General features: G+C 48.6%; 29 protein-coding genes across 29 annotated transcripts; 18 read left to right on the top strand and 11 right to left on the bottom strand.

Moving 5' to 3' along the window:
- Positions 1–1,977: 1,977 nt before the first annotated feature.
- On the top strand, positions 1,978–2,254 carry DEU56DRAFT_918522 (uncharacterized protein; the record flags this gene model as incomplete). The annotated part of the gene is made up of 2 exons (XM_041358130.1): positions 1,978–2,037; positions 2,090–2,254. The coding sequence occupies 2 exons, from the start codon at positions 1,978–1,980 to the stop codon at positions 2,252–2,254; spliced, it is 225 nt and encodes a 74-aa protein (XP_041202568.1).
- Positions 2,255–4,459: 2,205 nt separating this feature from the next.
- DEU56DRAFT_928749 (uncharacterized protein) lies at positions 4,460–7,263 on the top strand (the record flags this gene model as incomplete). Its single annotated transcript, XM_041358654.1, has 9 exons — positions 4,460–4,532; positions 4,633–4,784; positions 4,835–5,176; positions 5,224–5,435; positions 5,485–5,858; positions 5,904–6,148; positions 6,310–6,508; positions 6,555–7,045; positions 7,192–7,263. The coding sequence occupies 9 exons, from the start codon at positions 4,460–4,462 to the stop codon at positions 7,261–7,263; spliced, it is 2,160 nt and encodes a 719-aa protein (XP_041202567.1).
- A 2,603-nt stretch (positions 7,264–9,866) lies between these two features.
- On the top strand, positions 9,867–11,730 carry DEU56DRAFT_747105 (uncharacterized protein; the record flags this gene model as incomplete). The annotated part of the gene is made up of 5 exons (XM_041349252.1): positions 9,867–10,200; positions 10,254–10,450; positions 10,511–10,700; positions 10,755–10,829; positions 10,880–11,730. 5 exons carry the CDS (start codon positions 9,867–9,869, stop codon positions 11,728–11,730), a joined length of 1,647 nt encoding a protein of 548 aa, XP_041202566.1.
- Positions 11,731–13,203: 1,473 nt separating this feature from the next.
- On the top strand, positions 13,204–15,345 carry DEU56DRAFT_747146 (uncharacterized protein; the record flags this gene model as incomplete). Its single annotated transcript, XM_041349255.1, has 11 exons — positions 13,204–13,393; positions 13,452–13,475; positions 13,533–13,622; positions 13,677–13,731; positions 13,786–14,112; positions 14,166–14,226; positions 14,280–14,644; positions 14,697–14,755; positions 14,804–14,862; positions 14,924–14,987; positions 15,056–15,345. 11 exons carry the CDS (start codon positions 13,204–13,206, stop codon positions 15,343–15,345), a joined length of 1,584 nt encoding a protein of 527 aa, XP_041202565.1.
- An 896-nt stretch (positions 15,346–16,241) lies between these two features.
- Positions 16,242–18,625, top strand: DEU56DRAFT_928746 (3-oxoacid CoA-transferase; the record flags this gene model as incomplete). Its single annotated transcript, XM_041358653.1, has 11 exons — positions 16,242–16,357; positions 16,413–16,519; positions 16,576–16,599; positions 16,655–16,744; positions 16,803–16,857; positions 16,905–17,292; positions 17,342–17,697; positions 17,754–17,812; positions 17,864–17,922; positions 17,977–18,040; positions 18,091–18,625. The coding sequence occupies 11 exons, from the start codon at positions 16,242–16,244 to the stop codon at positions 18,378–18,380; spliced, it is 1,608 nt and encodes a 535-aa protein (XP_041202564.1). The 3' UTR covers positions 18,381–18,625.
- DEU56DRAFT_836068 (uncharacterized protein) lies at positions 18,607–21,122 on the top strand. The gene is made up of 3 exons (XM_041354781.1): positions 18,607–18,992; positions 19,050–19,947; positions 20,001–21,122. Exons 1-3 carry the CDS (start codon positions 18,760–18,762, stop codon positions 20,811–20,813), a joined length of 1,944 nt encoding a protein of 647 aa, XP_041202563.1. The 5' UTR covers positions 18,607–18,759; the 3' UTR covers positions 20,814–21,122.
- Positions 21,123–21,280: 158 nt separating this feature from the next.
- On the top strand, positions 21,281–23,715 carry DEU56DRAFT_747135 (Aldehyde/histidinol dehydrogenase; the record flags this gene model as incomplete). The annotated part of the gene is made up of 10 exons (XM_041349254.1): positions 21,281–21,475; positions 21,534–21,864; positions 21,917–22,099; positions 22,151–22,308; positions 22,356–22,451; positions 22,503–22,627; positions 22,682–23,028; positions 23,087–23,272; positions 23,388–23,559; positions 23,619–23,715. 10 exons carry the CDS (start codon positions 21,281–21,283, stop codon positions 23,713–23,715), a joined length of 1,890 nt encoding a protein of 629 aa, XP_041202562.1.
- A 674-nt stretch (positions 23,716–24,389) lies between these two features.
- DEU56DRAFT_894993 (sterol-sensing domain of SREBP cleavage-activation-domain-containing protein) lies at positions 24,390–28,888 on the top strand. Its single transcript, XM_041356376.1, has 6 exons — positions 24,390–24,698; positions 24,753–25,515; positions 25,566–25,792; positions 25,841–26,147; positions 26,202–26,363; positions 26,415–28,888. The coding sequence occupies exons 1-6, from the start codon at positions 24,604–24,606 to the stop codon at positions 28,593–28,595; spliced, it is 3,735 nt and encodes a 1,244-aa protein (XP_041202561.1). The 5' UTR covers positions 24,390–24,603; the 3' UTR covers positions 28,596–28,888.
- Positions 28,877–30,535, top strand: DEU56DRAFT_836062 (uncharacterized protein). The gene is made up of 3 exons (XM_041354780.1): positions 28,877–29,838; positions 29,899–30,141; positions 30,218–30,535. Exons 1-3 carry the CDS (start codon positions 29,086–29,088, stop codon positions 30,275–30,277), a joined length of 1,056 nt encoding a protein of 351 aa, XP_041202560.1. The 5' UTR covers positions 28,877–29,085; the 3' UTR covers positions 30,278–30,535.
- Positions 30,536–32,517, bottom strand: DEU56DRAFT_836049 (acyl-CoA N-acyltransferase). The gene is made up of 11 exons (XM_041354779.1): positions 32,357–32,517; positions 32,232–32,308; positions 32,122–32,172; positions 31,942–32,059; positions 31,728–31,888; positions 31,555–31,676; positions 31,392–31,499; positions 31,297–31,340; positions 30,918–31,243; positions 30,752–30,868; positions 30,536–30,698 (listed from the first exon to the last, which is right to left on the bottom strand). The coding sequence occupies exons 1-11, from the start codon at positions 32,409–32,411 to the stop codon at positions 30,594–30,596; spliced, it is 1,284 nt and encodes a 427-aa protein (XP_041202559.1). The 5' UTR covers positions 32,412–32,517; the 3' UTR covers positions 30,536–30,593.
- Positions 32,518–32,540: 23 nt separating this feature from the next.
- Positions 32,541–34,697, top strand: DEU56DRAFT_836046 (uncharacterized protein). The gene is made up of 8 exons (XM_041354778.1): positions 32,541–32,700; positions 32,780–32,890; positions 32,944–33,039; positions 33,094–34,031; positions 34,081–34,154; positions 34,208–34,381; positions 34,436–34,489; positions 34,544–34,697. The coding sequence occupies exons 2-8, from the start codon at positions 32,813–32,815 to the stop codon at positions 34,561–34,563; spliced, it is 1,434 nt and encodes a 477-aa protein (XP_041202558.1). The 5' UTR covers positions 32,541–32,700; positions 32,780–32,812; the 3' UTR covers positions 34,564–34,697.
- A 491-nt stretch (positions 34,698–35,188) lies between these two features.
- Positions 35,189–37,832, bottom strand: DEU56DRAFT_928690 (3-oxoacid CoA-transferase; the record flags this gene model as incomplete). The annotated part of the gene is made up of 11 exons (XM_041358652.1): positions 35,189–35,968; positions 36,036–36,099; positions 36,161–36,219; positions 36,277–36,335; positions 36,387–36,751; positions 36,802–36,862; positions 36,926–37,252; positions 37,308–37,362; positions 37,415–37,504; positions 37,562–37,585; positions 37,646–37,832. 11 exons carry the CDS (start codon positions 37,830–37,832, stop codon positions 35,679–35,681), a joined length of 1,581 nt encoding a protein of 526 aa, XP_041202557.1. The 3' UTR covers positions 35,189–35,678.
- Positions 37,833–37,951: 119 nt separating this feature from the next.
- Positions 37,952–39,761, bottom strand: DEU56DRAFT_836035 (actin depolymerizing protein). The gene is made up of 6 exons (XM_041354777.1): positions 39,505–39,761; positions 39,273–39,451; positions 38,897–39,226; positions 38,752–38,845; positions 38,645–38,698; positions 37,952–38,587 (listed from the first exon to the last, which is right to left on the bottom strand). Exons 1-6 carry the CDS (start codon positions 39,608–39,610, stop codon positions 38,289–38,291), a joined length of 1,062 nt encoding a protein of 353 aa, XP_041202556.1. The 5' UTR covers positions 39,611–39,761; the 3' UTR covers positions 37,952–38,288.
- A 2,395-nt stretch (positions 39,762–42,156) lies between these two features.
- On the bottom strand, positions 42,157–43,813 carry DEU56DRAFT_747157 (uncharacterized protein; the record flags this gene model as incomplete). The annotated part of the gene is made up of 2 exons (XM_041349256.1): positions 42,157–43,524; positions 43,586–43,813. The coding sequence occupies 2 exons, from the start codon at positions 43,811–43,813 to the stop codon at positions 42,157–42,159; spliced, it is 1,596 nt and encodes a 531-aa protein (XP_041202555.1).
- Positions 43,814–43,992: 179 nt separating this feature from the next.
- DEU56DRAFT_836028 (uncharacterized protein) lies at positions 43,993–50,888 on the bottom strand. The gene is made up of 18 exons (XM_041354776.1): positions 50,787–50,888; positions 50,527–50,725; positions 49,792–50,471; positions 49,432–49,736; positions 49,264–49,379; positions 48,918–49,216; positions 48,682–48,863; positions 48,580–48,634; positions 48,013–48,529; positions 47,342–47,959; positions 46,866–47,289; positions 46,499–46,816; positions 46,301–46,449; positions 46,038–46,251; positions 45,420–45,986; positions 44,987–45,368; positions 44,464–44,937; positions 43,993–44,411 (listed from the first exon to the last, which is right to left on the bottom strand). Exons 1-18 carry the CDS (start codon positions 50,795–50,797, stop codon positions 44,147–44,149), a joined length of 5,775 nt encoding a protein of 1,924 aa, XP_041202554.1. The 5' UTR covers positions 50,798–50,888; the 3' UTR covers positions 43,993–44,146.
- Positions 50,889–50,915: 27 nt separating this feature from the next.
- Positions 50,916–52,665, top strand: DEU56DRAFT_836022 (uncharacterized protein). Its single transcript, XM_041354775.1, has 4 exons — positions 50,916–51,135; positions 51,192–52,081; positions 52,143–52,164; positions 52,220–52,665. The coding sequence occupies exons 1-4, from the start codon at positions 51,069–51,071 to the stop codon at positions 52,561–52,563; spliced, it is 1,323 nt and encodes a 440-aa protein (XP_041202553.1). The 5' UTR covers positions 50,916–51,068; the 3' UTR covers positions 52,564–52,665.
- Positions 52,666–52,726: 61 nt separating this feature from the next.
- Positions 52,727–56,215, top strand: DEU56DRAFT_836020 (RAM signaling pathway protein-domain-containing protein). The gene is made up of 6 exons (XM_041354774.1): positions 52,727–53,071; positions 53,125–53,236; positions 53,287–53,379; positions 53,432–53,688; positions 53,739–55,581; positions 55,703–56,215. Exons 1-6 carry the CDS (start codon positions 52,812–52,814, stop codon positions 56,066–56,068), a joined length of 2,931 nt encoding a protein of 976 aa, XP_041202552.1. The 5' UTR covers positions 52,727–52,811; the 3' UTR covers positions 56,069–56,215.
- Positions 56,216–59,199, bottom strand: DEU56DRAFT_836014 (uncharacterized protein). The gene is made up of 7 exons (XM_041354773.1): positions 58,942–59,199; positions 57,619–58,891; positions 57,494–57,557; positions 57,117–57,426; positions 56,995–57,065; positions 56,731–56,923; positions 56,216–56,677 (listed from the first exon to the last, which is right to left on the bottom strand). The coding sequence occupies exons 1-7, from the start codon at positions 58,978–58,980 to the stop codon at positions 56,432–56,434; spliced, it is 2,196 nt and encodes a 731-aa protein (XP_041202551.1). The 5' UTR covers positions 58,981–59,199; the 3' UTR covers positions 56,216–56,431.
- Positions 59,200–59,274: 75 nt separating this feature from the next.
- DEU56DRAFT_118527 (Cupredoxin) lies at positions 59,275–60,868 on the bottom strand. Its single transcript, XM_041344629.1, has 5 exons — positions 60,525–60,868; positions 60,359–60,474; positions 59,842–60,294; positions 59,731–59,788; positions 59,275–59,679 (listed from the first exon to the last, which is right to left on the bottom strand). Exons 1-5 carry the CDS (start codon positions 60,633–60,635, stop codon positions 59,413–59,415), a joined length of 1,005 nt encoding a protein of 334 aa, XP_041202550.1. The 5' UTR covers positions 60,636–60,868; the 3' UTR covers positions 59,275–59,412.
- A 330-nt stretch (positions 60,869–61,198) lies between these two features.
- On the bottom strand, positions 61,199–63,950 carry DEU56DRAFT_904790 (uncharacterized protein). Its single transcript, XM_041356683.1, has 8 exons — positions 63,940–63,950; positions 63,532–63,882; positions 63,012–63,387; positions 62,731–62,957; positions 62,197–62,673; positions 62,031–62,147; positions 61,622–61,972; positions 61,199–61,564 (listed from the first exon to the last, which is right to left on the bottom strand). The coding sequence occupies exons 2-8, from the start codon at positions 63,764–63,766 to the stop codon at positions 61,413–61,415; spliced, it is 1,935 nt and encodes a 644-aa protein (XP_041202549.1). The 5' UTR covers positions 63,767–63,882; positions 63,940–63,950; the 3' UTR covers positions 61,199–61,412.
- Positions 63,951–66,572: 2,622 nt separating this feature from the next.
- On the bottom strand, positions 66,573–69,444 carry DEU56DRAFT_760927 (uncharacterized protein; the record flags this gene model as incomplete). Its single annotated transcript, XM_041350483.1, has 13 exons — positions 66,573–66,668; positions 66,756–66,827; positions 67,128–67,231; positions 67,757–67,940; positions 67,979–68,049; positions 68,187–68,205; positions 68,271–68,292; positions 68,422–68,534; positions 68,692–68,781; positions 68,915–68,947; positions 69,095–69,184; positions 69,230–69,265; positions 69,382–69,444. 13 exons carry the CDS (start codon positions 69,442–69,444, stop codon positions 66,573–66,575), a joined length of 993 nt encoding a protein of 330 aa, XP_041202548.1.
- Positions 69,445–74,285: 4,841 nt separating this feature from the next.
- Positions 74,286–75,132, bottom strand: DEU56DRAFT_928662 (uncharacterized protein; the record flags this gene model as incomplete). The annotated part of the gene is made up of 2 exons (XM_041358651.1): positions 74,286–74,753; positions 74,809–75,132. The coding sequence occupies 2 exons, from the start codon at positions 75,130–75,132 to the stop codon at positions 74,286–74,288; spliced, it is 792 nt and encodes a 263-aa protein (XP_041202547.1).
- A 1,966-nt stretch (positions 75,133–77,098) lies between these two features.
- Positions 77,099–77,616, top strand: DEU56DRAFT_718807 (uncharacterized protein; the record flags this gene model as incomplete). Its single annotated transcript, XM_041347647.1, has 2 exons — positions 77,099–77,240; positions 77,291–77,616. Coding segments are annotated over 2 exons (468 nt in total), but the record flags the coding sequence as incomplete, so codon positions are not given.
- Positions 77,617–77,876: 260 nt separating this feature from the next.
- DEU56DRAFT_747134 (uncharacterized protein) lies at positions 77,877–78,290 on the top strand (the record flags this gene model as incomplete). Its single annotated transcript, XM_041349253.1, has 1 exon — positions 77,877–78,290. A coding segment is annotated over one exon (414 nt), but the record flags the coding sequence as incomplete, so codon positions are not given.
- A 14,213-nt stretch (positions 78,291–92,503) lies between these two features.
- DEU56DRAFT_928650 (uncharacterized protein) lies at positions 92,504–93,347 on the top strand. The gene is made up of 5 exons (XM_041358650.1): positions 92,504–92,646; positions 92,702–92,971; positions 93,009–93,084; positions 93,142–93,180; positions 93,210–93,347. Exons 1-5 carry the CDS (start codon positions 92,565–92,567, stop codon positions 93,322–93,324), a joined length of 582 nt encoding a protein of 193 aa, XP_041202544.1. The 5' UTR covers positions 92,504–92,564; the 3' UTR covers positions 93,325–93,347.
- A 2,512-nt stretch (positions 93,348–95,859) lies between these two features.
- DEU56DRAFT_918499 (uncharacterized protein) lies at positions 95,860–97,426 on the top strand (the record flags this gene model as incomplete). Its single annotated transcript, XM_041358129.1, has 4 exons — positions 95,860–96,084; positions 96,134–96,731; positions 96,781–97,025; positions 97,076–97,426. The coding sequence occupies 4 exons, from the start codon at positions 95,860–95,862 to the stop codon at positions 97,424–97,426; spliced, it is 1,419 nt and encodes a 472-aa protein (XP_041202543.1).
- Positions 97,427–98,257: 831 nt separating this feature from the next.
- DEU56DRAFT_760922 (uncharacterized protein) lies at positions 98,258–99,786 on the top strand (the record flags this gene model as incomplete). The annotated part of the gene is made up of 8 exons (XM_041350482.1): positions 98,258–98,397; positions 98,454–98,585; positions 98,637–98,745; positions 98,792–98,982; positions 99,033–99,171; positions 99,220–99,411; positions 99,463–99,617; positions 99,669–99,786. The coding sequence occupies 8 exons, from the start codon at positions 98,258–98,260 to the stop codon at positions 99,784–99,786; spliced, it is 1,176 nt and encodes a 391-aa protein (XP_041202542.1).
- A 1,780-nt stretch (positions 99,787–101,566) lies between these two features.
- DEU56DRAFT_928646 (uncharacterized protein) lies at positions 101,567–102,833 on the bottom strand (the record flags this gene model as incomplete). Its single annotated transcript, XM_041358649.1, has 6 exons — positions 101,567–101,978; positions 102,037–102,094; positions 102,249–102,287; positions 102,461–102,486; positions 102,510–102,663; positions 102,813–102,833. 6 exons carry the CDS (start codon positions 102,831–102,833, stop codon positions 101,671–101,673), a joined length of 606 nt encoding a protein of 201 aa, XP_041202541.1. The 3' UTR covers positions 101,567–101,670.
- A 6,475-nt stretch (positions 102,834–109,308) lies between these two features.
- On the top strand, positions 109,309–109,965 carry DEU56DRAFT_928644 (uncharacterized protein; the record flags this gene model as incomplete). Its single annotated transcript, XM_041358648.1, has 1 exon — positions 109,309–109,965. The coding sequence occupies exon 1, from the start codon at positions 109,342–109,344 to the stop codon at positions 109,963–109,965; it is 624 nt and encodes a 207-aa protein (XP_041202540.1). The 5' UTR covers positions 109,309–109,341.
- Between the last annotated feature and the right edge of the window lie 2,050 nt (positions 109,966–112,015).

Genomic DNA, 112,015 nt, shown 5'->3' with positions numbered 1-112,015 from the left:
GTTGCAAAGTTGAACCAAGATCATGTGAGCGCAGGCTCGAATAAATAAACATGTGCAAATATTAAACTTCAACATTTTGACTTTGTCAATTTCAGGAGACTATGTTTCCGCATCGATATCAACTTCTTCCTACACCCATTCGATGTCACCTAGTTTCACCCCTTCTTCTGACACAACCAACAATCCTTCCACGTCGTCAACATTTTTCGATAGCAAACCTCGCATGATCCTAGCAATAAGGCATTCGCAGTTCAACTCAAAGTCTGTACCGCAGTAATAAGTATATCTACCCCCGAAACCAAGACCCCCAATGAAGATCCTGATGATGTCGTAGATGAAGGCTGTGTTTTTTTTCCTGATGTTGATGTATACTGCCTTATACAGGTGCACAATCCTGATGCGCCTCCCACATCTATACAAGGTGACACCTTCTCGAGTCCACTGGATCCTTTGCTGATATAAAATACTAATTGTTAGATTTGCGTGTCGCGCAGGTTCGTGCAGTCTTCACTTTGCCACAAACATTATTAACACGGTATTTCAACCCTCAGAACCCTCTACCTTAGCATCTCGCCTATGTCGAATGGTTTTCGACCTTCAGCGCTTTACCAGATCCACAGTCTGGGTTGTATAAGGTCAGGCGGGTGGTTCGTGATGGCGAACACCAAGTGTCAATTGTGCCCATATCTTTAATTTGTTGAAGTGCTCACTTATTGCCTAAGTGGGGAGGAGCTGTTCCTATAGGATTTTCGGTAGCTTGAAACACGGTGAATCGGTTGCAAACTCGTCAAGTACTACACGGAAAATCTACTACTGTATGTACTCCGACACTTTAAGGTTTCAGCCACTCGGCTATTTCCGAGTCACGCTCGTCAAGCAAATTCTAAGTGCAACAGTTCCTGCAGAGTGGACGAGTTTAGATGTTCTCGATGCATGCCCCTCATTTCTTTTGAACATTTTCAAAGACATGTACACTTACTTCAATTAGGATAGGACACGCATCGTGAACATGTAGTTTTACATGGTGATAACTGAAAAAAACTGAGTAAAGTCAAGTAAAACAATGTAAAGTCGAGCAAAACAATGTAAAGTCGAGTAAAACAATGTAATGTTGTGGATATATGGGTAATTCCCTGGGGAGGTTTTTCCTGATGCTCACTGCATGAAATCACTTCCCCGACATTGTTACTTTAAATGTTACCAAATAGGGCCAAGCAGAAAAAGCAGTGAGAACTGCGCAACTGTTCCTCACTTTCTATCATGACCAGTGTCAGAGCCCAGAAAATATATGGACGGTGGACTAGCTATAGGGGTTCCAAGGGCATAGGCCACGCACCAACTTGGAGTCCTATCGGCTGTTTCCTTAGCTTAGTCAGCACATAAGTCAGCATGTTCGTAGTGTACATCATCATCCATCCACCTCGGTTCTAGTAGCAGCGTGGTCCCTAGCAGTCGGCACTGCTCCAACGGTTTACCCTAACGAGCATAATGATTTTTGAATCCCCTGCAATGCCGTCCACTGAAGAAGCTCCACCACCTACCCAACTTATTGCATCCCACACCAGATCTGGATCCGTCATTCCTCCGTGAATCCGCCGATAATAAAGAGCGTGCAACGAAGGTTTTCGACTTGGCCGTCGGTAAATGCGAGACAAGGGATGCTGTGACTGTGCTCACAGATCAAGCGACACCAAGGATTTAGCTGGGCTACTCAAGATCGAGTTCTCAGCTGCTGGTGTGTAGTTGGAAGAGGACGAGCGGATTTACGTTCATCCTAAGGTCCCTTACAAGATCAGTCAGTCTTCCCCAACCCCAATCGCACAAAATCAATACTCATGGAAACCTGAAGCGCGCTGAGATGTCCTACAATCTTCCCGTCAAGTACGCAGTGAGGTCAATGTTGTCGAACTCGCATCTACGAATCACCCTCGTTTGTTATTTGAAACGGGGCTTCGCGTGAGGACGTGAATGCTTCTCATGGATGCTCGCGTCGAGCTTCTCATGTCGTCTGATGCGGTTGCAGAGTGTCTTTACAAGGTGGGCTTTCCCCTTCCCGTTGATGTGACACGTTGGACTGACATTCAAATAGAGGGTAGCAAATTACTTCAGCATTTGGCTGCCGAACGGTGAGGCACATACAGATATCGTGTGGTACTATCACATGCCGCAGCTTGAGTGTAGTCAGATGGCGAGTTATGTTGCTTTCTACGATGAAAAGGTCGATGTATGGATTGATGGCAAGACACAAGGATGATTTTAGGGTGGTTAGTGCATGTGAAGGCGTTCGTTCTTTATTTTGTTCAACAGGGAGACACGAATGCAAATAGTTTCACAATCGTAACTGTAGCGCTACGCGCATTCTATGTAAAATTATACCACGAAGGCCGTGACGGCTCGATGAGCGAGAAAGACATTCCTGAGTCCATATGGACCCGCCACCGTCTTATTGAATACTGTGAATGAGTAAAATGGCAACATCGCACACCAAACATAGCTAGAAAAACAACCAGTCAGTGTAGTTCCAACGGCCACACCGACGCACCCAGGAACGGACATGCAAGCACCAGCACCAGCGATGTGTAGAAATCGAAAATCTTCTGATGTCAGATTGTGGACATGATGGCGACTTCGAGACAGGGAGGGAGAATATCCCCATGTAGGTTTGGAGCTGGGTGGCAGAGAGCGCCTCCTGCACGTAGTGGGACTTTGAAATCGATTGCGTGGATGCGGCCAAGACGTCCTCAACAAATTTGACTATGGCGTCGACGAGTGTGAAAGATATCGACATTTGGGAGGTGCTTGTGAGTGTGCTCCAGGCAGTGGTCGTACTCTGGGAGATCGAAGAGCATCCAGGAAGCGGAAAATTCTATGATTTTTGAAGGGCTCTGTACTAGATAGTCCCACGAGTTCGCGCGTCCCTAGAGTTCGCGCATTGGCTTTAGCACACGCAATTCTGCACGGAATCCTTATGTATGTTACATATAGGTTCCTCCCAACATAATACACATGGCCATGTATTTTGTTTGACAAAAAATGAAGCGGATCTCGTGCCATGGTCGAGTTATGGGTGTTCGAGGCTCATTTTGTGCATAGATGACTCCCTCCAAAGGTCAGATCACCACGGAAAAATCTGGGATGTGATATCATGGTTCTACATGATTATACAATGCTAAAATAAATTTCTCCGGGGCCACATGCTTGTCAGAATCATCCGCTGTGAATGAAATACGACCCAGACGTGACAATCTATCCAAAGCGTTATAATGACTGCACGCATCCAAACTCCGCCGTACCGAAATGCGGCACAAAAACACCAATGCAGACTTTCAAATGGTGCGGAGTGTGAAAAGGCATGGCGGCAAACGTGTGACATGGTGTGACAAAATGCGCGAACTCTAGGGAAAACTCACCTGGCCTTCCCAATAAGTAAGCCTTATTAAGCTTGGTGATTACGTGTCTCACCAAGTTTACTAAGGCTTGGATGTTGTAGTTCCCCAACACCAGTGTTAAATCACGCCCCAAATACCCATTTTACCTTACAGCTCTTCTCTCTACCCCGCCCAAAAGAGTAAGCCCTGTTCGGCTATACATCCCGCCCTCTCCTAGCGGCCGGCACTTCCCGCAACCCCCGACTTATTCCAAACCTTGTGAAAGGGCGGGCGGCTTCCCACGCCCTTTCCTCCTTTCCTCCACACGCACAACGTTCCAGGGCGGTACAACGCACGATCGCCGACAACCCAAGTAACCGGACACCACCCCAGGCACTGCCCTACCCCCTCCAACGTGTTTGTTCTCTGTCAATACCACATCCTGCCGCCATATCTGCCTGCACGCTGTCCTCCTCGTCCCCGCTACACTCCAATCACACTATCCGCCATGCCCCGCGGAACGGGGGCTTCTAGGCTGAAAGGCCTCTCAAGGTCAATCATATCCCATCACTTCAGAGGGCGTCATCGCCAGACACGCGTGCTGACAGCCGGCAAGCAAGGTCAGCGTATCGAAGCAGCGGCAGCAAGCCGCCAGGCCCAGTTCCAAGGTATCTGGCATATTTCCTTCTTTCTATCACTATTATACTAATTTATTACACAGAGATGTCTGCTGAGGACCGTGAGATGGTTGAAACAATGATGGTGGACTATGGTATGGATCTCGACCCACTACCGTATACTGCGCCCCCAGGAGACGAAGGCTTGGACATGAGTCATGCAGGAGGTGAATACGAAGCGTTCGAGGGGCTCGCTCATGAAGTCGCTGGGATCAGTGGATGGTATGTGTCATTTTTTCGTTGCCCACAGTTTCTCGTTTACACTTGGGTTCTAGCCGCTATGTAGACCCTCGTACTCGCTCCGACCGTATTGAAAACGAGACTGATCACTGGAACGTTCAAATGGACCTACTCGTGGAGGCGTATTTAGACTACCGCTGCCGTGACTCAAGAGGCGGTGTGCCACACAACGGAATGCCTCCATCACCTTCGGATCATGATGGTCAACGTGTTTCGCTGAGCGAAATTGAGCTCATCGACATCTTTGGTACGTATCACCCTTGTTATTTGTCATCGCTGATGTATTTGCGCAGGGCGAAGGCGCTCGTCCCTTCAATCACAGCCCCACCACCACTATCCTAATGAAGCTTTGATCTACCATGGCTATCTTGGGTGCACACCGTTGTATCCCACTGTCGCTATTTCTCTGCGCACTCTAGCTGCATACCGCCAGACACACCGAGTATGTCCTACATTCAGTTTTCAAGCGCAGTGCAAAGCACTGTGCTTTCTTCATGATGTAGGCTTGTCGCTCATCTATTATGTCAACTTATGATGAGATTTTGACAGATCCCTTACCGACCTTACCTCACTACCCAATTATCGGCTGCTTTCGACATCTATCTACAAATTCTTCAGCGCATCGATCAACGTCTTCGCACAGCTCTGAAACGCGACACGCCTAATTGGCGTCTTCTAAATGCATGTCCAGCATGCTTTTACAAGCTGGAGGACGAGCCCGACCTTCCTTTTGACTGGCTTGTAACAATGGACGGCAACAACAGTTTGAAGAGGTGGGACTCCACGATATACGGGACAAATGCGCGACTCGACTCTCGTAAGGTCCAGTCAGATATTTGGATTGATCCGGACACTGTCGACAAATTCAACGGCGAAGTCAGAGGGCATGCGGTGAGTATTGAGTAATTGTACCCGAATTTTCTCACTATATTGTATAGGCTATGTCTAATCGAGGCGATGATGCCTTAATCGATGATACGACAGCGGAAACTAACCCTGCTCCATTCAGCTGTGCAGATCGATGGAAAAATGCGGGCCCAGAAATGCGGAAGAAAATGTTTTCTGTCTTTGACGAATCGGGCATCTTCATTGCGGCATGCCGCCATCGTTTGGTGCTTTTAGGCTGCGACATGATCCGAAGTGGTGAATTGTAAGTTTGTCGCTAATCAATTGAATTTCATTTACTACTAATGTATTAGGGCGAAATATCCGCTTGCTATGATTGACAAGCTTCTTGCTGTCTATGGCAAGGGCGGCGCTTGTGCTTATGATATCGGGTGCGCATTTACGAAGACACTAAGTAATAGTTCTTTAGGGTCGCGTGCACACCAGCTTGGATTTCGTCTTATGGTCGGGGCCTTTCATGGGCACGCTCACAATCGGAAATGCCAACTCGACTGGCATCCACTCTACATTTCTGGAACCGGACACAGCGAAGGAGAGGGGTGCGAGCACATATTTTCAGCATCGAACGCACTCGCTCGTGGCACCCGGCATGCAAGCACGTTTCATCGGCATCAGACAATCAATCAACATTTTACGTTTTGGAATGACGATAAATACGCCGCTCTCAGTAAGTTTTTCCCTGTGTCTCAATCATAATGCTAATACACATTAGGCAATTTTCTCTGGAACCACTATCGCGAGGCTTTGAAATCAGTTCAGACACTCACCGTCGAACTGTCTGCCATCAAAGCTGAGCTGGATATTACTGATGACGATTTCCCTCGGTACATACTTCAAGAACGCGCTTATCTGGATGGTTTGAAACAGCCGCCTACGAGAGACCAAAATTGCATCCGATACGTTGAGGCACTCGATGAATTAGCCGAACGAAAGTTAGTCGTCCATTTTGTCTGCTATGTAATTGTTTTGTTGCCAACATTAACCAACTCAGGACTGATTGGGATTCCGCGCGTGAATTAGCCAACAATGCTCTTACGGAAATTGCAACCGGCAGCTTGGAGCGGATCAATGAAGCCCTAGCCCAAGCTCGGATTCGCGTTGATTCGTCTTACGCCAAGTTACAGCATGCTGAAATGCTAGTGGTGCACATTGAACTCCAACTCGCTGTAGAGGGACGGTGGGAGATAGGCGGTGATGAATACAACCGATTCAAGATGGAAGCTTGTCTTGGCAAGTACCGCACCGCACTCGATGATTTGGAGCGGCTCGTAGTGATGCGATTGTTCGAGCTTTCTAAATTGTCATTGTCGGGGACAGGTGAGTTGCTTATTGAGATTCAGTTTCTCTCTAATATTTTTTCTAGGGTACAAGTTACGTCAACAGATCGGCAAGGCTTTGCAACGGCGTTCGGAAGCCATTCGAAATGCGATCAATCGTTATAATATTCAAGCTATAGCCCTAAATCCCCCGCGTCCGAAGATTTCATGGAAAGATATCGCTGACTATAGCTTTCTGGGCGAGTTCGATCTTTTACGACACTCACGCACCGATATTCGCAGCGAGGATTGGGCCAAACCAGCCCATCGAGAAGCAACTACAAAATACTTCAAGCTTTGTCGAGCACATGAAGAGATCACGCGACTTAATGTCGAAATTCGTCGCTTACGCACCGCTATTCATGCTGAACAAGTCCAAACAACTGCCGTGATAGAGGATCTCCGTCTTTCGGACCCGAAACTTGCTGAGGAGTTGCAGCGCCAATGGTGTTCGCGTGCCGCCATCAACGCTGTCCATTTGCATCGCTTAGATCGCATTGAATGCCTCACTGGATTCTCGGGTGTCAGGGGTGTTGGCGTCCGTGTCCAACTTAATTCGACAACACCTGATATCCCCCCCGCCCAGAATCTGTCAACGACCCTCAATGCCCACATGGAGTCAGGCAAGCTTATTCCCCCCCGCCCCCCAAATTTTCATGCTTATTTATTTTCATCTCGCTGCAGATGACATTAGCGCAATTATTAGTTCTGACTACACTGACATTGAAGCTATTGATCGCGAGGAGCACGGCATAATCACAGAGGATATGGCTGACTTTTTACATTCTATCGTTGACTAACGCGCGCATGTTGTCTTTTCGACATGTACTTATTATACATGTAGTTGAATACATCTCAATGACTATTGACAGTTCTGCCTCACAGCCTACTTCAACAACTCTCATCCCCGCACAGTATGAGTGTCATGAACCAGTACCCACCACTGCATATTTCAACGACTCTCATCACCACACAGCGAGTGTCCATGCCCGCCACTGCATACTTCATCTCATTGCCGCACAGTACGAGTGTCATGAACCATGCCCGCCACTGCATGCTTCAACGACTCTCACAGTATGAGTGTCATGAACCATACCTGCCGCAGCATACTTCAACGACTCTCATTGCCGCACAGTACGAGTGTCATGAACCTGCCGCTGCATGCTTCAACGACTCTCACAGTACGAGTGTCATGAACCAATAGGTTAAATGAAATGTACCAATACACAGTAGTACGAGTTTCATGAACTGATACCTGCCACTCCATACTTCAATGACTCTTCACAATACGAGTGCATGACACTCGTATTGTGAAGAGTCATTGAAACCAATACCCACCACTGCATACTTCAACGACTCTTGACATCCATCCCCGTTGCATAGCCGACTGTAATGACTCTCATCGGCGCACAGTACAAGTGTCATGAACTAATAAGTACATGCTGTAGTGGCCACAGTGAACTGCTGGTATGATTTGCTGCAATCAAGTATACTCCTGTAATTGAATCTACTACTAAGCAATGTTCGTACCAAGTCCTAAATTGGCAGTGTGTGTTGCACCGTACATAGAACACATTGTCATTTCATGTACCCTCAAACAACCCATCGCCTCAATGGTACAAGCTCATTTAGCCTTGTTTTTGGAGACGGACTATTCTGCCAACGTGTTCACATTTCTGTTTGCCAACCAAGGTAGAGTCCACATAAATTGACTTTGTGCAGTGTTAAAGTTGTTCACTGCGCGTTATCTAATCCTTTAGTACTAGCCCATTTATGTTCCAAATTCATTACATCCGCTACTAGTACAACTACGCTCATGTCTCCAACAACCATGCAGTCCGATACTGGAACACAGAGTCCACACCGGTTCACAATGTCTGGTCTCGCTGCGCTACATTGCTCCACTTTTGCTCAAGGTTTCAGTAACAATGAGCGTCAGGCTGCCGCCAGAGCATTACTTAGGCATGACGTCCAGATAGACGGCACTCATTATCAAACCAAGACATTTGCTGGCCTTCATCCCTCATACATAGCATTCCAACCCATCCAACAGCACGAGTCAGAGAGAACTCTCTCTCAGAAAGAACTATGCGAGGCAGCACTGCAAGACGTGTTCGATGCGGTGAGTGAACTTGTTTTTTTCATGGCTCAATCTCATATTCTTTAGATCACCATGCAGGACCGTCTTGACGGCGGTATCTCTCTACTTATTCGATGCGCAGGATCTGACGCAATCTCACCGGAGAAAATTGCTTTGGACCTCTACATTACACCCCGAGAGCTGCATGAAGCGCCTCAGCAGATTGGAGGAGACGTCGCTGTATTAGTTCAAGCGTTTGCTCAAGAATTCGCAGTCCCCCATCTCCAGCGTTTCACTAAGCGTTGTGCCATCGAAAAGATCCAGCCACCGAAGTATTGTAAGTTCAATTGATTTTTTCCCATTTTCAACACCACTAACATACCCTCGAAGTTCCCGCTGCTCACGTTAACACTGAGGGTCCACAATACCTCCCTGGACCTGTCGTTCCTACTGGGGCTCGTATTCTCTGCTCCGCGCAGGCACCCAAATCCTTCTTGAAGAACTTGCAAAATTCATCCCCTGCTGTTGCAGGCTCAAAGCAGCCGAATTCGGCAGCGATTCGTGAGGGAGCCGAATGGGCAGCGAAAGTTGCCACCAAAGTTGCCACCAAAGTGAACCCATTAACTCCACGTTCGCAAATTCGTCAACGCCGGCCAGCGGATGTCTTCAATGCCAATAGCGACCCTGGCCCGATTTTTTCGGGACAGCCATTGACAGAACTCTATCGTGATGTTCACAAATTTGAACCCCCATTGATTAGTATCGGACCCAATACTGACACTGCCCTCGACCAGTTCAAACTGGGAGACGACACATTACCTAAGCTACGTCTGTTGGTTTCAACAGTGCGTAGCAGTCGGTGGGAGTCAGTCTTTAGGTCCCAGAAATGGGATTTGACCTATGAGCAAGCTTCGGTTTTATCAAGGGCGCTTCTCGCAGACCTTCGAGGAATGCCACTCAACCATGAGATTGTCGAGGTTAGTGGTATATTTATAGGTGGCGCATATTTGCATGCTAATCGATCACTAGCGTAAATCGTCTGTGCTCTCCGTCATTCTAAAGTGGCTTGCTATTTTGGTCTTTTTATGTGCGCTTTACCTCTTTGGATTGTTGATACTATTGTAGATCACGTTGGACTTCTTAGTTTGCAACACTGTGTCAATTTACTGTGGGATCTTATATCGTGGATCAGAGAGACAATTTAATGTCTCCGTGTGTTAAATATTCAGACTCGCGTGCTACTTGTGCTGACTTGTTTTCGCTTCCCCTCCTGCAGACAATGGTGTCCCGATCTTTCTATACTAGCAAGAATGACTCGAGGCGTGTTCGAACACAACACCCTCGCATCCGTCCAAAAGTCACCATGAGCAAAGAGGCACGCGCCACGCTTACTGCTGGACGACGTGCCAAATCTCGTCAGTTTAAGGTTGCTCTTGACGAGGCTTGGAACCAGCTCGACGACGCAACGAAGACCATTGCATCAGCCCACCACAAGAGCATTCGCCGGGTACAAAATGATTTATATATTGGTCATGGAATACTACGCTCGAGGCGCACCAAACCGAATATGTGGAACGCGTTCTGCTGGAAAAAAGGTCAAGACAGTGAGAATCGTAAGTCTGGTTTTTTCCTCACACTTTGAACGCACTAATACTATGTCTTACAGGGAACCAGGGTCGAGACACGCTCAAACAACTAGTTCGCGAGCATAAGGATGAGTATCTTGCACTCTCGAAGGAAGAACAAGAAGTCCTGCTGAAGGAGTATACCGACTGGACGAAGACGAAGACGACCGGCACACGGATCTCCACCAAGTCCAAGATTATCGATATCACACAGACCTTAAAGGCTGTGGAGAATGAGGTACGTTTCCCCCTTGATTTTTTATTTCACAGTTTGACTAATACTATTAATTAATACTAGCTCAATAGCCTGCGTTGTCGAACGGGTGCAGAAACTATCCTATACACGACCCGTGGGTCAACCGATCTTCCCCTCCGTGGTGTAACCTTCACGACCGAAGGTGTTGAGCACTTCATGCACTCTGTGATGAGTATTGACAATCAAGACTTGGTCAGTAAAATGGAGGGCTTCGCCATCCAAGGAATGAAAGGTATGAGCAGCTTTTTTTATTTTGTTTTGTCACGCTAATTTAATCTTCAACCAGGGGCCGCAAAAAATCACAAAGATCGTGTCTCTGATGTACGTTCAGCCATCCGCGAGATAATCAACAGTGGTCTTCGTAAGTTTTTCCCCTTCTCCGTGAAGTATTTGCTTAACACTAAACTATAGGGAAGATTACTGGGGAACCTCGTGCCAACATGCAGTGGACTCACTATTTCCGCAACATCGTGCGACGTTATCAAGTTACAATAGTGGGATGGCCCGACAACATCCCATTTGTGAACCTTAGCAAAGTCTCTAGCGCTCTCCCAGAGCTTGAAAGACTTTTTCATTTGTGGGATACACGTATTACATTCTGGAAGACTTTAACGGATGAAGAATTCGCGAAGATCTGTCAGGAGCACAATGAGAAGCTCAAGAGTGGCGAGATCGAAGACATTCACCGACGGACTCGATCCGACAAAGGGACGAAGCGCAAGAGGCTGGCAGCTACCAATAGTAACGACAACACAGCTCAGCGCAAGAAATACAAAAGTGCTGAGACTATCGAGGACAGTGACGAGGACAACAACGAGGACAACAGCGAGGACAACGGCGAGGACAATGGTGGGGAGACAACTCCCCAACCCTCTCCTCATCAGCCGTCTAATGCTAACACTACTCCCAACCTCACCTTCGAGCCATCCGTCACCACTCCCAACTTCACCTTCGAGCCATCCGTCACCACTCCCAACTTCACCTTCAAGCCATCTGACGCCGCTCCCAACTCCTCCACTGCCCACGCAGCTGGGAGTTCCCTTGACGCCAACACTCATTTTACCTTTCCTCCTTATGTGCCTGGCAGTCCCCTCGATGGCGACAATCATCCTAATGGCCTTACTCAACTTGGCGCCTTTGATTGTGATGCTGCGTTGGAAACATTAGATCGAATCTATGGCCCTGCGCCGTCATCATCAACTGATGTTGACAATCCTGTGTTTGACTTCACTAATATCAATATGTTCGGCTCGACATTTTAACTCACAGTATCTTTCTTCTTCAAAGCCTTTCAGGGCACCGTCTTTTTCTACCTGTTCAAGTCTATACTTTGATACCTGCATTTTGTAGATGATTTACTGTTCACGCGTGTGGTAGTGGTGGCATAGTGTATATTTTATTGACGAGGCAAAAAAAGGGTAATATTGGCAATGTAGTCTGATTTACCTGGTCCTGTATCCCCTCCCTAAGTTCTATGCGAGCGCATGTACAACACCATAGTCCACGACCATCGTTTCAACCATCTCACGGGTCCTAGGCTGAGCATCTGTATAATAAATTAGTATACGAGTGATGAAAAGGAGTAAATATACTAGATACCTGCCGCTGCTTCGAGATGCTGGGCCTGCTTGCCGGCTGTCAGCACGCGTGTCTGGCGGATAGTGTGATTGGAATGTAGCGGAGACGAGGAGGACAACGTGCAGGCAGATATGGCGGCAGGATGTGGTATAGACAGAGAGCAAACATGTCGGAGGGGGTAGGGCAGTGCCTAGGGTAGTGTCCGACTACTTAGGTTGTCGGCGATCTGATTGGAATGTAGCGGGGACGAGGAGGACAGCGTGCAGGCAGATATGGCGGCAGGATGTGGTATTGACAGAGAACAAACACGTTGGAGGGGGTAGGGCAGTGCCTGGGGTGGTGTCCGGTTACTTGGGTTGTCGGCGATCGTGCGTTGTACCGCCCTGGAACGTTGTGCGTGTGGAGGAAAGGAGGAAAGGGCGTGGGAAGCCGCCCGCCCTTTCACAAGGTTTGGAATAAGTCGGGGGTTGCGGGAAGTGCCGGCCGCTAGGAGAGGGCGGGATGTATAGCCGAACAGGGCTTACTCTTTTGGGCGGGGTAGAGAGAAGAGCTGTAAGGTAAAATGGGTATTTGGGGCGTGATTTAACACTGGTGTTGGGGAACTACAACATCCAAGCCTTAGTAAACTTGGTGAGACACGTAATCACCAAGCTTAATAAGGCTTACTTATTGGGAAGGCCAGGTGGTAAATGCGAACCTATTAATACTTCTGTCACACCGGCCTCAGCCAGACGAACATCCGAACCTATCATTATGTAATGTCACACCGGGACCCCCACGAACCTAAGGTCGAATGCATACAGTACTCCGTTGACGGGAAAGAAGCCAAGTGAAGAACTGCTTGTGTGCTAAGGGCTCCCGTCCTAAGATAGACGAGCTCCCGCAAGCCATACACACAGAGGCTCGCATCATCGTGTTCGGAGTCCACAAACTGCGACTACCATTTATGCCATAAGAGCGGACACTTCCGGAACGAGGTTTTTTTTTTGAATATTAATGCGGAACTGCAGGATCCGGGACAGGGGCAGACGTCGACAGCTTTGCCCGGCACCATATATTCGACCTGGGGTGCGGGGGTGTTTCGGAGGTGACCTCCGAAACCCCAAACTTATAAGATGTAGTAACAATCATTTATATTCAAATCTACGAGTGCAACCATGTTGGCAGCACGCGTGTCGAGATCGACGCTCATCCCAGTTCCTTTCAAGCCCTGTACAACCATCTTCCTCAGAGCGAGATGGTCCAGTACCCACGCAGAGGTTCCGCTACAAAACAAGTCGAAGGTGTGGGGGTCTCCCGACGAGGCCGTTAAAGATGTGAAGTCAGGAGATGTACTTTTATGTGGTGGTAAGTACAATCGCGTTTTATTTGTATACCGAGTGTTTATTATGCTGTCGACACCAAGGTTTTGGTTTGGCTGGTGTGCCAGGTGAGTCTCAATAGAGGATGGATCTTGAGCAGTGCAACTAACCCGGGATACAACAAGACACTCTTCTTTCCGCTTTGGTCAAACGCAAGGAAGTCACAAAATTAACAGCGGTGTCCAATAACGCTGGCGCAGGTGACTCTGGACTTGGTTCGATTTGTTCATATCAGTCCGTGATCCATGAAGCTTATCAATGTAACATAGGAAAGCTGTTCAACAGCAAACAGATTGACAAGATTGTTGCATCATACCCTGGCGGGTGAGTGCCTCATATTATAGGGTACCGCATAAGATTGAATGCCTTCCCATTCAGAAACAAAGCCTTTGAGGCTCTATACCTTAAGGGCGAGGTGTCTTTAGAACTATGCCCCCAAGGTACACTCATCGAACGTCTCCGTGCCCATGCTGCTGGTATCCCGGCCTTCTTCACCCCTACCGGAGCATCAACAGCAGTAGAAGATGGTTCCATCCCAGTGCGATACAACGAAGGAGGATTTGCTAATGGAGTCAAGATACCAGGTATCAAGAAAGAGATGCGAGAATTTGGAGGTCGTAAGTACATCATGGAACCGGCCATTGCTGGCGATGTGGCTTTCGTTCGTGCATGGAAAGTCGATGAGGTTGGCAACTGCGTTTTCCGGTGAGAAGGCCATTTTTCGCCTACCTGAGCGCTGAGCGTGCTGACTTGTGCAGGTACACTCAGCAGAATTTTAGCACAGTCATGGCGAAGAATGCAAAACTCACGATAGTGGAGGTGAGTCGGAATATCTCGTTATTTTTGTCAGAAAGTTGATACATTCTTTGCAGGCGGACCAAATTGTGCCTACTGGTTCTCTTTCACCAAACGCCATTCATGTTCCTGGTATTTACGTCGACCGGGTTGTTCAGGCGACCGCGCCAAAACAGATAGAACATATCAAGCTTGCGCCAAGCCCATCATCTTCCGGTGAACAGTCCACTCTTACTCCTGAGAAAGAATTCGCACAGAAGATGCGACATCGTACTGCAAAACGCGCCGCCAAAGAGCTCAAGGATGGATTCTACGTAAACCTCGGTATTGGCATACCTACTCTCATTCCTGCGTACCTCGAGCCCGGTGTGAGTGTTTGGCTGCAAAGCGAGAATGGCATCCTCGGTATGGGGCCATACCCTACGGCAGAGCAAGTGGATCCGTAAGTCGCGCAGCCAGGGAGTGTTTCCTTGTACTAAGTCTCTCTTTGTTAGGGATCTCATCAATGCGGGCAAAGAGACTGTGACTTTGCTGCCGGGCGCCTCAGTCTTTGGTATGTTTGTCGCACGATCCAACATCAATTGCTGACACCACCGGGCAGACTCGAGTGAATCATTCGCTATGATCCGCGGTGGTCATGTCGATCTTTCCATTCTCGGCGTGAGTATCTTAGTCCACTCGCTGACTTCCTAGATGCTCAATAGTCTGGTTCATCTCATAGGCTATGCAAGTATCGCAAGCAGGCGACATTGCTAACTTTATGATTCCTGGAAAATTGGTCAAAGGTTCGTGACTTAGACGTGTTTTGCCATTCGGTTTTCTACAGCATTCTCACCGTCGGTCCCATTCTTAGGTATCGGAGGAGCTATGGACCTGGTGTCTAACCCTGACCAGACAAAGGTCATAGTTGTCATGGAGCACTGCGCAAAGGACGGCAGTCCAAAGATTTTGAAGGAATGCACTCTTCCGCTCACCGGTGCCCGTACTGTTAGCCAAATCATCACGGAGTTGGCCGTTTTCGACGTTGACAGGAAGAACGGTCACCTTGAGCTTGTTGAACTCCAAGAGGGCGTAACTCTTGATGAAGTCAAAGCGAAGACCGGCTGCGATTTCAAGGTACGGAGTGACCTGAGCAAGCTTTGATCGCTCTCAGGTTTCGAGGTTATCATTATGGAGTAACATCAATACCCGTTTCCTTACGAAATTTGTTCCTTATAGCACACGTATTATTCTTATACCATCTAGGCAGTCTCGCTGAACTCTGGCTGAAGTTTACTACGTATATCGCACAGTAACGACGGACGATTAGCATGATGACAAGAATGCGGAAGACCATCTTCGAGGCACACATCCGTTCGTTTCCGAGCCCATCGTCACGACATGTCCCTCACTAAATCTCTCGGCCGAGTCCCACACATCTTCCACTGTAACTAACGTGAGCGTTGCCTTGGACTTATTGGTGGTGGCGGGCCGCTCTCTTTAGGGCAGATGGCTAGCGCATGCTACGCTGATGACATCATGAGCATGCTCGACAGTCTCGCCATGCCATTCAACGTTATTCAACCACCAGCTGCATGAAAATAAGCACGACAGGCTCAAGCGCATCATACATGGCATTAATATTCTTGCAGAACAGCCGATGCCGTTTGCAGTTCCTTCAAGCTCTTCATTATCCGTTGATTCGATAGGTTCGCTATTTACAATTCACAGGTACCCCAGTTAGGCCTCCGAGTTTGCTTCCTGGTTTCTTCATCCATTCTCCTCCACCCCCCTGCCGCTTTTTGTCGTGTAAAGGTACTACCAACTCGCGCGCTTGACGCTGAGCAAACAAAGGGTGCCAGGGGTTCTGCAATTGGGTGTGAATTTCGGAATGTGTTGCCGACTCTGATTAGACTCTGATCAGGAACCGTAAAGTTTCAATAATGTTTCACTAGTGATGGCCTGCCAGTGCCCGGAAATAAGTGCTGCCCGCATGTGGGGGATTTGTGGTTGTCCTTCGGCTTGACAGGCGGAGTACCGACGCGTCGGGACAGAAGTTTATGATATGGAGCTGGCATTCGCCTGGTGATCTCACACAGAACCACACCACTGAAATCCTCTTATTCTCTGACCTGAAATCTGGCACCTATGGGTCCCGCTCTCCTTCCTACACACAGTACGCAGCTTTTCCGACGATGCAAAGGTCTGACATCCTTCCGGTTGTGCATAAGACATTACGCGACGCCCGAGTCTGCTGCACCCCAGCGGAAGAAAGTATGGGCATCTGCAGATGCTGCTGTGCAAGATGTGAAGTCTGGGGACATCGTGCTGAGTGGAGGTATGTCTGCACCACTTCGCTTGGATTGAAGTTGACGCGGTTCCATTCGACGTCAGGGTTCGGCTTGTGTGGTACTCCTGGTGAGTTCGTCGTCCCGCCAGTTCCAAAGAAGGTTGTCTGATAATCACCCCACAGAGACTTTGATCACTGCTCTTTCACGACGAAATGGCATCCACGGTTTGACCGCCGTGTCAAATAATGCTGGTTCTAGTGATTTGGGTCTAGGTGAGTAGTTCATTTTTCTGCGCCAAGCAGTGGAATCTTACTGATTCTAATGGACTAGTCAAGCTCATGAAGAGCGGGCAGCTTGACAAGCTCATAATATCATACCTTGGCGGGTATGTGTTACTTTTGAATATAAGGTCATGCACTCATCGCTACTCAGAAACAAATATTTTGAGCGGATGTACCTTGATGGAAAGTTGTCCCTTGAACTGGTCCCGCAAGGTACCCTCGTTGAAAGGATGCGCGCGCACGGCGCAGGCATTCCCGCCTTCTTCACACCCACAGGTGCCTCCACGACCGTTGAAACTGGTGGCATTCCCATCCGATTTAAAGCAGGCGGTTTCAAAGAAGGTATCCTGATACCCGGAAACAAAAAGGAATATCGAGACTTCAACGGAAAGCGGTACATCATGGAGCCTGCCATCGCTGGTGACGTCGCGTTTGTCCACGCCTGGAAGGCAGACGAGGCAGGTAACCTCATGTTCCGACATGTCGCAAACAACTACAATAACGCTATGGCAAGGAATGCGCGGTTGGTCATAGTAGAGGTAAGGGTCATGGAGTAACTATTTGGCATTAAGCTTATCACGCATATAGGCAGAGGAAATTGTCCCCATTGGTTCATTACCACCAAACGGTATCCATGTCCCAGGAATATTTGTTGACCGTGTTGTGCAGGCCACTGAACCAAAAGCTTTTGATATCCTTGCCACTGCTCCGCCAGAAGGGACTGCTGGTGGGCCCTCGCCTGAGGAACTCCTGGAAAAGAGCACACGGCGCAGAGTAGCAAAGCGCGCAGCACAGGAGCTCAGAGATGGCTTTTACGTTAACCTTGGTGTCGGCATTCCCACTCTCGTCACGGAGTATCTCCGACCGGGCGTCAAGATCTGGCTGCAAAGTGAAAACGGCATTCTGGGAATGGGTCCGTTCCCCACCAAGGACCAAGTTGATCCGTGGGTATCGCTGGCTACATGTTCCAATGATGTCGGTACTAACAATAAGCTAACAGAGACATCACGAATGCTGGAAAGGAGACGGTCACATTGCTGCCCGGCGCTTCGATCTTCGGTGAGTGACGTCAGCGCACAAGCGAGAGGCGCATGTTAACGCGTTATACAGATTCAGCTGATTCATTTGGCATGATCCGTGGCGGTCACATGGACGTTGCTATCCTTGGTGTATGTTTCATTTTGGTTGGCTGTGGGAACTTTTTTGATCAAACATTTGTGTAGGCTATGCAAGTATCGCAGGCTGGCGACATTGCAAACTTCATGATTCCAGGCAAGCTTGTGAAGGGTATGTGAATTGGCATAGCATCTGTACCTGGGTTCATGTGATACCTGCAGGCATTGGTGGAGCCATGGACCTCGTGTCAAATCCTGATAAGACGAGGGTGATTGTGGCCATGGAACACTGTGCAAAAGATGGAAGTCCAAAAATCATGCAGGAGTGTTCGCTGCCACTGACAGGTGCACGGGCGGTCAGTCAGATTATTACCGAACTCGCTGTGTTCGATGTTGACCGGTCTGGTGGCTTCCTGACGCTTATGGAAGTGGCCAAGGGTGTGACGGTGGAGGAGGTACAATCGAAGACAGCCTGCGATTTCAAGGTCTCTGAAAACCTTGGGCAGATGTAAGTCCGTATTGATGGTAGTACATGATACCTCTGTATCAACAGGCTGTTCCCACCATTAATGCCTAATGATACCACACATTAATTCCGTCTTCCACGACTATATTCAGTGAAAAAAGCGGACGTCTTTAGTTGCAGTTGAATTTTTATATGTATTTGGGATTGATTTCTGTATTAAAACAAGGACGTCGCTTCGCATTGCGCAGTAACATGATAACGAAAGGTTGAGGTGGCGCATTACTTACACATACCATAAGGACAGAAATAGACAAGAAAATCAATTTCCCTTGCAGGGTTAGCAACTTCTGTCTTACTACAACAGCATCACTTGGGTCGGCATTGTGTCCACCGTCCTGGAAATTCAGCTGGCGACGACTTGAACAATGAATTGGTTCGCTTCACTGTTCTCAACCGACCGTAGTAAACAGTCTGTACGACGAGGACAGGCAATGTCGACAACGCATGAAGCGTTCTCACTCCCAACTTCGTCATCGGGTCATGGGCGACATCCAGACGCTTTCAACCCAGCGGCTCTTCAGACACCAGACCCACTCAGTCCAACATATACATATCCACCGCAATCCCCAATCTCTTCCTATAGCTATGTACCGACTTCGTGCGTCCATTCCTACTTGGTTTTCGATTCAAATAACTGACCTCTCTTCACCTCCAGCTCTCGCTCACGACCGGCCTCACTCCTTCCTCTTCACCACACGCCCTTTGTAGATTCAATGACCCCACCGCCACCTTACCCTCCATTAGAAAATACGTGGAATCGCCTAAAACTATGGCTGGCTCGTGAATACCCAGAACTAGGCGATACTCTCAACTACGGCATTCTTCCACAGGACCTTGCGCAAATTGAGATGCAATTTGGTTTTGCACTACCGCAGGCGGTACGGGAGTCGTATCTCGTCGTGGACGGACAAGAAGCAGAATCGTCAGCGGGATGCTCAGAGGGCCTCTTCTTTGGCCTCTCGTTGCTCCCCCTCGAGGGTGTCCTCGATGAGTGGCGTTTTTGGCGTGAAGTCGATGATGACCCTCAGACAGGAAGTAATCCACATCTGCGCGATATCATGCGGTCCATACCTGACGGCTATGTGCGGAAAGAATACTCGCAGCGTGGTTGGATCCCACTCGTCGTGGATAAAGCAGGCAACTATATCGGCGTGGACCTCAACCCAGACAAGGACGGCACCGTGGGTCAGGTAATTGTCTTCGGGCGCGAGTTTGACACGAAGATAGTGCTTTGGCATGGGGATGGACCCGGTGGGTGGGCGAGGTGGCTCGCAAATTTTGTCGATGAATTAGAGAGCGGGGAGGGCTTTGAGCTGGGACCGGCAGAGAGTGAAGGCAGCGAGGATGACCTAGGATATGAGGCCTACTTCTTTGATGGAAGTGGGCGGGGTCAAGGCGATGGTGGTGGGGAGGCTGGACCAGGGGGGCTGCGGCTCACCGGGGAGTATAGAGGGTTGAACCCAATGGAGGCATGGGCTGACCGGAGCGTTAAGAAATGGTACGAATCAGGTTTGATCCATGGTGCTCCGTCGCTAGATGAGAAGAAAGGCAAGGTACGCATCATCACACTTGTTGGTGTATTCTACAGTTAATTTATTGATTACAGGCGCGGGAGATACATGGCCTTGGCGTTTTAAACCTCGCTGACTCCGACGCAGTTGTTCCTATACCCGTCTTCACGGACTTGAAGCTCACAGAAGAAACTACCGATATTATACCACAGCCACCTGTTCCCGTCATTTCCATCACCAAACCCCCAGCTCCGTTACCCGTAGGCTTACCGACTGCCAACGATGTCGTCTCTCTCCCCTCGCCGCCAGATTCGCAACGTTCGTCTAACGAGGATCTCGAAGCGGGCCGTGGGCCCGGCATGCGGGCAATACCAGAAGACGTAGTAATCGTTAAAGTTCCTCCTAGACATTCTCCTCGTGCGAAAGTGGAAACTCTTGTCGGACAGGTCATTTCCACGGCAGACGACGTGCACATAGAGACGCCACCCTCTTCGGTGGAAAGTGTCACTGACCTACTTGCTGACTCTGCTCCTGCTATGGATGCAGTTCCACTCCAACCCTCGACCCCCACTATTGCGGTGGTAGAAATAGAAGCTTCTGGATCATCAGAGCCCGTTCCTACCTTGCGGCCGTCGCAAGAGGATACTCAAGAACCTAGCACGACTATTCGATTAGTCGGCGGTGGAGGCTCCTCTGGCATTGTAGATACCAAACCCGCAGACGATGTTTCCGACCCAGCAGCAGATGTCATATCTGTGATTTCTTCGGGAACGGGCGGCTCTCCTTCAAAGAAGGACAAAATCCACGAGAAGAGCAAGTCGAGCATATCTTCACTGAAGAAGATTGTTAACATCGGCGAGGGCAAGCGGAAAAAGGACTCGAGCAGTAGCATCAAAGAGACGATATGACCTCCACGCGGCCTACATACCACGGATTCGCATTTTTGACTTGTTCGCCGGACATAGTTTGCTTAATGCTTATGTTCACTACAGCTGTGCGAGTGTGTTGTTCGAGTTTTATTACTTCCCTTGTTACTACTACCCTGACTTTTACTCGTTACACACCCCGCTCGTTGCATTGCATTGCAATTTTTGTCTGATATACCCATACGTAACTACAAATCAGTATCAGCGTTGCTCTGCGATTTCAGCTAATGTAATTTTTCTGGAGACCAATAGGTCTCTGTTTATATTCCAGCTTGCCTTCAGGCAGATGTTCTTGTTGTAGGCGCTTGTGGGTGAAAGCACGTGACGACGTTTCGACGTGTTGTTGTTGACAACTTGAGATGAGGATCTGCCTTGTTTGAGTCTTTATATTTTGAACGCATTGGTTTGGGTTTTTGGATTCGTCTTGGTTCTGCGCCGTCGTCGCAGAAATGCATTCGCTTTTCTATGTCTTATTCCATCCACTAAACACACTCAACTTATGGCTCGAGGACGATCCGAATGCCAGCATCGTTGATGTGTTATACCTCTTCACCACATTTTCAGCCTTTGGCATATGGCTAGTGTTTGACAGATACCAGAAAGCGGTCAACAGCGCAGTGCCTTTTCGCCACCCTGCTCCAGAGGTTCGTCTCTTTCATACCCCGGGGAAGATCTTCATGACACTCATCCTCTCGTTGACAGGAAGCAGACCCCAACTGGAGCTCTCGCGTGATACCCAACGCCAACCTCCGCTCGCATCTCCAAATGCCCGACCTCCTTCCTCTCCAGTTCGGAGGTGGACGCGAATACATTACGTGTTTTGACCCCGCCAACAGCTTGCACCTCACTTCTACTATCGCGGATGATGCTCGGTCAATCGAGGCCAAGATCAAACGTGCGAAAAATGCTCAAGTGAAGTGGTGCGAGACGTCATTTGGTGAGCGGAGGCGCGTCATGCGCAGCTTACTAAAGTGGCTCGTGGAGAACCAGGAGGTATGTGCGCGGGTCGCGTGCCGCGACACGGGAAAGACTCGTAAGTTGCTTTATTCTCCCTTTTCTACTGTTACCGAGATTATTCCATGTAGTGGTTGACGCGGCTTTGGGCGAGACATTGACGACGTGCTCAAAGTTGGAGTGGTTGATCAACCATGGAGAACGCGCTCTACGAACGGAAACGAGATATTCGAATTTGATGATGAGTTACAAGAAGTCACAGGTCATTTACGAACCCAAAGGGGTCGTGTCTGCTATCGTATCATGGAACTACCGTTTGTGTCTCTTAAGTGACGTGATTCTCAACGTGGCTAATCCGACTGTAGCTCTTCATAATGCTTGGTCACCGATCATCGCATCTATCTTTGCTGGAAACGCTATCGTGCTCAAAGCATCTGAACATGTTATTTGGTCTACAGAATGGTTTGTTGGCGCTATTCACAAGTGCCTAGAGGTTCTTGGATATGACGCTGACATTGTACAGGTATGGCTTGGGTTAATTTCCGGACTACAATATTAACCGAATTCCAGACTGTCTGCTGCTGGCCTGATGAGGCCGAGGCTTTGACCAGGTCTCCTCTTATCAAGCACATTACTTTTATTGGCTCAGAGGAAGTCGGAAGAAAGGTGAATAGATCATTGCAAAGATCATTTGAGCTGCCTCTAACTTCTGCGCAGGTCGCCATGGCTGCCACTGAACACCTCACACCCGTTACTCTTGAGCTTGGTGGAAAGGATCCCGCTATCATTCTACCAGACACGGACCTCCAGAAATGGGCTAGCATTTGGATGCGTGGTATATTGTGAGCTGTTCCGTGTACTTCCTCAAACACGATCTGAACTAACTGATATGCCAGCCAAAATTCGGGTCAGAACTGCATCGGTATTGAGCGTCTCATTGTACATTCGGATCAATACGATGAGTTGTACGATATCCTGACGGATCGCGTCGCCAAGTTACGCTTTGGGTCCGTGCTGGCGCCTACGCGCGAGGGATACATCAACACCGTGGATTGTGGTTCTATGATCAGCAATGACAGGTTTAGAGTGCTCGAGGAGCTAGTGTTCCAGGCGCAGGAAGATGGTGCAAGAGTCGATGTCGGCGGGAAGGAGCTCCTGCATACGTCGTGTGAGGGGAGGTCATTCTTCCAGGCAACGGTGGTGGGCGATGCCAAACCCAACTCGAGAATTTCACAGGTGGAATGTAGGTGTTGTTGTGTTCTATGCTTCAAGTTGCTGACACTTGATATCTATTCATGAAGTGTTTGCCCCAATTGCGCTGCTAATTCGATATGATGATATTGATGAAGCGATCACTATCGCGAATGGAACGCGGTACGGACTTGGCGCCAGCGTCTTTGGACCACATCAGGACCTCTGCATTGAAGTCGCGAAGGAGCTTCATTGTGGCATGGTATCTGTCAATGACTTTGGAGTGTACTACGTGAGTCGTGTTTGCCTCTCGCTTGCTGCTTTACTCAAATGCTGAAATATGCTACTTTTAGCTCAAGTAAGCAGTATTTTGACCTCTGGGGCGTGGTAATTAATTTCCCCACAGCCAAGACCTGCCGTTTGGAGGCACGAAAGCCAGTGGATACGGGCGGTTCGGTGGCGTTGATGGACTTCGTGCGCTGACAAACCCTAAAGCAATTGTCACCGACCGCTGGCCGTCATTTGTGCAGACCAGTATACCCAAAGTGCTTGACTATCCCATACGTTCACTCGTACGGAGTTGGTATGTCCCCGCTTTATTGTGGTTTCCATTTCTTGGTTTTAATTGGTATTGTATGACAGGGACTTCGTTCATGGTCTGACTATGCTGCTATATGCTGATGGATATCGTGCACGGTTCAATGGGTTGTTACAACTAACGAAAGCTTCCCGCCGATGATTTATTACCAGTGGAAGTATTGCTATGAGGATGCTCCACATATCAGGCACTGAATTGTATGTTTTTTTGGTAGCAGTCTACGTGATTTACTAATGGACCTGACTCCGTAAGAGAATCCCATCAGCAGCTTGCATTGCTGTCTAGTGAAGTCCCATAATTGAACTCTACTCATCAGCTCTACTGCGGACTTGTTTCGGTGTGGCGGGGGGTGGTGGATGGGGCAGTATGCGCGGTCACTGCGGTGACCTCGGGGCATCGCAACTTGGCCCAATTGATGCGGCATTCTTACTGGTGGGATTCGTACCCGACCCGACGCCACATCCCACCTAATACCACGGAAATTCTCAGCGTATGTCGCAAGCGAGCACGAAATCCATCATATGATCTTGTTCTGAAACGTTTAAGATGGGTCGCTCGCACGTGAGTTTCATCGAAGCCCCTTTCCGCTGTAGGAACGGGTGCCCTTCAAGCTTCAGTACTTCAGTCTTTCAACTGATCGTTCTGTTCGTAAGAGTATTACATGAATTCAACATTTTCGGCGGATTGGTTGAGAAGTAAGCTTACGACAAACGTTATGATAAGTTGGTGATAAGGGAGCCGCGCATACGTGATGGGAGCAATTTGTCAACTTGGCATCTTTTCATTTACATCCGAGCCAGTAAGTACCTTACCATCAGTAGTACGGTATATAGCACGGACACCGACGGCAACGTCCCTGCCTCCATTCTATCAACCAACCTTTCCCTTGACAATCTTGCTTTTACCCGTTTACAAGTTTAGCTTACTTCTGGAAACGAAAAGGCAACGAACTCCGGAAACCGGTGACAAGGCGCCTGTCAGATGCAATTGACGGTGCTCGGTTCCAAAACTCCTTCATAACCGCTTTCGATGGCTCGCCAGCAAACGTATTCCTTTTCATTTGGACCTTCATTGATGCAACGAATGCGAACTCTAGCAGACCTTGCCCTAAGACGATTCGGAATGTGCGTACTTTCTACAGTCATTTTGGCTTCGAGTCTGACCCAGGTGGAATCAAGACATTGCGCAACACATCAAGTTCGTCTCATCCTTATCTCGGCGATTGTCATCACGTCCTTGTCGTACCCTGCACTTGCCATATACTGGTCGACCCCAGCTTACTCGCGCTTTGTATCTACATCAAACCCCCTCGATTCTTTCCTCACTGCTCATGCGACATATGACAGTTACACACAACGGGACATACATCAACTTTGGGATGGAAACGCCAACCTCCAAGTACGAGACGACTTCCTCACACGAGCACGCTGCGGAAGTGACCGTACACTTCGTGTTGAACGCATTCTCGTCAACACTGTCGACGGGGCAGGGGCACTTTCCCTGCAAACTTTGCTTTACACCCTTCAACTAGAAGGGCGGATCCTCCAAGGACTTCTGAATCATGGAGTCTCTTGCAACGATCTGAACTCGCATCACTGTTTTGTTATCAGCCCCCTTTCCTTTTGGGAACACGACGAGGAACGTCTGCGCAGCGACAGGAACATCTCTCTAACAGCCACTCGCTCTGAAGGTGTCACAGCTGCAGGTGTACATGTTACACCGCAGATGGTCCTTACAGGGCGCGACTCCTCACAACGCAATCCTGCCACCCCTGACTCTGCAATGTTCCTGGCACTTACTTATGTATTCCCTGAGACGGATTGTTCGAGGAGTGCCGGTCACGATTCTTGGCTACAGATAATCGAGAACTCAACTATGGAGATTGCGGAAAGCGCGCGAGTGTTTACAGTGACTGCGGAACCGAAACTAATTGCGCTGGAGGTATGTCCAGTACTTTCCATCGCTCGTGTGCATGTTCTTAACGTCTGCAGTACAATCATAGCCTATCCAAGACTACGGGAACTTCATCCATTTCAACGTTTTTATACCTCTCGTATGGTGCATTTTGCGCATATGTCTCGTGGTCGATGAAGCGCATGAATGGTGTGCACACCCGTATTGGTCTCACCTTCACGGCACTCGTTGAGATTGCGGCAAGTACAATCACCAGTCTGAGTGTATGCGCGTTGTTACGCTTTAAAGTGACCATGGTTCCCTGGTAACACTTCATATCTTGTCTCATCATACAAGCACTTACCATAAACAGGAGCCTTCTCCCTATCGTTATCATCTTCGTTGGTGCGGAGAATATGTTTAATCTCGTGGATGCGGTGACTCGCACGTCTATTACGCTACCTGTCAAAGAGCGCATCGCTGAGGGACTGAGTCGCGCTGGCACCTCTAATACACTCAAAGTCCTGTCGTATAACTCCATCCTGGGCGTCATCGCATTTTTCTCTGCTGGTGCAATCAGGCAGTTTTGCACCTTTGCAGTGGTGGTCCTCATTGCACATTGGTTCCTTGCGCATACGTTCTTCTTGGCAGTACTCAGTATTGATATCCAAAGGTTGGAGGTGAGTTCAAGTGAGCTTGTATACGTGGGTCGGTACTGAAGTAGACGGGTTCAGCTCAATCAATTGCTAAGACAAGACCCAAGCTTAACGCCCGCTGCGTCTGCTTCGACTCGTGATGCCTCACTGGAGAAAAACGCGCCCAACTGGCAGCGAGCCACGCTCAATGCGAAGGAGTCACTCAAAGGTCGCGCCTTAACGAACATCAGCTTGTTGTTGGTATGTAAATAGTCTGAGCTTCATATGTCTATGTGCTCATTGTCTTCCTAGCTCCTTGCTATCACGGCAACACTATATGTTATGACGAGACCTGCTGCTCGTGAAAGCGAGGCAGGATTCATCATTCCTTCCACCGTTCAGCAACGCACGCAAGCAGCTCACCGTCGCCCAGATTCACAAGACCCCGCCTGGCGTATTTGGAAGACGCTCAATCCCCATGAAGAACCACTAGTTCATCTCCGTCTTGAAGTCCCGGCCATTGTCGCGTTCCAGCCTGGTACAGGGGCAGAACTGGGTTATGAGCACGCCCCTGGGCCTGCACGCTCCATTAACCTCGTTTTCTGGTTCCTTAAGTTCGTCATCCTGCCGATCGGCGTGACAATTGCCACGCTTTATGGACTGCTGCTATACCTGTTGAAAGATGCCGAGCTACTTGAGGCACAGCGGAACCGCGCAGAAGCTGATGCACCCTCCCTCAAGGGTGAAAAGTCACTCAATGGAGAAACTTCTTTCAAGACACTCCCGCGCGCTTTTGCGACTGATGTCGAGCTGCTTGCATCAAGCAAAGACTGTGAAGTGATAGCTGCGGTTGGACTACAGAATGAGCTGAGCATATGGCACTTCAACGACCCAAACCCTGTCCTCATCGATACAAGCGACATTTTGCTGAGTACAGGCAGTACATCGTTTTCGCAGGAGCGGATAGCCGCAGTTGCCTTGGATGACGCAGGAGAGTACTGTGCTATAGGGACAACGCATGGGACAATTGGGGTGTGGTTCATGCCGGGGAGGAGCGCAAGACTATATACGACCCTTGCGCCGCACTCGATCGCGGCAGGGATTAGGGAGTTGCATTTCGCGCCCCCGCTCCAATCAGTGTTGAAGCAGAAAAATGGGCCGCAATCTCGCCCGTGCACACCTCCGCCAGGTCCTCCTGAACCAGAGCCCCTCGTCGTTGTGTACGAGGATGGAGCCATTGCCCAATGGGTCATGGACGGCCACTCGTCGGCGTCATTCATCTCCCCGATGTCATCCGAACCTATCTTACAGAGTCGCCTTCTCCGTGTTCGCTCAGATGACCGAATATTGGCAGCATTCGTGTTGGCAGATGGAGCTCTGGAGCTGTTCGGCGTATGCGAAGCTCGGAGTTCTGTGCCAATCCGCTGTGCGCTGCAACCAGGCAATTCAGTGGACCGTGTCAGCAAGATCGATGCGTGTAAAGTCAGGCTAGATGGCAGGGATCACATAATCATCGGCGTCGCTTCAGAAGTTGGCGTTATTTCCCTGTGGGATGCCGGATCCTCTGAGTGCATCTTCATCCTGGAGGAGAATCATGGCGCTATCGACCAACTGCGGATATCCAACTCTCGTGTCGTGAATTGCCAGTTCTGTGGTGAACCACCCATGGACAGCTTCATGGTCTCCGTCTCAATCGGGCATGATGTAATTTTTCATAAGGTTTACATCACGTCGCAGGGAAGGAGGTGTACATGCCCTCGAAACAATCCACAAGAATCGACCATCCTGGAGCTGGCTACGGGTCGGCGCTCACGGAGTAGCAGCACAGCTTCAACTATAGGACCATCCTCGGTGCCATCAACGCGGAGGTTGTCCTCTGCTAGCACTGCGTCTGCGCCAGACACCTCCGCGTTTCCTGTTTCCGGCCACGGAATTCTTTCCCGCAGAGCCTCAGAAAAAGGGCTGCGCCGCCTTTCGGAGAGCTACGTGCTAGCCCATTTAACAGATGAGGATGACGAAGGCCATTCCATTCACATCGACCCACCAATAGCATCACGTCCTTCGACGTGGTCCAACGTCGCCGTTATCAGAGCAGGCGAAGCAGCGTGCGAGCGGGGGGGCTGGGACATTTCAGGTGAAAAAATAATAGGTGTCCGCCGCATATCCCGAGCACACACAAAAGGCTCACTCCAGCTTTCATCGACATCGCGTGGACTAACGCCCGCGGTTCTGGACCGGTGGGAGATCTGGTTGTTCGATACCGGTGTCTCAAAGGCACGAAGTGCTACTCTGTCGAGCCTAACTGATGATCCCCCTCTTTCTCTCCGGCGGTCCTTCCTTCCTTCGATGTACCTCAGCCGGCCACCCTCGCCGACTGCGGTGCCAGAAGAGTACCCTCGCATTCCATTCACGAGAGTGTCGCCCTTCCTTGCGATCCGTGGGGCTGCAATGGCGGGCTTCGGGAATACTGTAGGACTCTTCCTTGTTTCGTGATTTTTATTAAGTATGGATATAACTTTACATTGTGCGTGGAGGATGCTCGCTATCGAAGTGCAATCTGTAGCAATCTGTCTTATTTATCGTAGTTCTTGTTGTGATAGGATCCGGCTGGGTCTTGTATATCGTACTCGTTTGAATAATCATGCACTAAATCAACGTCTAACGCTCAGTAATAAGACATGGTATACTTATACGAGGAGATGCCGATAGTATCTTACATCCCCCACAAGCTTGGGTAAGATATGAAGAGCTTGAAGCGCTGTGCGCGAGTTGTACCACGGTCGTAGGAAACTGATCAGGGGCTGAACTTTTCAGGCAACTCAGGGGCGATTCAACAAATAATCTACCAAGAGCTCAGATCCGGGCTTGCTCATTGACGAATCGATATAATGGCCCAGCCACGGACTCCATTCCGAACGAGAATCTGTAAGTTATTCTTAACGCCAATTTCGTCGCCACCATTGATGCTGGCATCTTTGAAGGGATGCTCAAACGGAATTTAATCAACCTCCTCGCCTACTTTCCAAGATCAGTGGACCAGCAAAGGAAGCTCGAGTGGATCGACATCGATGCATTGTCGTTCACTAATTCACATGTCCCTCCCTCCAGCACGAAGTACCCAGAACCCCCCATCCATCGTCTGCCAGTTGAACTCCTACAGCACATATTCTTGCTCATCGTGAATGACGCGCCAGACTTTCCTAGTATTTTCTCATGTGGAGAAACCACCATCTCTGCCAATTTTGCCAGCCCTCCCCTGGTCTTCACCCGGGTGTGCTGTCTTTGGCGAGCCATTGCACTTTCAACGACAGGGGTTTGGTCGCGCTTCCAGGTCGCACTTCCCGGGCGATTCAGTCAATTACATCCATTCCTTCCACATCTGCTCCAGTTTTGGCTTGCCTGCTCTGGCCGTCAGCCTCTCACTCTTCGCACCTGCCAAGACACATCGCTAATAGTAGCACAGAGATGCTACTACTCAAAGGCGGATTCTCAACTGCTCAGGGTCCTCCTTTCTGCGCGTGACCGTTGGGAAAGCGCGGGTGTTATGTCGCCCATACACGACCACGAGCTAGTCCGCTATAGGCATACCAATAGTGACTTGAGACTAGGCCCACTAGGGAAGATAGCCGCTGAGTGGCGGTTTCCAGGGAATGGCGAGATCGAGGTACCTCAGTTGAGAACCTTGGAGTGTTACTGGTCAGACATCACTAAATTCGATGCTCCAAACCTCACTCGGCTATGCATCATTGATCAAAATGTGCATCCGATTCAATTCCAACGCGGCAAAAATGCTCACCGTCTTTACCTCGAAAGCTATCCGTATCCAACATCACATTTCCCTACTCCTACCTGCAACAATATCCGTAATCTTCACCTCCAGAAAGCTTCCGCCCATATCATACGCTCTACTCCGGTGATTTTCCCTCATCTGGAGGCCATCGTAGTGGACGCGATTGAATTAGATGGCGGTAGAAGTGATTCGGCCGTGTGTTCTTCCCTGGAGTCGATGACTCTCCCCTTGTCCTCGGATAACCAGCATCTATTCGTCAAGATATTCGATGGATTTCAGCTTCCCATGCTGCAGAAATTGACTGTAGTGGGAGCACCAAACGAACAGGAAGTTGATTGTATTCTGGCGGCGCTGGCGATTGCATCTTGCCACGTGCAGGTGGTAGACTTTCAGGCAAACAAAGTTGATCTGGGGGTAATTGAGCGTCTGGCCCAGGGCATAGTCTCCTCAGCTGTGAATTGTATTCTGGCGGCGCTGGCATTTACATCTCCCGGGGTAGACCTTCAGGCGTTGCAGAACGAAGTCGATGTGGGTGCCGTTGAGCCGTTGCTCTCAGTTGCGAGGGAGGTTACTGTCCGTGGGGTGCTGTGGCATCGTGCCGCATGTCGTTGATTGTACGAACCTAGCTTGGCTTAGACAGTGTGTCCGCAGAATTACAAGAACAAATAACAATAATGAGAGCAACTATATACGTGACCGCACTACTTGATCATCTCCAATATTCTCAAGTAATCTTCTCGTAAGCTCTGGAATGTCTCCTCCAGTTTCTCCAGTCGTTCCTCCTTCTCTAATTGGGCCAAGATTTCCTGTTGATGAGAAGACATCAATAAAAGGCGAGACATCTGGCGGTGTGACCTACGAAGTTGAAACGGTACAACCGCTCCTTGACCTGCAGTCGATATGCTCTTGCAGCATGGGTGTCGGTGGGGTCGAGATGCATCAAGATTAGCATCTCCATAAGCCGCTGCCATTGACGCTGGGAAAACTCAGAACAATAATTAGAGTCAGCTGAATTCAGGACTTACCCCCGCCATCTTAAGTTGTTTCCGAAACGTCTCAGACCAAGCTTTGTCTATCGGAGGACCCATTTTCCCTATGCCTTTCACCGTACCGGATGATGCACCCATTGGGTTTGCTCGAGCGCGAGTTTTCCGTTTTCGCACCTTTCCTCCACTATGCGAAACCGCTTCGGAACCAAAGCCTTCTTTTATGAAACTTTCATTGGCGAGGAGCATCCTCAGGTCATTTCGATCTCGTAGGTCCTCGAATGCCTCGGCTGGATCTTCGACTGTCAACTCAGATATGAGGGGGTTGAGGAGGGCGTAGTTATAGATTGTTTTGTACAGCTCCGCTTCAAAGACTTGAGCATGAATAGAGGCAGAGGATAAGAGTATCGGTACTTACATCCATGACCTTGGTGTTGGTATGGTGGTACAATTACGAATTGACTGTGCAAACCATGCATTGGTTATATTCCACTTCACAAAGAAATCACGCACCTAAGACGAAGTCGGAGTTTCTCGGGAAAGCAGTAGAATTTATACACTGATGAATACCCAATGAAATGGTATGTCTTCGTGCCACTTGACCGCTTGCGTGTTTCGTACCTGTTCGCGCACGGTCAAATAGTCTGGAGGATACGAATGAAAATGAGGAACTGACAACACAAAAAAGTCCCAAGCGTCGTCGTCTTCAGTGATGTAAGAGCCTGCTTCTATGTAGAGCAGAATGAAAAGCTGCATTCGTCTATGGTATTCTCTGAATCCCGGATCGTTCCATGTAGCCTGTATGCGCCTGAATAAGATTTGTGAGCAGAAAGTGCTCATAACACTCACATGGTACACCTCGTACTCGACCACTTCCTGAGTGGCAGATTTGGATCCTGAAGTGCTTGATACGGGTCGTGTATATGTATGTACGACACTACCTATGGGTTTGAATGAAACTGCATCTTCTTGAACGCGTGTAAGGAATGCTGCTTCGTCTGTATCATAGTCTGACAAGCCCAAAGTCAGTCAAAGAGCAGCGTGTATGAGGAGTGGGACGTACCAGGGGGTATGAACTCTTTTAATATACCTTCCACATTGTCCACGGTCGTAGACGAATCTAGCTTTTGAGCGTAACTGACAGAGAGGTATTGTGCTAGAGAGCCGGAGGCAAATCGAAGCTGCAGGCCACCAGTTGGATGTTCAGCGCCGGTATCAACTCGTGAAAGTGGGTATAACGCACGTCAATTACCAAGTCCTGGTAGCCGTAAATCTTTTCATCCTCTCCGTAGATCTGGACAGAATGAAAGAACATCACGAGAGAGTGCATAATGGCATAAAATAAAAACATACAGGGTATGTAAATGTCGGATGAAACGCTCCATAAGTTTCCTCGCCTCCAAGCACCTGTTTATCCTCTTCTGCTCGCACTACAGGAAACGCGTCAGTTGTCTTCTAGTGGGCGAAAAGTAGCCTACCTAGCGAAAGAGTAAGAGCCTCATTTGCATCTGCTGTCCAGTCCACCGTTGCCATATTTTCTCAGATCGAAGCTTGGATGTTCTAATGAGCGTTTGGCAAATGTACCCGTGACGCGTTGTGTATCCGTCTTTGTCACTTATCACGTGATGCGCAACTCGATGACGCAGCAGTACTTGGTTTATGACTGAGCAGGCTCGGCACCAGCCTATATATTTATAGTGAAGACGAGCAATTGCTCGTCTTGTTCAAGGTGGCCCTTCTATTGCAAAACGCGCTATCCGTTGCGAAAATCACATCATCCCAGTCCTTAGTGCGCTCACAGGCATCGCAGCGGCTCTTTCAGGTAATAGCGTGCCGCATCCATTATCATAGGTCACCTGAGCATCTGATCTTCCCTTCTTCCCTTCTTCCTTAAACCACAGATATCAAGATCATTTTCGAACACCAGCACCAAGATGGCACCACTCAATAAACTACAAGCGAAGTACGATTATATCTGCATCGGTGGTGGAAGCGGAGGTGTCGCTTCATCGGTGTGTTATTTCAACAGGGTCATCGTGCGGCAATGCTAACTGCCCCGCCCCAGCGGCGCGCTGCGTCTTATGGCAAGAAAGTTGCCCTCATTGAATCGTCGCCGAATCTCGGCGGTACTTGCGTGAATGTTGGCTGCGTTCCCAAGAAAGTACGTCATTCAACGCTCCTCATTTTCTACCGCTCATGAGTGTGGCTGGTGTAGATTATGTGGCATGCGGCCGACCTCGCGGATCGTCTCCGTCACGCAAGCAACGGGTATCATTTCCAAAATGTCTCTCCCCCACAGTTCAACTGGGCATCCTTCAAACCGCAGCGTGATGCCTACATCCGCCGACTAAATGGCATATACGAGAAGAACCTCGAGAAAGAAAAGGTAGACTATTACGGTGGCACAGCCAGTCTAGTTTCGCCCAACGAGGTTCAGATCACGCCCTCCGACGGTGGCGAGCCATACGTCATCGCAGGTGACTACATCACCATTGCCACTGGAGGTCGCCCAACCCTGCCAAGCGACGATCAGATTCCCGGCGCGAGTCTTGGAATCGACTCGGATGGTTTCTTTGACCTTGAGGACCAGCCGAAGCGCGTGGCTGTCGTCGGCGCAGGATACATCGCTGTTGAGCTCGCCGGTGTGCTCAATACGCTGGGAAGTGAGACACATCTTCTCATCAGACGCGAACGCGTTCTCCGCACCTTTGATCCCATTCTCCAGGATACACTTACGCCTTGGATGGAGCACACTGGAATCAACATCCACAAGAATACATCGGTCGTTAAGGTTGAAGGCCAGAAGGGTGGTGAATTGACTGTGCACCTCAACGATGGCACACAACTCAAGGTAGACTGCGTGCTGTGGGCTATTGGGCGCCACGCAAACACTCAGGGTTTGGGTCTCGAGGAGCTGGGGATACAGCTCGACAAGAAGGGCGACGTGGTCGTGGATGAATTCCAGAAGGCCTTATTTGTGGAGGGCAAACCTCAGCTGGAGAATATCTTCGCGGTCGGTGACATTCAGGGTAAGGCGCTCTTGACGCCTGTTGCTATTGCGGCAGGTCGGCGGCTCTCAAACAGGCTGTTTGGGCCTGAGAAATTCAAGAACGACAAATTGTCATATGAGGACATCCCAACAGTCGTTTTCTCGTGAGCATACCGCTCTTTTTATCGTAAAGCTCGTTTATAGCGCATATAGGCACCCCACCATTGGCACAGTGGGCCTTACAGAGCCTGAAGCTCGTCAGAAGTATGGCTCTGCCGTCAAGATCTGTGTGTCTGCGTTCTTTCAGTTCAAATGCGCAAAAATATTTATTGCAACTTAGACAAGTCCTCGTTCCGCTCGCTTTACTTCTCCCAGATCGAAGAAGAGCACAAGGAGCCCACCGTGTACAAGCTCGTCGTTGTTGGCGAAGAAGAACGCGTGGTCGGTGTACATATCATTGGACAAGGAAGCGACGAGGTATTGCAAGGCTTTGGGGTGGCTATCAAGATGGGAGGTGAGTACTTTCCATCGTCCTACCTTTTTGTTGATAACTGATGCGTTTGTTAAGCCCGGAAACAGGACCTAGATGACACAGTTGCTATCCATCCGACGTCTGCTGAAGGTGAATGAGCTTCATTACTTTACTTAGATATGACATGCTGACGAGTGCACGCAGAACTGGTTACTCTTCGTTAAGCCAGCCACCTTGGTAGAGTTCGGGCGTCATACAACATAAAATCATGTGTACTTGTAGAAGAAAGAATTTACTGGCCTTTCAACAGTGGAAGCTCACTGACGCGAAGAAGGAAACGACTCGACTAGTTTGACTAGGAGAAGTATTGCAGCGATGCCGTTCTACACCTGCCCCGCAAAAATAACGGTGAGCACTGAAGCATGCACTTACAAGTCTTGCTATCCGAAACAACCTACCTCATTTATCAAAGCACGCGAGCGCCGAATGACTGGAGCGAACAAACTTGTCTGGTCGTTGTTACCAAAGCTGGTAAGATCAAGGCGTATCAGCGACGCGTGCACCTTATGGTGGCGCGTCCTTTCCATTTATATCCTACGAAGAAAACACATAGGGTTTGAACCAACTTGCAGATGGAATAGACTTACCCAGCATGCAGTATCAACAAAGCGCCTTGAAGTGCGCAAGCTCTTCTGCATCGTTGGAATTACTATGGGCGGGCACCAGGTACTAATCACCTTCTTTGAAATATCACAGGCCCTCTCTTAGATCCTCTGCCAAGGCATATCACTGCCCGGTTGTGTTCCCTGATTTTGTAGAGCGGTTTGTCGCCACACGCGCATCTGCTCGCACAAGTACCCAAGCTCGATGGTGTGTACTTTGTATGGAGTCATTTATTTCTAACCCAGCAGACATTTTTATGTCAGGAGATCAAGGAGTTTTTGCAATTGCAAGCGCCTTGATTGCGAAATTTCCATTTGAAGTGTGCGGAACTTCCTCATATGTACCCTGGTCATGGTGCTCATGTAGCGTTCGAAGGGAGCGACTGGAGTTTAGGATAGCAGAGGATGAAGCAATGAACCGGAGGAAAACCCGTTGAGGAGAATGGCGTAGGTATATCAGGATCAGAGAGTAGCAGTATTTGCGGAAAATTCGATGATGATGAGGCGGAGCATCGGATTTAAGTTGTAAGTGGGACGAGGAGACACTGCGCCTTGAAGCAGAACGGCCGGTTCTGGATAGATGGTAAAAAGAATAATACATTTAATGCACAAGTTTCATAAAGAAACGACGGTATCAACATTTCCCTACAATAGGACCTGCGAAACCTAAAAGCAAATCAAAGCTTGCTTAGGTCTCTCCGTACCTTGAAATCGCAGCCGGTCTTCGCCTTGACTTCATCAAGAGTTACGCCCTCTTGGAGTTCAACAAGCTCAAGGTGACCGTTCTTCCTGTCGACGTCGAAAACGGCCAACTCCGTGATGATTTGACTAACAGTACGGGCACCCGTGAGCGGAAGAGAGCATTTCTTCAAGATCTTCGGAGTGCCGTCTTTCGCACAGTGCTCCATCACCACTATAACCTTTGTCTTGTCGGGGTTAGACACCAGGTCCATAGCTCCTCCTATACCTGTGAATGTGATCGACAGTGAGAACGCCGCGGAAGACGGAAGACGGAATACGTCCAAATCACGTACCTTTGACCAATTTTCCGGGAATCATAAAGTTGGCAATATCACCTGCTTGCGATACCTGCATAGCCTATAAGATAAACCAGGCTATTGTGAGATCATCCCGGAATCAAGTGTGTGAAAATGCTCACGCCGAGAATGGAAACATCGACGTGACCACCGCGAATCATAGCGAATGATTCACTCGAGTCTGTCAGTAGGGTCAGCAAGTGAAGCTGAATCATACAACGACTATCTGAAAACATACCAAAGATCGAAGCGCCTGGCAGCAAGGTCACAGTCTCCTTACCCGCATTGATGAGATCCCTACAAAGAGAGGCTTAGGACGAAGAAACACTCCTTGCCTGCGCTACTTACGGATCTACTTGCTCTTTCGTAGGGTATGGCCCCATACCGAGGATGCCATTCTCGCTTTGCAGCCAAACGCTCACACCAGGCTCGAGGTATCCGGGAACAAGAGTGGGCATGCCAATACCGAGGTTTACGTAGTATCCATCTTTGAGCTCTTTGGCAGCCCGCTTTGCAGTACGATGACGCATTTTCTGGGCGATTTCTTGCTCAGGTGTTAGAGTGGATTGTTCAGCAGAGGATGAGGAGCTTGGCGCGAGCTTCGTGTACTCTATCCGTTTCGGCTCGGTGGACTGAACAATTCGATCGACATAAATGCCTGGAATATGAATGGCATTTGGTGAAAGAGAACCAGTAGGCACGATCTCGTCTGCCTGCAAGTAATGCATCAATTTCTGCAAACTACCGCGACGCCCCGACTCACCTCCACTATCGTGAGTTTTGCATTCTTTGCCATGACTGTACCAAAGTTCTGCTGAGCGTACCTGCGCGAATCAACATGCTCAGCGCTCAAGCAGGCAACCAAAAACGACGGCCAATTTCCTCACCGGAAAACACAGTTGCCAACCTCATCGACTTTCCATGCGTGAACGAAAGCGACATCACCAGCGATAGCCGGTTCCATGATATACTTGCGACCTCCAAATTCTCGTGACTCTTTCTTAATACCTGGTATCTTGACTCCATTGGCAAATCCTCCTTCATTGTATCGTGTTGGAATAGAACCGTCCTCTACTGCTGTTGATGCTCCAGTAGGGGTATAGAAGGCTGGGATACCAGCGGCATGGGCACGGAGACGTTCGATGAGTGTACCTTGGGGGCACAGCTCCAAAGATACCTCGCCCTTAAGATATAGGGCCTCGAAGGCCTTGTTTCTGGACGGACAAGACGTTCACCCTCATGCCGTCCCCGACAAGATGAATCACTCACCCGCCAGGGTATGATGCGACCACTTTATCAATCTGCTTGCTGTTGAACAACATTCCTATGGACATTCATAAGGTTCACGGATCATGGACAGGTGTGGATACACAAACCGAGCCCAGAGTTGCCTGCGCCAGCATTGTTGGAAACTCCTGTTAGCTTTGTGACTTCCTTGCGCTTGACCAAGGCAGAAAGAAGTGTGTCTTGTTGTATCCTAGCTTAGTTACACCGCTCAAGATCCCTCCTCTATTGAGACTCACCTGGCACACCAGCCAAACCGAAACCTGAGCGTTGCGTGGCACATCACACGTCTGGTATAAGACATGAAATGCGACGATACTCACCACCACACAAAAGGACATCTCCTGACTTCACATCCTTAACTGCTTCGTCGACAGACTTCCATACCTTCGACTTGTTGGGTAGCGGAAGCTCCGTAGGAGTACTGTACCATCTTGCTCTAAGCAAGACGGTTGTACGGAGTTTGAAAACTGGGACGAGCGTCGCTCTCGAGACGCACGTAGCCAACATGGATGGGGTTCAAGTCTTCGTGCTCTTTCCCCAGATCATGACGATGTTATAAGTGTGTTTGGTTGGTCACATGTCCACAACTTTTTGTTGAGCACTAGCTCATCCGGAGCTCAGCGGAGTCCCACTCGCACTGAACCCCTGCATGCGATGCTCCGGTATGCATGGCGATAATTCTTTTTTCGGATGGATAAAAGTATAGATGGGCCAAGAATAAATGAGGATTCATTCTTCCCTAACCGCCTACACTTATATCTATCAAGATACACTGACAAGAATGGGTGGTCAATTCACTAGGAGGGACACTGAAGCAAGAAAGGGAGTGATTCGTCAGTACGGTACGAAGGGGATTCCATTATCAGCGGAGTGGCACTCCTGACAGATATACAAGTTTATATCCGAGTTGTTATGTTCACACTACTGCACATTTGGAACGGTATTACGATCTTTCTTTAGCTTTCATCGCCTCCTCGCGGGGCCTCTTGGTTTCGCGAATGAGGGTTTTGCAGGGTCATCCTGCCGAGCACCACTATTATTGGTAATGGAACCTGCGGGTTCATCATGGTTGAGACTAGTCTTGAGGAACGCCTCATCGAGTTCCGTTGGGTCCGACGTTTCAATCCTCTTCGTTGCAAGCGGGAATGTTGACCCAATTTCTGCCAATAAATCCTTCGCCGCGAGATAAGTCGACATAGCCGCTGATGAATAAAGCATTCTGTATCGAACAGGTGATGTCGTAGGGCAAGAGTATATGAAGACTGGGCAAGAAAGTCAGATATATTGCGTGCGATCCCAGCGGGTACAACGACACAAACCGATGTCTCCGCCTGACTGAGAATATGAGTTTGTCCACGCATAGAACACATATGCTAATGAAAGAACGTGTGAGCGCAGCACATATCGCGACACAAAGAGCCCGTACAGGGTTGGTCACTTGGTATGCTTGAACTCAAATGATCCACTGTTACATCTGCGAAAGAGTCCAGCTCAAGTGATTCGGTTGATGGTTCGATTTTCTAAAATGATGTGTGAATGTCTCGCGCAATGTAAACAATGGTGATATGAACCAATATGACGATCCGACTATCATCTCGCGAGCCAAGCCCCTTCACAGCGTCCTCAGCGTCCGATGACCAAGACAGGCCTACGCGTTGACCAATGTGGTTCTTTCTTGCATTGCTGCCTTCATAACTGTTTCCAGCTTCTCGTTCAGCTGCCTTGATATTTGCAATTTCTTGCTCCCGCGCGCTCAGAGGTTTGGGTGCAGCCTGGTGCTTCTTGTGAGCCTCATATGATTCAGGTGTCACGTCCGCCTTGGAGGTTGCAAACAGACTGTCCGTGAAAACAGTCGAGCCTAGCGACTTGGTCAAAGAACCACGCGTGGAAGCATACAGTGTCTGAAATGATCAGATAGAGTTCAGCGATATCAATAACAATACCTACCTTATCCCGAACGTTGGCAAAATCTGGCACATAGCTGATTGCAAGCCATTCTGAAGGAGGGTCATCGAGACGCGCCAGGATGTAGCATGGTTCCTTCTCTTCAAGATGATCTTGAAGTTGTACCAAATCCTCATTCAAGGATTCGGTGACTGACAGGGAGGTTACCGAAACGAGAGACTCTGTCTGAAGATATGAGATTACTAAAGACGCAGACAAGCAAACTGGCAGAGACCGTCCTGAATGATGACTTTGATGAACCGAACGTTCTTTGTCTCGACAGCATCAGCGAATTCCTTTGTAAGCTCGGGGGAAACACCAATCCCAGAGGTAGCGGCCATCGCGTTTGATGTGGTATACTGCAAGTTGTCACGGTAGTAAAGTTGAACTGAACCCAAACTGACTCGGAATCAAAATGTAGCTTGAACTGGCAGTTCTTGTAAACCCTTTCGTTTTTATATTGCTCCAGGCAGCTGCGGTCAGCTCGTCACCTCGAGGAGGATCACATTGTCAAGCACCGCGCTGATCTATAAAAACTGCTTGGTGACTGCTCTCACTGCGCACAGAGCATTGCATGTTCAAGACGGCGTGGGATAGTACACCACGACGGTGACAGCAACGTTGAGTCCGGGTATATAATCAGCTTGGTCTGAGCTATCTACCCAATCCTTGTCAAACAGCGCTTTGACAAGCGGACTGTAACAAGTAATCCTGTGCTTGGGACGGTCGCTCAAGACATATACCGCCTCTCAGAATGGGAGGGAAGATTTTGGTTGGTTCGACGATACTATTAAGTATGTCTCACTGCTTGGCTCACCCTACAGCACTAAACCAAGCTATGATTCGATTCAACTTCATATCAGTACGGTGCCCCGATCATCCAACAGGTTTTCCGTTAGAAATTATAGGCCCTGTCCAAAGAGTAGGTGCAGCAGCACACCGTGGGTGCCTCAATTCGCCCTAGCGATCACACATGTGGTATTTATGTAGTATGTCTACTTCAACACCGCTGACGCTGACAGCCATGATGCAGGATGTCATGGAACAGTATTCAGATCTGAGAGGTCGGATCCCGAAGTGAAAACGATGAAAGCCACTTGGCACAAGCACAAAATATTCTGAATATTCTGGATCTTATGCGCATCGACTAGGTCCTGTAACTGATATACCACGAAGCGATGGTATCCCACTCAGCCAGCATGACATGCTCCTGACGTGATTGCTATTCGCTTGCTGAACGCCGAAGAAAGGAATGCAACCATTTTCATATGCGGACACAAACACATTCTTCCGGTGGGGGTTATTGTAACCCTCCGATAGTCTATTCGGTTTGCGACGCGACAAGTTCCATTTCTCGAGCCGAACATATGTAAGTATACGGCAGCGAATAAATTTCTCACATTGAAACCGCGATAAATTTTCTAGTCTCGAAGTTGAAGCAGAAACACTGCTTCTGGCGCGAATTAGGTTGGGAACGGCTGGCTAGTGACGTGACGAATTCCACCATTCAGCCGCTAACAGCCTGAAATATAAATTGAACACGATCGCATCCCAAAATTCTCGGGACAAACGCCTTGAAACTTTCGGTGAGTGGCCCTTGCAGGCAACGCTGTATCTGTTTCACTCAATCGATACCACGCAACTTTTCCTGGACTCGCTATAGTCTCTTCGCGCACTCAACTGCACAATCAAACTTGCTGGTGTGTGGGTTCCTCGTACTGATGGCCATCACTGATGCATAACCATATTAGATATCATGAAGCCTATTCAGTTCGCCATCCTTGCCATTTTCGCCGCTGTCGCTGGGGTGAAGGCAACTGCTACCAATGACACAGTCTGCGAATCGGCATGCTATACTGCGGCACCTGACTGTGGGGAAGGGTCGATAGCCGTCGAAACTAGCTCAGACTGTTGGACCTGCTGCACCGTGCCCGATGATGAACCTGATTACTAGCCATCGAGTTTGTACAGATGATGTATCGCGTCTAGTCCGAGTCACCTATGATTCTGAAGAGCACAATTTCAGATGACTCAAGTCTGACCGATCGGTGGTCAACTTTGCTTGAACACGTAGGCCAGCCCATCAGAAAATCAATTGCTTCTCTGTTTGCTTGCACTTTGGTTCAATCTTTTCTTGTTGGGAGAACACCCATCCCTGACTAATGTCATGGACTTTTCACAAGGGCACTCACAGCTGTTGCGCAAATCACACGACAAGTCATGCCAGAAACAAGACATCTACGCCAGGTAATTACAACCGAATGAAGAAAATTTAGACGCAGTCTCATGGTGCAAAAATAAAGTCATAGGCTATTTGTTCACGCCTATCCTTACAGCATGTGACAGTCTTGACCTCTTGGTCATCAAGTCCTCATAATAGGATATAAAACGCAACAAGATCAGTCGCAGTCACAAAGACATTAGCTGTGTCAAAAGCGGTTTGGTTTCAGATGCTATTACGGGGAGTGTTCAGTCGCATCCTCGGGCCTCAGGCCGAGAGAAACAACTTACTCACACCAACACGACCATTCACTATGCATTACTGCCCAAGGCCCAAAGCATATTTGCAAGCTTTCCCGCTCCTTGGGCCGCTCGTAGTCGCGTTGAGTGCCCACCTCCGCTGGCAGTTGAGCCTTGACGCGTGATCAGAGAGCCCTCATGGCATGACACGCGCGTTGAAATGTTGGTGACGCTAGCCTCTAGGTATACGTAGATGTACCATTGATCGTCAAGAAACAAGCGTCGGTGCAAATAGACCATTAAGACGAAGAAAGTAGTAAGAGGGTTTTGAATAGATGAGGTTAGTAGACATTGGGTAGATGACCGAGTATATAGTTCCGTAGCACTTGTATCCATGTCACCACCCAATTGATATACCCAGGGTGCGTCAGGGCGACAAAGAGCACTGAGGTGCTTGGCCTATGTTCTCTTTCATTTCTGCGCTTGTAGTGAGCACTACCAGGAACTCGTCAACCCTAGCCCATTCTTCATCAAAACATTGAAATTGAGGTGTGGAGCGCAAGTCCTTGAGCAATCCGAAGCGGTCCACAGTGATCAACTTCGGCAGCAACGTATGCAGTTGACAAGCCACGGCGATGGAATCGACAATTGGAGACATCCCCACAAAAATTCTGGTCACATTCTCGTTGGGAATGGTTTTAGAGAACGGCTCGCTGTTGGTATCAACTGAGCATGCGCAGAAAGTCATTTCAATGGTGCGCAAGCCCCGGCAATGTTGTATGAGGTAGGTGAGTCCTATGAAGGTGAGAGATGGTGGGACCGACCAACAACTACCACTTCCAAAGCGGAATTCTTGGAGCAGAGGCCATGATTGCGTCATTCTCCTGAGCAACGCATCGTCGATAGCCGAAGTGCAGATCCAATCGAGGTCTAACTTTGTTAAGCGACTGAAAGGCAATAACGGGGCGACTGCATCGAAGGCAAGTACAAAACGGGGATCAGCAAGGGCGATTAAATGGTGCTCGAAGTCGAAGTCGAACGAAAATTGCTCGAGAGCAGGAGAGAAACACTCCGAAAAAGAGGCGATAATTTCTGGAATAAGCAGTGGATCATAAGGTAGCGCTGAATTGCTGTCATCGATGACCAAAAACACTGATCGACAGGAGAGAAAACGGATGTTTCTGAGACAGCGAGCAAGAATTAGAAGCGACGGTACAAGGATGTGCACTCGATCGATTTGGGAGGCAAATGTTGGAGTGGCATTGGTTTGGGTGTTGTCGATATCGTGCGTTCTGAAGTACAGAGACTTCAACGACGGTAAAGAAGCCAGGTGAAGGAGCGCTCGTGTGTCAAGGACCCCGACCGTAAGATGGATGAGCTCCCGCAAACCACATACAGCGTCGGATATTGCATCTGAACTGCTGTCTTCAGAGTCAAACCCGTATATACACTCAAGTTCCCGAATGGATGGACACCGAGCACTGAGGGAAGTTAGCAGGGTTGATTTGGCAAAGGAGGGTACCCAGTGGGATGATAAAATAGTTCCCAGCTCGATCGACCTGATGCTTGGCACAAGAAGGCAGCGCAATAGCGGAGTGAAGCATTCTCGGTTATCCAACCATTGCAATCTACAAAGATTGGGCAACAGCGTAGGTGATGGCGCAGAAATGAGCGCTTGCACAACCCGATCGTCTATGGCATCTAGCTTGGAGGGATTGAAGCTCAAGGAGCGGACACGGTGTGCATATTGAGTAAAAATCCTCCACTCTCTGATGAAGGGAGGTCTGATGAGCGTCTGTTTGAAAATTGTCGGTATTCCATATCATGTCGATCTGCGTTGGACATGTCTAGCTCACCAGATTTCCTTGCACATCTCTGTTACTTACACCTTCAGGGAAGCATGATATGAGTGGTCCGAACCCATCAATTTGTTTCCAAAGCATATCAAGTGCAGGCTCCTTGAATTTTCTACACGTTCTTGCAAGAGCAGCAAGTGTGGCACAGGATATTGGTTTGTCACAGTCTTCATGGATAGTTGCGAATATGTCAAGTAGGGTTTCTGCGGGCAAGAGACAGATATGCATGACAAGAGTTGAACTATTTCGCCACTGGAGCTCGAACCAGTGACAACTCAAGAGAGATGTTGTGCTATGTCACGTAAGTAGTACAAATTGAATCCAAATTTAGTGTCAAAAACACTAGTCGACGCGTCACGCTGTCTTGCAACGCTTCCCCAGGCCATTCACTAAAGACTAAGTCCAAGTTAGAGAGAAAACCTATTTGTAACTTAATCTACACTATACATTATTGGTGGAGTATGGGTACATTCTACTATAGATGCAACATATGTAATCGTGTCAAGTGAAAACCAAGCCAGTGCTCGATCAATGTGAATGCCAAATCTAGAATCGTCAACCTCACTGCATGCCCAAGGAGCCCATGAAACTCGATAGATCGAGCCCCTCATACTCATCTTCTGCGGGAATGTCTTCAAGGCCCGCCAGGAGGTTCTTCTGGCTGACAGGACCCGCTGGCGCTTTCGCCTTCTTCTTTGCCGCTGCGTCTTCCTCTTCCGTTGTTCGTCTGAAAAGGTCGAGAACAAGATCTGTATCCATCGACGACAGACCAGAGTTCTGCTGCGTCACAACCGAGTTCGCAATGTTGAGCTTGAAGCGTTGCAAGCTATCGGACGCTGTCAGGGACTAGATACAACAAGGAAAAATATAGAACTAACCCCATGATCTTCTCTTCCAACGTGCCTTTCGTGATCAAGCGATATACATTGACAACCTTTTTCTGCCCAATACGGTGAGCTCTGTCCATAGCTTGAAGATCCTTCATAGGATTCCAATCATGCTCCACAAATATTACAGTATCTGCTCCAGTGAGGGTCAGACCAAGCCCACCGACGTGTGTTGTCAATAAAAGGCAGTCAATACTGGGATCTGAGTTGAATGTTTGAACAATAGCATGCCGCTTGTTGGGGTCCGTTCCGCCATCGAGTCGCATGTATGTCACTGAAGGCATGTGTTGCTTGAAGAGATCATTTTCGATGATGTCCAACATTTGCTTCATCTGACAGAAAATTAGAGCACGATGTTGGGAGAATGCACTGCTCGACTCCGACATGCTCTCCGCAGGATCGATCTTCCCACTTTCACCTGTAACCGAAGAACTGCCTCCAATACCGCAATCTGTGAGTAATTGCCTGTCCCGCACTTGAGTATCACCACTGGGTTAATAAATGAAGACAATACCGTAGAGCAAGTAATTTTGGTGCGTGCTGAATATCGTTCAAGGTGCCGATCTTGCAATTGATCTTGGCGAGGGCTGCAATGACAGCGTCTCGGTTGGTTTTCAGGATCAGTGAAGGATGATTGCAAAGTTTGCGGAGATACTGTAATGATTGGAAGACATGCTGTTGTGGGGCATCCTTGGCGGCTCCTTGGATAGCATCCTCCGCATTCGTCTTGGCCTGTGAGCCGGAGAAGTCGTCATACAGAGTTTTTTGCACCTCTGACAGCTCGCAGTAGTAGTCCTGAATGATCTTCGGGGGTAGGTCATTCAAGACATCCTCTTTCAGCCGTCGTAATAGGAAGGGCAGGACTTGCTTATGCAGAGCCTCGAGAGCAAGAGCGGCTACATAGAATTTGGTTAACCACAGACTAGTTCTCAGGACGCGTCGCTTACCAGCTTCACCAGTCTTCGCTTTTCCATCACGATTTGACAGAATTGGCTTACTGAATCGCTCGTTGAACGACGTTTCGGTCCCAAGGAAGCCAGGCATCAAAAAGTCAAAAAGACTCCAGAGTTCCAACACGTTATTCTGGATTGGAGTGCCCGAGAGAAGAAGACGATGTTGTGCATGTATAGCCTTGACAGCTTTTGTGAGTTTGGTCTTTGCGTTCTTGATCACGTGTCCTTCGTCGAGGATGCAGTATAGCCAGCTGAAATCTTCTAGGCTCGCAATATCGTTCCGCACAACTTCGTATGAGGTGATGACCACATCTTTCTTGGACAGTTTAGGAAGAAGCTTTGCACGCTCCTTGGAATTTCCGGTGTAGAGAATGGGTTGTAAGTTCTCGGAATATTTTAGGATTTCGTAGTACCAGTGACCGGTAAGAGTAGGAGGGCAGACGATGAGGGATGGAAGATGGACAGCATCAGGCGATTGTGTTTCTTCATACTTTTTGGCTCGCTCTTCGTGCTTGCCGGCCAGTATGCAAATGGACTGTAAGGTTTTTCCAAGACCCATATCTAGAATATGTCAGAATGACACGAGAAGTCTCATAGGAAACTCAAACACACCATCACAAAGAATCCCGTGTAACTGATACTTAGCCAAGAATGCCAGCCAGTTAACACCTTCCTGCTGGTATTTACGGAGTTCCGCCTTGATAACAACAGGTATGGTGTACTGTTCGACTTTGCTACCATCAAGAAGTTGAGTGAGGAACTGTCGCTCCGTTTCGCGCCTCTTCAGCAGCTCCCCAGGGAAGCCGGGAGGGTCAGGCAAACCAGCCTGAAAAATATGTAAACGTGGGGAATGTATACCAGGCAACAGTACACACCTCCAATGGAACCATCTTGATCAAGGACGCGAATGTATTGGTAGTCGCAGAGCGAATGTCGTCATCGGGATCGCTCATGCGCCCAAGAACAGGGACGATAAGAAAGATGACGTAGGGTAGTGCTTTGAGGTCGAGGTGCTGGACGATATCTGCGCGAGGTATGACTGACAGAACATTCAAAAGCAGTTGAGCACGTACGATAGACAGCTTCTGCAGCACCCTGACGATTTGACAGCACGATAGCGTCTCCCAATAATGGGATGATCTTCTCGATGGCAAATAGCATGGCGTCGGAAGTCATCACATTACAGATGGTAGCAAAACACCGTGCAGCTGCCTGCCGAATGATGGCATATCGGCTACGCAACGCCATGGCAATAGCGGGGAACAATTCTGCAAGCTTGGGCCAAAGATCGGGGTGAAAAGAAGGCACAACGGCTTCGAGGACACTGAGCGAATCAATGACATCTTGTCCATATTGTTTATCCATGAGGACGTCAGCTTCGTGTGGTAACTCTGAGTAGAGGTCAGGAAAATTAGAAGCATAGATAAAATTTCTTTGCACCTGTTGTGCATGCGCTCAGCAGCCCTCCTGCCATGGAAATCCACATCTTCGGGATGACCTGAAGGAGCTGGGAGCCAAACTTGGTCGACAGCTGATCAAATGCTAGGCAAGCTCCTCGTCTTGATAACTGTGCTTTTGCAGCATCATCGCTCGACTTGGCACTGTCAGCACCCTTCGAGGTATCCTTGCCATTCTTTGCTGGCTGCGGCGGTTGCTTTGACCAAGAGGTGAGGGACAAAATACCCTTGTATACAGACCGCGAATAGGCAAATGTCGGTGTTTGTTCCACATCTTGACAAAGGAATGTGCACAAATTCTTGACGATTTTGTCGGGCGGCTGCGTAATATTGTGCTGGAAGCAGAAGTCAATGAACATTGCTACTGCCACTGCTGAGCGGGTCTGGAGATCTAGATTTTCCTCGTTCTGAAACAAAGTAAGTTATGTTTTAGCAATCGAGAATCAACAATCAACACACCTTGATGCCGTTCATGATGCCCTTGACCACAGGACTAACTTTATCTGGGGTGCTTCGGAGCGCAACGAAGGCGGCAGCAAAAGCCGCTGAAACACGTGTGTCGTGCTGTGCCTTGACCTCTGAGTATTGTTCGATGCTAATCACGACCTTCTGTCTCTTCTCGGCAATAACTCCCAACTCGCGCTTCTTCGTACGCCCAAGGCTGTCTTTCAGTTTCATATACATTGGGCCAACCGCTTCTTCTGCAGTCTCGATGGTGAAACTGTTCGGTTTTGTGCCAGTGATGTCAATCTCGTCACCAAGATGAGGAATCAAGGAGATAGGGATCTTGCAATCAGTCGCGAAGCAACGAAGAAGCGCAGCGCACTCTGAGTGGATGCGGTGTAGCGTGAACGCCATCTCGTGATATGCGATTGGAGGCGTGCCCTGCAACCAAGCCAAACACATCGTGCTGAGCTCTGCTGCAAGAGGAAACGCCTCGATGATGGGTGCAGATGGCGACGTTGCATCATACGCGCGGGCCCATTCCTCTGAGACGAGAGCGGCCAAGAATTTCTGGAGCATACTGGTTGACTGCAAGTAATGCACAAGTATGGGCTGGAAGAGCTCGTCGATGGACTACAAAAAGGCATCAGAAGAAAATTGACGCGCGCTAAAAAAAAACGCAGCACCTTGGGAGGCCAATAAATCATCAAATACGCCATGGAGGTAGCCGCGGCGATTCGAGCCTGCATAATTACCCCCGCACTGACTAGTGATAGATCCTGGGCGAGCATGTTCTTGTCAACGTTATGTCTCTCCAGCGGGCCTGCGTCACTCTCATCTTCCGTGAAGGCAGGGTAATGAAACGTTGAGCAGTCGATTGGAGCACCAAGTGGCGTCATCATGGTCGAGTACCAATCAAGGACGGTTTGCTGCTTCACCAACTTCTTAATCCATCCAGGCACATCCGCTACGACCTCGAGCGCTGTCCGCCATGCTGTCAAAGTGACAGCGCGAATGTCTGCCCGCTCTTCCACAATCAAATTCTGGAAAAGAAGGCGAAAGAATGGCGTGACGATCCATTCACGAGGAAGGGAAGCCACGGTCATGAAGGAAAGCAACGTCTTGACCACGGCGAGACGAACGTTGGGGATTGTGTGTCGGAAGAAGGGGAAGAGTGTGGGTGCCAATTCCGTGAGCGGGAGGCTATTGGGGACCGTCAGATATCCGACCGGGAACAAGCAAGAGAAGCTTACGACACGCTAGCTTGTGCAAGGATATCAATGACCTTGCTGTAAGTTACGAGTTTACCTACCGCCCGTGAGTACTATTCTGTAAGGCAACAATTAGAATCTCACCCAATAAATCCATTACTGCGCCAACACTTGAGCTCAAGTCATCTTTCATGCCGCGTAAGCAATTCCAGAGAACCAAAAGCACTCTATCCAGGGATTCTGGAAGTTGCTCGACAAGATGACCCGCGATCGGAAGCAAACAAGATGCGGCCACAGCACGGACATCATCGTCAGGATCACTGAGACTGCATGACCAGATGTTAGGAAGGGTGACCATGGATACCATGTGAAATGCTTACCCGAGCACTGCGGCATCAACGACGCCCTGCAGAATCTCCTTGCCTGTATCACCAGCTGCCTCAAAAAGATCACTTCGCACAGCAACCTCGTACTTGATCCCGAGAAGACCTGCATGCCGAACTTCCCATACATGACTACCATCGCCTTTCTTGCTCTTGGTTGGTTTGTGTCCCAACGGGAAGTCTTGTCTAATCATCTGTAGTAGTATGGAGTGGACATGCTTCACGGACTGCTGAGGCATGTGGAGTAGCAGAGAAGCAAGTGTTTGTGACACTGTCTCACGAACTGGTGCAACAACCTGGATGGAATTCAGGAATATATACTAAATATGCACAAAAAACGAACCTGGTCGGAGACAAAGTCCCCGAAACGGTCGAGGACGAAAACGCACAAAAGTTTTGCGGCTAAGTCATTACACCAACGCTCATGCGCAAGAGAATTTTCCTCCGCGGATAAACCGTCTGAATTTTGCCGTCAAAATCAAGCTCGGCATGATCACAAGATAAACGTCACCTTTCATGCCACCCGATGATCCTTGAACTTTGAGCAACTCGCGCAAAGCCATAGCAGCACCATGCCTCGATTCCCAATTTGCAGAGAACAAGTCAACTTCTAGGAGGGCTACAATACCCTGCCACATCCAACCCCCTGGAGTGACTTCCAGTGCATGTGATTGTTGGGCCGCTTTCGGTGACACAGCACCACCCTTTAATGGATCTATGATGACCTTCTCAGGAGAGAAGGTTTTGACAGCGTCAGCAGGACTGTCTACTCGTGATCTTGGCGCGTCCTGTGGTTCGGCCGATACCAACCGCGCTCTGGGCGATTAAGACAGTGAGATACATAACAAAGCATTGTCGTAATTGTACCTACTTGTTTGATGGCCCTGCAGGAGTCGTGTTGTACTTAGCGCCGGCAGGGGGTGGAGGGGGTGCCGCGACAAAGGCAGAGTTGCCTGGTTTCCGTTTACGCTTCAGACGATTTCGTTCGCGTGCTGAAAGACCATTGAGACAATCTCCTTCTGTTACGGGTGACGACGCAGCGGGCGTAGTGCTCTTAGGGCGAGATAGTGATGGAGGTGGCGAACGTTCGCGTTTGACTGAAGCCTCAACCTCCATCGGGGAGTCTAGGGGAGTAGCTGTGTCCTCTCTCTTAGGAGAAATTTCGTTGTCATGATCAGTTTCAGTCTCCCCTTCGATGGCGAGTTCCTTGTCCAGGTCCATGTCATCTGCGGCACCCACACTTTCAAGGAAGTCGAGGCCTAGCCGACCCATGGCCTCCTTACGAGCTCTCTTAACCTCTGCCGCGTTTGCAAGGATGCCAGTTGGCTTTGAAAATTCTTTTCCGGATGATGCAAGAAGCAGCACGCCTTTCTGCATGAGCTCTTGCACAGAAAATGCAGGAAAATCGGGAGAAGATGTATCTAGATCTAGGGGAGGTTTGACATCCACAGCTTGTGGCTGCCATACTGGCACAAGGGAGAATATTTGTGAGAGTGCATTCGACGCGGCCGATCTTGTGTCATGGCTCTTTGAATGCAAATAAGGTAAGATCTGAGCAGACGAGAGTCAGCATGAAGAAGCATAGTGTGGAGCACGCTATACGAACTCGAGCCACGACGGCCATTAACTCAGACCATGCTGAGGAGTCACCGAGAGGGACATGGTGACGAGTTGACTTAATATCATCTTGAACTGCAACATCACTGATTACACTTTTGGCTGCTAGTTGGGCAAGTTGTTTGGCTGCTGTATTCCTCACGGAGGATGAAGATCCTGTATCAAGAAGAAGAAGGAGCCTGTCCAACCTGGAAGAAGCGATTGATTATTCGCATGCAATAAGTATAACACTGCGGACGAACGGCGTACCTCGAAGTCATATCCGAAAAAGGAATGCGGTCAACGCCGTTCGGCGCGGGCCGGATGCAATGGATTACTTTGAGAGGAAATGATCGTCTGGGGAATTTTCTCACGGCCGCACCTTCCCCGTCGTCCTTTTTATCTTCAGCCACGCGTGACGGAAAATGCATTCTGTCACGTAAATGTTCGCGTGTTTGTGACACTTCGATGCCTTTCACACGTGGAGTTCGCAGAGCAAAGCGCGTAGCCATCATTTAGACGCGCATCCTCGACTCTGAGCTCTGTCTGCTCATGAGCCTTGAATTTTTTGACCAACTCCTGGCAGAGTTGAGTGACGAAAGTCACCCGTGCACAGTTGGTACGTTTCATTTTTCGGAAGAAGTCGAAAATTACCAATTTTTTCCGATCACAAAGATTTACGGCGATGCGGCTCGGCTTACCTCGAGTTTCACGCTGCGGCTTGTTCACTGCGTGACAACGTCGACTCATCTACATCAATGAAACCTTTCATCGATAGGGCGTATCGAGAAATGTCCTCCTTACCGCCATCCCAGTCCCTTTGTTGGCGAAGGCTATACACAGACGCCAGCCTCTTCTGCGCTATATCAGAAGTTTCTGATTCGGCACAGGATGATGATGCAGCAGCGACAGAAGCTGTTGCTGCCTTGGATCGTGCTATCATTATAGCAGGCGCCCCTGGCAGATTGGACGCTATCAATCAACTCATCAAAGATATCCAAGACAATCATCTAATGCTGAAACCACTAAAGTCCTCTTCTAGTCACAAACACCCTCTGACGCAGATGTACCACTCCAGCGCCTTTTTTCTTAGTGTTCCCTATATTCACCCCCCACCAAATGTATTCGGGAGGGAGTGGTCACAAAAGCCATTTGTGCTACAACGTCATGGTTACGTACAAGGCTGGAAGGCCCTAAGTTCGTGGGCGTCTATCGACTATCTCCGTTCCGTGGCGGGCCCTGGTCGTCTTGTGCCTGTCGAAGTTGGGAAAGACTACAGGACTGAGGAATGGACCCAAAGGCTGATGACCTGGGACTCTTTTCTAGAGTCCCTCGACTTTCCTGAACACCCAGCTCAACCCCAGAATGAGGTGTTATACCTTGCACAGCATAATCTCTTGATGCAATTTCCGACACTTGAAGGGGACATTGGTATTCCCGAATACGTTTATGCGTGTCCTGATCCACCATCTTGTTATCCTGCATACAAACCTCCGGGAAATGCGGATGGTCTTGTCATCAATGTATGGCTCGGCCCAAGGGGTACTATTTCCCCGGCCCATACTGTGAGTCCCTCGAAGATAAGATGCCCTGTCGATGCACAAGTCTACTTATACTATCTGATAGGACCCCTTCTTTAATTGCTATGGTGAATGACTTCTTCGGGCGCTATTTTACTTGTATATTAAATCTTCTCGCGCTAGCCCAAGTGGTCGGTCGCAAGACCGTCTGGCTCGCACCGCCTGATGTTTCCGATCTGATGTATTCATTCGACACATCGACATCTGACACTGCTGATAAATCTCACAATCCGGCGGCCAACGCTACGGAGCCATCGATGTGCAACACATCTCGAGTGGATGTGTTTCCTGATTCCGCGGAGGCAGAGCAAGCATCGCGAGATGCTTTTCCCAGATTTTGGAAAGAGGTGCCGCAGAAAGCTATGTGCGTGACCTTGGCCCCCGGTGATGTGCTATTTTTTCCGCCTGGATGGTGGCATGCGATGCGGAGTGAAGAGACCAGTTTCTCTGTTTCGATGTGGTTTTAGTTGGGGTTTTAGGCAGACTTTAGTGTACGTTGATGGTGACTACGAGCAATGCGAAATTCGGAAAATGAGATTTGTGGTTTGTCCGCTGTGGAAGCGTCGGATAGACCGCGTGAAGTGTACAGCATTTATTGGGCCGGATGGTACCGACAAACTGCCTGGTTCAGAATAATCATTGTTGGGAACAATATTATTTGTTCGACGCCCTAGAAAGCCCAGCTGGTCGTCGACACTCTTGCTTTATTCTCTAAATGTCAGTCTCGGGCGCTGACCGTGCTGCTGGGCGCACGTCTCCTTTCCCGAGTACTAGCAGACATGGCGCTTTATCTCCTTTGCTCTCTGCTTCACTAACGGAAGAACACATCGCGGAGGCACTTCGACAGTCATCCGACAATGGCGCTACCCTTGATCTTACACACAGGAACCTGACAGATGTCGGTGAGGATGGTGCAGAACACCTGGCAACCATGGGCAGGAACGGCTCCCTCGATGACGAGAGTTCAGTACTCAGGTACGTTGCTGCGACGCGTTGTTGCCGCAACTTCATAATACCAACTGCTTTAGGATCGCCTTGGGATACAATCGCCTTGCTACGCTCCCTACTGCATTTGCCCTGCTATCTCGCTTGAGATACTTGAATTTGCAGAACAACAGTTTCACCTCTTTCCCCGATGTGGTGGGTAGCCCTGAAGTTCACGCGTTATACGTTTGCTGAACGTGACACAGTTGACGGTCATGCCGTCCCTAGAGATTCTGGACATAAGTCGAAACAAAATTAAAAGACTACCGAGCCAATCAGGCTCCCTGATCAACCTGAGGGTACGTTCCCTAGCCCCATTCTTCCTGATAGCGTCAAACGTGCTCTCGTCAGGTTTTCTGCCTGTCACGCAACAAAATAACTCGCATCCCAGGGTACTTTGCAGACTTTCGTGAACTCGATGTCTTGAAGGTAGACCACAATCCCATAGAGTGGCCGCCGAAGTATGTTATGGAAACACCAGATGGAGGAAAGGAGTGGATAACATTCGTGCAGAAGTGGATGAAGAACAACTCTCGGCCTCCCTTGGACGTGAAACAGCCCAGTGTCGATTCGTTCTTGAGCGCGAATGCTGCGTTGGACAACTCTATGTAGGGATTGAGTCTTTGTCATACCTGAATGCCGACTGACGTACCTACAGCGAAGACCAGATACAGTCCTGGTCTCGTATACAGGAGGAGTCAGACCCAGGTGTTACCCCCCATGCTCGCTCCTTCTCTATCGACTCCCCCTTTCCCCCCCTTCCAGGACCTGTAAAGCCAACATCGCCGCGTTTCGACCGCCCGCCGCCTCTACGCCTGGGGATGCTTCCTCCGTTCAAAGTGCCACCTCGATCAATGACTGTCGGGAGCTACCTGCCTACTCCTGCCGAGTCAGTATCTTCTACAGACGATGACAGTACAGCCGTGTCAGATGGTCCACAGCATGGCCGTAATGCATCTTTTGCCGGTTCAGCTCGTGATCGGCGTCCAGCACTGTTTGGAAAGAAGAGTCTGCCCGACCTCCGTGCAGCCAACGTGAGTGATGGTGTCGACAAGCAGGCTATCAGGGGGGCAAACAAAGGAGTGGTCTCACCTGATCCACAGTCGCAGTACGAGTTTTCCATGCCCTCGCCTCTCTCACACCGTCAAGACTCATCATCATCTTCTGACGGTTCTTCGCATTTCCAAAGCCGTAAGGCCTACACTCAAACACCTCCTACATCTGCATCTCCAACCTCCGGCGATCCTCCGCGGCCAGTTCCCGAAGTCGAACGACATGCATACTTCAAACGTCTCTCTGCGCTTCCCACCAATGCCATGATTAACAATCTATCATCCTCCCTACGCTCCCTTGTGGAATGCGCACGGTCGCTGTTTTTCTCTGTTTCGCAGGTGTATCAGGCACTTTCACATTACATCACTTACACCAACGACCGGCAACTCTCATCTGTACTGAAGAAAGTCACTGACCCAGCGTATACTTACATGATGCAGTTGAACGGTGCCCTCGATCGGTTTGATGCCATTTGCAAGAAAACGACACCCCCTCCTTCACTCTGCCGAGCGCTTGTGGAAAGCAGTAGAGACACCGCGGCCATGTTTGGCAAAGCTATTGCGATGATGTCACTGCAGTTGAATATCCTCGCATCCAAAGATGATGACCGCTATATGCGGTCATTGGTGCTCATCTTTTACGGTGCCATGGCCGAGATATCGAGTGCGTGGCAGTCAATGGTCCCACACATTGAAGCCATCAAACCTCATCTTTCGGATCGCCGGCGACCTCATGTAGTGAAGTCCCAACCAGTCCTGACTTCCAGTCCTGAGCTTCCTGCCTCAGCACCTCCGTCATACTCCCCATTCAATGCCCCACAGCATGGTGTTCCAATCGCCAGATCACGGCCCACACAATCCCTTGGTAGAGCAAGAACCACACGGCGTCATGCTGGGTCATTCAGCTCGAAAGACGTGGAGATTGGTAAATCCTTGCCATCATATGACTTGCCAATGCCACCTGGCACAATTCTATACTCCCCGTCGGCGACACTTCGTGCGGGACAACGTCATCCGGCGCTCCCGTTTTCAGCATCGACATCGAGCCTGGCTCCCTCGTTGATGAATTCCAGCATGCCTTGGACGTCATTGCTGTCTGGGCAGCACTCCCGACAAGCCTCCCAAACATCATTGACGCCATCAGCTGCGCCTTCATCGCCTCATGTGCCTGCCCGACGCCCAACACTCGACATACCTCCTTCACGGACGCTCGTCGACAAGGATGCCCTCGACGCCATGGAAGTGGCAGTGGAGGCAGCACCTGCAGTATGGGAGATGCTGAAAGAGATCGTGGACAATTTGTCTGAAGGAGCTGAAGAATTCCGCAACACGCTGCTCAAAGCTAAATCCACCACAGAGCGCCTACGTACTAATATAAACGCTATGCGGTGCGGAGACCCAGGGGCTGACAGAAAAGGGCTCCGCGAGGACGCACACGTGTTCGTCAAGGTGACTCATCGCTCTGTTTGTCTTGTCTTGGCCTTATTCCTGTGGTGATCCACTTGTCTTTTCAATCCCCTTGAGGCTTGTGGCGATCTGTGATGCTGACTACCGGGACTTCTTTCTACAGATTGTGGTCAAATTATCAAATCTAGTCAAAACGCACGGCACTTCCCATGCCGTGTTCTCAGATCTTTTAGGCAAGATGTTGGCGTTGACAAATGCCACGCAAGAGTTTGTGATGCTCCTGCACGTCTCATCGTTCTCGCCATCAACAACGCCACGACCATATTCTCCTATGACTGCTATATTGGCGCCGTCCGCAGTCGGGCTGATAGCTGAGGACGGGCGGCTTGGTGCAAATTTATCTAGAAGCCGCAGTTCCACACAGCCGAAGACATTGAAACTGTTTGGTCACATAACAGCCCCTCGGAGCGCTCTTCCAAATCAGTCCTTCATTATACCCCGTATGCGGGACACGAGTGATGAAGGCTGAGCCCTGGTGGCTTTGTAGAGCTCATTAATTGTTATGTCCACGACTCATCCTCACGACGCATGACGCATTCCTGCAGTTATTGTAGCATCATCATACCAATATCTCACATTACATATTCGACTAGTACTGTCTCTTGCTTTCAAATTTTCCATGCCTATATTATGCTGGATCCTACATGAGGTGATGTGTATATGAAATAAGAAGGTCCCAAAGCATAAAGATCTATTAGAGCGATAAAATGAGGATGCGGATGTGATGGTAGATTCAAAGATATTATCGTGTTTTGCATGCATGGACAAGTCGTCGTCAACCAGTTATAATCACCCCATGTCAACCAGCTATAATCACCCCATGCGCATCGTCTCATCGTGCACCACCACCTAACATACGATCGATCTCAGCTCTGATTTCGGCGAGGTTCGCCTTGAGTGTCTTCGCGTCTTCGAACTTGCGTTGTGCCATCGCCTCACCGACAAAGGATTCGAGCAGAGCCTCTTGTTCCAGAAGCGGCTGTAGTGTATGGGCAAGGTCCGAATCAGGATCCACAAGCGGTGTCTCGAAAGGCGCAGGCGACGAATTTGAATCACGCTTCTTAGGCTTGGGCAGAGACTGCGCATCACGCTAGTCAGTTCAGAGTATGGAAGGAAACATGTTTCACACACTTGTAATGGGAACATGTGTTTTTGCAGAAATAGATTCGCCCTGCTGAGCACTGCAAGCTGTACGTGGTTCTGCGAAGACCCTGTAATGCAAGGCATGGCACGTATCCGTTTGGCCAAAGCGTCGTATTGGGCAAACGCATCGAGGAGGCGTTTCCGTGCTGCGGACGCTTCTTTAGTAGGCTGGTCATCATTGCTAGATGCATGGGCGGTTTTATTAATCTGTGCAGAATCAACGTAACGGGGCAGAGCCCAGTCAGTACGTACCTGAGCGTAAGAAGGAGGTCCTGAAACTGCGGAATGGCATCCTCGATCTCTTTCTCGAGGCTAATAAACGCCTATCCCTGAATCAGTATCACGCAAGCGCATAGCTCAAGTAACCGACTTACATCATAAAACCTTACAAACGGCGGCACGCTTGCCATCTCCTGCCAGTACTGCTGGCGCGTGAGCACAGGTCTGCAGCCGCGGCATATCCTGACGCCGCGGAGGAATTTCTCCTCCTCGCCAGCGCCCGCACGACGTACACCGTAATCGACGCCCTCCCCGACTTCCTCGATGCGCCGCGTTTTGGCATCGACGACGAAGAGCACTGAACAGGGGCTCTGGCGCTGCGGGAGCTTTTGGGGGAGGCTGCAGATGATAGTCCCACAAAGGCGGCAGTGGTGTTTACGGTTCGTGAGTGGGTGAAAGGAAGCGCTGGAGGAATGTAAGTGAGATCCTTATGTTCGAAGGGTGGAACATAGATGTAGAAATGAGGACGTACATGCATAGAGGACATTTAGATACGGCGGCATCGTCCTGCCAAGGTGTTATCCGCTGCTCTGCAGCTGAAACAGACATTGTACTGGTCAATACCCAATCAAACGAGATGAACGGTGTCATATATACCTCGAGTATCACCATTGGATCCCTGTATCATTTGGGATTGCAATACCCCTTTCCACAGTTCACCTGCATCCACGTTCTTAAGATCAAGATTAAAAAACGACGAGGCCCTCCTCTTCTCCATCCCTCTTCCCTTTCCATTAACACTGACGGCATCTTTCCTCGCACCCACGCCCTTCTCAGCAGAATTCTCCACAGGAAAATGAAGAGCGATGAGCTTTTCGAGTCTCCGCTCAAGCTTCGTCCTTTCAATGCGCCCCTCGTCAGCACGTTTCCTCCGATATTCAGCAAATTCATCTGTACGAGGCCGGTACACACCCTTGGGCTGAAAGCCTGGACGGTAGGGCGCCGTAGATCGTGCAGGGGTGGATGCACGTGTATGTGCAGAGGAAGATGCAGGTGCAGATGAGGTGGAGGGGAGGGATGGAGTTGACGCTGTTGGAGAAGCCGATGCCGAGGCGGGTGTTGATACTGGGGCTGATGTAGAAGTTACCGGTAGGGATGCCGGTGTGGGTGTGGGCGAGTAGAGTTTAGGTGGTGGGAGGGGCGGGACCATCGAAGATGAGCGCGGGGGTGGGTTGATGAGGTTATGAGGAAAGGGGGTGGTCTCTCTTCGGAGCAAGACTGGCGGAGGTAGTTTACTGCTATCTGATATCACTGATGTAACTGAGGTGACACGGCTATGCATCACAGGTGAATGCGGTGCATCGAGTTGACGGCTGGATGTCGATGGTGCGGGGGAGTGCGTGACGGGTGGGCGGAGAGGCGAAGCAAGCGGGGATTTTGCAGCGGGCGGACGGAGGCGCCTGAACTTGGATGGTTTCGGGGAAGTGGGAGGCAGTTTCGTTATGGACGGCGCAGGAGATGAAGATGGTAATTCTATTTCTTTGTCTTTCCCGTTTGTACGTGGAACTGGCTCCTCATCGGGCACGGACGCCTGCACAGGATCTGGCAACGCAACATCGATGCTTGCCGGGGAAGGCAACTCGGTACTAGTTGACGAGTCATTAGTGGTCGGTGATGAAGGAAGGTCCTTCGAATGTACGATATCGACGCTGGGTGCTCGAGTCTTGTCTGTTACGACAGTAACGACACTTGGATACTCCGTGGAGACTGTCAGGACCTTCTCGGACTCATAGTATTCGTGTGGACGATTGAACGTGGGAGCTGGGATGGACGGCACGGTAGATATGATGCTCGATGGGCGTGATAGCGGCGGCGGGGAGACATTTGGAACCAGATGAATAGAGGAGATTGCCCGGGAATGTCGTTTCGACTTTTGACATTTGAATCAGAATAAATGAGAATTTAAGATGATAAACGCACTTTGTAGGCCTGGTACGGGACATTAGGCGGTGAATCCATAGCTCAGCTGAGCAATTGGATATACAAAACGTCTGCAAAGTGAAGAGTGAGCAAGTCGGTAGACACGCCGTACGTCCGAGTTGCGTGAACAGAGTAGGATGCACAAGAAAACCCAAAGTCCCCCCGTCGGAATGACGACGAACAAAATCAAAATCGTGAGCCCGTTAGGGCACTGGTTGGTGTTCCAGCGTGAGCGCCCTCTCACCGGCGTCCTCTACAGCAACCGCAGGCGCCTCACCGCAGCGTCACCTCTTTCATTAAGGGCATTACATAATCGGGACCTAGCAGATAACAGAGCTAATCGATATCAATTGCAGTGAGTAGTACAATACACCAGTTCTATTACCCATTATCAGCAAGGCTAGTACTACATGCAATCAATCAAACAATACATCAATTAAAAGCGATAGGATACATCTCATAATCATAGCCTCAAGCCAGGAACATACCAGTTACCACACCCACAAGGCCAACCAAGACGCCAGCGCCATGATCGCTCATCTTCACCACACCACCTGACTTTGTCTGTGTAGCTTGTGCTCCCGTACTCGTGCTCGTGGTCAAGGTCCCGTTGAGCTGAATTGCTTTCGCCTTGAATGCGGCATAGTTGTTGGATCCAGACTCGACCGCATTCACGGAGAACACCATGCCTTGCCCACAGTGCCCAGATTGTTTACAATAAACCCAAACTGGTGCAGTCTAGGGCACTCGATGTCAGTACAACAAGTCATGGGATGTCAAGTTCCTTACATCATTAATTTTGACCGTATAGGTAGGAAATGTCGTCGCATTAGATCCAACAGCCATGCTAACAGCGCTGTCAGTCTCACACATCGCTTAACCAACATCAAAGACACTTACTACCCAGAATCAAACCCAACTTGCCCACTCGTAGACGTGAGAGTAAGAGCGCGACACGGATCAGCAAACGTGCTCTGCGTCACTGTGTGATTCTTCTGCATGAATTGGAACGTTACTGTGTCTCCAACTTGTGCAGTAATATTTGACGGTGTATAGATGAGGCTAGACCCGCCAACAACAACTTTATGGTCCGTGCTTGTAGCTGTGACGACTCCAGTGGGAGCAGTCGAAGTCGCAGTCGCAGGTGTTGAAGCAGACGAGGATGAGGCCACGGTATTACCCATGGCAGCTGCTTGAAATGCAGCAAACTGAGTGCCTGGGTTGACGGCAAAGACCATGCCCTGCTGGCAGTGATTGCCTTGTTTGCAATATACCCAAACTGGGTTCATATCCTGCACCGTATATTGTGCTGCAGGGAACGGACCATTCGTGTTGCTGGCAGATACTGGCATGCTATTGTACGCCAAAATATGTCAGTCTAAAATGTAAATTTGTATAACGGCGCGTTTGTGCTCACTAGCCAGAGTCGAATCCATTAGACGCTTTTACACATGGCTGGGCTAGAGTAGATTGGGAAGCCGTATGGTTGGCTTGTTTAAAAGTGAAGATGATGGTATCTCCAGGGTTCGCAGTCTTCACGTCAATGAGCAATGTAAACAGCCAGTTTGACTGCAAACACGTACAACGAACTGCGGGTCATATCTTAATGGTCCTCCACCAACAGTAACATTAAACTGGGCAGCCTGTGCCAGTGACAGTGCACCCAGTGCCAAGAATAAGCTCGAGAACATCATGGTCGGTCAAGTTCAAATGTGCCACAGAAATAGGCGTCAAGCCTAGAAGTTGGTCAGAAGGTCAAAGGTCAAGACAGAAGTTAAGGAAACAACAATACGAATAGCTGCAGCGCCCTTTATGTGCGCCATTTGTGCCAAGTCACCGTCCACAAAAAAACAAAAGACGAAGAGAAATTGAAGTATCAAAACCCGTTATGGAAGGTGAACAATGATCACCATGCAACCGATCATGGCAAGACAGTCAGTAAAAGCCGGAGCACCGTGCTCGTCAAGCATCCAAAATAGGTATAAGGACTCCGTGCACCGGTATGCAGGAATTCTACCTCCTGTTCCGTCTCGTCACAGTGGAGGAATCAACTGCGAGTATTCTCAAAATGCGAATGAAAACACGTCAGAGATACCCGTTATTCAAAATCTATGTGATTATACTATCTCTAGCGTTCTGATATGGCGCTGGATCTGTTCAACTATTTTTTCAATTGTATGAGGATAAACGATAAACGATTTTCATTGGCTAACTACGACGATTTGAACGCTGATTATATAATAGAATCCATACAAGCATACGAAGAAACAGGTCACTGTACAAGTCCAATAAATATCCGCGACGTATACCAAGAAACAGGTCAGTGTACAAGTCCAATAAATATCCGCGACATACACCAATATATTTGCAGCAAAGTTGCATGCATTGCGGGTCCATGTCAAGAAAAACGAACAGCGTCCCTCCGCAAATAAAAATAAAGAGAAATCGAGCGCAAGAGTCTTTCACAAAACTCATACACCACTGGCACCTTGAGCAAAAAAATCCGACAGGAATAATCCCCACCTCCTTATCACAGGTTTGACAATATCTTCCCATTCTCTCTCAAAGAATTCTCCTTCCTTGACGCGCGTGAACGAGAATATTTCCTTGTGTTTGATCCCACCTGTAAATTGGCGAGCTTTAGCACCTGCCACACAGTCGCTCCGTGAGCATGACTTACAGTCACGGCAGGGTTTAGGAACAGCTTTTGGCAGACGTGGGATATCCGAAAATTGGACGTCAGGAAAATTGGGATGGAGATAAGGAGCATGTGTTGCCAGATCACCGAGCTCAATATGCACCAACCGTTCGAGTTGTTTAGCCATCGGACCCTTGTCGCCCTGTTGATTATTTCCAATGAGCTTCTGGATAGAGATGTCGTCATCGTCTTTCTTTTCGATTATGGTCTCAGGCCACCACCCGCGAACATCTTTTATAACTGATGGACATTGCAGTTGCCACGATGCGTGGCGTTTCTTGACATCACAGCTGTATCCAACCTTCAATGAGAGCTTTCCCTCAATCCCGAGGTCTTTGTGAGGGCTTAGCTTGCAGGCCAACATTTGTATGATGAGTCACTAAATACCTACCAGACACGTTCAGCGCATATACATGGCCTGGTTCCCTGACCGTTTTTGTGAGATTTCTTGTGATAGCTGTTCGAAGTTCTCGCTGAGTTTCCTCTTGCAGGTATTTAGGTATATGATCTATCGAACATTCAAAAAGGTCCAACGAAATCGGCAACCAACACCTTACCACAAAAGAGGACAGATTTCTCTTCCTGCCCAACTGGCTGAACTTTGAACCCATCCTCATCAGCATATGTCACAATCTTAACGTGTGTCGCAATCCCTTCTGAAGTCGGAATATGGGAACCACAATATATTGGCTGGGAAGGATCCTTGGTGAGTGATCCGGGGGTAATCGGGACCCGCCTTCGACATCGACGTCCTGTCGACTTGGCTGTGGCACTACATTGCACCGTTGTCCGAACGGTGGGGTCAGCAGGGGTGGTGGTGGTGGTGGTGGTGGTGGTCGGGTCAGCAGGGGTGGTGATAGTGGTCGGGCCAGCAGGGGTGGTGATAGTGGCGGCGTCAGTAGGGGTGGTGATAGTGGTCGGGTCAGCAGGGGCAGGTTTAGCAAGGGTAGTGGGGTTAGCAGGGGTGGTGGGTTTAGCAGGGGTGTTATCACTTTGTAATCGATGCTGGCGACAGTGTTGAGCCGGAGGTTTGACTGAATTTTTGCATCTAGAGTGAGGCGTTGTGAGCCTGCGACATTGCAAATCCACACCTGTCGTTGGCTTCGCAGTGGTATCCTCGGATTGACGGCGTTGTGGATCCTTCACATTTGCTGGTGGAATAGAAGGAGTGCCCTGGGCAACATGGTATTTGCAATAACGCTCAGAGGCATTGACCATTATGTAGCACTGGCGTGCCCCCCCTGTGATAATGCCATTGCATTGTATCTTAACTTTCGATTTTCTGGCATACTGAATGTCTTCCGTGTGATGTCCAGAGCTTGTCGTGGAAATTGAAATCAAGAATTTCTGAAGGCTGAAAAATAACGCTCACATTTCCGAGAACTCCACCACAGCCGATGTAGTTTCTAGAGAGAGGGTCGACTCCGACTTGTCTGCTGTCTCCTCCTTATGACGGACAGGTACGAATCTGGGTTTACTAAGGCGTGGAGGAGTATTGTCGGGCGTCAAAAGCCCTGCTGGAGGGAGGGAAGGAATGATAGTTGACTGATTGTTAGACCGTTCAGATGGGTTTCCTGGACATGGCAGGGGCTTCGTGTCCTTCGGGACGTTTGGACGTTGGACAGGGGTGGAAGGTGGAGAGGTGAAACGAGGTTCAAAGGAGTTGGGTTGTGGCCGAGAGTCTGGGGTCGCGAGAGGCGTTAGCAGCCCGAGTACTTGACTCTTGCGGGGCGGTGTCGAAGGAATACTTGCAGCCAACGGCGTCACACTAGCGGTCTTTGGAATAACGACCACATCGTAATCGTCGTCCTCTCGTGGCCGAGAGTCTGGTGTCGCGAGAGGCGTTAGCAGCCCGAGTACTTGATTCTTGCGGGGCGGTGTCGAAGGAATACTTACAGCCAACGGCGTCACACTAGCGGTCTTTGGAACAACGACCACATCATCGTGATCGTCGTCCTCTCGGGCACTAGTCCGGGAGCGTCCCTGGAGGCGACTTGTAGCCATGGCAGGATGGAGGGGTAAGAACAGGAATAAGAGGTGTAGTGTAGCCACAGACTGTCGTCCATAATAAATAAAACCCGATGCCCCTTCCCGCGTCCAATCGGATATTGGAACGAGGAAGATCATATGATGACAGATATCGTAGCAGTGCTGACAGTGATGGCAGTGATGGCACGCCCGTCTGATCCTGTGCCTATATCGTAAATCCCCCGCACAGGACAAAGTTGTCAGGTTTGGAGAAGCTATGAAAACGGCAGGCAAATCAGAAAATCGTGATACTGAAATAACAAAAACCGTACGTTTACTCGTGTTATCCGGACTTCTGATAGACAAATACCACATGTCTGTTTCTCGTGATCCACATATTCAAGCCGGCCTGCCCACTGTCAAGGTCAATATATCACTCGCCTCGAACATGCAGAGGAGAGAGCAATGTCGATGTTCTCACTCGCAAGTTGCATCATTGAACAATAGTAGTCAAGAGTCTACAAAACAGTACGTCAGGCACTTCCTAAACGCACAAAACAATAGGTCATCTATGTAGAAGTTTAACAGACAGTTGTGTGAGCGAGACTCAAACCTAGAATTGGATCGTAACAAGGGGAAGGTCAGACTAAGCTGCACATCACAACGCTCCTGCGCCAGATCAAGGTCCGAACAGGAGTCTGACAGTCCTGGAGGAAACAAGTCCCTATAGATAGCAACTAGATAGAGCGCCGCACAAAGGACGCCATCAGGCAGCTTTCACACATAATACAAGGAACGTACGCACAGAGGCTAAGCAAAATCAGCCTTAGGCCTACCACACAAATGGCCACGGAAAGGCCTGCTACCGTAACGCACTTGTGTTCAACACTACACTACAGTCCTAATGACGACGGTCAGCTTGCACTTTATATTGCCTCAATAAAACTTTATCTACCTATCACATCATGCTTGTCAACCACAGGTCCCCGTCGTAAGTGATGCCATTAGGACGGCATTATCCGCTGTAAGCGTATCGCACATGTGAATATTGATGTGATGCAAGAGCATTTGACTCGGGGGCGGAGGCAGAGCTTACGGTAATGTTCATTTTTGTCGGAGTCATGTGACAAGCCGCAGTGTGTCCACCGTGTGTCCTCCGAGAGTCCGCACAACGCACTGCTAAAATATATGAGCTGAATACAGCAAAGGGATTACAAAGTAGACGGAAACATACCAGTCATCAAGCACAGTCGAAAAGGGCCTCTCAAGATCATTGACATGGTTCACCGTTCACGAAGATCTCTATCTCACCAATCTCATCGTCCGAAGGCATGTGCACATTCCAAACCCGACAAATAAACCAACTGACGTTCTCTCTATGAGCATCTTCGAGGACTCCGCTGAGTAAGACCAACTTCATATTTTTACCCCCCTTCTTTTGGAGTATTTCGCTATGAACCGCGATGATTGATGTGACTCGGACGTCCAGAAAAAAACGTAGCGGGCTCTGGCTGCAATGCACGTGGCCTTATCATCAGAGAATTCATGAGACCGTGATATGGTAGCCGTGAGAAATATAGTGTGAAATAATTTTGCTACCGCTGAACATACCTATGTATACGGCAAGAAATATTAGTGATCAGTACATAGCCATAGATGTCTGAGAATTGATTTTACCATCAGGAGTTCGCGACAAGACAACGACATTGCGCCGTTGCAGCGATCAACGTGCAATAGCATCGTTTTGTCATACTTGTTGACTCATACCATATCCCTTTATTTATGTTTTAAACTACCAAGTGATATAAGACTTTATCGTGGAAAGGGCAATTAGCACTTGTAACCTATTGCAGATTCCTATGAGAATTTCCAACAAAGTCATGTGTTTGCGCCATCGCGGCCGGCAAGGTATGATGGTGTACTTAGGTACCACTCGCTGAGTCATCTCATATTACCTCATTTATGTTGAATTTGCAAGGCTATATTGTGGGGTTCAAATATTGCTTCGATTACAATATCTACATAGATTATTGCAATTGTGATGCTCCACCATATAATTCTTTAAATACCATTATCATCTGTTCGCGGTCGTATCCGCAATCTACACCAGATTGGTCAAACACCGCCAGGCAAGTAACGTTATTGTCGACGTGGCGAGAAGTGTCAGGAGATGGCAAAGCGTTCATGACGAGTGCCGGGCGAGTACATGCTCGCTAAACGGCTCTTTTGAAACGGCAAGGTGAAACATAAATAATAGCAGAGTCAGCTATCAATTATTGAGAGACAGGAGTGAAGAGCACGATCATTCGGATGGAGATTCAAAGTTGTGCTACAGATAAATGTCGCGGAGATAGAATACGTTTTGATAGATGGGAGTCCATTTGCGTTCGACTTATTTATGACTTATTTACATTTATTTACCTGTCGAGTTGTGTTGCCAAGACGGAAAAGAAGCGCGTGTCAAACAAGCGCGATAAAGTGTGTTACAAGACAAAAACATAGCCGACAAGCAAAAAAGCAAAGTAAGTACTAAAAATACATTAAGTGTTTAATTGATTGACGAGGCGTTAGTACTACTACAGAATTCATGGCTTCAAAAACGCCAGTGCATTGCGAACGAGGGAGGAAGTGGTGGACAGATATAGAGATGAGGGCCGATCTAGCGATAAGGGCCGCGGTGGATGCAGAGGAGGCGGAGGCGAATGAGGAAGGGACAGAGGCGTCACTGGGCTTCTGGGGGAGGGTGAAGGGGTGGCTCTGGGACAAGGATCGACACGTAGCGTGACTGCAGACTTTGGTGAGTACTGCGATGTCTTGTGATCAACGAAAACTTACCGATCGTCGTCATCGTCTTCGTCCCCGACCCGTAATCGTCATCATCATCATCATCTTCGTCCCCAATCCATAGTAATTGTCGTCGTCGTCGTCGTCTTCGTCCCCGACCCGTAAACACAGCAAGGGCATATCAATCAAGAAGCGGCGGTTGAGTCAGGACTTTTTTTTTCATGTTTCCTTGACGAGCGCTTGACACGGAGATCGGGGATGTTGACTGAGCTGTAACCTGTACCAGAGACTGTTAGTGTGTTAGCATAGTTCCACGCAGCGTGTGTGATAAATATGAATGGGGAAATGAGGGATGTGAAAGTACCTGCTTCGTGCGTTCTGGATCCCAGCCACCAGCACCTCTGCCGAAGATATCAACAAAGAAACTGGCGATATTCTGACAAGACGCCAAAACTAACGTTGAAACGACAAGTGCACCCGTCGATAAGACCACTCAGTATTTCCGCCGGTACTTCGACGCGGACGAATCAGAGTTTGCACCTTGCGAGCTGTTTAGTCGACCATCCAAAACCCATATCAGAAAACATACCTATGAGAGGTTGTGCAATAAGGCCGCTGATAGGACAAGCCAACCGGACCAGGCTGGTAACCTGTTCTGATATCCCCAGTGACAAGAGAAATGGAGCTCCGTAGTAGCGTATTAAATTTTGGCGGACCAGTAGCGTAAAGAACTTACCTGGTAAGTGCAAACCTGGGCAGTGAGCATGTATATCGACAACACAGGTAGTTCCCAGTCAGAGGCGACGACATATGTACTGAATCCAGGCCCAAACATCCAGTCTGTTATGGTCGATGATGGTATTCAATAACACCGATGACAAATACAAAATATGAAAGACTCACGCAGAAAACTGCCCCTGGACAACTCCCATGTTGACGAAGATCAAAACAGTGCAGCGGTCAAGTCAAAAGGCGAGGAGTTCCACGTGAAGACAAGAGGTGATATTAGAAAGCGCAAAATGGATCTGCAAAATAAATTTTCAACCATACGGTTAGAAGTAAGTGTTGATCATTACTTGACAAGTTGCATACGCGATCGCACGAGGAGTCACATTCCTCATACCTATGATAGAAGCCACACAAGTTTTCACTTTGGCTTGGTCTGATCGTCTTGGGGAGCGTCAGTTGTCCTCGATGATATTGGCACCATCGCCGTCGCCATCCACTTCGTTGGCAGGGGATGGAGATGCAGAGATAGCCTTGAACCCCACAATGAAGGTAGTGTAGTTGTACCGTCACAAATACCAGCTCTGACGCTGGACTCGGGATATCAGTGACATGCGAGCGACGAAGACCATCACTTACACTGAGACTGCCCACCGCCATCCCGCTGGGAAGTGAAGTTTACCGCATGCATCGTTCGCACAACCCCGATGGTGCTTGTCATCCACCTGATGAGAAGAGTCGGATTATACTCGATATTCACCCATGATGCCACGAGCTCTTTAAGAGTTTCCGTGTCGTCACCACGTGCTGAGTCCGCGCCATGCTTGAGCACTCAAATAAATACCGGAAAATTCGCCTTACTTGGTAGTCTGTCTCGAGCCCGTTTTGGTGATCCAGTGACAACCACTTCTGCTCTGGTAGTGCGTGTCCTGCTATACACAACCCGGCTCTTGAATCATTTTTGGGTTAGTCTGAAAATCGAAGTTGCGGCGAGGTTACAATAAGGCATCACTGGTTATAGCCTAAAGTAGTAGGTCACTTCGTTTCAAGACTTGGAGTGGACACTTACTCGCAATGACCGCTACGGTCTGTGGGTGGTAGACATTTAGTCATCTTATCCGTTAGATGTCCGTACTTGCCATTAGAGACGTACATGTGACATTGAAGTGGACTGTCTTGTAGTAAATATGGAGCGATTCGGATGATGGCTGGGTTCAACGCGGTCACAGTGCTGCCAAGGTCAGCTCCATCGACCTCAAAGGACATCAGTGTGTTGATTTAGAAATTTGAGCCAAAAGACTTACAGTAGTTTACCGTAGATGAATATGTTATTGTTCAACAGACCTTGAACATAATTTGTGCGGATGTCGATGTCCAACTTCTTTACCAGCACGGCCACGTCAAATTCGAGTCCGTACTACTGATACGTGAAAACTCGTGCCACAGCCAACATCTCCTCAGATACATCATTAATAACGGATCCCATCTTGTTGTCGATGTAGGCTTTGTCATTCATCGCCTGGATGGCCCATTCGTGGTCGGTTCCTGTTCCTTATCAGTCCACGGTATCTTACTGAGAACTTCGGAAAAACTTGCCGTCGAATGTGTTGGCCGCAATTTGCCATGCGATCATGCGGGCTTGGTAGCCAAATTAGCTCTGTGACCTTTTTCAATTGAATAGATCCAAGAAAAAATTCACAAGCACAGGTGCATGGAGCCAAATATGGACACATCCTGAGAGTGACCATGAAGGAGGTTGCAATGTGCGAAAACAAAAGGCAATTTGGTGATGCTCACTAGTGGTGCGGATGTGTATCGTTTGGTCTTAGTCTTTACAGAAATTGAGGATCATCATGGTAACAGGCCAGCGATTGTTCATTGCCTCCAGTCCAGCCTATCTGTGGTACATGATAACTGTTGCCCTGCGGCTAGTGGACTACGATTAATGAAAAGTTTCGACATAGTCACTTGACTCACCACCGTGACTGGCAGGCCTGCCAGTCCTGCCGCCGCATCGTGACTAGGATGAAGCGTAAACGAGCGATAAATTCGAGCTTGATCGGAGACCTGGATGTGCGAGTCAAGACCATCAAACCGCAACGAAGGACTTACAAACTCCACTGCAGATGGCGGATAAGCTTCAGGATACTGTCACGATGAGTTATGGCTGCGGATAAGCAGCAGATCTAGCACTGTTCAAAATAACATACACAAACAAACAAACAAACAAACAAGTATACACGTTATCTTGCCCAGGGGGTCACAGCAGGGGGCAGCAGAAGGCTTGCAAAACCTAATAGACGGCCTGCAAGTAAAACCCGTTTCATGTTTTACTTAAAAAGAAAGGTCGTCCAACACATCCTCGTCCTCATCCCCTCCTCCGTCATGCTCATCATCTCCCTCGTCTTCATCTTCTAGCTCTTCATCACTGGACTCATCCTCGTCATCCTCCTGTCCGTGATCCCCCCGTTCATCAGCCTCGCCATTAGTCGTATCTTCATCTACGACATCCATGGCATAGGCGGGCGCCACTATATCTCTAATCATCCTTCGCAGCATTACCGGATGCCCAACACCAAAGTGAGTGTATCGCATGAACATATCGCGGTCAACGAATCTGACTCAAAGAGATCAAAATGGGAAGGGATACGATAGAAGGGACACTATCCACACTCACATGCCAACATAGTGTTCGTTCCAGTCGTCTTTCTCCCCCCCAGGACGTGCGAGAGATCGTCCATAGCAAAGCGAGCCTGTACCACGTTCCGAGGCGAATGCAGGAATCAAGTGGGCTCCTCGAACCACTTGCCCCGGATCAAGAAACCCAAATGCGTCAGGGTCGGATTCATCTACAAATGCAACTTTTGGAAGTCGAGCAAATTTGATGCCCGATTTATGGTTTCGCAATGGTGCCAGCCACCTGACCAACAGAAACTCGAGGCGTTGCTTTACAGGTGGACTCCCGTTGTTGAGCCAAGTTTCCATGTGGTAAATACCCAATATGCGGGCATACCAGTATGGGTGGGTAGGTGTTGTCTCTCCTGAAACCACCATAACGTCAGCGTGTGTTCTAGGGTTGATAGTGTCGTGCTCGCGCCTGAGGTCGTATGTAGTGTAATATACCTGCATGGTTTGGACGGAGTAAACAATATTGTTAGGAATAACAACTGAGTTGTGCTCCTCGTCTGTGAATGTATGGTCGCAAAAACTGATATCTAGGTTCTGCAGCCGGTAAAGAACATGGTCCTTCAGTTTCGGCATGAAATTCTGTCAACCATTATGAGAAAAGTGTAAGGCGTGTCCGCTGCAATATCACTTGTACCTTTATGGCCGGATCACCATCATGCTCTTGAAGGAATTGGAATAAATTAATTGGGCTACTCTTATGAGTTGCGATATGGTGATGCATTCCGTCGAACGACGAAGGGGGGGCATCGGCAGGTGATTGATTATAGGATGACGATGTACTTCCTGCTTCTGCGACCCGTCGAAGTACGCGGCGCCTGCGCTCGTGCTTCGCTAGTTGCGCTGGGGTGTCCAGCTTGCTTGTCAGCGGATAAAACGCCTTGAGTGCTCGGTGGGCAAGCTCCCCCTATCCAAAGTTAACCTTTGTAGATAGTGAGTAAACTACATATACATACCATTTGAGTCGTGAAGGAATCTGTGGTCCCGAAAAGTCTTATCGTACTCACATAATCGGCCATCGCATGAAACTTGTATGTGTTCAGATTGAATTTCTTCGCCTTCGGTCCGCTCAATTCTGGAGATGTGGTGAGGGTCTCAGGCTGCCGAGCGAGCCTTCGTTGACGGGCAGCTTTCTCCTTTGGTAACTCCGTAGTATCGAATATATCGCACGTGTCACGTCGGAACCTCCGCAACTTCGAAGCGAGCTTACTGAAAGTCTCTTCAAGAAAAGTCAATGTTGATTCCGAGTGCATCCGGAGCTTAGCAAGCGCATGCCACTGTGCGAATCGATACAGCAAAGTCTGCACTGCTGCATCGTGGCTGGGGGGGAACAATCCTTCGAAAACTGGTATGGCGCACTAATGACGGAGAACATGTCAGCGAACTCAATTCAAAAAATTTGATGATGCGAAAAAAACCTGTAATATGTTTTCAAAGTCCCTCGCTGCTAATTTTTTCATCTCGGAAGTATTGTTCGTGAACATTCGAATCACACCATTGCCAAAGGTTGGAATCTGGCGAAATCTAAGGTGAGATTAAATCATGAGTAGGTAATAAAACTTTGTACGAAATATGCGTACCTGGTGTCGAGTTTTGAGACTATCTTGCTACCTCCAGTAAGGGTGTACAGAAGCCTGATAAGATGGGTAAATAATGCCTTCCAGGTACCCAATTCGATTTCATGCATGAAGTCGACAACAAGCATGCGGAACAGGTTGAGGCCGAACGGTCCAAGTTTCCGAACAAATTGATTCTGTGAGTGGCTGGTTTGTGCCAATCGCAAATTGGAAGGAGTCATTCGTGCTTACCAAGGTGGGTATCCATGAACCATCTCCAAGAGCGTCTTGGACCTTCGAACCATCTACAGTATTCCCCCTCTGATAGATATACTCGCGAGCTTCGACAACCTTTGACATAGCATACACACGGAGATTCGTTATGCGATTTTTCATGTCCTTGACAAGGCCAAGATAACCAAATAAATTTCTCGGAGTGAGACAGCGAGGACACGCGCATGAACCCATGTCCTTGATAGTCGCAATTAAAACCCTAAAATTTCATGAGTGATCTGATTATAACGAAGTCGAAGCAAAAATATACTACTTCTCAGGATAATCGGCGGAATATGTGAAGATACGGGGAAATACCCTCCGCAGCACCCCATCAGCACATTTCAAGACAATGCCGTGGCGATATGCATGAACGAAATCTTCATCGAGCAAGATTTCCCAACATGCCTGGAACAATTCTCTGCGACAGTGAGTATGAAGTGATGCCAAACCTGTTTTCGATATGCGAGACAGGCCGCTCAAAACGTCTTTGACACTGTCAGGAAGCTGAAAATGCGGTTGGCATCAACACCAGTTGACAGGCATCATGCAAAAACTTACAGAAGGCAAGAACCCCACTAGGTGGCATGCTCCCGATTGAGGCGATGATCGGACATACTTCGTCAGGTTTCCGAAAAAGAGGTAAAGTGGCCAAGCTTTCGCCGTTCCGAAGTTTGCCAGGTGAGTGGCATCCGAAAAGAACATGAGACTCGCTACAACTCGTTCCAAGGAACAACCAGGTTCCCTCGGCAACTTCTGAAGATCATCCTGGGCATCAAGCCATGCATCGGAGGTGTAAAGCTCGTCGTATATACGCTCTTGATGGTCGTCTAGAGCATCTTTCCATAGACGTTTGAAAGGTGATAGATGAAATGCGCTTGCTTGCATATCCGCGAATGCTGCACGGATTACTTCAAGTAGAGGGCGATAGTGGAAACTAGGAATGGTATATGGTATAGGGCCTTCCTCCATCGACTTCGTCGGAATGTCAATAGTGACGTTGGTCTCGACCCAGTCATCTGGGAAAGTGATTCTGTCACCGCCCTCATCCTTGTCTAACTCTCGCAGGCTCCTCTTCACCGAAAATCCCTCAAGATGCGTGACATCAAAATCATCAGCTTGTAAAACATCTTTGACGAGGCGCTGCATCTCAGCTTCCGATTTCCGGTGGCTACCTGTATTCATCCAGGACATGAGTCGATAAACGGACATGTTGGGAAAGGGGTAGGGTGGCGGGAAAATATTTGGCGGGGAATCTGTTCCTCGAACAGTTGTTGGACACGACTGTGCGAGTAAAGGGGATGGTATGAACTTATTCGGCTCGAAGGAAGGACGACGAGGGTATAGCCGGCAGAGTCCGAATGAGTTGAAAGTAGTTTGGAGGGTGTCTCTCAGTGTTAAAAGGACTCGTTGAATTCTTGTTCGAGCTGGAATTGATGGGACGTCAACAATATTATCAGAGTCGTTAAGATCCTCGGCTGCAAGCTCAATATCATCGATAGGCCTAGGAATACGTCGCCTGGGAAGCGCGGGTCCTGCTAAAGCTGAGTGATCAGTACATATTAGATCCAGGAGCTAAACAGTACGAACTTAAGTCACCGCGCTCAGATCCATTCCCAAAGTTGGTGTCCTCTAACTCTAAATCCATGAAACTTTGTCCCCGTTCTAGGTTTGCATCGAGGGGGTTATGCGAAGCCCCAAGACTGGGGGCATCAAATGACGGGAGAGCCGCAGGTGGGTTGTAAGGGGGGGTTGGTCTTGGATGCGCCCTCGCACCCCTGGGTCTCGCCAGTAATATTCTCTGTTGACACGAATCGCTTCCGTTGAGTATGCCTGTAGACTCGGAGGGGGATCACGAACTTGAATTACTCACCTGTGATGCGTTCGCTGACGAGTTTGAAGCTAAATTAGACAATGCTGCATCTTTCGCTCGTTGTAGTCTCTTTTGAGTTGCAAGGATGCTGGACTTCCTATAAAAGTTGCAAGTTGCACGATGCCTACTAAGTCCTCAAATGTCCGATGGCCTGTCCCACGAGCAACCATGCGCACCACAAGATACCATCGAGAGAAATAGGAAAAGAGTCCAGAAAATTTCCAAGGGCCGCATGAATTACGGTGTAGAGTTGGCCGGCACGTACTATGGTATACCAACTTGAAGAAGCGTCAACGAGTCACTCACGAATGCATGACCGTCAGTCCTCAGAGTACGAGTCAGTGCTCACTAGTATATTTGATAGGAAGTTCAAGTATGCTCACGTGATTATAACGTACCCTCCCGGGAAGTCACGGTTGGTGTGGGACGGGCGAACGACCTCGAGTCGACTGGAGCTGACAAGGTTAGGTTTACCGTGAATACTTCCAAAAGGCAACGATAAATTAATGATGTACTAGTACTAGTACATCTCGTATACATCGCGTATTGCATACATCGCCAAAAAATCAAAATTGTATCCTGCTCGAGAGTCGTATGGTGCTAGAGTCAACGATCATCATGTAGTACTAGTAAAGTTGTCTCTTCTTCTTCTTCTTCTTCTTCTTCTTCTTCTGCGAGGAGAAACCATGTTGTACATATTTGGACAGGGGAGTGATGGGACCCACTATCATATAATGATCAATATTGCAAAACACTTTAGTTTGATAACAAACACCTCACCTCAGGAAACCATGATCATATTCTTCCCTTCTCCCAGCATGGAATCCAAGCATCCAGTGAAGCGTTTTTTGACCGCGTCCGTATCATCAGTGTCCTCCCAGGACAAGCCCCGCTCAGCACCAATCTCTTCTAGATGATCAAGTTGCTTGTCCACCATATTGTGTGCTGTGGTATCGTGTGTATACGCAGCGACGGTGAAGTCAGCGTCATCTTCGAGCTGCTGATAGGAACGTTTGACCATCACTGATTCGAAAAAGGCTGCCTCTGCCAGGCTCTCAAGATACTGTGCCGCATTATCCTTGAGAATTGTTTGAAGAAGTACCGCGTGTCTTTCAGTTGACTCGAGGTCCCATGCTGTTGTGAGAGTGTGCAAGCGCTTGCTTTCAGCATCAGCTCGCTTTGCGATAACAGCTGACTGGAGAATCGCGTCTGACATATGCCGCACACCGTTGTTGAAGATCTCTTTGCCCTGGTATGGTAGTGTTGACATGGTGGGATCTGTGGTATAAATGAGGCGAACATACCTGCTGGACGTCTATCAGACTGAGATCAGCCTCATTGCGCTTCAGAATGTTTTTCTTCATGAAACGGTGCTCTAGGGCTGTAGGGACCTGCCTGCCCGGCTGATAAGGCTTGAATCTCGAGCTAGCCCGCTTTGCGTAGCACGACATATGATATATTACGGGTGGGAGGCATGATACATCATTGGGAGAGTTGGGGTCTGTGGATTTCATTCCCCTACTAGGCTCGTGATGAAGCCGGACATGATGAGCACTGTCATGGATGAATTTACCGTCACTAGACTCGACGACGGGAGAAACAGCAGGAATACCAAGTGAGGGGGGCATTGTTGATGATGGAGATGCGGCTTGTCACTTGGGACCTGAAGTCTTGGTGAATGTTGACTGTTAACAGTTGAAACCTCGTCACATATTTCAATATTAGTGTGAGAATTATCAGCGGGCTTCTAAAGGAAGAAGGTAACTACAGTTAGTAATTCATCAATTGCCCTCGAAGTGCACAGAAAAACAGGAAATGATCCCAGTTCGGTATTCTTGCACCATACCTTGGTATTTCGCATGATCATACCGCGGCATGGTGGAAATGATCTTATTGTGACTGTGTGATTGAATACTATAACTGGCAATGTTACACTTACCTTTGCAAGACTGGCCATATGCGGTTCAGGCCGACAGGGCCGCAGGCTTATCAACGGCAAAATTTGGACCCGGATCTGGGTCCGAACTGTGGCCACGGTGAAGTCCGCACTTCAAACTTTTCCAGACTCAAACAACCCTTGGACCAGGCACTCCTGGACCTGTTATTTCCCCATATAGATCATAAGTGGGAACATGACATAATGCTGAAAGTTGGCCAACACATTCAGCAGACATGGAAGTTTGACAATCCAAAATTGTTTTCTTGCAAAGAAAGGCAGCAGGCAAACAGCGAGGATAGCTAATAGATAGATTCTAAATGTATTGTTAGCTTATTGGTGTTTAACTAATGGTATGTGTACTTGTTGAAGTCGGAGGTATTGGATAGGGCTGGCCACCGTAGGCCGTATTACGGGCACGTACAGTGACGTAATACGGGTGCCGTACCCGTACCGTCGAGGCTTTGGCGCTCTCATTGACGGTTACGGTGTACGGTCATTCGAGTACCGTATAACACTGTACGTTTACGGCCGTATGTACCGTCATACGGGACATACAGTTCTGTCAATATTAGTATAGTGCAATGCCCAATGTGTTTGAGTCGTGTGACTTGGTTTGGTAGCCACGTGCCTTCTTTTGATATCGACAACGACAAAGACCTACTAGCAGCAACACTGACACTATTTGCAGTGCTTGTTCCTGAGCTTCCAACTAACAGCATGCAGATCATCAACCTACCCGTATGTTTATCTCACACTGATCTATAATATATCAAGTTCTAATGTTTTTTATGTCTAGAATAGTCGTTATGTCCAGAACACCCTCCTCAGGCTGATTCTCATACTGGATCTGGGGGGTACTCACCCCGGGCCATCACATTCTTTGATGACTCTAGTGCTAGGTCCTGGCGCTTCTCCCTTCCCCCACCCACTGCTTGTGTTTCCCTACTTTTGGACAACATACTCAATGGCCTCCTTGAGCCGTTCTAATCCTACTGTGGATCAAGATGTTCTTGGGTGTGGGAAACAACAGAAAAATGTTGAGTGCATGAACACTCTTATCCAAGCTGAAGGCGAAGACAATGATCAACCCTTGCACCATCTGCGTCGTCCGCATCGTGTCCCCCGCAAGAAAACTATTCCCAGTGTTGACAATGACAATTTTTTTGCATGTCTTCCAGTTGAGGAGGCCTCCGACGCTGATGATGCTGATTTCACTCAGGGCTCTGATTCCGGCTCTGAGTCATCTTCGTCATCCTCAAACTCAGACAAAAACATCCAGGACCAGGAGATCTCCAATGCGGAGGTGAGTTTGTATTCATCACTTGTAATTATTACTAATGCTCTGCAGCTTGCAATGATATTACCTATGAAGACTGTCCCACCTCGTGGTGGCAACACCGATCCCGATGCTTGTCATCTCTGCAAGAAAACCAGCTCGAAATCTAAGCACAAGACTACTATCAGAAATTCTTCAGCTGCCAACGGACCTCAGCTGTCTAAGCGAGCTCGGGTTGAGGAAGTTGAAGATGATGACAACGATGGTGTGCAGCCGTCATCAGTCCGAAGTCCTGTTGTGATGAAGCACTCAAAGGTATGGATATTGCGGTAGCTAGTGACCACACTAAATCCAGTCTTTTCAGCCACGTAGACCCACCAATCCAATTTACCTGTTTTACGAAGAAGTGTCGAAGAATGCTCACGGCAGCAAGGGCAATGTGGGTGACAAGCACTACAAGTGTTACCATGGTCAGCGAAAAACTTTGACTATCACGAAGGCAATGCGAAGTAGCCTCAATGGTAAGTCCCTTGTTTGAGTTTCCTGACAATTTCTGACATGGAAATGGCAGGTCTTATTGGACATATAAAAACACACTTTCCTGCTATGTATCATCTATATCTATGTCTCAAGGATCGTGTCGAGTCACCTACTGAAGACGAGGTCGCAATCACATCTGGCAAAAAGTCTCTTGACCCCACGCAGGCAGCTGAATATCTCCTCGAGCTTGAAAAGTCCTCAAGCAATATTGTTGATGCTTTCATTCAGCAGAATCAACGAGCGCAGGAAGCTAACTGGGATCAGGGTACATTTGAGTGGCTTCTTGCTGAATGGATGGTCACATGTGATCAGCCATTCAAGGAGGTCGACCGGATTGAGTTCCACCGCCTCCTTGAGGATATGCACTTACGTCAATCACTTCACATTCCTCATTGTCATGCCATGAAACGGCGTGTGATGAAGATGGGGGAAGAGACGGTCGAAAATGTGAAAAAGATGATTGGGGAATTAGACTGTAATGTTAGCATTTCGCTCGATGGCTGGACGTCCAGCAACCTATTTGGGTTCTTGGCCATTGTGATGCACTACATCACCAACGATTGGAAACTCGGTGAGTACTTACTAGTACCTCAACACCATTACTAAATCACCGCACAGAAGAACTCCTCATCCATTTCCATGAGCTTGTGGGTGAGCATTCCGGTGAAAATATGGCCCAAGCGGTATTTGAAACCCTACATCTGTTCGGCCTCAAGGGTCGAGTCCTTGCGATAATGGCCGACAATGCATCAAATAACGACACAATGTGCGAGGAACTGCAAAAGCTGTGTGAGCAGGCATACATCACTTTCAATGCGCAGCAGGCTCAATTACGATGCTTGCCGCATACAACACATCTTTCAGCATTAGTGGTAGGTACAAATTTCGCTTATTTTGTGTCCACATCTGATTTGTTTTCGGTTCAAGTTGTTAGAAGGCATTGGTGCTGTCAAGGCAAGCAAGACAACAAAGAACCACGATGCGTACCAGGATTGTGTGACTGCACCACTCACTCGAGAGCAGGACAATGATGTTGCTGGACAAGAAGATCAACCAGAAGACGAGTCCAAGTCCAGTGAAAATCTTCATCAAGTTCTGTTGGCAGTTGAGAAGGTAAATTCTAGTTTGTTACCAGAGTCAATTCTTCGCTAACAATTTATTTTTAGTTGCGGAAGATAGTCCGTGCTGTTCGTTCTAGCCCTCAGCGTTGTCGAGCTTGGCTCCGAGAAGTCAACCTATCAATGAAGTCGGATGATACATTACCACAGACAGCTCTAATGCTGATTCTTGATGTCAAGACCAGATGGTCTTCAACTCACCAAATGCTTCATACGTAGTCTTACTTTCACGCCCATTTAATTTTACTTATATCTCCAAAGCCGCGCACTTGATTATCGCAAAGTCATTGATGACTTCGTTGCAAAGACACGGGATCTGCGCCACTACGAGTTGACACCTGAGGACTGGAGTGCAATCCAGCTCGTCTCGCACTGGCTTAAGGCATTCTGTTCAGCCATGACACAAATGTCGACGACCAAGTGTTCGATGCTATCGTCTACTCAAGCCATTTTCCGTGGTCTGCAGGAGTCTCTATCTGAATTGCCCAATAATACATCACCTCGTCTCAAGAATTCACTCATCAAGGCACACTGGAAACTGAGTGACTATTACACCAAGTTCGATGAGTCACCGTTGTACATATGGTCCTCTTGTAAGCTGTTTCCTTACTACACCCATCCCAAGGTTCCAACTCATTTATTGACAGTTCTCGATCCCCGAATTTCATATGGAGGGCTATTGGACGACTGTGGTGATGACCCCACCCTCAACGTCACTTAGAAGGGGCAAAAGATCAGTTGCAATAATACTATCAGGTCAACTACCTTGCCTCGCAAGCTACTTTGGCTGTTCCCCAACTAGCGGCAGCAGCAGAAATTGACTCTGGCTCACCACAGAAAGTCAACTTCACAGCGCGATATAAGAAACGGCCAACAAACTTGAAGGACGAACTGGAGGAGTATTATAGGCTGCCATCAGAAGACTTTGATGCCTGTGACCCCGTCCAATGGTGGGCAGGCCGCCACTCACAGTTCGCAAATCTCTCGCGTTTGGCTCATGATATTCTTGCTATTCCTGGTAGGTTAAACCTGCTCAAGCTATTGTCTGTAGGTATATTTAATCCTCTGCACATCATGCAGGATCTGCCGTCGCTGTTGAGCGCATTTTTTCCGGTGGCCGTGACACTATTTCTCTTCACCGTGCCAGTCTGCAACCTAACACAATCAGGACTTTGATGTTAGTCAAGCAACGGCTGTGCTTAGCTCGTAATGGCATCACCGTAATTGATTGATCTATACTATGGTTGTATTAGCATGATGACTTGATTTTTTGGTCTCCCATATGCCCGTACAGCTGTCCGTATACCCGTAAAGTGACCTGTGCCGTACCGTCGAGGGTTTTGAGCAAGCCGTATGTTATACGGTACGATACGGGTGGTACCCGTAAGGCCACCGTAACTTGTACGGTCGTAACCGTATACGGTTACGGTGGCCAGCCCTAGTATTGGACATGTTGGATGGAGACGTGTGGTACGAGCACGACTGATCAACAGAGGCACAAACAAGTGACGTCGAGTGTCACTTGACGTCCATATACCAATGTTTCACTCTTCTGCTCTCCTTACAATGCTAATATATGTATCGTGTTGATATTACCTTATAGACTATGTTGATAGCGAACAAGCATATCAGTCCCACAAACAGAGACTGAGATGTGAGTTCTTACATTTGAACGTACTTTAGACTGCACACTGATTAAAACAAGTAGATCGTGTGTATCTACTTAGGTACTGTACATGGACTAAAAGTCCCACAAACAGAGACTGGGATATTATGTCTATCTACTTAGCTCCCGCCCGACCTGCTTGCCTCTAAACTTTAGAGGTTATGAGTCCTGTCTTGACCATGGATACTTCGCTCCCCAGCTCCAATTCCGCGCTTTTCAACATCCCAAAGCTCGCTGACAATGGCCTGAATTGGATAACCTATGGAGGAAGAATGTCAATGGTGATTGGCGCTTGAGGCCTGATGTGATATATTGATGGTTGTAAGACAAAGCCCGTTCCCTTCAACGTTGATCTGTCAACAGAAATACCGACAAAGCCAGATGGCATGAAGCCGACAGATTCGAAAATAGAGGACCTAGATGATAAGATAGATGAATACCAGCAAAAGGACTCACTGGTAAGACCACAAATCTTCAGCACCATTTCCGACCAGCTCTTGCTCTGGGTCCAGAATCTAGGCAGTGCAGCCGCCATCTGGGATGAGGTCTGCAAGATCCATGAAGGGAAAACAGAGTAAGTTCAAATAGACCTTCACTGCAGACTCCAAGAGTTGAGATGCAAGGAAGGAGGTGACAAAGTGGACTTTGGAGAGCAGCTACACCTCTGAGAATTGCTTGTGGGGATGGTATAGAATTTTCGGTTGCTGAAACACGGTGAATTGGTAGTCACACTCGTAGTGTACTACACGAAAAATGTCCTACTGTATGTACACCGACACTTTAAGGTTTCAGCCACTCAGCTATTTCCGAGTCACGCTCATCAAGCTTCACTAAGTCCAACAGATGGGCACTAGTATAGACAACCACAACTTCTATGTGATCATGTTGGGCTCATTGCCTGAATCCTACTGCCCATTGGTCTTGTCAATAAACATAGCGGAGAAAATAGCCCAGAAGGTACTTGCTCCCTATGAGTTGATCAGTGTGGTCACCGAAGAGTACAAGCACTGTCAGCTCTCAGAATGTTGTACTGGGAAAAAAGGCAGTAACTCAGCTTTTACGGCTAGAGTCACCCATGGCAGGAGCTGCAAGACTGGTAGCTCAAAGCAGCAGAATGCAGACGTGCTATGCTACAACTGTGTAGTGTTCTGCATGGGTAACCCGTGGGTATTTTTGACTATACCCATACCCTTACCCGTGAAAACCCGTACCTGTACCAGGGGTAGGGTTTTTTCATGGGTCAGATGTTCATACCCTTGGGTGTACCCATACCCGTACCTGCAGCAGGTAACCCGTGGGCACACCAATAACACTAAGCACGAGTCTGTAGTTATCCGAGCCACTACTAGCATGAAATAAATTGAAAATTTTAATCTATGATGTCCCAGCCTTCTTCAAGCTCCTCATCGTCTCCTGCAACCTCTGGTAGAATTGTGACAGCGGTAATGTCCTTGTTCTTCACATAGCCCATTAGACTCCAGTTTCCGAGACAGAGGAGAGCCCGTGTCCACTGTGCAGATAACCGGTTACGAACATGAGACAAAATGAGGTGGCCCTGACTGAAAACACGCTCAACATCAGTTGATGTCACTGATGTCATTAGCAAGACAACACCATTGCCATAGTATAAGTTAGTAGCTCACCGGGAATCAACAAGTAGTCGAGCGCCATGCGGGATAGACAAGGGTATACTGATTTTCGCTCATGCCACCAGAGAAGGATGTCCCTCGCTTGCTCTGGATCGGTGCTGAGGTAGTGTGAAACTTTGTTGAGCATTTCTGCAGCACGTGGAGCAGCAAGGGAGGGCAGATCATCAAATATATTAAGTACCTAGTATAGAAGATCAGTTACACACCAGCAGTATCAAAAGTGTTTAAACAAAATGTACCTTGGTCTGCTCGTTTACAGGTGCGGGTATATCCTCATGTACACCAGATGCATGTAGTGTGGAATAGGACTGATTGAAGACATCCCTCATGATCTCCTCTGTAGTATCAATCCAGGTGTGCTCCCAGCCAGCACACTTGAAATATGTTAAGTTTGTGTCGGGGATGTAACACTCTCAATAGATAGCATCATTATATTAGTAGTTATAACCATTCTGAAAGAAAAAGACTTCATACTTATAGTAATACAATATACTTCAGATTGATCTGTAGTATTGTAATAGTGGTTGAGTGTTTTCTTGGTGATCCCTAGGGCAGCATGAATTGATAGTTCATAATCACGATTAAGGGAGTGGTTGGTGAGCATTTTGTCAATGTGATCCATTGCAGGGATCACAGTCGCAAGACTGGGATGATGTTCATGAAATTGTCGAGTTCTGACTCGGAAGAGGGGCTCGAGAGAGAGTCTGTGCTAGAGTCGTTGCCTTGCACTACGTGCTCATAAGTCGCCCTGGCTAGGGCAAGTGCAGTGTTATCGAGGGTATCCAGTATCTGTGCCCGGTTGCTTAGATGAGGCATAGTGAGGTTCGAGGGATCAATTCCCCTATCTTTGCACTGGCTGATATGAGGTTGGTTGTGGCGGAGATTGAAATTCAGGATGTTCCGGCAAATCTGTTTCCAGCCAGCTCACGCCAAGGAGCTGTACCTCATGACCGACATCACGATGTCAACGACGACCATGGGTACATCAACTCCACAAATCTGTGGCACGCATCAATGATTCACCCAACAAATTCAGCCTATTTCCACTGTTTACAACCACCACAATTCTTATCCACTCTCATTTGCAATCTCTGGCATACTAGTAGGTCACACCCTTTCTGACGACAACATCCAGAAAGAGTCCACTCTCCACCTTGTTCTCTGTCTTCGTGGCAGTATGCAGATCTTTGTCAAGACCATCATGTTGGAGGTGAGTCATCCAACACCCAGCATCCTCCTCCCCCCAGCACTCGGCCTCAGCTTCCTGCCAGCAGCACCTCATTTCCCCCTTGCAAGCAGCCCAAAGACGGTCACACTCTTGTAAGGATAGTATATCCTTTACGCACCGTCCCATCTTCAAAAACAAGGCGTTCGAACTTCTTACAAGTAGAACACATCCACGTGACTCACTGATGCGAAGAGCTCAACTCTTCGCATCCGAGTTACGCGGATACATTCCTTCTTACTCTCCTCCCTTACTGTACCATGCGCTCTCATTCCATCGTCACCGTGTCTCGCCGACTCTTTTTTCTAGTTCCACATGCTACCTACTCGACTCTCGCTTTAATCGTTCGGATCCCAAACACTTATATACCGCAAAATGTGCGCTCGTACTTTAGCAGAAATCCATCCGTTGAATTCACGCTCCAAGAACGGACTCGATCCTATCAGAAACTTTCTATATTCTCAAGACTTTCTACCTCCAAAGAGAAGCGCCTAGATACAACTAATTCCCCATCGAACTCAGACCAGCCGTTACATATTTGGAGCCCACCGCGAGGGGAATTGTTTTCGAGCAACCCCTTGCACCCAAGTTTGATCCGATTGATCCATTTCCGATCTACTGATCGGCCCCTTAGAAGCTTGGTCTTTGACCACTATACCCAATCACCATAACCAAATACTATCATCCCAACGCGCAGCTACGCCTCCAGCAGAACGAGCCATCTGCGCTGGCACCCCCGAAGCAAACGTCGACCAAGAAACGTCGAAGCCGTGCCAATACCTACAACGCCCTCACCACTTCTTCAACATCCACAGCACTACCCCCTTCCAACTCGTTTGCTATTACCCCAACTCGCTTTAGACTAGATCAACGCACCAGACCCTTCCAAGACTCGACAGACGGACCAACAGAATCATCCCTATCAGACGACGACGCCATAAACCTCCCTCCACGCGCGAAATCCCCCTTTCCCGTTATAACTGATCAGCCAACATTCACCCTTAGACCGGCCGTGTTCGACCCGGAAACGCCTACACTCCCTATAATTCCCTCTGAATCTATAGAACCATCAACTCTTGCTACCACAACCGAACATCCTATCCCCAAACCTCAGTTTCTACCTCGCACAACCGCACCTCCTCCTCACGCTCCCGCACCAACAAACCCGCAACCTGTAAGACCCCCACCTTCCGCTGCACCCCCTCCTATACCCCCCCAACCAGCAGTCACCATGTCAGCTGCTAAAGGCATCAGCGCCATGCCAGGACCTGGATCAAGCAAGGCCCCCTCCTTTAATGGAGAAACCTCTGAGCTACTCGAATTCCTCGAGCTTTTCGAGGATCTATCCTCGTCGTGTACACTCAGCGACGCGGACAAATGCAAGATGATCGTACGCTACGTCAACATTGAGACCAAGAGATTTTGGGTGACACTAACTGGATACGAAAGCCGCGACTATGACGTCTTCAAGGCTAGCATTGTAGCGCAGTATTCAGGTGCTGCCAAGGGTCAGCGATACTCGATTCGCGACCTGGAGCGCGTTGTCATTAACAACGCAGACAACGATATATCCACGGAAACCGAACTCTTGCAATATTATCGACAATTCCGCCCCGTTGCTCATTGGCTCGTCTCTAACGGCAAAATATCCACGCGCGAACGGGATCGTTATTTCTGGCAAGGACTGCCCGCTGTCACTCGACGGGCAATCGACAGAAGACTCGAACTCAAGGACCCGAACTACTCACGCACAGAAGCCACGGATTTTGAAGAGGTACTCAAAGCAGGACGTTTCGTCTTTTCAGACGACGCCTTTGATGCTGACCTTAACGAACCCATAGCAACACGAATTCGGACGATACGAGAGGGACGCACCAAGACTAAGGCATCCGCCCAATGGGACTCAGACGAAGAAGAGGAAAAGAAGGATGTTAGAAGGGAAGTACAGACTAGACGAGTCGCTTTCACGTCCCCTCCTCCACCAGTCAAGAATACAATCGACGAAGTCGAGGCTCTAGCCCGCAAGATGCACGGCCTCGATATCGGCGATGTCACCTACTCCGGATGTTACACCCGACTTGTCTGCCTGGCTCCAGTAGCTGCACAGGCATGGGCACCCCCCAAGTCCCGCCAGCTCGCCAGTGCACCTGTTCCGCCGTCAAGCACTCTGCCCTATCTTCCCCTTCCTCCCCTTCCTCCCTCAACGAACTATGCGCAAAACGCAAAATGTTTCTTCTGCGGAGGATCTCATGTAATGCGGACCTGCTCTATTGCAGGAGAATACTTACGTGCAGGCAGGATTATTCGCGATGGACCATACTTCGCGTATCCTGACCACTCACGCATACGACGATATGGAGACCAGACGTTCAAGCAAGTTATCGACGCACGATACGCATCTCCCCATCCTGCTACTCCTGCCTCTGGGTCCAATTCCATCGTCATCGAGAATCCCCGACGAGAAACTCCATCGCAATCAACGCCCCAAGAAATCCCCTCCTCTGCCTTCATCTCCGAATCGTATTTTCTCCAGTGCGAACCTATAATCGAGAACCACGCAGTTATTGTGAGCATGGAAGAGGTGGACGACGAACAATCCGCAGAAGCGCTCGCCATCACCCGGTCCAAGTCAAGAGCAGCCAATTCCCCAGAACCCAATTCCTCGACATGTTCCGTCTCCATTCCAGCGCCTGTATCTACTCCCCCTTCCTCGACACGTTCCGTCTCCATTCCAGCGCCTGTACATACCCCTTCCACCCCGCCAGCACAATCCACCTCCCTCGAACCCAAGAAAGAACCGGCCTTTCGATATGAGTCCAAGGCGAACTTACCAGACGCAGCAAAACGTCTCTACGAGACTATCCTCAGCACTCCCATCCCTCAGCTAACCATATCTGACCTTTTAGCCATCAGTCCTGATTTAAGGAAGGAAGCGGTCGAGTATTCCCGCACTCAGCGCGTGCCAACACCTGCCCCCATACCCACAGCAAAGATTCTCGTAGCAGCAACCACCACCCCTCCCTTGAATATCGAACACGCGACTCCGTTACGCGAAATTCGCGTAACGCTCAACGGCTCCCACTCTGAACTCGCGTTGCTGGACGAAGGATCCGAGATCGTCGTGATTCGAGAAGACGTCTGGCGAAAGACGAACGCCCCCATCAACCAAGACGTACGGATGCGCATGCAGACCACTAACGGAGGATCGCAGGAGATGGCTGGATGCCTGGAGATGTTGGAGATAGACGTGGAAGGTATCAAGACTTGGGCCCACGCGTATGTGGTGCCAGAAGCTCCCTACCGCCTTCTCTTAGGACGACCTTGGCAACGATTGGTTCGTCTCTCCAAAGCTGAGGATACTGACGACGTTCACGTTGCAGTTCACGACCCACGGGATCCCAGCAACACTCGCACCGTCAAAACTTCTCCCCGTCCTTGGCCCCATCCCTCCCTCGCATTAACAGCCTCAGCACTCTCCTCTGTTCTCCCTTCTCTCTTCCCATCCTTAGCTCTATCTACTCCGCAAATTTCCCCAACCAGCTCCACTGACATCTACCATGCCATCAAACATCCCCCATCCTTAGCTCTATCTACTCCGCAAATTTCCCCAACCAGCTCCACTGACATCTACCATGCCATCAAACATCCCCTATCCTCAGCTCTATCTACTCCGCAAAATCCTCCAACCGCTTTGGCGACTACTCCATTGTATGGTCATCGTTACCCTTCTCCACCAAAAACCGCATACCCTCCACCCAGCACGTATATTACCCCACCGACAACACCAGACACGCCGTCTCCGAGTTATTCTACATCGACGTACCTAGCCTCAACCGCATCGCCACCAACACCACCAGGTATGGAGGACTGTACTACCCGTATAGTACCAGCCTCATCATCGCCCGGTATACCAAAACACGAGCCCATCCCAGTACCACCTCCCTCCAACTTTCCAACACACTCCTTCACTCCCATTTCTCGTCTCTCCGTTTCCTCCTTTGCAGAATCCCTCCTTCAAGCGCACTTCGACATCGACCCTATCCGCCGCACCTTCGCCTACAAAAAGGTCGCTAACAAGGTAAGGCCTGTGGCCACGACAATGCCTGCACACGCGCGCATCATCCGCCGTTTCCCAGAGGATCCCCTTGCATCCCTTCCACCCCTTTCAACTACCCCTCCTGCCTTCACACCCGGTACTCGCCTCACCCAGAGCCGCATGGACGACCTCGGCATCTTCAAGAACACGTTCCTTCTCCCAGAAGAACGAAAGCTCGCCGCGCACGTTCTCATGAACAACGAGCTCGCGCTCGCCTGGGACGAAACGGAGAAGGGTCGTTTTCGGGACGATTACTTCCCCCCAGTCATTATTCCCACCATCGAGCACACGCCATGGACTCACCGCCAACCTCCAATTCCCCCGGGTATCAAGGATGAGGTCATCAAGCTCATCCAATCCAAGATCGCGTCGGGCGTATACGAGCCCTCCAACTCGTCATACCAATCTCGTTGGTTTTGCGTGGCGAAAAAGAGCGGCGCCGTACGGATCGTTCACGACCTCCAGCAACTTAACTCCGTCACGGTCAAGGATGCGGCTACTATGCCCTACATCGAACTGTTCGCAGAACAGTGTGCAGGACGCTCCATCTACTCGATGATGGACTTGTTCGTCGGATTCGACCATCGCGCACTCGCAGAAGAGTCTCGCGACATCACCACATTCCAAACCCCCCTTGGTACTTATCGCCTTACCGTCCTCCCTCAGGGATGGACAGATTCTCCCGCTGTCTTTCAAAACGACGTCGCGTTCATACTTCAAGCCGAAATCGAGGTCGCACCCAATTTTCAGGACGACGTCAATGTTCTTGGACCTCGGACACGCTACGAGTTGCCCGATGGCTCTCACGAATGCATTCCCGATAACGCCGGTATCCGAAGGTTCGTCTGGGAGCATTGTGCAGACGCGAATCGCGTCCTGCACCGTTTGAAGCACGCGGGGGCTACAGTATCAGCTTCTAAGCTGTTTCTCTGTGTGCCCCAAGTTCTCGTTGTCGGCCAGTTATGTACTTACGACGGACGCATCCCAGACTCGTCTAAAGTGTCCAAAATCCAACACTGGCCTGCCTGCACGTCTCGCACCGAGGTTCGCGGATTTTTGGGCATGGCAGGAACGGTCCGAAACTGGATCAAGGACTATGCAGCCATCAGCCGCCCTCTCACGAACTTAACTCGCAACAACACACCCTTCAACTGGTCCCCTGAAGCGCAGCTAGCTATGGACACGCTCAAGACCGCCGTCATCAACTCACCCGCAATCACCCCAATCGATTACACGTCCTCAGATGAAGTCGTTTTAGCGGTCGACTCATCGCAGATTGCGTGCGGCTGGATCCTTCTCCAAATCAGAAACGGACGGCGCTATCCCTCAAGATTCGGCTCGATTACGTGGGATGAACGGGAATCCCGTTACTCCCAAGCTAAGATCGAGCTGTACGGTGTGTTTCGAGCTCTCAAGGCAGTCAAACTTTGGATTATCGGCATACGCAATCTCGTTCTGGAAGTCGACGCTAAATATATTAAGGGCATGTTGAATAATCCCGACATCCAACCTAATGCGGCCGTAAATAGATGGATAGCAGGAATTCTTATTTTCAGTTTCAGACTCAGACACGTACCAGCAGCCAAACACGCAGGACCCGATGGATTATCTCGTCGTCGACGAGTCCCAGAAGACGACGATGAAGAACAGGAAACGATGGACGACGTAGAGCAATGGATAGACGAGATGCTGGATTCAGGAGTATGGGTAGCTAAAGAGATTGATACGGCGCCGAGTGCCGTTGTTACCACCATCACAACTAACTTGCCAGACGTCGAGATCCCCGCAGATAACACTACTTCTCGCCTCGATAACGACTTACGCACCATCCAATCCTACCTCGACACCCTTTCCTTCCCCACGGACACCTCAAGCAAGGATCAAGCCCGTCTCTCAAAACGAGCACATCAGTTCTTCGTTCGAGGCAACCGCCTCTGGCGAAAAGAGTCTAATGGTCGCCACCAGCTCGTGCTTTTCAGCACCGATCGTGTTCGACTTCTCGCTCAGACCCACGACGAGCTTGGCCATAGAGGCTTTTACCCCACGCGTCGAACAATCGCCGACCGTTTCTGGTGGCCATCGCTCGACAAGGACCTCGCATGGTACCTTAAAACGTGCCACCAATGTCAGATCAGATCAGTCACCAAAGTTATCATCCCACCCATCGTCGCCATCCCTTCAACACTCTTTCGTAAGGCATTCGCAGACTCGATGTACATGCCTACGTCGCATGGATTCACGTACATCGTCCAAGCCCGTTGCTCGCTATCAAATTGGCCCGAATTCCGTATGTTACGAAAAGAAACTGGACGTACCTTGGGTGCATTCTTCTTCGAGGAGATTTTGTGCAGATGGGGAGGTATCGAGGAAATCGTTACGGACAACGGCACGGCTTTCATCGCCGCGTTAGAATGGCTATCAGCAACATATGGTATTCGGCACATTAGGATCTCAGCTTATAACTCAAAGGCTAACGGAATCGTCGAACGCTCGCATCGCACCGTTCGCGACTCACTCGTGAAGGCCTGCAACGGTGATATCACCAAGTGGCCTACCTTAGCTCACCATGTCTTATGGGCTGACCGTGTTACCACACGAAAATCAACCGGACATAGCCCATTCTTCATCGCACACGGCACTGAACCTCTACTTCCACTAGACATTATCGAAGCCACCTTCCTCCTTCCCGATATCACCACTCAACTCACCACCCAAGATCTATTAGCCATTCGCGCTCGCCAATTAGCAAGACGCGACGAAGACCTCGCGCTCATCCATCAACGATTGCTCAACAGTCGTTTTTCGTCCATCGAAAATTTCAAACGACGCTTCGCCAACACCATCCATGATTACGCATTTCAGCCCGGAGACCTCGTGTTGGTACTCAACAAGAAGATTGAAGCAGCATCCAACGCTAAATGCAAGCCACGCTATTTCGGACCAATGATCGTGATATCCCGCTCGCAAGGAGGATCCTATCGACTCGCCGAAATCGATGGAGCCGTCTCAAAACTCAAGTTCGCTGCATTCCGCATCATCCCTTATTATCCGCGCTCTCCGTCATCTATCGAAGTCACCCAATATATCAACCTTCAAACCATACAAGGACTCAATGACGAAGACTAGATGCGCTTCCCTCTCTTTTTTCATTCTAGCTAAATTTTTTCTCTATTCTAGTAATTCTACAAGTACAGTTCCCTTGTTTTTAGTTTATTTTGTTGATAGATCGACCAGGGACGGTCGATATTCGAAGTGGGAGGGTGATGTAAGGATAGTATATCCTTTACGCACCGTCCCATCTTCAAAAACAAGGCGTTCGAACTTCTTACAAGTAGAACACATCCACGTGACTCACTGATGCGAAGAGCTCAACTCTTCGCATCCGAGTTACGCGGATACATTCCTTCTTACTCTCCTCCCTTACTGTACCATGCGCTCTCATTCCATCGTCACCGTGTCTCGCCGACTCTTTTTTCTAGTTCCACATGCTACCTACTCGACTCTCGCTTTAATCGTTCGGATCCCAAACACTTATATACCGCAAAATGTGCGCTCGTACTTTAGCAGAAATCCATCCGTTGAATTCACGCTCCAAGAACGGACTCGATCCTATCAGAAACTTTCTATATTCTCAAGACTTTCTACCTCCAAAGAGAAGCGCCTAGATACAACTAATTCCCCATCGAACTCAGACCAGCCGTTACACTCTCTCGGATTACAATATCCAGAGGGAGTCCACCCTTCACCTGGTCTTGTGTCTTCATGGTGGCATGCAGATCTTCGTCAAGACCATCACATTAGAGGTGAGTTGTCCAACACCCAGCATCCTCCTCCCCGCAGCGCTCAGCGCCAGCTGTTTCCCCCCTCCTCCTAGCATCCAGCTGTTTCCTCCCAGCATCCAACCATGCCCTCCCAGCACCCAGCCATTTCCCCCAGCGCTCAGCCTCTGATGATGGCCCTGTCATACATGCAGTGTGGCGTGAAGAGCTTGGCATTAGTGTGATTTTGAAGCTGCTCAATGGTTTCAATCCTCCTGCAAGGATTCTTGATATCTTTCAAACCACCGGAGATCGCTATATGTATGTATTAGACACCAATGTTGGTTCATCAAATCCTTGGGGGGACTCTAGTCTGTCATTACAAGCTTAAGTACATATATCACATTGCCCATATATGGCTGGACAGCACCACTCCTTGCAGCAGACACACTGGACAATTGTCTATTTACCGAGTATACTACAAGTACAGGTAATACAAACTCTGTAATGGCAATGGTGATGGTGCAGCAGACACAGTTTAGACTTTCTTTGGTTTCTTAAATCCTACAAAGCAATATTGATAATGTTCTTACTCACACAAATTAGCGAGAAGAACGGAGTGAATTGAGAACTCAAGTTGTGAACGGCGCAGAGAGTAGTAGAAGACCATTGCTATCATATGCTGCGCTGAAGCTGCCACACCAGTATGATGTTGAGATCTGATTCGGACATGAGTGAGTTCTGAGCGCAGTCATATGGTGATACGCCAAGATGTGTAGAGTTAGTAATACGGACCATGGACTCATTTGTAAGCGTACACAGGTACATACGGTCTCAGTAACATAGTATTCGCGGTACATAGTATAAAAGATAGATGACGACAAAGGAACATCTCAGTCCAATAGACTGAGATGTGAGTACACATTTGTTCTAAGATACTTACTATACTAACTCGTTATTAGTTCTATTTCTAGGTATATATTATTCTACTACACAGTCCAATAGACTGAGATTTCTATTTCTAGCCCTCCGATACCACTCGCTCGCATCATAACCTTCACATATGAGCTGCAGTCCATAAAGCTTCAAGCTTAAAGAGGGAGAAGGAAATGTCAAATTATGCAGGGCAAACAGCCACCTGGCAGTCCAACGAATGTGCAGGTTCAGACGTGCGGAAGAGCACATGGCATGCAATGATTGAACGCATGGTCACGTGATTTAACAAACAACAAAGGACTTTACGATATTTCTGCATCTTGCATTTCTGCAATTGCTATGAATATCAGCTTATACTCAGGGTTTTCTGGCCTTTTTTTGCTCCTTCTCGACATGGGTTGATGTGAAGGTTCATGTGCCGACGGCCTTTCTGTGCCTTCCTGGTATGTTTCACCTTGTTCCTTTGTTGTGCTTATAGTATGCACACACCCCCTTCATGCTTATATGTGCCCCTTTTTTGCTTTTATACGTGTTTTTACTCATTTAGGCCTCCAGGACCCCTCTAAAGCACCTGCCATGCCCTCCGTGGCACTCTTATTGCGCAAATATGCACACTCTTTGGACTTCTCCTGCCGGCCCCTTATACCCAGTTGTGACATAGCCAGGTACGTTTATGACAGCCGTGATATTAGACTTGTCCTCTGCACTCATCCGAGGTGTCTTTTCTTCTCTCACGCTGAAGGCCGCTTCCGTGCACGCTGACGGAAATGACAACGACGAACCGCTTGATGTGAGTGACCTCGCGACTCTTGACGGGATCCGACGTCGACACTGTGGTCACTCCTCTCGATCCCCACATGCCGCTCTCACATGCTTTCACGACGCTCATGGCCTTTGTCGTTATCGCTGCGGCATATCCCACACCGTCGTTGATGAGATGTGAGCACTCTCGTGTCACTCTAGTTAGTGGGATTGATACTAATATGCTATGTAGCGTTTTCTAGGCGCGAGGCGCTTGCCTCAAACCTCCATGGCTATCATAACGCTAGGGACTTCGGGTCTCCCAGCCCTGGCCCTGCCAACCTGACACTCATCCCGCTTATGCAACCCAACACTGAGTCAGATGCGCTTGGTGGAGTTGATAAGCGCAGGGAACTCAACTCCAACGGTCCTACTAGTACCACACCTGATGGGCCTAACACTAGGTCCTTCAGCCCCCCCAGCACACCTGACGAGCCCGACTCGCCTAATTCACTTAACTTCTGTAAGAAACGCACAGAGCTTGACTCCAACGGTCCCAGCACACCTCAAGGGCCTAACTCTAGGTCCTTCAGTCCCCCCCAGCGCACCTGACGAGCCTGACGACGATCCACCTTGGTCAGTGATTGTTCCTTTTTTTACATCAAAATGAGACTTACGCACATCGTCCACTAGCTGCAACGGAGAACGTGAGCAATTAACGTACGAGCTAAGGTGTAATTTTACTTACCTCCGATCAACAGAATGCTGCTACAAGAGGAGATCGATCGTGTCATCGGCCCAGACAGGCTGCCGACCTACGAGGACAGAGCATCGCTTCCTTACATCGAGGCCCTTATCTGCGAATCGTTGCGCTGACATCCCTCTGTACAGATCGGTTTATAATTTCATTCTTCATTTATAACATTAATGAAGTGTTTGACAGGCGTCCCTCACTACTTGACGGAGGATGATGTATTCGAAGATCACTTCATGTCCAAAGGTGAGGATCAAAGTGACTTTGTGAAGCAATTTTCATTCATCAAACCTGTAGGGTCGGTCGTCAAGTTTAATGCATGGTACGTCCCTTCAAAGTTGATGACCATGAATCTCCGAGTCGTCTAATTTAACACTGTAGGGCAATGGCATAGAAACTTTCGTCCTCCGTAAGTTGCGCGACCTCCCTCGCAAGCAACCACACAAGAATGTCCCTCCTCCCGATGCTCAACATGGTTTTGTACTTGCCTGCCTGAGTTCACGTTGCAAGAGCCGTACTTTCGGAGTGTGAGGTCGCGCAAGGTGCGTCTCGTGTCCAAACCCACTGATGCACTCATTGATTTTGATGGTGGCTGTTGCAGATCTTCTCAAGCTCTCTGATCTGAGACGGACCTCGATATCCTTAATCACCGCATGAAAGATACCCTCCATTATAGATATCATATTGTGCACCGTATAGTAATACTGCTTGCATCATGTATTTTGGACCCAGACCGGGGTACACAGCTGGAATCCACTGATTTCCCACCATCCAACAAATTTCTAAACCTGCCTACATTTACTGGAAATTCAGTGGATTATATCCACTGATGTTATATAACAGACGCGTGCCGGATCAGTGGATTTCTGGTATACATGATATCGGTGCATAATCCACCGAATTTATCTAAGTCTATCATCCGCTGAAATTATATAATCCATCCTTTCTACGTACAGTGTTTACATTAAGAATTTTGTGTTTAAGTAGCTAGAAATACGAGTTTTGTGAAAGTGCCGATTGCAGTGGAAGTGATACACTACCAAAAATATCACCGTATGCAACCTACGGTCTGGGTCTACCGTAAGTTCTCAACGACACGAACCCATAGATATCCTATAGTTTACCGATAGTTTACCTGTAAAAGGGAAACGGCCGAATTACCATGCACTGGCCCATGTTTTGGCCATGTTTGTCATCTTTTGCGCATCCCATGGTCTCAGCCTACCAACTACCCACGCACACAATATTCTTGATACGTGCAGCGTGCTTACACCAATGTACCGTGTTGTTGAGGGCCGTACAGCGCGAGATTTCCACACAGACAAACCAACACTCCTTAAGCTATTGACCTTCGCCACGGCAACTTAGCAAACTGACTGCAGTGTCAATGTACAACACAGTTGTGCAGCCAATCACTGCAACCTCACTTCAACACGACCAGCGTTACTCGAACGGGAGCGTCAAAGACTCAAAGGTGTACATTAGGGACAATTTTCATTTGTTTCACTGATTTACTGTGGTATTGACAATTTTCGATGTTGAATGTGCCGCAGTTTGGACTTAGTGAAAAAATCGTCACTTTCCATTTCCCACACTTCCACTACACTCAAACCACACTCGCAACACTTCCACACTCGAGCTCCTTCCATCCAATGAACATCAACAGACTTATGACACCTGGCAAGCACTCATTCTGAACCAGCTTTACAGTAATAGTACTGCTGGCACAAGCGGTACAAATAGTAAGTTTTCCACTGGCTCAGTTTTCGACTGCAGTACTTTTTTTTTTCCATTTACAGCACAACTTCACCATGCACCAGCTCCTACATCACGCCCTCGCAACAACATCCCGGGATCTTCGACGAACCCCGTGCACTAATGACCGCCGACCTTAACAACATGCTGTCACTAATGTTTGACATTCAGTGTGCCGCTCCGCTAATATTTCCCTCTCTTTCTCATCCATAACCATCATTTCGCATTGCATTGGACTGATCACCATCATTCTCACTTGACTACTACTTTTATTTAATGGTCTTCTGTCTATATATCCTTAGTAGCTCGTATCTCGGAGAATGAATACTAATGTTTTTTCGTGAAATCCGCTGCCTGTCAGAATGCTGCAAAACTTGGTTCTCCATGCTCGACGCTTATGGTTGATCACACGTTTCCTTTTTGTAGTCTATCCACGGCATACCGTAGGATTTCCATGGGCCGACTCATATGCCACCCGATAGCATCACCATTAGTCAGACCACGGTAAAATTTTTGGCAGTGTAGTATGGTGGGAGACGAACGTAGGTATATTTACGTTGTCGGGACCGTATCCGAACTTCATCGACTTGGAGGCAGCAGCCTAGGCGAGAAGGACCCGGGGATATAAATAACGATTGAACGTAAAGAAAGAAAGTTCCTATACTACGCGAACGACGGGCTTTTGATTACATAATCAATCAGTTAAACAATGTTTACTATATGTAGAAATACGTGCTTACTTCGTACCTTCGTACCTTAGTACATTCAGTTCTCGACTGGAGGCGATTTTTTTTCAATCGATTATCTTCACGTGTTCAAGGCCTCAATTGCAAGGCGGGAAATATCTTTGGATTAGTATGTAGTACGTTTGAAATCTTCTGCTTGCTTCACTCATCACAATCATGTTAGGCTGGACTAGAGGCAGTGAACAATCGCAGCCCGGTGACCATCATGATGATGATCAATGTCTGTCTATCAACAATACTGCAGACCCTCTGATGGGATTACCAGTATATCCTGATCATCGACGTGGTCAAGCTCGAATCGATCAAGCTCGAATTGATCACTCGTTTAGTACGCTTCAGCCTATTCACGATGCCGATGCAGCGGTAACAGGCCTGCCAGTGGTGAGTCAAGTGACTATGTCGAAACTTTTTATTAATCGCGGTCCACTAGCCGCGGCAGGGCAGCAGTCATCATGTACCACAGATGGCTCATCCTAGACCGCAATATAGCATTCCTCCAATATTCTATGCCGCCTGGTCAACTCCACAGTCTCCACATCCCCCACCGGCGGCTACGCATGCAGAGGATTGTCACGATGGTGTTTCTACACATCAACTTGAAAACGCGACCTTACCTGGGCCCGTTCCCATAGAGCTATTCGACAACGCACCGCCGTCTCAGTCGGGCGTTGCCCTCGGGTCTCCCTCCTTTTACTATCTCGATGACATCACCCCATTCAAAAAAGTCAACCGCCGCCGCGACATACCTAGTAAAGCCAATCGCCCAGTCTTTAAGAACGCTAAACGTGTCGGCATGGAGCGAGCCCAGCTCGTCAGGGAAATGAATTCTGGCACATCTTCCGCCAACATCCAAAGCTCGTCCGAGTCAGACGTGAAGATCGTGCCCGGATTAGGCACCAGAAGGTTGATGGAGGACCTTCGAGACAGAATGAGAAGGACGATGTTCGATCGCGCATTATTGCCCCCGAAAGGTTCACTTAGCGCGACGGTGGATTCTTCGTGGCAAACTGCGGCCAACACATTCAACGGTAAGTCCTTCCGAAGTTATGAGTAAGACATGGGACTGATAAGGAACAGGGACCGACCACGAATGGGCCATCCAGACGATGAATGACAAGACCTACATCGACAACAAGATGGGATCCGTTATAGATGATGTATCTGAGGAGATGTTGGCTGTGGCACAAGTTTTCACGTACCAGCAGTACGGACTCGACTTTGACATGCCCGTGCTGTTACAGCAGTCGGACATTGTCAAACGCGCAGATTATGTTCAAGGTCTGCTGAACAATGACTTATTCATCTTCGGCCAACTACTATCTGTAAGTCTTTTGACTCAAATTTATAAATCAACACACTGACGTCCTTTGAGGTCAATGGAGTTCAAATTGGCAGCGCATTGATCGCTTTCGCGAACACAGCCATCATCCGAATCGTTCGATATGTATTATACGACAGTCCGCTTCAATATCATAGGTATATATCTAACGGCAATTACGGACCCCTAGTCTCAATGACCGCTACGGTCTGTATGTGGGCGCTGCAACAATACGAGACAGGTCGATTTGTCGAAAGGAAGTTTGTGCCAGAAGAAGCCACGCACACAAATACCGAATTCCTGAGGGTGTTCGATAACATGGCCCCTGTGGACGTTGCTGCCCTTACCGCACAATTGACTAGCAATTCTATAATGGCTCAAGCTTCGCTCGTCACTACGGCTTGACTATCCGAGTCTTCGAGTCATTCTCTCAATACTAATATACTACATACGGTGACAGTGATAGTGACACAATTGTACTTGTAGCTTATCTCAGCTTCGTTTTTAGCATTCTTCAAGGCATTGCGCTCAATTTTCATGATCATGAGGTCTTTCACTGCTCCCGTGCGAAGGTTCCTCTTGCTGGCTAATCCTCGCAACTTGCGCTCCCGTGAGGCCAAGACGCAGCCCAGTGCACCAGCACCATCCAAAGAAGAAAATCGGCCTTCACCTACACCCTATTTCGCACATTTTGTAAGTTCAGAATAAATGATGGCACTTTCATTCATCCTCTGGAAGTACTAATCCCTCAGCTCTACCCGTTACTAACCCCCTCCACACAAGCAAGATAACATCTCGGCCTGTTGACCGTGACTACCTCATCTAGATGTGGCATGACAAATTGCTTGGTCAGCATTACATTATTTGCATGAATATATTGGCAACGAAGTGACCTACTACTTTAGGCTATAACCAGTGATGCCTTATTGTAACCTCGCCGCAACTTCGATTTTCAGACTAACCCAAAAATGATTCAAGAGCCGGGTTGTGTATAGCAGGACACGCGCTACCAGAGCAGAAGTGGTTGTCACTGGATCACCAAAACGGGCTCGAGACAGACTACCAAGTAAGGCGAATTTTCCAGTATTTATCTGAGTAATTTAACATTGACGGTCAGGTTTTCAATTGGTCATTAGAATTTTCCGCAAGTATATAAGACGGCCTCGCAGGTTCAATGCCATTCACTTTTCCGCTCTCTTTCTCCTTCACCCCACTTATTCGTGCTTCGTCTCTGGCATGTCGTCTGAGAATGCCCTTCCTCCTTCGGACCCATCACTTTGTGTCCAAACGTCTTCTGATGCCAGGGCGAAACGAAAAATCGCCGCCCTCATGGAGGAGGTTGAACTTTTGAAGCAGGATAAAGCGATAAAGCAAAGGTGCGCACATCATTTCTTGACCACTAAAAGCGGTTTAAATGTCTCATTGTCACTAGGAAGACAACATATTATGTTTCACAGGGACGAGCGATTCGACGGATGGTGGCCCTTTACACTCCCATACGGGATCTAATTATCGAAAATGACCGGCGCTGTGATGATGGCCTAAACAGCGACCCCACTCCAGAGTAAGCGGTACCCTTGTTCACATTCTCATGTTTGTTTACGGAAAGGAACAGACAAAAGCGCCTTCAACGAGGCTACATTGAATTCGTTAAAGTATTGCCGTGGGTTCACGAAAAGCTGTCAAAGTTTGACAACGAGGAGTTGGATGACATGCTGAAAAAGGTATTTCCCGACATCTGTTTTGTCCGTTTGCTCATTTTCCATGTAGCTCAAGCAGGGCGCAGACTCAGCACGTGGTGACGACACGGGAACTCTCAAAGAGCTCGTGGCATCATGGGTGAATATCGAGTACAATCCGACTCCTCTCATCAGGTTGGATGACAAGCACCATCGGGGTTTTGCGAACGACGCATGCGGCAAACTTCTCTGCCCAGCAGAATGGCGGTGGGGAGACCCAGTGTAAGTGATGGTCTTCTTCGCTCGCATTGTCACTGATATTCCGAGTCCAGCGTCAGAGCTGGTATTTGTGACCGTACAACTACCTTCATTGTGTCTGAGAATTCATGGCCGACATTCATGTATGAAAACTATCAAGCGGATGCCAAGAATTTGGAACGTGGTCTCTTCAAGTCGAAGCTGTTGGTTATGGTGAGTAGCCTTATTTTTCCAACTGATTCACATCTCATCGCTTCCCAGGGGTTCAAGGCTATCTTTACATCTCCGTCGTCTGCCAACGAAGTGGATGGTGACGGCGACGGTGCCGATATCATCGAGAATAACCGACGCTCCCGGAGACGATCAGACCAAACCAAAGTGAAAACTTGTGTGGCTTCTATCATAGGTATGAGGAAGGTTACTCCTCGTGCGATCGCGTATGCAACTTGTCAAGTAATGATCAACACTTACTTCTAGCCGTATGGTTGAAATTTTATTTTGCAGATCCGTTTTGCGCTTTCTAATATCACCTCTTGGCGCGCTCTAGACGGAGACTTCGATTATCAAATTTTCTGGGACAACATCATGGATTTCTTCGATGACGCCCCGGGTCCAGCGGCACGGGCCAGGGTCAGAGAGCTTCTTGAATGGTGGACGAGGTCAGCCATCGATCGTCACTTGCTCACTTGGCTCGCTAACCCCTTGTGCAGAAAAGTTTTCGGGAGAAACCATCGGGAGGACTTGACAATGGACGTTGTTTCCTGGATGTCTGTTAACTCTCTCGCTGCCCAGAGACAGGAGATGGAAGATGACGCGTTTGACGAATAGTTACTTAACATTTTTGCTTCCTTTTCCCGCCCTCGTATGTTACCCTATATTCACTGCGTCGGATACTCTTCCCTGCGCCGCATTAGTGCACCTCTACCCTTAGGTTTCGTTGTTTATGTTGCCAATAATATTTTTGTTTTGATGTGCATATCATGATCAGTCACGAAGTTCTACTCAACGGTTTAAATGACAAGACACCTTTGTATTTGGTGATTTTAAGAAATCTGTTTGTTTTTTGGATAACGCGAAAGAAATGTGTATTGTAGTGAAAATGCCAGAGACCGCGCGGCATACACCACTACACAGAATTTTAGATCGATTAAAAATATGGTCACGGTACGCGATATCTTCGAAGTCAATCAAAATTGTGTAGTGTTGATTTTGCCCGAAAAGACCGCGCGACATACACCACTACACCAAATTTTGGATCGATCAAAAATACGGTCACTACCGCGATATCTTCGAAGTCGCTCAAAATTGTGTAGTTTTGATTTTGCCCGAAGGAATTATCGGATGTGGCACACCGGTTCACTGATGCATTGCATTACGACTTTGAATTTAAGTTATCATCAGCACGCTGTCACATATCTTCAAGCTCGAATGCCAGACTGGGCAACACTGACCTTCCTTATTCTTAGATCTCCAGAAGGGCTGTCTCCCCCGGCTAATAAGAATTTATCATATTTTTTTCATGATAATGGCCTTGTCTTTATCGCAACAACGAAGCACTGGTGCGGGGAACTTTACTTTTGGTCATTTTGGGGATGAGACCACATAAGGCCTAAAAACTATGCTTATACTGCCTTTAGGTACCGATAACGTAGTTCCGTAGTCTACCTGATTTTGAGAAATTTTGGGCTCAAGAGAGTCAATGGAGTACAACTGTGAAGATCCCAAAGATTGTGCGAGATTGTAATCTAGCACTGCCACCGTGTATGTTTGCAACGCTACAAAATGTTTCGAATCATGTGCAATCACAGTCGTTACTGCAGCATCTTCGAACTGAATAAAAATAGTAGACTTTTCATTTTGCCCGGAGGGATGATTTGATGTGTGATTATATTCCACAAGGTTCCCACTGGATAACTGACATTTGTCAGCGACAGACTAGAAAATCAATCCACTGAGAAGTCATATCTACTCCGACATATCTTGGAACAGCGTTCGCGCTCCATGTAACACATTGTTTTGTGTGATACTCAACAAATAAATATTTTATACGCACGAGTTCGCAGTTATCAGTCAATACGGAAGATCCATCCATTAAGAAGAAATATTGACACTGGGCCATAGTTTATACCCTGGAACAATTTACGGACATGTCACAGTCGTCTTCAGCTGGCGAAAACATACCGTGTAAGACCAAACGATACACATCCGCACCACCAGTGAGCATCACCAAATTGCCTTTTGTTTCCGCACATTGCAACCTCCTTCATGGTCACTCTCAGGCTGTGTCCATATTTGGCTCCATGCACCTGTGCTTGTGCATTTTTTCTTGGATCCATTCAATTGAAAAAGTTCACAGAGCTAATTTGGCTACCAAGCCCGCGTGATCGCAAATTCGTGTTACCTCGACATTGCAAAACATTCCCATGTCAAAGTGGTCGGCAATTTTACGCTGATTACTGTGATTCTCAACAATATATTGCTTTACATGCCAATCTCATTTGTTTGCAGGTTCACTGATGATTATGTAGATCACATGGCTTCTGTAGTGCAACATAGCTGCGGACTTATTGCCTCTGCACCGCTGGCAACAATCGCTATTGGACAACTATGCTGTTTTTTTGACCTCGTTGTGGTTTTGTTGAGTGTAACTTCCCTTCATTTGTTTATTATATGACCATCATCTCCTGCCCGACTTCCCGTTCATATGAGCGCCTAGCTCATCCTCTGCCGCCGTACAGTTATACATCCTATCCTCGCAAGTTGACACCGCACAAGTGCGGCATCGTCGTTTTCGTGATACCCCGCATTGGTGTCATCTTGCTTGCGAAGCTTTGAGGTGACCATCCTCTTACGATGACTATTGGCACTTTTTCGCACAGCCTGACTGGCTGAGGATCGATAAGACCATAGGGAGGTATCCAGGGAACTCGGCGTTCGCAAAGTATCTAAAGGAAACTTGTCCAGAAACAGGATTTTCTCCTGTTGATAACGGAAAGAATCCCCCTTGCGCGCTGATCGCGCTGTATGATGAAAAGTGGTGTTGCCTGGGACATCAATTATTTCCGGAGGAATACACACGGTTGATCACGGTTTCTTCTTCACCAGAAGTTTTTTTCGACCAAATGGGCGTCAAGTTCTTTCAAAGAAACATGTCGCAACTGAACCAGCCGTCCAATTTAGACGTAGCTGACTATGACTGTTCAGTGTGTGTATTTTTTTCACTATACTTCGCTTTTTTAGCCGAGACAAACGCGATTTGCAGAATACTGGCCTCTATCACTACTACCTACCGCACCGAAAGGAATTAATTGTAGTGTCAAGGCTGCAATCTGGAATATAGGATAGAAACGAGTATTAGGATGTTCTCGCAGCTTCTTAATTGAATAGTAGTGTAATTGTTCAAAGGACTCATAAACACAACCACATCATTGGCTTTTGTTTTGTTTTGCAAAAATCCTCAAGTGGCTTCAATAATATGTGCGATGCGAGCTGGTCGACTCACCTCATAGTCGAAGGGATGCAGGTAACCTGACAAAAAATCAATGCGCAACCCGCGTGCAGTATGAAGTACCGAGACAGCTTCATGCGAGCGTGGGCAAACAGTAGCCTAGTTCCAAAGGCAATGCAATAGTATTGGATTCCCCCAAGACCTATTTTAAGTGGTTCGACTTCGAACAACCAATTCGGTACCACGACAATAATCTCCTGCAAAGTAACTCACAGATGTTAATCATTTAGAGCGTGTCCCATGCTACTAGTAGTGCCACGGCTCGGCTATGGCTGGCTCCGGTTCGGTATTTACCGGTTTGCCAGAAGTTCGGCGATACCCGTTAGCCAAGCCACTGATCACTGACTTGGTCCGATTCATTAGCCATGTGAACCAGCTACAACTTTTACAAGCCAAAAATTTATGAACCGCGGCTTGAACCGCTTTAAGCCAGCTCAAGCTACGTGGTTGTGTGTAAGAATAGCTTTTTTGTTGCCTCCAGTGTTGTTGGTCGGATTCCCTGGATTTCTCTAGTCGTGGGCTATTGTTACTTGTATACACTATGGATAAGGTCCCCGTTCGAGTTGATGGAAGATTTAGGTTAGGAGATGTATTGGGATCCGGCTCGTATGGTATGTTATTTTCATATCATGATTACTGACTACATGTTGAATTTGACATTGAAACCCCATTAGCTGTCGTGTATCGTGCACGGAACATCATAAAGGATGATGCAGTTGCCGTCAAACTCGAACCCATCAATCGCTCATCTTCCGTGCAGCGCGAATACAACATTTTGAAACACCTTGAAGGTGGTGTTGGTATTCCCCGCGCCCTCTGGTTCGGTAGGGAGTCGACATATCATGCTCTCGTTCTCGATCTCCTTGGGCCATCCCTCCACAGTCTCTTCCTTTCCCACAGCCGAAAATTCAGCCTTGACACTGTCATAAATCTAGGAGATCAGCTGGTCAGTCGGTGTGCGGGTTGCATCATGCATGTACAGATCACTAACCCCTTTCCCCAGCTCTCACGTCTCGAATACATTCACTCGCACAGTTATATTCACGGTGACATCAAACCACAAAATGTTGTTCTGGGTCTTGGCGATTTGAAGCACACCGCCTTTATTATTGATTTCGGCATCGCGAAGGAATTCTGGAATATGTCAACCAGTGTCCATATTCCATTTCGCCAAGGTCAACGTCTCACTGGCACTCCTGCATTTGCGTCAATCAACAATCACTTGGGAGTCGAACCAGGCCGTCGTGACGATCTCGAGTCACTTACGTACATGTTGATATACTTCTTGCAGGGCTCCCTTCCATGGTTAACCAGTGACCAAGAGAAACTTTCCAGCGCTTCCATACTCGAGCGCAAAGTGAACACCACCATCGAAGATTTATGTCATGGAATTCCTGTCGAGTTCGCAACAATTCTCATTTACACGCGCTCACTCGCATTCTCAGAGGATCCCGACTATAACCACCTTCGCTCATTGCTTCACGTACTTCGTTCTACACCACCTGCACCAGCTGCGTGCTTGCTGGATATTACCCAGCCTGATGTACCTATCACACATTCCCCTCCATTCTTCGGACCCTGTGTAATTGAGGCAGTGCCTCCATGCCCGCCGCTTCGCAGATCGACTCGTGTGTGAGTAGTCCATTTATCTTAGTACTTACGAACTAATGTGATTGCAATTTGCAAGTTTGCGCCCACGAAATGACTCCCCGTTACATGCAACATCTTCAACTCCACGCCGGAAAAGACCTAGATCATGATGCTATTGGACACCTGTATGGAGTAGTTTGTACAAGCAAGTACTGTACGCGTACTTTGTGATATAGTAGGATTCATATACAATTTCTTACAACGAGCTTTGCAGCATACATATGACGTGGCGGATGCAATAACCACCGAACCGGATGTATTGATATCTGAAAAACTTCCACTCCCACGCAGCGCCTCTTATCTTTCAACATCCTGCAGGCTGCAGCCCTGCCTGGAGATGGCCTTCGTAACTCGCGAGGGACTCATCGTGACTTCCTGAATCATCACAGTCGGCAATACAGCCATACCACATAATAACGACGACTCAGTGAGTGCTTATCGATGGAAATCTTGTTTTGATCATATCAATCATTCAACTACACCTGAGGATGAAGACGTACGTGCTCGATTTCAAGCCGTTGGACCCTCTGGAGTCTGGAGTTTCAAGCTGGAGTTGATTCTCTGCAGGTATGCACAATTGCGGGAGTTTTTTTTTCACCCCCCACTCACCGCTGAATTAGATTTAACTTGCATGAGGCATGTATGAGTTGCGGACTCATACCTCGTGACAATTGTTCTCTGGGCTTTTCCATCAGGGACTCAAGATCACTGCACATCGGCATGTTCTGGGGTTTCCCCAGATGTCATGATATATCTAGACCGGTAATTCTGCTGTTAGTTGGATCATCACCACCACCACCACCAACATGCCTCCTCGACGGAAGAACACTACCCGGCTTACTGCCAGAGCCGCTGTCGCTGTCCCCACCGTTGATCCTGTTCCTCCCGCTCCTATCGCTCCAATTCCCATTGCTGTTACCGTTACTCCCACAGCTGCTCCCGCTCCAATCGCTGCTGCAGTGAATGCAAATATACTTCGTAACCCTCAAAGGCATCATCAGCGTCCCGTTAGATTTCGTGAAAATGCCTCAGATGACGGGGAATCCTTCCACCTTGAGAACGTCTCTGGGGGTGAGGAGGACGAAGTGGTCAACCCACCTGCGCCTGCAGTTGGGCCTGCTGCAGGCCATAGTCCACTGCAGACCGCGATGAGTACCATTCTAACCGACCCTCTGGCCACTGGTGGCCGAGTCAAACTGCCTAAATCCTCTGCCGATGTCCACTTCTTCTTCAGACAGGACCCTGACACTCGGTCGAATATATGCATAGCCTGCGAGTAAGTATCGTGTCTGGAGTCTATCATTTTTTCTGACATCCGTCACCAGAAAAATCCATGCGAACGACGACACTCACCACGTCATGTCATACCTTCATAGTACAGGCACTTCAGCTCGTCGTGCACACGCCTTCAACGACCATACTGAGATTTACCTGGAGGAGGCAGAGCGTCAGCACTGGCATGTCCTCCATAAGTCATCACGTTTGAATACTTTTTTGGATGAAGGCTGGACGGTCGCGACCATGCGTCAAAGGCTGAAGGATCCGGCTTACACGCTAGACTCACTCGGTACTCCCCCTACTCCTGGCCCACTCCCCGGCACTAGCCTGTCAGTTCCAGACGATGCATTGCCTGCATTTAGTCTGGACGAAATGCACAAACAGATCGTCAAATTCATCATTGCGGACGACCAGGTGAGTCAATGTATACTTTCTACACACAATGTTCAATAATTGTCCTCAGGCGATAAATATTATTGAATGTCCGGAATTTCGTCGTCTGATCCGTCTTCTGCGGCCATCGGTGACCGAGAGCGATATATTTCACCGTACCAAAGTTCGCGAGTTAGTTATTGACGCTTTTCATGAATACTTCAATGCGTTGAAGAGGGATCTTGCGGTAAGTCTACAGCTGTCAAGACCCTACAAAGCACCTTATATTTTTTAGGCCGCCCAGGGAAAGGTCGCATTCACATCTGACCTCTGGTCGGATTCTAACATTCGCCCATTCATGGCACTTACAGCTCATTGGATTGCTAAGGCCGACCACAGTTCCATGCTCGTTCTGAGGGCTGCACTTATAGGATTCCATCACATTCCAGGCAGTCACACTGGCGAATTCCTGGCAGGAGTCCTCTTGCATCTTCTTGATCGCGCCGCTGTGACTAAAAAGGTCAGTGTTTAATTGTACCGTATAACACGCTCTGACTTTGTTTAGACTGGTCATTTTACCTTAGACAACGCCGCAAGCAACCAGGTTTCCATGCGAGCGCTTTCAGAGAAACTGGCGTGCCGTGGTGTTGATTTTCACCCCATCGAGCACAGAATCCCATGCTTCCCACATATCATCAATATATGTGTCAAGCATATTATTGATGAATACCACAAGGCCGACTTTTCGCTCGTGAATGAACATTGGGTAGTCGGCGATCGCACGATCATCAAGGCGGAGTACCTAGAAGCGGTGACAGGGAAAGCTATCAGCAGAGCTAGGGACCTTGTGCGCACGGTTCGCGCGTCCAACCAGCGACGTAATTCTTTCAGGGACACAATCGTCACAGGTAACGAGAAGGAGTGGTTCCAAGATGACGCGGGCAAGACACTACGCCTCCCTGTCGTCGAACTCCTGCTTGATGAGGCAACCCGTTGGGATTCAGTCTACATCATGCTCAACCGTTTACGAGCCATTCACCAGGTAAGGCATCACGCATGAAATATTTGTCATAAGCTAATATTTTACCCAGGCAGTAGATTTATTTTTCGACTCTCCCACTCAGCGCTCCATCAGCAAGTTCAAGTTGAGTCCGATGGAGTGGCAGTTCCTACAGGATGTCGAAGTAATCCTAGAGGTTAGTTTTAGTATCTTCGAAACTTCCGGTCCATCTGATCATTCTATACTAGGCGCCCCACGCTGCCCAACAATCCATGTCGGGCGAACGCACTCCCATGCTAAGTGGTACATACCCGGCATTCGAAACGTTGATTGAGCGGTGGATTTCTTTGGCCAAACACGTCCCACACTGCGGCCCTCTTGTTGAGATAGGTTTGATTTGGGCAGATAAGTATGACGACAGGCTGGGCGCCACAAATGCCTATGCAGTCGCTATGCGTGAGTCTGGTATATTTTTTAAATATTTGGTTGCTCACGATTGCATTTATAGTTGTTGATCCTGCGGTCCGAATGTCATGGGTTCGGAGTCATTGGGCGGAACAACTGGTTAAAGATGTAGAGAAACATATCATCGATCTGGTACGTCTGTCAAACCAATATCAACGCAACTTTGATCTAATATTAGCACACACAGATGCATCAAAAACGAACCACGAACAGCTCAGCACCCGTCGCGCCTCCAGCTAATGAAGTAAGACCTCAGCGACAACTGCCCTCGCTAGGCTCCCGTCTTTATAATCTTCCTGACATTGGCGTCCTGCCATGTCACAACAGTGGCGCCCAAACAGTCGAGCAAGAATTCGAGGCCTACTCTACGGCTAATCTCAGCCCCAAGGGAACAGACATACTTGGGTTCTGGATGGTAAGCGTCCCATATCTCTACAATTAAAATATTTATTGACCATGAGGTGTTCACCAGGTCTCGGAGACCTTATTTCCGACGCTTTATGGCATCGCGATGGACTACCTCCCTATACAGGCATCTGCCGTTCCATGCGAGCGAGTATTTTCGTCCAGTAGTGAGACGGACACGAAGAAATGTAATCGCATGAGCCCGGTCCTGATGGAGGCCCTGCAGGTGGTAAAGTTTCTCGTGAAAAAAGAACGACTTAACTTTACGAAAGGTTGGGCAGCATCGCAAAAGGCTATGGAGTATCAGGCGTTGGGTGAGGGAGAGGAGACTAACACTCTTTTGACATTTTCCAGCAGCGGAATGACAGGTGATGTTTATGACACCCTCCTCAGAGCTATTGCAGAGGAGGAGTGTGATGATATTGATGATACTCCTATCACCTACGACATGTGATGTTTGCTTTTACTCTTCGTTTCTTCTTTGCGCTACTTCCCAATGTCTCTCGCGTGGTATTATGATTTCAATTTTCAACTATATATTCTCTCTTTGCTTGACTGTCTTTCTTTCACCGCTTTCATTTGCTGAGTGTCACCTCGCTCTGATGATTTATGACATCGTGAAGGTGACGGTATCTACCATGCATCTTCTGCGCTATAATCCTCTCAGTACTAGGTGCGCCTTTTTTTCTCCCATCTTTATGATTGCTAAACCATTGTTATTAGAGTGGAACGGCTGATACGAGTGTAAGTCCCTCACCATACTCAGCCTGATCTATGGTGGCATTGGATATATCATCATGTTGTCCGGTCTCGTTGTCTTCTTTTGTGCTGCCCCATTGGCATTCATCGCCTTGCGCTTGGTGCGCCACACTGAGCCCCCCTTAGTTGTGCCTTCAGATGGCAGTTGGGGCATGAGTCCCTGGCTGAAATCTTGGTTATGACCAGGGTGCTGCTGCATGATCAGCGCCTGAAGTTCTTCCAGGATAGACGATGCGTCAGCTGCCAGTGGAATTTAAATACACGCACGTACGTCCTCAACTAAATTTCCCCTTCTCTCAGCAGTTTCATCCTTTTACTTGACCGTGCGAAACGCGCCGGTGCCAGCAGAGGGACGTCTCGAGACTCGATGGTACCAGTTGTTTTTCGTTTGGTTCTCCCCTTGCATGAATATCTTGGCGTGCGTCTTCACTTTTATCTTGGTCCTCACGCCATCCCCTGAATATCCAACACCTGCAGATTCAGCGCTGGCACTACTGGACCTGGATTTTATTCCCTGGGAGTTCGCGACTCCATGGCTATCATCGTCACCGTTAACCTGGTGTAAGTCTCAACAGTTCACCAACTCTTGATCTGCAGTGAATGACTTGTCAACTAGATGTTGTTTATTGCCAGCGTTCTTGTGGGTTTTGTTTTTGTTCTCCGGCCATCTCTGGGGACTTCATATTGCGCTAGTGCTGTTTTCAGGCCAAAGCTTGGCATGCGAGCGATGGTACAAGCAAGGTTCTCATGGGGGTAAGTTATGTTTTTGATTGCCAGTATCGTTTGCTGATGAACCATCAAGGTATTTCGCGGCCCTAATATTAACTCACAATGAATTGCGTGAGCAATACAACATTTTACTTCCACCAGGACGCTGAACATCAACTTTTACAGCTGCTGAGAGCGGCGATGGCGCAACTCCTGTTTGCAGGTTCACCCTCGTCTCATGAGTCTCATCCCCAGCAACGATATCGATCCTGGATTAACAGTCGTCAATTACTCAGCGGAGATTGAGAGTGAGGTCGACGCCATTTACAAGCACATGTATGATGAACAGACATCTATCGACGAAGTCATCACCCTTCTCCAACGCAGCGAAGTTTCGTCTGATACTTGTGACCACGATATTTTCTCCTGCATGCTTCACTTCCTCTTCGGCGAATACAAGTTCTTCCAATCATACTACCCCGCTTGCGAGCTTGCCATGACCGGATATCTATTTGGCTCCATCATTCATCATGATCTCGTGGATTCAGTTCCTCTCGGAATTGCCATCCGTTACGTTGTCGACGCCCTCAACTGTCCCCCCGACACCAATCTTTTTAAGTTTGGTCTCCAAGCCCTCTCTCGCTTTGAATCCCGCCTTGCTGAATGGCAGCCTCTGTGTCAGGCTCTTCTCAGAATCCCCCATCTTATGGAGGTTCGGCCCGATCTGGCAGCCGTCATTCACCATGCCATCGCTGTTGGTGGCGACGGATCACGCAGTAATGTTGATATGCGCGGAATCTCTGCTGGTCTTACGGCTGACCCTGCGCCTGTGGTTTACCTCCATCCACCCCGACAAGTTTGATGCCGAGATCGTCGAGCCCCCAGAGGAGATATCTGACAAAATTTTGTTCATTGTCAACAACCTCGCGCCCAGCAACCATTAATCCTTTCTACGCCGCGCCGCCGCCCCTCTTACTCCCCAACTTCCAAGCTACCTCCATCATCTCCACTTTTTCACCAAGAAGGCTGGCGCTCCCTTCAAACGGTCATTTTCACCCGCCACCTCCAGCGTGTCCACGGCTAGAACGACAACAGAAACTTGCAGAGGTGCTGTGCACACGGCTGAAGCGGAGGATCGGGGAGAGGATGTGGAGCGGCTTATGAGTTTCATGGAAGGGGATGTTGTAGATGATGCTCACGCGGCTCGACACACACCCGCCCTTCCCGACCACGCATCTTCAACACCCAACGCCGCCACCTCAATCTCCATGGGACCCCACTTTTTTGCAGCATTTCTTCATCACGGATGGCTCGTGTAGCTGCCGTGGGGGATAAACACAGTATAATTCCTTATTTACCTTAGTTTTAGATCAAACGCTAATGAAATAACACTCACTGGATCTTGGGGGGCCATTAGCGCTCGTGTGCTTATCGATCGTGCGTAGGTAGTTTGATCTTCGATAGTTCTAAATTAAAATCTATTTTTAATCTATAGTTTAAAATAAATATCTAAGCCCCCAAATTGACTTGGCTTGAGCTGAGTCAAAGCTTAAAATAAGCCCGAAGTCACATGTATGGCCCCGGCTTAAACCGGCAATAAGCCGGAGCCACGACAACACTAGGCTCAAATGACCGGACTGAGCCATATTATGTAAGCTTAATTTTGTACACAGCTAGCCTAATTGTAGCTCCGCTCTCGGCTAAAGCCGACCTCAAGCCAGAGCTGCGGCAACACTAGTTACAACCAACAAGCAATTTTGGCTTCTCGCGAATATAACCAGTTATGACCCAAATGTCGTCGATTATGGTGGTTGTAGGCGATTGTGATGATTATAGAACAGTCGCAATCCTACGGTAATTGACGACAATTTCATACGGAATTTGCTGATGGAATGGCTACACCAAGTTTCAGGAAACAGGCAGCGGAAACACAGTGCAACATCACTTACAGGTGTCACACCAAATAGGTGCCCAGTTGATAGTATTGTTATGCCAAACGATGGAGTTGATGAACTGGTTGAGGCAAGATAGATGAGCCACAACGCGCAATTTGATTCCGCCATATTGCTGTCGAACAATGGCTTCGGAAGGAGGTTCAAACATGGCCAAACATGGTAATTCTAAAATCGGACCGTTGAGCTTAAAATGACGATCTCGGATCAGCCGAAACTTTGACAAGACTACTGAGAACGATAAGTACTCTAAGAGTATCACTATGTATACAATAGATAGGCTGCAACTGTACCAATTTATATAGATCACCCGTTTCTCTCAGTATACTACAGTCCGGGCCAGCACGTTTAGATGTGATTCTGTGCATAGCCGAAATGGACAATGCCCATGATTTGTTACTCCACTGTCCAAAATTAGACAATTCACAATCCACATCCACAATCCACAATGGGCGTGGCGAGCGGAGAATCATTGTGGACGTGCGGCGTGTTATAAAAGAGGGACAAAGGGATCGCCATGACTCCCAATTTCTCCCCTTTGTCTTAACACATCGTTGCGCATAGCAGCATAGTATACATCGCGTTCAACCTAACAACGCTTGCAACCCCTGTAGCGCACCATCCAGCGTTACCTATTCCTGCACTCACAAACTCTCTATCACGTCTCGTATTACCCAATATGACAGACTCATTCGTTGTTCTCGAGTCCTTATTCCCGTCATACCTTCCCGAATCTACTATGCCCTGCGAAACATCGCTCCTCGATTCTAGTAATGCCAACGAATCGATTCCCATGGAGTTTGAACCCCCAACGGCAGCATGGGCATCTGCGGCTTTTGTATCATTTCATAAGACATCTGCTGTGGGTAGCGTCGTAGTTTTCGGAAACGATTTGTGAGTACGTTCGTCTTCTCTTGCGCTCCTCCGTTCGTGAGGCTGATGAGTTAGATACACAGCGTT

This window comes from Suillus clintonianus (genome assembly GCF_016758775.1).
Source record: "Suillus clintonianus strain FC179 chromosome Unknown DEU56scaffold_135, whole genome shotgun sequence".
Taxonomy (NCBI): Eukaryota; Fungi; Basidiomycota; class Agaricomycetes; order Boletales; family Suillaceae; genus Suillus; species Suillus clintonianus.
The sequence above is the reverse complement of the archived record's forward strand: the minus strand, read 5'-3'. Positions and strand labels throughout refer to the sequence as shown.

What these genes read in the sequence shown, in the direction of transcription:
- DEU56DRAFT_118527 (XM_041344629.1), bottom strand. Translation starts at nt 60,635, where the DNA reads ATGATGTTCTCGAGCTTATTCTTGGCACTGGGTGCACTGTCACTGGCA. An exon ending in GATATGACCCGCAGTTCGTT is followed by an intron (nt 60,475 to 60,524) that starts GTACGTGTTTGC and finishes ATTGACGTGAAG; the next exon opens with ACTGCGAACCCTGGAGATAC. An exon ending in ATACGGTCAAAATTAATGAT is followed by an intron (nt 59,680 to 59,730) that starts GTAAGGAACTTG and finishes CGAGTGCCCTAG; the next exon opens with ACTGCACCAGTTTGGGTTTA.
- DEU56DRAFT_836068 (XM_041354781.1), top strand. Translation starts at nt 18,760, where the DNA reads ATGAATTGGTTCGCTTCACTGTTCTCAACCGACCGTAGTAAACAGTCT. An exon ending in TATAGCTATGTACCGACTTC is followed by an intron (nt 18,993 to 19,049) that starts GTGCGTCCATTC and finishes CTTCACCTCCAG; the next exon opens with CTCTCGCTCACGACCGGCCT. An exon ending in TAGATGAGAAGAAAGGCAAG is followed by an intron (nt 19,948 to 20,000) that starts GTACGCATCATC and finishes TATTGATTACAG; the next exon opens with GCGCGGGAGATACATGGCCT.
- DEU56DRAFT_928650 (XM_041358650.1), top strand. Translation starts at nt 92,565, where the DNA reads ATGCCGCTCTCACATGCTTTCACGACGCTCATGGCCTTTGTCGTTATC. An exon ending in CACACCGTCGTTGATGAGAT is followed by an intron (nt 92,647 to 92,701) that starts GTGAGCACTCTC and finishes TATGCTATGTAG; the next exon opens with CGTTTTCTAGGCGCGAGGCG. An exon ending in CCTGACGACGATCCACCTTG is followed by an intron (nt 93,085 to 93,141) that starts GTCAGTGATTGT and finishes ATCGTCCACTAG; the next exon opens with CTGCAACGGAGAACGTGAGC.
- DEU56DRAFT_836035 (XM_041354777.1), bottom strand. Translation starts at nt 39,610, where the DNA reads ATGGCCGCTACCTCTGGGATTGGTGTTTCCCCCGAGCTTACAAAGGAA. An exon ending in TTGCCAACGTTCGGGATAAG is followed by an intron (nt 39,227 to 39,272) that starts GTAGGTATTGTT and finishes TGATCATTTCAG; the next exon opens with ACACTGTATGCTTCCACGCG. An exon ending in TCAGTCAGGCGGAGACATCG is followed by an intron (nt 38,588 to 38,644) that starts GTTTGTGTCGTT and finishes TTTCTTGCCCAG; the next exon opens with TCTTCATATACTCTTGCCCT.
- DEU56DRAFT_836046 (XM_041354778.1), top strand. Translation starts at nt 32,813, where the DNA reads ATGGCACCACTCAATAAACTACAAGCGAAGTACGATTATATCTGCATC. An exon ending in GGTGGCTATCAAGATGGGAG is followed by an intron (nt 34,382 to 34,435) that starts GTGAGTACTTTC and finishes GCGTTTGTTAAG; the next exon opens with CCCGGAAACAGGACCTAGAT. An exon ending in CCATCCGACGTCTGCTGAAG is followed by an intron (nt 34,490 to 34,543) that starts GTGAATGAGCTT and finishes GAGTGCACGCAG; the next exon opens with AACTGGTTACTCTTCGTTAA.
- DEU56DRAFT_836020 (XM_041354774.1), top strand. Translation starts at nt 52,812, where the DNA reads ATGTCAGTCTCGGGCGCTGACCGTGCTGCTGGGCGCACGTCTCCTTTC. An exon ending in GCTGCGTTGGACAACTCTAT is followed by an intron (nt 53,689 to 53,738) that starts GTAGGGATTGAG and finishes ACGTACCTACAG; the next exon opens with CGAAGACCAGATACAGTCCT. An exon ending in ACGCACACGTGTTCGTCAAG is followed by an intron (nt 55,582 to 55,702) that starts GTGACTCATCGC and finishes TTCTTTCTACAG; the next exon opens with ATTGTGGTCAAATTATCAAA.
- DEU56DRAFT_836014 (XM_041354773.1), bottom strand. Translation starts at nt 58,980, where the DNA reads ATGGATTCACCGCCTAATGTCCCGTACCAGGCCTACAAA. An exon ending in ATCCAATGGTGATACTCGAG is followed by an intron (nt 57,558 to 57,618) that starts GTATATATGACA and finishes TGTCTGTTTCAG; the next exon opens with CTGCAGAGCAGCGGATAACA. An exon ending in CGTTTGTAAGGTTTTATGAT is followed by an intron (nt 57,066 to 57,116) that starts GTAAGTCGGTTA and finishes ATTCAGGGATAG; the next exon opens with GCGTTTATTAGCCTCGAGAA.
- DEU56DRAFT_836049 (XM_041354779.1), bottom strand. Translation starts at nt 32,411, where the DNA reads ATGGCAACGGTGGACTGGACAGCAGATGCAAATGAGGCTCTTACTCTT. An exon ending in GGCTCTTACTCTTTCGCTAG is followed by an intron (nt 32,309 to 32,356) that starts GTAGGCTACTTT and finishes CGTTTCCTGTAG; the next exon opens with TGCGAGCAGAAGAGGATAAA. An exon ending in GCTTGGGACTTTTTTGTGTT is followed by an intron (nt 31,500 to 31,554) that starts GTCAGTTCCTCA and finishes GTGCGCGAACAG; the next exon opens with GTACGAAACACGCAAGCGGT.
- DEU56DRAFT_836028 (XM_041354776.1), bottom strand. An exon ending in GGGACTTTGTCTCCGACCAG is followed by an intron (nt 49,217 to 49,263) that starts GTTCGTTTTTTG and finishes AATTCCATCCAG; the next exon opens with GTTGTTGCACCAGTTCGTGA. An exon ending in TGCTGCAGAAGCTGTCTATC is followed by an intron (nt 46,450 to 46,498) that starts GTACGTGCTCAA and finishes TACCTCGCGCAG; the next exon opens with ATATCGTCCAGCACCTCGAC.
- DEU56DRAFT_836022 (XM_041354775.1), top strand. Translation starts at nt 51,069, where the DNA reads ATGAGCCTTGAATTTTTTGACCAACTCCTGGCAGAGTTGAGTGACGAA. An exon ending in AAGTCACCCGTGCACAGTTG is followed by an intron (nt 51,136 to 51,191) that starts GTACGTTTCATT and finishes CCGATCACAAAG; the next exon opens with ATTTACGGCGATGCGGCTCG. An exon ending in CCCCTTCTTTAATTGCTATG is followed by an intron (nt 52,165 to 52,219) that starts GTGAATGACTTC and finishes TTCTCGCGCTAG; the next exon opens with CCCAAGTGGTCGGTCGCAAG.
- DEU56DRAFT_836062 (XM_041354780.1), top strand. Translation starts at nt 29,086, where the DNA reads ATGCTCAAACGGAATTTAATCAACCTCCTCGCCTACTTTCCAAGATCA. An exon ending in ATGCTCCAAACCTCACTCGG is followed by an intron (nt 29,839 to 29,898) that starts CTATGCATCATT and finishes AAAAATGCTCAC; the next exon opens with CGTCTTTACCTCGAAAGCTA. An exon ending in TGTCCTCGGATAACCAGCAT is followed by an intron (nt 30,142 to 30,217) that starts CTATTCGTCAAG and finishes CACCAAACGAAC; the next exon opens with AGGAAGTTGATTGTATTCTG.
- DEU56DRAFT_894993 (XM_041356376.1), top strand. Translation starts at nt 24,604, where the DNA reads ATGGCTCGCCAGCAAACGTATTCCTTTTCATTTGGACCTTCATTGATG. An exon ending in CGAAACTAATTGCGCTGGAG is followed by an intron (nt 25,516 to 25,565) that starts GTATGTCCAGTA and finishes TAACGTCTGCAG; the next exon opens with TACAATCATAGCCTATCCAA. An exon ending in AAAGTGACCATGGTTCCCTG is followed by an intron (nt 25,793 to 25,840) that starts GTAACACTTCAT and finishes TACCATAAACAG; the next exon opens with GAGCCTTCTCCCTATCGTTA.
- DEU56DRAFT_904790 (XM_041356683.1), bottom strand. Translation starts at nt 63,766, where the DNA reads ATGATCTTCCTCGTTCCAATATCCGATTGGACGCGGGAAGGGGCATCG. An exon ending in TGTGACGCCGTTGGCTGTAA is followed by an intron (nt 63,388 to 63,531) that starts GTATTCCTTCGA and finishes CGTTGGCTGCAA; the next exon opens with GTATTCCTTCGACACCGCCC. An exon ending in GTGGTGGAGTTCTCGGAAAT is followed by an intron (nt 62,958 to 63,011) that starts GTGAGCGTTATT and finishes TTCCACGACAAG; the next exon opens with CTCTGGACATCACACGGAAG.